A 114,328-nucleotide genomic window follows, 5' to 3' on the forward strand; every position below is an offset into this window, starting at 1 on the left:
CAAGCAGCAATAGGATTCAGCTGAGTGTTTGCAGCTTCACAGTAGTGACAGGAAGGGAAACAACTTCTGCATTCCCTGTTCATAGGGCTGTCATAACTAGGCTCCAAAAAGCCTAGTTATGACAGCATTGAATACAAAGAACTGAGACCTTGTATGCTGCATGGCATTGTGTAGAATATACCAGTTCAGAATACATCACACTGATTATTTTAAACCAGAACTTCTACAAGTAGATGGCAGAAATGTTCACTGAGAAATCTGTAACTAGAAGCAATTCTATCTCCATTATGTAGGGCTACCAAATCAGGTAGCAAAAATCCAGATGACCACTGTCTGGCAGCAAAGAGTCAAGACTTTTTTAAATACCTCTTTGCTGCCATCTAGTGGTTTTTGGATTTTTTAAAGCCTAAATCTGATAGCAGTACAGGATTTATTTGATTCTATCCCAACTTTCATTCTGGAGCAACTTTTTCACCACCACACCCATCCTTTGAAGCTGATTGGGCTAAGAGTAAGTGACTGGGCCACAGTCATTCAGTGAGCCTCTGTAGTATCTCACACTTTCACTGCTACCCCACCCTGATTCTCTATTTCATACAGAATTGCTTCCAGTTGCTGATTTTGTAGTAAAAATTGTTGCCTCTAGTTATCGTTAGGAATTTTGCAGCTCAGATATGCAGCTCTAACTGCACTATCATAAGTATTTGAGGTTGTGGAATAGCATTAATGTGTAAATTTATACAAATTAATGTATCATAATGTGATACATTATGGACATGTGGTCACCCTCACAATGAAGCAGTACCATTTAGTAGATTTCACAGAGGACTGTTAAATCTGTTAAAAATACTGGCCCTTCCTAGTCCTTTCCTCTTCCCTCACCACCTGTCAGGGGAGCTGAACCCAGATCAGTTTTCACATCTATTACTTTAAGGTCAGTATGTTCCATTTTATTATTGTTACTTACATTCAAAATATACTAATATGTAATAATAAAAGAATGAAGTATTTCAAGCCTTTTCTCCAAGTTAAGTGCTGAAGAATTGTTTGCAATATATTTTGTCATACAAGTTATCAACAATATACAGAGGTGAGTGCCATTGACTTGTTTTCCAGCAAACTTGGAACTAGTTCAAGGATTTTCCCTGTTTGATAATACAGTTAAAAGGAGACTGAACAGCTGCTTAATATGCAGACAAGAAATTGCCACAAGATGATCGAGCAAGATCAGCATATTTTGTTCTTCAGAGACCAAACTGAATATTTCTGTGTGTTGTTAAAAAGCTGTCTGGGTTAGAGTTGATAATAATACAGTGGGGTTATAACATTTTGTCAATTACAAAGATATGAAAGCTTCTTCTTGATTCATTGGGCACTATGAAATTGCAAGGGTGAAGATCATCTGCATTCCGCACTTGCAATCTTAGATAAAATGACCTCTTTTAAGAAGCTCCTAATAATTGAATTGTACTGGACTGTGTTACCAAATACATTAAATCATTCCATTTTGAACAAACTTCTATGAGAGAAATAGTGATGTTTCCAGCAAGGAGAGAAATCTAAATTTTCTATGGATACTGTATATAATCATCTGTATAAAATACTACTACACAGAAATGTAGCGGTGGCGCTGCGGGTTAAACCGCTGAGCTGTCGATCGGAAGGTCGGCGGTTCGAAACCGCGCGGCGGGGTGAGCTCCCGTTGCTCGTCCCAGCTCCTGCTCACCTAGCAGTTCGAAAACATGCAAATGTGAGTAGATCAATAGGTACCGCTTCGGCGGGAAGGTAACGGCGTTCCGAGTCGTCATGCTGGCCACATGACCCGGAAGTGTCTATGACAACGCCGGCTCCATGGCTTAGAAACGGAGATGGGCACCGCCCCCTAGAGTCGGACACGACTGGACTTTACGTCAAGGGAAACCTTTACCTTTACCTACACAGAAATACATTTAAAATGTACTTTTTATGCTTATTGAATGTGAACATTTTAATTTTGCAGCAAGCTCCAAGGCTGGAAAAAGTTCACAGTATCCAGTGCTCATAAGGTATCAATAACTACCACTCAGAAGATTATGTGGTGCATTCAATGCACACAGTTGCCCTATTTCCACTCCAGAAATAGCTTCCCAGCCTTCCAAAAATGTATCACAAACTCCAGTACACCATGATTTGCTTGTGCAATTCTCTCTGTGCTTTGATGATGGGGTTTCTGAGAAAATTATTGTAAACCATCCAGAGTCCCCCTGTGAGGGAGAGATGGGCGGTGAATAAATTTATAAAATAAATAAATATAAACTAAAAATAGATTTTATTTCTTCTAAAATAACTTTCTATACATATATATAGAATCTTATATATGTTGCCCTTCTCTAGAAGCAAAAACCAAAAAAGGTCAAAAAAGACATTTAGTACAAATATTGGCTGGGTGATTTATCACTTTCTTTATCTTGATCATGGTCGGAACTGCAGTTTGGGAAACTGGTATAGATCCTGGACAGTTCCCATACAGACAGATCCTTGTGTTATCAGTCAAAAACGTCTTTTTCCTCCTTACTAGATGGGTTTTGTGGTGAGAAAGGAGGTGGAAGAAAAAGTGGGAAACACTGCATGATTACAGATAGAAGACGACTTCTGAATCCATTGTAGATCTTATCTAAAGTTGGAAAGAATCGCAAGTCACACCCTGCTTGATTCTAATAGTTCTATCTCACAATTGACTCCAGGCTCACTTTATCGCCAATACAAAATGAAGAGTGCTTTCCCCAAATGTGAGGTTGCGTTGGGAAAAAGCTTCGCGAGAGAAATTTACCGCAATTTTAGGTTGAGAAGTATTCTACTTTTAGTATCTCTATGGAGAAGTCCGCCGGCCGCCTGCATCCTCCCAGGATCACCGCGTTCTTTAGCATCTGTTTGCGCTTCCGCTTTGTCACCAGGCCGCTGTGAGGCGGAGAGTCTGCGGTGCGGCGAAGTGGAAGCGGCATGGCGGCGCCGGGGAAGGCTGAGCGTCGGAAGCGCGGGGCTGCAACCCAACCCCCCAAAGTCGATAACACGACCCCAGGTGATATCGTCCTCCCGTCTCGAAGCGTGACTGGTTGTGAGCTGGTCAGACGTGCCCTATGTCACCCCGTAGCGGCTTACGTCGCATTTTAGGAGAGGCACTTCGTGGTCTGGGGCGCATAAGTTAATTCGCTTCGCCCTTTTTTGTTACGCTGCCATGGGAGTGAAGAAGTTGATTTTGAACATCATGATGTCGCTGGGCTGTCTGCTCAGTGCTAAATACCGTATCTGGGCTGCAAACTCCGCCTGACCAAGAAATGCAAAGAACTTTGTCACCATTTAGTGGCCGTCCGGATTTTTGCAGACCAGTTAGGGTGTTCCTACCCACTGCTGTGGATGATAACTATTCATTGGATTTCATCTCAGAATTATGTGCCTGGCGTTTATAGTTAACTTTTCAGTGTGTTCAGGTTTGCTCTTTCTTTAATGTATTATTAATTGCTGTGAACGCTCTTGGGCTAAAGTGCAAGATAGCTAAATTCTGAGTAGCTATGGTTTTCTTTTAAGAGGGGGTTGTATAAAGGCATAGTGTCAGCCCTCTAGCTTTTCCAACTATTATGATATGATCTCAGTGTTATGTATATTTGTACCTTTAGAATGAGGGAGAACTGCCAAATCACACTGGTGTTTGGAAGACAAGGGACACTGTGCTTCACTTTTAACTGTTTCTGGAGTTTTTTGCAACAGCAACTATTATGGAAATGCTCTACTTTTGGCTTTTTTCAAAGCTGCAGTGTAAACATTTTGAAGATGATAGCATCAAAATACATAGAAGTCCCCAGTTATTGAAAGAGTTGGGTTATTTAATTATCCTTTTTATGAAAGTCGTATTATGGCTACATTAATGACCAGTAATTGGTAGACTGTGGTAGATTTGCCACCAAAGAAGCAACGAAGTGGCAAATGCATCTGCTTGCCCAGTTCCTTTTCTGCCCCAGATTGGCACTGTGATAGCTCTGGGCTTCCTTTTAACTAGCTAGGAAACCACATTGCTAGAGCACACTTGTCTGCTATTCTTTCTTTGAAGGGGTGGAATAGAAGTTGTTGCTGAACGTTCTGTCTTTCCAGCTAGTCGTCTTCAACCCAAATATTTTTGTGTTTGAAAAACATTGTAATATAAATATTTTTGCTAACAGCAGATGAATCAGAACTTCTCACTGTGCCTGATGGATGGAAAGAACCACCTTTTATGAAAGAAGATAACCCTAAAGGGCTTCTGGAAGAAAGCAGTTTTGCTACTCTTTTCCCTAAATACAGAGAAGCTTACTTGAAGGAATGCTGGCCATTAGTGCAGAAAACTTTGAGTGAACATGTAAGAATATTTATACTTTCACAGAGATAATGTTAACATTCTATTTAAAAAGCATGGCTCCTGAGGAAAGGCATGACCTAGCTATATTGATGAATAACAGGTTTACTCTAGATGATTCTCACATTCAGTGTCTACTTTGTGAATTCCCAAATATGCAGATAAAGAGGAGTGGCCTGTAGTAATATGTTTCTTAATCAAGACATCCTACTTTCACTGCACAAGAGTTCCGGTAATACTTAGGTACAGTATCTATCATACCAGTTATTTAGAAATAAATATACCTCAGATATTTTATTAATAGGCTTCTGTCACAAGCATGTTTGAAAGCAAAAGGAATAATGCTGATTCCAAGTTTTTGGGGTCCCCTGGGCAGGCTGTAATTAATGAGTTAAATTCCTTAAAGTGTGCCCATCTGCTCGTCCCCTCTGCTCTACCATTTGCTTGATTCTTCTGGGTCCAGATTGACTTCCTAAGTGAAAAGGACAAGCTACTTGGAGATGGCAGAGAACAGACAATAAAAGGAAAGAGTAGGAAACAGGACCTGGAGATTCCAAGGACTGCGGTGGAAGCCCCATTGGAGCATGAGCTTCAGTCCCTGATTGACAATGCAAACCCAAATATTCTTCAGATAAGTCTGGCTAAGCCAGTGTTTCTCAGCTTTGGCCGCTTGAAGATATGTGGACTTCAACCCCCAGAATTCCCCAGCTAAGTTGCTGGGAATTCTGGGAATTGATGTCCATACATCTTCAAGTTGCCACGGTTGAGAAACACTGGCTTAAAGTTTCCTAAATGAAACCCATACCCATTATGAAAATGTTTAATTCCTTGTTACTCCTGGATTTCAGTAGATGGTTGTTGTTTTAAAAAAAAATAACTAATTACATACCACTCTGATATCATTAAGAATTTGTTCTATTCCTATGAGAATAGTTTTTTCTTTCTTATGTTACAGCATATAAACGCAGATTTAGACTTAATTGAAGGAAGCATGACTGTCAGCACAACAAAAAAGACCTTTGATCCATATATCATCATCAGAGCCCGAGATTTAATAAAACTTTTAGCCAGAAGTGTTCCATTTGAGCAGGTTTGTTTTTCTATCTTTTTTAACTTTAATTTTTTAAACTTTAATTTCAGGAGATCTGATAACAGACTCAACCTGATTTAGAATTCTGATTCAGAATAGTCTCTTAGAAGGAAATGAATGTATTATAACATACTTGATTATATCTGTATGTGTTTAACTTGAAATTACCTCTGATGTTCCATTCAGTCTGTACGTATCCTTGAAGATGATATTGCATGTGACATCATTAAAATAGGGTCCTTGGTCAGAAACAGAGAAAGATTTATAAAAAGAAGACAGAGGCTTATTGGTCCAAATGGATCTACACTCAAGGTATGTCTTTGTTCTTGTAACTCAATCCTATGCATGCTTATTCAAACATAGGTCCCCAGAGATTTGAACGCTTGTTTTCATGTTCAGTAAAATAAGTGCCTATGAGACTTGGATCCTGAAATGTATACTGTTATCTTATTTTGATGTAGGCTCTAGAACTATTAACCAACTGCTATATCATGGTTCAGGGGAACACTGTTTCAGCTCTTGGACCTTTTAATGGTTTAAAAGAGGTAAGATCACCTTGGGATAGAACTTTTTGCACATTCAGTTTAAACTGTAAAAGCAGTTTTCATTTATTTTTGTTAAAGTTATATATTTAAAATATATATGCATTAAAAAAGAAAGGTCCTATATCCTGGTCTATGACCATAATAATTTTATCTAACAAGCTAGACTCTATGGCCATGCTGTGAGATATAGATGGAGCATTGTATCAGAATGTCTTGCTGTCAGAAATCTGATCACTGCCAAACAAATCACAGTGTGCAACTTAAGAATAGGATACAAATTTGACCTGATCCAAATTCTTGCACATTAGCAACCTTTTGTGTAAGATATATAATTTAACTGCCAATCTGCTGTTCCAGATTATGTCTTCATTAGTTTTCTGAAATGATTAAAGGAACCTAATCATACTTACTGAAAATAACATTGTTTTTTAAAATAATCTTCAGATATTAGAAATGCAATCATCTAGGAATTAGATATTTTAAGTCAGGGTAACTAACCTGTTCCCTACAGGTTGTATGCAGCCCCTAGCATCCATTTGCAGTCCCAGAGTTTTCTCCCCTGCAAAGTATAAGATACCAGTTTTTCATCCTAACCATCCCCCACTGTCTCCCTGCCCTGCAGAAAATATCCAAAAGGAGAAATGGAACCACAATTTCAGTCCTACACCCGCAGGACTTAGGCAGGGCAGAAACAATGTATGTGGCCACCAGGCTGAAAAAGTTTGCTCACCTTTGGTTTAAATCATTACAATAAATCAGTTTGCAATCTGTCCTGGGTTTTTTTGTCTAAATTAGGTTAGGAAAGTTGTTTTGGATACCATGAAGAATATTCATCCCATATATAATATCAAGGTAAGCTAAAAATATTTGATGTAAAATTATTTTGGCTGACTTGGCTGAGATGTTTGTTATCTTTTTAGCATTCCCTTTCAAGATGCTACGTTGTGGTCACAGCAGCTATATACCTTCCCTTTAGAGAATTCTGCAGTGAAACCACTATTGAGTCCCAAATCCAGTGCTATTCAATAGCTGTCAGAGAATGGTAATGCCTCCCCATCCAGTTGAAATAAATTAATGGTGTCAGTCCTACAAAATATAGATTCTAACTCTAGTTAAGGCATGGTCAGAGAACTAGGAAGTGCAGTAAATTTGTATCCTGAATTGATCCTTAGCAGTTCTCTTTTCAGCTTCTCTGCTGTTGAAAGTGGCAGAAATTCCTGCAACTGCCCAAGAGAGCCTCCATGGAAAGATCATGGAAGCTTTCTACACCTAGCAGCCCCTAAGTCAGAGGAGTATAGCTTTGCTCCTTTAAATATTTGGGATTGCAAATTCATTCGGACACAACATTCAAATTTGCCAATTTGCTTCTTATTTTTTGCATGTCTGCCATTTATTGTTTCTATCAAAAAAACATCTGAAGAGGAGGAATCATTAAGTTTAGCTATTTGTTATTTATAATTGGATCACTTTCTCCTATGTTAATACATACTATTATTAAATTAGACTATTTTATATATGTGATATGAAGCCTCCTGATTTTAAAAATATACATTTAAATAAAAATAGCTTTTATTCTAACTTACTGTTTGATATTTTACTATGTTTGAAGACACTAATGATTAAGAGAGAATTGTCAAAAGATCCTGAATTAAGATTGCAAAGCTGGGAACGTTTTTTGCCCAAGTTCAAACACAAGAATTTGAACAAACGGAAGGAACCAAAGAAGAAAAACACCAAGAAAGAATACACTCCCTTCCCACCTCCACAACCAGAGAGTCAGGTCTGTTTAATCTGAAATTTGACTGTACAACACAAAGGGATTTCCTGAGCAACAGCTCATGCCTTTAGTACATGGATAGCAAACTATGATGTTCCAGAAGTTTGCAAGAGACGGTAGCCCACAAATGTGGCTAGTGGACAGGGATGATAACTCTAGTCCAACATCATCTGGAGGGCACAGGCTCCCCACTCCTTATTTTAATGCATTGTGAAATTTAACCAATGTTTCCCTATAGATATAGCCTAGAGATAACAACCAATTGCAGATGATTGGAAATGGTCTCTTTCATTGCGGTGTGTACGTGTGTACATGTGTAATGATTTGCTACCCAAGATGAACTTAGTAGGTTAAATTAATACTATACAGTAAGTCAATTGTGAATATTGTATATTTATGTGAAAAGACCTTTGTGATTAACAGTATCTTCCCAATTTCAACATCACTTGGCTTTGACATTAAGTCAGAATTAGGAAGACTAATTTCTGATTTTTTAAATAAGGAACCACAGCAGCTGACTTTTTAATTATGGAACCATGGCAATATTTTTCACTGTGGAATATGTATGATTATACTATTTTTACAGGTTGATAAAGAATTAGCAAGTGGTGAATATTTCTTGAAAGAAAGTCAAAAGAAGCGTAAGAGAATAGAAGAGATAAAGGTATAGTCCCTTGAATTCTTTCTTAATTAACATAGATATGGTTGTGACCAGAATGATGTGATTTGTTAATTAAAATATGTATATAATTTTGTATGTGATACATCAACTTTTTTGATGCTTAGGCAAAGCAAGCAGAAGCAAGTAGCAAGCGACAAGAGGAGAGAAATAAAGCTTTTATTCCACCTAAAGAAAAGCCTGTTGTAAAGCCAAAGAAAGGTAAGATTTCTGCTCCCATTATGCTTAACATTTTTTAAAGAACAGTCTCCATATTCTAGGGGAGAGGAAATATTATGATCTGTTACCTACAAAATAAATTACTACTGCTCAGTCTCTCCGTTGAGAAGACAAAGGGACAGAAAACTTAATGGAAGGTTAATTTGCTAAAAATGGTAACTATAGTCTCATTCAAGGAAATACATTAATGTATTGAAATTCACAAGATAACAAGGATATCTGTCCTTGACATTTGTTCTACATGCTTTAAAACTAAAATCTGCCTTAAAAACTGATGCATAAGTTTAAGAAGCTATGAAATGCAACAGCAAGAACTGATCCACCTGATAAATAGTATTTTAAACAAGATTGTGTAAATCAAAGTCCATTGATATTAAAGGACTCTACTCCTGTAGCATAGACTCTACCTCTCTTTCATAGATAAAAACAATTACAAAACTCCTTTGTAAAGGTACTTTGGTTTCAGATAACACTAGTTCTATTCTAATGTTCCTGTGCTGACTGACAATATTAGCTTAGGACCATGCTTACTATTCAAAGCATTAAAACCTAGATTAATCTGAAATGCTATTAATATGCTTGGAAGTTATTCAAATTTAATTCATAGCTTTGAATCCAAAATCTACATCTTATGGTCGAATTAAAAGCTTATAATTTGTAAAGTAATCCCTTTAGCAACATGTCTGTATGCCACATTAACTTAACTGGATTCCTTAGCTTGGCATGTAACTCTGGCTTTTTCATGTTTTCTGCCTTCATTGAAAACTTGATTTATTTATTATACTTGATAATGTTTTGAATGTCTCTTGGATCTGATGTATGAATAAGAAAAAAATAATACTCTTTTTACTCTGTAGCATCCACTGAAACAAAGATTAATATTGAAGCTATTAAAGAAAAGGTTAAAAAAGCAAAGAAGAAGAAGCTTGGAGCACTACCAGAAGAAGAAGTTAAATTAAAAATTGCGGCAGATGAAAAGAAAAAGAAACTATCCTTAAAGTGATAGCACTTCATCTTTTGCAAGGAGGAAAGCTATGAACTCCAGTTTTATATCTGACTTCATTTACTTATCTTATTTTCAGTTAATACCATAGAATAGTGTTTTCAACCTTGGGAACGATAAGATGGGTGGACTTCAACTCCCAGAATTCCATGGCCAGCATGGCCAGTTGAAGTCTACCCATCTTCAAGTTCCAAAGGTTGAGAAACACTGCCATAGAAGATGAAAACGTTGCATTCCCTGAGGGAGGGATGAAAAGACACCATTCCAAATTTTTATTCTAAAACTGTCAGCTTGTTCTGTTGCATTTTACAATATGGGAAATACTTGCATATTTATACTATCCATTAGAATGAGCAGTTCATTTATAGCTGTTGGTGTAAAAGTGGTAGTATACACAGGACTTCCATTGAGAAGATTTTGTACAGTGTATAAATAGTTACCAACACACTTGGTTTTGTTTGTTTTATTATATGGGACTCTGAAAGATAGTTGTCCAGAATGCTGCAAGAAGTAATAGGTTCTGAGGGCAGCTGAAACATTTTCCAAGTAAAAATGTATATTGGTTTATTATTGATTTTTTAGGTCTGCTAGGCTTGTATAAACTATTTAAATATTTCCTCAATCCTTTGGGGGGGGCTGCTTTAAGTTTTGTTTATATTATTGGAGAGTTTTGCTTTCCAAATGCTGGTTGCATTTGAATGTTGAGTTATTTTGTTAATTCAGATCAACAAAGGGCAAGGAGTGTGATGAACGGAAATCAGTAGAATTGTACTATATGACTGTTGTCAGTCATAACTTTATGCTCAGTGGATGTTTACCTTTGGAAGAAGGCCTTTTTCTGCTACATGTATTTTTTTAATTCCTAAAAAACAATTTGAAAATGTATCTAAAGATCTCTGATGTCTGACTTCTTATCAATTCATTGTTTAATACTTTTCAGAAGTGCTTATTTTTGGTTCCAGTTTACTTATACATACACACCCTGGATAATATTTCTTCAGAATGAAGACAGCTACAAAAGTCATTAAAAATGAAGATGTTCTCAGGACCAGAATGATGATGCAGTACAGATCACAATATGGCTTCACCCATACTTCACCTACAAATAAATTAAAAAAAACATTATTTACAGTTGCATCTACATTAATGGCAAATCACTGTAAACATAAGAAATTCATGTAAGTTTGGGACTTCCTAGATAATTAAAGATTGTTATTTCATTCATGGAAATTCTGTTTTGAAAGGGTTTAAAAAAAACTGATGCAGAATGTGACAGGAGAGGAAGCAAAGTTATAACAGTCCTTTTACTTACCACAAAGTCTGTCTACACAAGGCTCTCCATGACATTCACTGCATGCTACTCCTGATTTATATGGCCATGTTGGATAATTCCCACTGCAAAACAATTTTGTCAGTTCAGTTGCTACAGAGACAGGAGAGAAGGTTGCACCACTGTTCCTCTTCCAATTCAGTGCTTTAACTGAATTACAATCTGGAATAATTTTTAGTATGTGGTAGGCATTAAAACTGCAGAATGGATACTAGGAACTGTAGCTCAGCCAAAGGGAAGACTTCTGAGCTTCAAATCGATGTGGACTTTTGAAACTGAAGCTGGATTTGCCAGTATTGTTTACTTTTCCAAATTATTTCAGTTTGATTTAGTGATAGAATATTGGATTTTGATTGCTGTGACTAATTTATAAAAGGCAAAAAGTGGTTATTGAACATTCAGTAATGCTCTAAGATGCAATGAATTCCTTTCTTCTATACCAGCCTTTATGTTCTCTTACCATTCCCACCTTACATAAAAGGGAGATGGAATATCAGTTTTGCTTTAAACCCTTCCAATCATTAAACTAGGAATGGTGTTTAAATATTCTCTAGTTTTCATGTGCGCAGCACCAGTAAATGAATGGACTAATGTTTTAAAGCATCAGTAACCAGTGTGATATCTGTTAATTATCAAAATACTATCCATTAAATGAGATTGAGAAATTCACGCACTGTGCTATGCCATGGCCTGAACTTCCAGGTAACAAGTGAACAAAGAGCAATATGGAATAGTTAAATAAAATGCTTCCTCAGGACTTTTTACTTTTTTTTTTTTGCTGTCTTTGTTACAATTCCATTGCTGATTACTGTATTTGAAGTTTACTGTGTTTATGCAAGTTAAATTATTCTATGGTGGACTCTTTCTGTAGCAGTTCCCACCCATCTTGAATCTGTCCCAGGTTTACATTCTCCATGATAGAGTTTATGAGAGGTTCTTTTAAGACGTTGATTTTAGACGTTTTCTCCAACACTTCTTTTTCTTTTTTGGTTCTACATAAAGTTACAAAGAAGGTTTTATATTTTCTTCTTAATTTTATTAAACTTGACTATAAATTATACTTGTGCTACTGATCTTACTCCCCCAAAGAGGGGGGAAAGCTATAACCCCTAGCCACAAAACCTTTGTGTGGGACCTCTCTCACATGATGGGATTAAAAGGCTGAGTACCAGGTAAAGGTCTTCTCCAAGAAAATATATCATGGCAGCTGTAACTAATAATAAGGCACTAAGGCAGGGCCGAGAGTTGTAAAAATCAGGACTTTTAGGAGAAGAGGGTTAAGACCTGCTTTTCATCCTACTTGCTCAGCTGTGTTACTACAGGTATATCCTATTGTCCCTGCCTTTGCTTCAACAATATTTCTATCCTTAAAAGAAAAATCTTCCCAGATGCCTTAGTCCCTCACCCTGTAACAATACAACAGCAAAAAATCAGAGTCTTAGTAATAGTAAATAATTAAATCCACCAAGATAAAACGATAAAAGCAGAGAAATAACTCTTTGAAAAGCTTATAAAAAGATCTTCACAGCCTAAGGATTATGGGCTGGGAGAAAAAAATACTTTGGTTCATCCTCTAATAGGATTACAGTTGCACAGCCACTTCTTGCAATACTTCCATCCCTGGTGTTAACCCATTTTACAGGAATGGCCCATTGTGAGGCCTTCCTTTAGATAATATTAACCATGCTGATTTGGAACTCTTTAAGGGTTAAAGTTTACATATCTGAAGGGTGGAAAAGGTTAGCCTAAATTGTTACGATTTTAAAAATCGCCCCAACATTTAAAAGGAACCTGAATATTCTGTAGGATTGATTTTGTCATAATTTAAACTGTTCCATATAATTACAAAATCTGGTATAGATATATATGGCACATGATTAGCCAAAGCTAAGTCTGCATTCTGGAAATAGAACTGAACTTTTGCTCTTACTGTGGATTTTAATCTTGAACTATCATTCTTCCATATCAAAGAGGAGTAAATGGGCTTGAATACACATCGGGTACTTTTATCTATCTAAAGGAGTTAGATAATTCCTAAGATAATTACCCTTCCTAAAATAATTTCATACACAAATTGCAATTGAAAAAGCTTACCCAGGTCCATAGTCACAAATGAAGTGAGCAGCGTTAGGTCCAGTAAAGTCTTGTACTCTAGGACAAAAGTGAACGGCACAGCCAACTTTGTAGGTTGTTGCCCAAACCATCTGAAAAGAAATTGACATATTCTGTGGTAATTTAGTGTACACTATGACTTAGCTAGCAGTTGTGCTAAAAATAGGAGACCTGCTATGTGAATTGTAGCATTTGCTTTGATGATGATGATGACGATGACAAACATTTAATGTTCAAATTAAGGAACAAAGAGTTTATTTACAGGTACACTGAATCAATCACTGACAGCTAAAATGTCGATGTAGCCTTAACGAACTTACATGAAATACTCCTACCTGTTTTGCCTGACCAAACTCACTGCTGCTGTTTTTTCAGATCATCTTTACTTCAAACAGATGCGTAATGACTTACATTGTGAGTTTATTTTGAAAACTCCACTCTCCCTTAATCTCTCATATGTGAATAGGAATAAAACCTGGTCAGAATAAACTGTCAAGTATTTTAAGTAAATACTGGGACGTGGGGGAGAGTGTCCTTTTTTGTGATAAATCTGTAGGTTTATGACACAAGAGTGTTTCCTTAAGCATCTGGGGAGTTGTCCCCATGCTGAGAGGCCTGAATAAAGGAGATTCAACTTCTGTCGGCTCCCAATGCTCCTTTGTAAATCCATTTATATAATAAAAACAACTGATGAAAGCTTGACTGTGACTTTATCATTCCACCAAGGATTATTAGAAAATGGATGATTTCTGATTTACTGGCTAGACCCAAGGTATCAGAGATGGAGCATTTTCCTTGATTGGGCAAAGTAACAATCCACCTTCCCAAAAAGGCTGGCTTCCGGTTCTGCTGTCATTCTATAAATCTGAGGAGTAGAGAAAAGAGAGGTAGGATAGTAGCCAGCCTATGACCATTCAGGTTGGAGGCCCAGAGGACCTCTCTCCAATAAAGAATTTTATTAAGTTTCAAGACAAGGATAAAACCTATGAAAAAACAAAAAACTACAAAAAAAAAAACTAAAAAGGTGTGAAAACACAGATTTCCCCCCCAAAATTACAGAAAGATGTGACTTCTGACATTTAACAGCAAGGATATACAAAAAAATTCCATAATCAATCTCTTACTCTATATAAAACCAAAACCACATTATTTCTATAAATCATTCCACTTTAGCACATTATAAAATCACTAAGTACAGTTAATACCCCACTTATATTAAAGAAAAAAATTCATATAGACCCTCTAAACAACTTTTCCGCCAAAAAGACACCACTTATGTAATTATTCCCTCCCTACTACTATTCTATACATTTCTGTCTACTATAATAAGAATCAAACTAAAAAGCAAATAAATTGTCTGCCATTATACTTAATAGTACAACAGTTTTAATAATCTTAATAAACCCAAGAAACAAAAACAATTCAAAGCAGTGGCCTTAAATCAAATCCTTAAAACCATCCAAAGAAATATTTTTTAATATCCTAATAATCCAAATCCTTAAAAGGAAATAACATCAGCTGAACCCTTAAAGCAATCCATGAAAACATTCTTTAACCCTTATCCCAATTCAAAATAAACTACAGCATTTACATATCCCCACAATGTGCACAGAGCTTTTTGGTAGGAACATGGCAGTCTGAACAGCTGTGCTCACTAGCTCCTTGAGCAGAACTGACAACGCAGCAATTTTGGGGGCTCAGGCATGTTTTTCTTGAAGCCCAGAAGTATTTTTCCGGAGAAAGGAAAACACTAAGAATTACCCCATCTGTCCTCAGAAAGGCTGCTTGCAGCCAAAAAACCACAAACAGCGTTCACGATGGACTGGTAAGAGCAGCTAGGAGGCTGGGGCATCATAATTTCCAAGCCATGCTGTAGCCTTAAAGACATGCTAGGACTGCCCACCCCATTTCTAAATTACCCAATTTATTTTTCTTTTAAGTATGTGTACCCCAAGAGGTTTTCTGTGCAAGGAGAAACATGTTCTCTTGGTGCTTTTCATTATTTTTTTGATTAATTTCTTAAAAAAAAATTCTTAAGTTTTGGATTTTGCTTTCCATCCAAATATTAAGGAAGGTTGAAAGTATGTAATTATCTCCCTGTTATTTTGTACTAAATTTGAATATTTTAGCATTTTCCTACACGTTGAATCTGATGTTTTGAACTTTCAGCTTTCTGTTGCTACTTTCCTTGGAGAACTGCCTGTTATCATACTTTCACTTGTGTAAACACATTTTGGAATTTTTCTGTTATCTCCCACTTTCACTGGTTAAGTACCTAGGGGGTGCCATAATTTACTGCATGAGACATGGAGGATTTCAATCAGACTTTCTCAGATTTTCATCGAGACTTTAAAGAGATTATTTTTGATTCCTGTCAAGTTTTTATGCTAGGCATTCAGGACATTGTGGAAAACATGAGGTCTAAAATGTGTCATCTGGTTGGGGATGTCATGGAAGAAATTGAAGAGCTTAACAATGATAAAAATGTTTCTTCTAATAGAGAGATTGGGGTTTCTGTTGAAATGCTGGATGAAGATTGGATAGTTGAGTTGAAGAAATTAAAGGAACAGATTGAGTTGCAAGTCATAAGTGAAACTGATATTCTGATGGAATGTTATGGAAAAGAAGTGGTCACTATGTATGGGAGGCTTTCTGTTGGTAAGTCGGAGTTTTTGAGGGGGGCATTTGGGCTGTCTTATTTATGAAAAAAGCTCTGTGTGTATTGTGGCAATATGTAAATGCTCTGGTTTATTTTGAAGTGGGATAAAGGTTAAAGAATATTTATCTGGATTGCTTCTAGGACTTGTTTGACTTCATTCATATTTAATGATTTGGATTAAGATTAATAAGATAATAATAAATGCTTGGTTTTAGGCTTAATATGATTAAGATTATTATAACTGTATTATTGATTATAATGGCAGACAATTTATATGCTTTCTAGTTTGATTTTTATTATAGTAGACAGAAATGTATAAAATAGTAGGAAGGAAATAATTAAATAAATGTTATCTTTGCGGGGGGGAAGTTGATTAGGAGATGTGTGTGTGTGTGTTTCTTTTTCTTTTAATGTAAGGGGATGGAGCAACTGTATTTAGTGATTTTTATAATGTGTCAATGGAATGATTTATAGAAATAATGTGATTTTGGTTTAATGTAGAGTGAGTGATTGATTATGGGAAATTTGTTGTATATCTTTGCTGTTAAAAGTCGGAAGTCACCTTTTCTTGTAATTGTAAAAAAAAAAATTATCTTGTGTTTTCACACCTTTTTAGTTTTTTTCTTTTTTCTTTTTGTAGTTTTTTCTTTTTTGTAGTTTTTATCTTTGTCTTAAATCTAATAAAATTCTTATTAAAAAAATAACATCAGTCAAACCCTTAGAGCAATCCAGATAAACATTATTTAACCCTTATCCCACTTCAAAATAAACCAGAGCATTTACATATCCCCACAATGTGCACAGAGCTTTTCTCTTGAAAAAAATCAAACAGTTCAACTGTCCACCTCAAGAATTCCAGCTTGTCTTCAAAAAACCTCCCACACATAATGATCCCTTCTTTTTCATGGCATTCCACCAGAAAGTCTACTTCACTTATGCTTGCAGATGCCTCTCTATTAAATTTCTCCAACTGATCTTTCTCCAGCATCTCAATAGAAATCCCAATCACACTCTTAGAAGAAACATTTCTATCACTGTTGAATTCCTCAGTTTCATCCACCACATCCCCAACCCAATGGCACATTTTGAACCTCATATTTTCCGAGATGTCCCGAATAGCTTGCATAAAAGCTTGGTAGAAGTCAGAAAAAAATCTGTTTAAAATCTTCCATGTGTCCTAACAGTCAGAAATCATGCTGAGACGAGGAGTAGGTCTCTAGTGTTTATTACTGCTACATTAAACAGAATCCTAACAAACTGAAGAAGCATGGGAAAAACCCAGACAGATAAACCCCGAAAGTTAAGGTGGGTCTGATCTGTCTCTTTGAATGGCTGCTTAATTCCTCACTACTACGCATGCGTTTTCCCCCCTGGATAGAGGCCCCCTCCTGCTTGCCATCAGTACTCATGACACCATGTCTCATGCAGTAGATTATGGCATCCCCTAGGAGCTTAACCCACAGAAGTCAGAGATATGGAAAAGTTCTGGAATGTATTACACAAGCAAGAGTGAGATAGACAGTTCTGGACTTTGGCATGAAGCAAAGCATTAAAATTTGTTCCCACCATGATCCCAATCCAAATGCTGTGCCAATACTGTTAATCAGAATAGCAGCCTATTATTGACACCAGATTTTCCCACATTCAAAAATCTGACTACCAAAAAGGAATTGAAAATTTCAGATGATGATAAAATGATAAAAGATGATGATCAGAGGTGATAAAAATTTGATAAATAAATAAGATAAATAAAATAAAATGCTACTATTGTCAAGTTTAGTACAAAAATAACAACAGGAAGACAATTGTTTACTCTCAATCCTTGTTTATATTTGGAAGGAAAACAAAGTCCAAAACTTAAAAAAAATTTTTTTTTAAAGTAATCCCCAAAATAACGATAAGCTCCAAGAGAACCAGCTTCTCCTTGCTGTAGAAAGCCTCTCTTAGGTTATGCATACTTTAAAAAATATATAACTTTGGTGATTTAGAAATGGGGTGGCTGGTCAGACTTGCAACTACGGTCTGTGTCACCTGGGGCAAACATGAATTCCGCGCCCATTTTGGCACCCCCCAGCTCTCATTTTGGCACTCCCCCAGTGTGGCTCCTGGGGTACATGCCCTACTCACTTCCCCCTAGTTGCAGCCCTGTGGCTGGTCTTAGTGTCCTTTTAAGGCTACAGTGTGACTTGGAAAATGATGACAGCCATGCCTTCCAGCTATAGCTCTTACCAGTTGAACGTGAAATGCTGTTTGAGATCTTCTGGCTGCAAGCAGCCATCTGGAGGACAGATGGGATGATTCCAGGTGTTCTCCTTTAACTGGAGAACATTTCTGGACTTCAGGAAAACCTGTGTGAGCCCGAAAAAAAATTGCTGTGTTGTCAGCTCTGCCTGCTAAGCCCACGGGCACAGCCGCTCAATCCATGATCCCTACCAGAAGTCCCCAGAGGTCCTCTCTCAAATGATCCTCCTGCAAAAACTTAACATACCCAAGAATTTATGCCAATAAACTATAATTAGCTATGTTGACTGCATTAGCTTTATTTAGAAATCTGTGTGTGAGATTGTTGCCTTCCCTTGTTTTCCTATATTTCCATTTTCCCAACAAATTCCTTTCTTTTATCTAGATATTGGCTTCATTGGCTTAATAAGGGGAAATAGCCTTTCTACTATTCCAAGCATAATGATACAAGGGACATGAAGGATATATTTTTTTCTCCAGTTATTAAATAAAATGGATGCAAGAGTAGCTAGTGAGTTGCTGTTAAGCTTATCTTGAGATTGGGTTCGATGGCAGTGCCACCACCGCAAATGCCAGTAGGGATAAGTAAGACAGAAAGCCATTGGGCCATGGAAAATGGGAATAATTTTTAAAAAGTTGGCATCAGTGTGGTGGGATTTGTGGTGTCTCCACATGTGCCTTAACATGTTGGGCACTTTCACTAGGCTTAGGAAATTTTAAAGTGTGTCAGGCTTGCCAAGTAGAATCAAACAATATGGAAGTTGTAAACTAGCTATGTTAGTCCAGTTTATTTTGAATAACTATCAACTGCTATTTCCTTCTCAACTCAACATTTAAGAGTTCAGTTCTCCCATCTATCAACTGATGCTTTAGATGAGAAAGTTTTCAGGATTCCAATGAATAATATAAAGACACTTGGCATTTACACATGACAAAATGACCATAGTGATACCAATATGTTATAAAACAATCCTCTTCAGCAGGGTCACTATTATCATCCTTACCCTGAAAATGTGGGAGTAGGAGCTGATTTCTTGACCACTAAGAAGTCAAAAGCAGGAGCTTTAGTGATTTTTTAGAAGCCACAATGCAAGGTATAATTAATGACTTACCTGAGTATAATGTCCACATACATGTTTACAAGTTTGAGTAGCATAATTGTAATATTCAACTTCATTGTACCAATGAGTGAGGGCTAAAGTCACATTAAAATACGAAAGGGTTCCAGTCCAAATATTTTCTCCAACTACTGTGAAGTTTGGGTGGGCCTTCCCCGGTGTCTGGAGATCAGGATTATGCTTAAATTGGCACATCTTTGCCCAGCCAAGAGCAGTCTTTGCAAGATCGTGGTCCCAGCCCTTTAAAAAGCATAGTAATATACTATGATCACTTTATTTGGTATTCCTGAATTATTTTTAAAAACAATGCAATTGCCTTTTACAAAGTAATTTCCCCATCCCACCCTACAACATGGATTTGTATAATTTTTATCCTTCGGTTCTAACTTACTTCTGCTACAGATTGGGGAATGTATAAACCAGAAAGCTCAGTGCCTCCTGAACTGGTTCGGCATTCTGTTTTATAGTTTTACAAAAGCTAGCTAGCTGCCTGCTTGTTCCTGACTTGTCAGTATGAATATGAATATAGTTATCTATTTAAACGCAAAAAAGTAAAAATTTGACTTCTTCATGCATTGCACTGTACCATATGTTGTTGAATAAGCTACAGTTGGTGGGGTTTGCAAATACACTAAGCCAAAATCATACAAATCATTATGTAATCTGTGAATCCAAACTGACATACTAGCTTTGAAGAAAAGTCAGGAAAGGCATAAATGTTATTTATATACCTGTGCCTTTGATTGATTGATGAAAATTAGAAATTCTGGAACTGTAGCATAATCCACATAGACTGGGGAAACAATATCATGTGGGATACATATTGAAAGATAATGGTTTAGATAAAAACAGAATAGAACTTATCGATGATGGTGATGTGACAAGATTCAGATTCAGTCATGGATGGGTACTGAAGAAGAAGAGAAAAGTGATCTACCTATTCACATACTGTATTTATGTTGATTTGTTTTGTTGTTAATTATATTCACCATTTGGATTGCAGCACATGGGGCAGCTGTTAGTCCCTCCTCTGAGGCATCATAATCTCAATAAAAATTATTTCCTAAAGATGTTACTTGCCAAGTAGAGTCTTTCCTTCTTTGAAAAGTGGCAGCCTATTAGGGGGAAGGGGGTCCTGCTGGGACCATGGCACATTGTTCATTTTGTATCATACTTATTGTGACATTCTTCTCACAACTGCTATTTAAAATCTGCACTCAATAGCTGGTCACATTAAATGGGGCACACATTTAGTCTCTGTTTCCACTGATTCTCAACCTTTTGGCTAAGATCGAGCATGTGCGTAGTCTCTGTTCACATAAAATGCTTAACTGGATCAAGTCAAGTAATCCCCCCATGGCTTAGATTTAGCCCACAGAAGATTCAGTCTTGCATAGGATTAAATTGACTATAACCAGTCACCTGGGTAGAACTGTAACTAAAACCGAGGCAATTGCCCCATTTTGCCTATGTAGACCACCAAGAAAGAGCTAGGAGAAAGAGCTGATATATTCATTACAGAACTCCCTGCCAAGGCCTAGCAGAATGGAACTTACACCCAAACATGGAGTGGCTTGTGATATCATGGAGCCTTGCCAACATGTTCCTGGTGCCAGGGTTCATGGGATGCTAGTAGCATTTCTTGGAGAAAGTGGGTGAAAACTTGGTATTCCCCAAACAACAACTTTTGACCTAATTAGTGTGATTGTGTGCTCCCCAAATCATTGGTAAGCTTAGTGACATATGAGAACATGGCCTTGATGTAATACCAAATTTGGTCCTCCCAGAAAGATGAATTCTTTTTGCATCAACATTAATATTAAGAAGACCAGCGAGCATTACATTTGACAGAAGTACCACAGAACAGCAACATGGTACTGTGGTACCCTCTGGGATTTCTGTCCTATCTAATTTTTTAAATACTTTTTAATTATAAAATTTAAATTTTTTTGAAGATGGCAAGCCACAAAGCAGATCTTGGCTCCTAGATATCCACTCAGGGGAAAAAAAGATGGGTGCTTTGTTTGAAAATGTGCCCACCTGCTCAGAAAAGGGATCAATGTATGTTAAGATGACAAAGAGAACCTAAAGGGTTAAAGTGTAAATGGTATTTTGTGTCTAGCTGTGTCTCCCATAGCAACTATTTTGCCAGAAGTGAGAGTCCTCACAGCTTCCATTTGGAGCTGATGTTTACTGTATGCTCTCAATATTTCCAAAGCCTCAAAAGAAACAGAAACAGTACAAAACCTTGTCCAGGAATTAGTTTCAGCATAGCAAAATCCTTTTGAAAGAACTAGTAACATCTAAGCAATTCTAAACCTGCAGGAAGCATGAATTAAAGCAATTTTACATCCTCCATTGCTACAGATTATGACGATTCCCTTACCATCCGTTTCATGTTGCTAGCTGGTGGATCCACACTGGATCGGAATCTGTTATGCACTCTGACACATTCTTCAATAAACTGTGCATTTTCAATATCCGGTAACGTATTTTGGCTATAAAAACAACAGCAAACTGGCAGCTTCAAGAATAAGAAAACACCAAAGACCAGAGATTTTTCTGTCATTCTGGACTGCTCTTTTAACTACACAATGAGCCAAAATATTTTAAATGTAAGCCAAAAAGTTTTAATTGTAAACATGTCCTTTAGGCTATTCCGTTTGACAACCTCTGTTTGTCTTTTATTTCACTTTTCTTTGCTTCCGTTGTTAATGCATAGACACAACCGGAAATGAATCAAGCAAATAGTTTCAAGCTGAAGGCAGAGCCTAGTGGTGAGTCAGCTTCACACTGAATTGTTCCTTTTCTTACATCCTCTTGTATAATTCTTCCTATCTTGTATGTAAGCCTTAACTACTGAGAGAGTATAAGCACTTTCCTGTGATTTATATTGGCAAGTAGACTAATTTTAATTTTGTTTTTTCAGTTTGCAGTAAGTGTTGAAATCCAAACTTAAATTTCATGAACTTGAATGGTTTAGGATATCATCTCATCAGTAAAACAAAACAAAACATCTAGAGTAAATGATGCTATGTACAGAAATATAATAGCTGTCTTGTATTTGTACTAATGATAGCAAATCAGTTCTTGCCATACTTGGACTATGGAGATTTTTTAGATTAGCCAAGTCTGGTTTGACAATGGCATGACTTTTGCTGAAGGGAAATGGATGGGGTAGGAGAGGGAGGGTGAATTGTGGTCTCTATTCTCAGCAGACTTTGCTACCATCAACCACAGTTTCCTTACTAAGAGGCTTTCCAGCACGTGTATGGATATTAGTGCTTGTAGTTGTTCTGCTTTTGTTTAGGTGGCCAGTTCCCTAAGAACAGTGCTGCAAAGGGAGTCTATTCCTTTGTTACCATCTTTTGGGGTCTGTTCTTTTCTCCACAGGGGTTAATATAATACAAATATAATGAAACAGCTAAAAGGGCTAATTTGGAGATTTGGTCAGAGATATAACTAATTTATTGATAAATTGATTTCATTGCATGGGTTATTAGCTGGCTCAATTGCCGAAGCAACCCTAGCCAACATACAGGATAATAAACAATTAGAAGGAAAATATCTACAACAACAGTCAAAGCTATAACACCCTATGTCAGGGAACAAACAATACTATATGACATTTACCAAGCAGAATTACAAATCACCCTGCCCCTGGGCCTTCTGGAAGAGCCAGGTCTTTGTGGCTTTCCTGAAGGCCAGCAGGATTGGAGACATGTGAATTTGAGGGGAATAATAATATTTAGACCATCTCTCTTTCATCCAATGCTGATAAAGATAGGAGGTCGTCTCCATACTTCCATCCTTGAAACAGGACAGAAGTATGTCACTTGAAAAACCTGTTCCTACAGTTTTCCTCTTGCTCCATCTCCAGAATGAGGCCAGTAGAGTTGCTGCTGTTAGAGGGCTGAAGCTCCTGAACTGGGGACTGAATCCTTTTGAAAAGAGAACACACTTAGAAAAATATGCTATCTTTTTCTACAGTCACTCAGTGGAGGAGGGTGATCCTGAATGAGTTATAATTCCATAAGCCATGCCACGGCAATCCACACCTTGGGTTCCCAGGAGCCAGATAGAAAACCCCAATCCTCCCTGGTTTGTGCAAAGAGCAAGTCAACTGTCCTGGGAGCATCCCAGTCTTGATCCCTTTCAGATAGTCCAGACAGGAAACCAAAACCATGAGCACTAATGCTCCTTTTATTGTAAGGTTATAGTAACTGAATCTCGCAAGTATGAAAACATTTCTCCCCTCCCTTGCCTTTACTTTCCAGAGAATTAGGGAGTGTCTCTTCCGAGATGCTTTCTCCACGCCCATCCCTTCTGCGGGCTGAGATCCCTCTTGTCAGACTGTTGTCTAGTCTGCAGCTCTTTCTCCTGTTTCCCAAGATTATTCTCACAGCCCATTACACTTAAGCACCACTCTAGTCTAGAGCAAGCCTGATGATTGTTTAGCCAGTGTGTTCGATAGGCAGGTACTGTGAGAACCACTGCCAATGCAATTCCATGAGGGAAGATTTTCCATGAAGTTGATACTCCCCGTGCTGGGAAAAAAAAAGGCTGCTGGCAAAGCTGTTTTCTCAAGCAGCCAAACTGCAAATGGCCATGAACACACAGAGCCCCATTACAGATGTTGGAGGTAGGAATAATTTTGCAGCAGGCCAATTGGAGGGCCTCAGGTTGCTGACCTCCCTTAGGCTCTTCCTCTGTGCAAATACAAATGTTCACAAACATTAACTGTGTTTCCTGATAGAAAACACCACTTTCCTGTTGGATCACATTGATCTGGCTTCAACCTGCCTTTCTCTTTCCAAAAATAAGCAAGAGACTACAGTAAGCCAGTCCAAATACATTCTCCAACCAGAATATAATTAAAATAAGCTTCTCTGGGAGTTGGAAGTACTTAAATAAATTATAAAAGTGGCACTTTTTTTGCCCATGCTTTGGCTGTCTTTTCCAATGCATGGTTCCTGCTGAGCTATATTTGCTCAAATATATGTTAATTTGCTATTGAATGTGTCCCGTGACAGCATAAATGGAACCTTCTAAGATACAAGCTTTGAGCTGTGCCACTGAAACTCTATAAAGCACACTCTCCCTTGGAGCTAAGTAAAACAATTTGCCACAACCAGCTGCTGCCGACTCTCTCACTTACTGAGAAATAGATAGGATTCACATTTTATTACTTTTTCTGCACTTTTCAACCTATACATTCCATATTAGAACATAAACCAGTGGATAAAACTCGTTTTTTTCAAAATTAGGGTATTGAGTCATCACTAACAGCAGATCTTTATAACAGAAAGCTATATTCTGTCTTATGTTTGTTTCATGGCTTCCGCAGTTCCCTAAAGCTTATATTTTGTTAACTGCTTTCATTTTAAATCGTAAAGTTAGCTCTTCCTCCTTATGTTTTAATTATTCCCTGCAAATTCACATCCACAAATGCTGGGAAGCAAATTTATCTAAGTTATAGAATCCATTGCGCCGGCTTCTTTATTTGTTTATAAGTACCAAGAGGTCACTGTTTGTTTGTTTGTTGTAGTTTTAACCCACTGCAATCAAAGACACTTTCAGCAGCTTATTGTATAATAAATTAACTAAATGAAATAAAGTAAAAATAATTAAAATACTTTATTTTTCACAGTGATAGGAAGTTTTACTACCATTAGATACATGTTGCTGGCTGCTGGTTTCACAGTACATCAAAAATAATAGTGCTTATTCACATAGACCTGTATAAAGTGTTGATCTTCTATATCAGGCATGGAAATGGAATCATAAATGCAGAGGTCTTCTATTCACATAACAATCTGAATGTGGATCTTGTTTTGAATCTTTAGTATCTCATAGTATCACAATATATTAACATTTTGGTTTTTTGTCTCATGCATAGACTCCTGATGCTCTTAAATTAAAAGTTGTATTCAGAAGGAAGTTTGTTTAAGAGTTATATACCAGCAGGAAAGAGTTGTATCAACAGTCAGAAATAAGTAAACAGGAAAGATGATGAAAGAGAAAAAAAAGGAGATGTGTTCGACCAATGTATTAACTGGTGCTTGGTATTTCACAACATCATGATGAATTCTAGCCTAGAACCAAATTCATTATCAAATTGTCCATTAATTTGGAATAGGAACTGCTCACAAGAAAATCTCTAGTGAGATATACCCATAATTTTTCCTCCAAGTAGATAAACAAAATATTATTTAAAAAAATCACTAAATATCTACTCTTAAATTTATCCTACAAAATTTTTATTTTTCCTTTCTACAGAAATTTTTCCACATTTGTTTTTGTCCTTGGGTTGCTCAGAATGCCTGTCAAATAGAAAAGTTAGGTTTATCTCTTCTGCTAAGCCATGGCTTGTGATAAGCAAGTCTCTATCAGATTTACTACAAAGATTACACAGCACTGTATTATGTGGCAATGTCTATTCCTCATGGGCAAGTACCTATGTTCTTTATTCACATGTAACGTCCTAGTCAATAAAGATCTTGGTCGCTGCTTCAGTTAAAATGTTGTTTCCAAGTTCAGCCTGGTTAACTGCTTACAGATCCAACTGATAATGAAGAGGCTATTAATTGCCCTTGAACAGCATCTATGAATTGCCCCAATGAGATGATCTGTTTTTGTTTGAATCAGGAGCTTTAATTATTGATATATTATGTTTATTTCTTTACAATGGAAATAATTAGAGCAAAAGCAGTAATTAAAGCCTACTATACTGAGAAAACAGAAACTGATGTTGGGGGCAATTCAGACAGTCTATTCATGATGTAATTAAGATGCTTCTCATTACCCTACAGCTGGAATCAATAGCAACAGCAAACATACGAACTTGTGAATAGGAAGAGTTTAATTAAGAAATTTGAAAATCCTTGAAAAACCTTAATAGTGCTGTACTGCAATTGCACGTTATTACATAAATGTCAAATAGATCCAGGGGGAGGTAGAAATCATGGGATAATATAAAAACACTGGAACTCAGAGTTGATGACATCAGATGGATATTCCATAAAAGTGCTAGGAAGGTAGAAACCTTGGCCTCCTGAGACACAAATTTTCTGCCTTAAATTAGTTCCACATTTTGGTAACTGCATATGAGGGATTTTAATGCATGTTATTTTATTATTTTTATAATAACAGGTTAATAAAAATAAGATGAGAAATACAATCTATTGAAAGTCTATAATCAGCAAGATTATTAAATGAAATGAATTGGTAACATACTGACAATACTACTCTGATAGCTTAAAATACAATGATCTGGAAGCTCTAGTGATGAGTGAAAAAAATGGGACTAAGATTAAATAATGATAACAGATACAGCAATCAGTCTCAGAATTAACAATGAGACTATTGAAGTAGTGGGTAGCTTGTTTTTCAGGATTGCCTATCAACAATAAAAGAATCAGCAGTCAAAATATGCTGTAGACTAACAATTGATAGGGTAGCAATGAAGGCCTTGGAAAAAATACTCAGATGCTGTGATGTATCTCTACTTACAAAGATCAGAATCACTACACTTGATCTGAGCCAAAAGGCTGAGAAGCAATCAAAGATCAGAATTGTGCAAGCAATTATTTTTCCTGTGATACTATATGGAAGTGAAAATTGGACTTTAAAGGAATAGGATAGAAAGAGTATTGACACTGGTGTTGGAGATGTTTCCTAGGAATACTATGAATAGCAAAGAAAACAAAGAAATGTATCATAGAAGAAATTCAGGGTCCTTGTTCAAGGCATAAATGAGCAGGCTCAAATTATCATATTTTGGACACATTATGCAAAGACCCATCTCCCTTGAGATGTCCACAATGCTGGGATAGGTGAACGGAAAGAGAAGAGTATGATCAGCAGCAAGATGGATGGGCTTGATTACAGTGGCCATGGGTGCACTATTGGAAGACTTAAAGAGCCAGGTTGGGGTCAAGTGAGCCTGGAGATCTTTCTATGTGGTTGTAAGAGTCAACATGAACTTGATAGCATAATCAATCAATCAATGGGCAAATATTCATTCTGCAACATCCTATGGAACTTCCAACTGCCACCACACCTCCCTCATATGCAGTTACCAATTTGTCAAATTTTGTTACTGAGAATTAAGAACAAATATCATTGCACTGTCTGATACCACAGGTCCTGTCTTTTCACTCCACTCTACAGAGAAAGAAAATAAATAGTTTGTACCTCTTCTACCCTGATCTTTATTTCATATATTTCTCAGCTGGGTTTCAGGTGTGGCACCAGCTGACACACCGGGGTAGGGGAGGAGGGGTAGTGGTTGTCATCCGAGAGACTCTAGTGGCCTTCAGGGGCTCTGCTCCACAAGTGGCCGGCTGTGAGACCATGTTTTTCAAGTTAGGCTCCGGAGAAAAGTTGGGAGTGTTGCTGCTGTACCAGCCTCCCTGCTGTGTAGCAACCTCCCTGCCTGAGCTGCTGGAGGCCATCTCAGGGTTGGTGGTGGAGTTCCCCAGGCTTAGGTTCTGGGGTACTTCAACCTGCCATCCCTGGGGCATGCCTCAGAGGCAGCTCGGGAGTTCATGGCTTCCATGGCAGCCATGGCCCTGTCCCAGATTATTTGGGACCTGACTTGAGACAGTGGCCTCACTCCAGACTTGGATTTCTTGTCAGAGAAGTGGCAATGTGATCTGAGGGGAGAGATGGATCTGTCCCCATTGTCATGGTCAGACTATGCCCTGGTGTCCCTGAGATTTTCCTGTGCTGCCCCACTCCACAGGGAGGCAGGACCCATTCAATTGGACCCAAGGGGGTTTCAGAAGGAGCTGGGGGTCATACCCGAGGATCTACTGCACGGTCCAGTGGAAGCCCTGGCTGCTGCCTGGAATAGGGAGGTGGGCGGTGCCTTGGACAGGATCGCACCTGTGTGACCTCTCTCGCCTCATCGAACCCGGCACTCCCTGTGGTTTACAGAGGAGCTGTGGGTTCTGAACAGGATCAAGAGATGTCTAGAGCACCACCAGAGGAAGACAAAGATCGAATCCGATCAAACACAAGCTAGAGCCGCTATTAAGGCCTACCTTATGGAGGTAAGAGTGGAGAAACAATATTTCTCTGCTCTTATTGCATCCGCAGAATGCTGCCCGATGGCCCTGTTTAAGATTACTTGATCCCTTTTGGATAAGGTGGATTTGGTGATCCACCTACAGGGCCATGCGGAGTTTTCTGAGCATCTGCAGGATAAAATTGTTCAGATCTTTTCCAAGCTGGACTCTAAGTGTGAGGCACAGTCTGAGGAGATGCCGAGAGAATGTACTTACCCAGTTATCTGGGAGCAGTTTGATCCTATTGGACCTAAGGAAGTGGACAGGATCCTCCAGACTGTAAATGCCACCACATGTCATCTAGACCCATGCCCTTCCTGGCTGGTGAAGGCAGCGCAGGAGGAGACATGTGGTTGGGTCCAGGCGATCGTTAATACATCCTTGAGAGAGCAGGTGTTTTTGGCTGCCTTCAAGAAAGTGCTGGTACACCCCCTCCTCAAGAAACCATCACCAGACCATACTGTGTTGGACAATTTTCATCCTGTCTCCCACCTCCCCTTTCTGGAGAAGGTGGTTGAGAAAGTGGTGGCATTACAACTCCAGAGGATTCTTGATGAAATGGATTATCTAGACCCCTTCCTGTCAGGTTTCAGGCTGGGATATGGGTCAGAGACTGCATCGGTTGCACTTATGGATGATCTCTGGTGGGAGCAGGTTGAAGGGAATGCATCCATCCTGGCTCTTCTTGACCTCTCAGAGGATTTCAATACCATCGACCATGGTATCCTTCTGGGTCGGTTCAGGGAGTTGGGGGTGGGCGGTGTAGTTTTCATTGGTTCACCTCCTTCCTCCAGGGCCGGTCCCAATTGGTGGTGACAGGAGATGAGAGATCCAACCCTCAACCCCTCTTGTGTGGGGTTCCGCAGGGTTCAGTTCTCCCTCCTCTCCTATTTAACATCTACATGAAACTACTGGGTGAGATCATCCATCACCACAGGATAAGGTATCATCAATATGCTGATGATACTCAATTATACATCTCCATCCTGGGTGAGGTAAGTGATGCAGTGGCTGCCCATTCTCAGTGCTGGGGGCTGTAGGGGTCTGGATGGGGAACAGGCTTCAGCTGAACCCTGGGAAGATGGAGTGGCTGTGGGTTGATGGCTCCTCTGTATCCGGGAAGTTATCATCCTTAGTTCTGGATGGGGTTGCCCTGCCCCATTCAGATCCAGTGCATAACCTGGGCATCCTTCTGGACTCACGACTCCTGCTCAAAGAGCAGATGGCAGTCGTGGCCAGAACAGCCTTTGTGCAACTCCATGTTGTGCACCAGTTATGCCCTTTCCTGGATTGAGATGCCCTTCAAACAGTCACTCATGCCCTGGTCATCTCCCGTATAGACTACTGCAATGTACTACATGGGGCTACCCTTGAAGAGCATCCAGAAGCTTCAACTGGTCCAGAATGTGGCCACACGGGCAGTTATTGGTGCCTCAAGATCAGCACATACAGTATAACACCACTGCTGCATGAGCTGCATTGGGTGCCAGTTTGCTTCCGGGTCCAATTCAAGGTGTCAGTTATGACCTTTAAAGCCCTACATGGCATGGGGCCAGGTTAGTTGAGGAACTGTCTTATCCCCATAACATCGACCTGTCCCACCCAGTCATGCAGAGAGGGCATGCTTCGGACCAGGAAGCAGGCCTTTTCTGCAGTGGCACCCACTCTCTGGAACATTCTGCTCCCGGAGGTGAGGCAGGCCCCTTCGCTCCCGACCTTCTGGAAGAACTTGAAGACCTGGTTCTGCCTCCTTGCTTGGGGTGGGAGAGGCAATAGTTCCTCCTGGGGTTGGCTGGTATCATAGAGCCCTCCCCAAGAATGACATCTTCGCTCTTTGGGTTCTGTATCTGTTTTACTCTTTATTTATACTGGTTGTTGATATTGTAATTGTATTTTTTATGGTTTTAATTGCTGATTTTATTGTGAACCACCCAGAGTCCCCCTTTTGGGGGGAGATGGATGGTGATACAAATTTGAATAATAAATAAATAAATAAATAAATAAATTTACCTGGCCATATACCAACCCCCTCACTTCTAGTGAGAGGTGCTGAAAAAGCCCCATCACCTTTCTCCTTGAAAAACCTTAACTCTAGAAGGATAATGAGGCAAGAGTTCTGGCAAATACAGAAATAGACCACCTGCAAGTTCCACTATTTTCCTGTACTTTCAAATATATGAGCTGAGCCATATTTCTCAGCTTATCTCCTGAATACAGCTGAGGCAATGAAATACCATCAGTTCAAAGTTCCTTTGAAGTAGCGGGAAGGGACCCAAGTGTATCCATGTCCTAAGATGAGCTATATAAATTGGAAAAGAGCCGTGAGCATGCGAGGCAAACAGCAGGGCTAGCACATTCCTTTCTATGTGTATTCCCCATTGTGTGCCTGCTTACTCTCTTGTAATTCCTTCCTCTCCAATGAATGTAAAAACAAACATTAAATTCCTTCTTGCTAATTATACCAGTACTAGAGTGAGTGTTGCAAAGGGCAGGGGAGTGGAGAAAAGGAAAGCTGAAGTAAAATCATAAGCATAGTTGTGGTCATGATTTCCCACTTAGTGACTGCATCACTTAGTGACCCAGTTGCCAGTCCCAACTGTGGTTGCTAAATGAGGACTATCTGTTACTCCATAGCTCATGGTATCTGTGCTATTCTCGTAACAAGTGTTAGTTTTCATGCTTTATTCTAGCCTTCTAGAAGAGTGAGCGTTGCAAAGGGCAGGGGAGTGGGAACTTTATTAGTACAGTAATTAACTTACTGCATCCTGACTTTGTGCCTTGGCCAGATCTAACAGGGTGCCTGAGTAATCCTGAGCCACACAACTGTGTCCTAGTCAGTACTCATACACAAGTGCCTCCTGAACATGATTGCTGGTGCAATCATACATACTTGAGTTAAAAGGATTTGGGAACAAATCATATACAGCAGGTATGTGCAATTTATCACATTAGCACGTATTAGTCACAACTCACTTGTTTTAATATACATGTTTACATAACATGGAACATATTAAATATATTTTGTTTTCCATTAGTATCATCTGAATTAAAAAGCATTAAGAATTTGTTTGACCAAATTGCATAAACAGTGAATTGAACCAAATCTACTTTTAAAACATAGAACAGGAAAATCATGTTAACAGTTCATGTAAATGTAGTCTGATAATTAACCAAAGTAGTCAGAGAAGGTTCTGTGAGTATAGTATACTGAAGATTATTTTGAAAAACTTAAGTTTGGATAACGGATTTGTAAGTAATAAACAACTGCAAATGCCAGAAATAGTAACAATGGCCTTAAAACTGCAACAGCAATGCAAGATGGATCACATATAATCCGGCTTTCAAATGGTGGATACCATCGTGAATAACCTAGGTTTAAAAAAAAAGGAATATAATGATCGTCTTTTAAAAGTAAATATACTGTAAAATATAAAAAGCAATTGTAATACATACGCTTGTTGTTTTCTTTCTCACGTTCAGAATTTCCTGTTTTTAAAAATAAACATAGTTAAGACAAGCCAGTTAAAGCTTTTAGAAATATTTTTCCTTGATCCATTTTCATTTCTTATAGGAATGAATGCCACATTAATCAGTGTTTAAAATACAAGCAGAAGTATCAAATTGATAGAATGGGATGTTTACTCCTATTTCTATAAACTGCTCATTTGGGAAATGGACAGATACGCACTCTGCTGTACCCAGACCCAATGTACCTCTCTCCCATAGGCCATATGGATAGGAACATCTGTATCTACATCGCTTACAGCAACGTGTAAAAGTTATATTAACTTTTTTCCCCAAGAGGAGAAAAATACCACTGTTGTGCCCAAAACAATAAAACCTGACAAGACTGAATATCAAAATGATTTTAATATACTGTATGTATAAAGGATCCTCTTTTTTCTTGCCGGAGCAACTACTGTTTCATTCAGATTTGTACTCACTGCAGAGATTGTCTTTACAAGTGTCTCCTTTTGGACAGTTGCTACATGGTTTTCCCTCTTTATAAGGGCGTACTCCTCTATAATTGCCCCTAAAAAAAGAAGTGGATGAATATATTCTTAATCATACTAAACATTATTAGGCAGACAAAGCTAAACCAAAAATTTAGCTCAAAATGTCATGAGATCTTAGAGACCTTACTTGAAGGTCCCTAAGATCTCATTCGTCTCAAGACAAATCCAGACAAAGAAATAACTCCCTACTTTAAAAAGTACTTTTAAATTTGATATATTTTAATTGATACATTGTCAGGGGATATATATTTTTACTTTTATTTTATAATTCCTAATGTTCTAAGCTCACCCCACTAAGGTAACAAATGTATTAATACAGTAATAGCAGAGTGAATGCTATATTATTATGTGATATATTTTGTCAGTTTGTAGTATATTATTGTATTGTATTTCCTGGTTCTACTTTGCTTTTCTCCTTTTAAATTTTGCTGGTCATTGACCGAATACATAAATAAGTTATGTTAAAAAAAAAACTTGAAGATCCCATGCCAGAATGTTGTGCCATCTTTTACAAGTTTTACATCTCACAGCACCTCTTACAGAATTTCAGTTATCTTGTGGGATAACTGCTAAAATCTCATATCCCTTGCAAATATTGACTTTTTAAAAAAATACAATTTAATGTTGGCAAGTTTAATGCTTTTTGGAATGACAGATGCACTTGTGCCCATAGACGCTCTAGTGCCAACACGTAGCCTGCAATTTGAAATCACACAAGTCACTTTGTTATACATTAAAAAAATCATGCAGAACTTTTCCTATGAGTAGATCCTTCCAGAGGTTTGCTGGCTAACTGTAACATATGAATTAGAGAATAGTAATTGGTCTCAAGATTTGATTAGTAATCATAAAATAATAGATGTATTCTATTCGATCATTCATTCAGCAATGCAAATGAAGTGTGTTCAGTTTTGCAAATATCTGAAAATGAGAAGATACCTCATAATTTTGTGTAATGGAAGAAACTGTAGCAATAAAACAGAAAGACTAATTAAAATCTACATATTTATTCTTCAATACAATTATAGCAGCCTTTAAAAAGAATCTGTATTGGGGTTAAATCTATTTAAACTGTGTTAGTACCACAGTGAAACCAATTGCCTCACGTGATGGAGGACTCACCATTGTCCCTCTTTAAGCAAAAGGTAGCTGTTTGTTGGGAATGGTTTAATTTGGATTCTTGTATTGAAGAGGGCTAGAGTTAGGGTAAGAGTTAGGGTTAGATATGTAGACATGTTGACCTAACATGTATGGTGCATGTTCTGAAATATACTCCCTCCCTCCACATGAAACAGCACAATGTTCCAAACTCTGCTCTTTGTAGTGCTCATGACTTCCTCTATTCAGCAGATAGTTCGCTCAATGCCTATTGGTAATTGCTGTAGAAAGCCAAAAATACCTTTAATTGTTTATCAAATTTCCTATTAAGATAAAATATGCTTGCTCTGGCTTTTTGCCCCAGATTCAAAGGTGTAATATAGGACCTGAGGGCTGATTGTAAGAATTGGGGTAGCATTCACTTTGTCCTACTGTTCTTCAATATCCATAGCCTTCCTCCCCTTACAGCTTTTTTCCCTCTCTTGGTCACATACACTCGGCATTTTCCTCGCAACAGGCTCACTGAGGCTCTCTTTCTTTGTGTTGCACAATGTCACTGGGGAAGGTTGGAAAGTTTAATCTCATTTCTCCTCCTTTCATGATCCATGATTCATTTTTCTCATTTCATGGTCCAAGACCTCATCACTTCTATTTCCAGCTGATTCTTTCCCTAGCTTCAGTCACTTTTCACTGGAGAGAGATGTAAATTGTGATGCGGTAAATTTATTTAACCGCACTTGTTCAATCTATCTGGTGGCAAACTGGGGAAGATCATTTGCACATGTTCTTCCACCATCACAAGCGCATACTTTCCTCCCTCTTGGCGTAGTTGAGAATAGCCCCAGCCAGGCACTAGGGGTGCAAAAATGTGATAGAGTTTCATAAAATAGAAACATTTTTCCCTGTTTCAACAGTAGGAAAAGGTTTACAGAATACAATTGCAAAACAATTCAAGTAAAAAATGTTGGAGTGAAAAAAAATACCCAGTGACATTTATCTTGCCACCTCTTTTTCCTAGAACTGAAATATATTTATCAGATGTATGAAGCTGCCTAACAGTACATTCAGAGCAAATAAAGAACGAACCTCTTCACACTGATTCACAGATTCACTCTTAGTCACTTCGGCATACCAGCAATTGAATCTGGGATCTTCTATATAAAAGACAGTATGCGTTCTACCACTGAAGTGTGGCCTCTCTCAAGGAGAGATTATGTTTACTTATAAGCTTATATATTAAGATATATATAAGATGTATATATATAAGCTTATATATTAAGATGTAGCTTTGAAATACTGAACGTATTTCTAGTCATGTTCTTGCGTGGTTTGAAAATTTTCTATACACAGTAGTCTCCCTATAACTCACCAGCTGAATTCGTTTTTAAAGGTAATAAAAATATATGTCAAATTACAACATTTAAAATTAATATAGACAGTAATCCAACTGAAAATAAATTGAATTACTCAAGATGACATAATATATGTAGAAGTATGAACATAATTTCAAATTTCTTTAGTGTCTGTTAACTTACCCTGGAGCATAATTGCACACTAAAAAGTTAAAATTTGCTTTCTTTTTGTCCATGTAAGGGCAGAAAACAATAGCACAGCCAACTTTGTATGAAGCAGCCCAAACAACCTGAAAAAGAAGGAAAACCTGTATTAAATGTTTTAAGTTTCTCTCAATCTCTCCCAATTTTTATCTGCATTTGGCCAAAAGTTTCTCTATAATTATGTAAGATCTGCCTGAAACAAAATATTTTGTTTTGAGCTTGAAACAAAACAGTCCCTGTTTAAAATGTTCCATCAAAATATTTCAATCTGGCTGAATTCCACTTGAACAAAACTTGAAACAGCTTGAGTGTTCCAGCCATATAAAACAATGGGAACATGGAAACAACTGCTGCTCTTCTGTTCTTCATCCCAGGATCACAAGAGTAGGTGGGCTTTTCATCCAACTTGCAGAAAATTTGGCCAAGGACATGATTTTAAAAATATTTTAAAAATATTAAATCTGCATAAAAACAGTTCTACACTGACCAACTGAAAAACTGGTCAACTCATCCCCCACACACACTAAGAATAGGTATGTTTTCAATATCTTTAAATCAGGACTTTGAGTTTTGATTTAAAGTCATCAGGTTACTTGATAAAAAAAGCCTTCAACTGGTATTTACTGCTACCACTTCCCCATCCCTACCCCACAAAATCAAGCATTTCAGTCAGAGTTACAGAATAAGGCTAACTGAGGAATACAAAAATACTTTAAGCCCAGGAACTGGTAGTCCATTTGGAGAAATCTAGGTCTTTTAAAGCATGTCACCAGATTACAATCCTCCAAGACAAACTGCTGTTTGTTTAATATAGTATTTAGTTTATTAGATATACAACTTTTAAGAAAACACAGTAAGTGTTAGGCTTACAGAAAAAAGATTAGGATTCAAACAGCAAATGTAAACAAGGAATAGTGGATAGTTTCATCCAAGATGGACATAAAATTGCAGAAAAAAGCAAGTGAAAGAAAGTGGACAAGGCTTGAGCACACACAAAATAAAATCAAATATTAGTATTATTTTATCTCTGAACATAGAAATTAGATTACATTCTCCTATGGGTTCTGCAAAATTCGGCTCACAACCTGGGATTTCATTTCCCCCCCCCTACTCTTCAGTCAGCTTCTGCTGTCAGGAAAGTTAAAAGAACAAAAGCCACCAATAAATCCTTGCTATTTAATCACATGGGGAGGTATTCTTCTTCCTAGAGGTAGCAAGGATTCATTTACAGGGTAGTTGGAGGAATCTTGTTGATCTGATGAGACTCTCTAGAGCTTGCAAATAATTTGTCTAGCTTTGTTTCTACTTGGAAACCACTGTTGGCATTTCTTTGTTTTTCCTCGGACCAAGGCACTAGGTTACCATGGTAATTGAGTACTTCCTTAAGTATCGGCAGGGTGAAGCAGTCGTCAGTTTGGGTGTTAATAGCTGCATTGCCTGGGGGAGGGCAGCTTGCCTGGGCTTGTTTACTTTCGCTTTTGCAGGCTCTCAGCTCAGTCCTCTCTGAGCAGGTATGAATGCACAGCTTGAAAAAATGTTTTTGTGCTTTCTGTAAATAAATTTATTTTTATAGACATGCCTGGTGTGTGATTTTTCTGACCTCTCGGGACAAACGCTTTCTAGCCCTCTGACAACCACTCTTGGACTTTTTGCTTGTAACTGAAAAAGATGAAGTTTTGATTTTGGAATTTGATGATTAGGTTGGTATAAGATTGTAGAAATAATGTAAATTAGAATTAAAATTATAGTAAGAGGTTAATGTATTTTTTATTTGTACCTGTACTGGAGAAAGGCATAAATCATTCTTTTTGCTGTATTTCTTTCTGCACTTTTTAGTTTGTCTCTCTTTTCTTTACTCTTCTTAAAATCTTTTTCTTTTCCTATTTTATCTGTATGTTGAAAATTTAATAACACTTCTTTAAAAAAAACAGTCCCTAGAGCCTGCATTGCTGATAATGCCTCAAAAGGGCTATGCAGAGGCTGAAATCTTTTGCAAATCTGTAACTCACCAGATGTCATTTTTTTACAGTCCATAAATAGATGGATGGATGGATGGATGGATGGATGGATGGATAGATAGATAGATAGATAGATAGATAGATAGATAGATAGATAGATAGGAAGCTATCAGGATGCAGAAAAGGTGATTCCTTTGGGCAGCAACTCAATTCTATGACAGCTTCTAGGCTCTACATAGAACCTAGAAGCTGACATAGAATTAAGTTGCTGTTTCTTGGTGGTATTGTTAGAAAATAAAATAAAAATGATAGTGTAATGGTTGCCTATTCTGACAGACTCAATCTCACAAGCAGGTGCTTAAGGAAAACTAATTTATTGAAAGAATAGTGTGCAAATACAAAGAAAGCTGAGAATGAGCAAAAGCGTGCCAAATACAAACTAAAAACCCTCGCTTCAAACCCGATCCCGCCCTTGCTCCCACTTAGCAACCACCCCCTCCCAGGTGTTGGCAACCGTCACACGCATCGGCCTGAGAAAGTAACCTTGAACACAGGCAATAACCCAAACATACATTCCACAGTTACAGTAAGGAGATTACAGCCTGGCACGGCTGGAAATCTCCACTCAGCAAACGTGAAACACGGATCAGGAAAGTGACATGCGAAACGTTACGATGTATTCAGAACATTGGAACAATGAACATGACAGATAGGTTGTTACTAACCAGTACTCTGTTTGGAGTTATGTACATCTGCCCAGAAAAAAAAATCTACATAGGTTGAAGTGAAAATTTTAAAAGCTAAAGGAAGTAGAAGAAAGCAGCCTCACCATTTTGTCTGCTGGTGAACATGTGTTTGCAACTGGCAATGCCTACCATTTCAAACATTTTGTAATAGTGCCAAAAACATACTCTCAATATTCTAGATATGCTCACCTTCCCAAAATAGTTTAGAATCTGTGCCCTTGAAGAACATGGTTTTGCATGAAACATCCATGGCCATCCTGGCTACATTTATTTATTTATTATTCACATTTCTATCACCGACCATCTCCCCCAAAAAGGGGGACTCTGGGCGGTTTACAATAATATTCACCTTAAAACCTCAACATCATAAAATTACCAAGTCAACAGCTACAATACTAAAATAATAAATAAATATAAATATGGAATCCAAGTGGGAGATTTCTATTCAGTAGGGAGAACTGAACACCAGCCATCCCGAGGAAGAGCTATTGCCCTTCCCATCCCAGGCGAGGCGGCAGAACCAGGTCTTCAAACCCTTCCGGAAGGTCAGGAGTGAAGGGCCTGCCTCACCTCGGGGGGTAGAATGTTTCACAGGGCGGGCACCACTGCAGAGAAGGCCCACCTCCTGGACCCCACCAGATGAAATTCTCTTATAGATGGGGTCCGCAACATGCCGTCTCTGGATGATTGGGTGGGGCGGGTCGAAGTTATAGGGATGAGACGGTCCCTCAGGTAGCCTGGCCCCATGCCATGTAGGGCTTTAAAGCTGATAACCAACACCTTGAATTGGACCTGGAAGCAAACTGGAACCCAATGCAGCTCATGCAGTAAAGGTGTTACATGTGCTGATCTTGGAGCACTCACCACTCTTTGCGCAGCCGCATTTTGGACCAACTGAAGCTTCTGGATACTCTTCAAGGATAGCCCCATGTAGTGCATTGCAGTAGTCTATATGGGAGATGACCAGGGCATGAGTGACCGTCCAGAGGGCATCTCAATCCAGGAAAGGGCGTAACTGGCGCACAACCTGAAGTTGTGCAAAGGCCCTCCTAGCCACGACTGCCACCTGCTCTTTGAGCAGGAGTCGTGAGTCCAGGAGGACCCCCAAGTTACGCACCGGTTCTGAATGGGGCAGTGCAACCCCATCCAGAACTAAAGATGACAACTTCCCGGATACCGAGGAGCCATCAATCCACAGCCACTCCGTCTTACCAGGGTTCAGCTGAAGCCTGTTGTTCCCCATCCAGACCCCTACAGCCCCCAGGCACTGAGAAAGGGCAGTGACCCCTCACTTACTTCACCTGGGATAGAGATGTATAATTGAGTATCATCAGCATACTGATGGTACCTCATCCCTTGTTGACCAATTATCTCACCCAGTGGTTTCAAGTAGATGTTAAATAGGAGAGGGGAGAGAACTGAACCCTGCGGCACCCCGCACAGCAGGGATCAAGGGTCGGATCTCTCATCTCCTATCACCACCAATTGGGAATAGCCCTGGAGGAAGGAGGTGAACCAGCGCAAAACCACGCCACCCACCCCCAACTCCCTGAGCTGTCCCAGAAGGATACCATGGTCGATGGTATCGAAAGCCGCTGAGAGATCAAGGAGAGTGAGGGTGGATACGTTGCCTCCATCCCGCTCCCACCAGAGATCATCCATAAGCGCGACCAATGCAGTCTCTGTCCCATATCCTGGCCTGAATCCTGACTGAAAGGGGTCTAGATTATCCGTTTCATCCAGAATCCTCTGAAGTTGTAACACCACCACTTTCTCAACCACCTTCCCCAAAAAGGGGAGGTGGGAGACTGGACGAAAGTTGTCCAGGACAGTAGGGTCCAGCGATGGCTTTTTGAGGAGGGGGTGTACCAGTGCCTCTTTAAAGGCAACCAGAACCACTCCCTCCCTCAAAGATGCATTAACCATCGCCTGGACCCAACCACATGTCCCCTCCTGCGCTGCCTTCACCAGCCAGGAAGGGCATGGGTCTAGACAACATGTGGTGGCATTTACAGTCTGGAGGATCCTGTCCACTTCCTCAGGCCCAACAGGATCAAACTGTTCCCAGATAACAGAGTAAGTACGTTCCCTCAGCATCTCCCCAGACTCTGCCCCACGCTTAGAGTCCAACGTGGACCGAATCTGAACGATTTTACCCTGCAGATGCTCAGCAAACTCCTTCGCATGGCCCTGTAGGTGGGAGACAGAATCGCGTAATTTTAAACAGGGCCATTGGGTGGCATTCTGCGGATGCAATAAGAGTGGAGAAATATTGACGTATCGCTGCTCTTACTGCCACAAGGTAGGCCTTAATAGCGGCTCTAGTTTGTGTTCGGTCAGATTCAGTCTTTGTCTTCCTCCAGCAGCACTCTAGGTGTCTCTTAACCCTCTTCAAAACCCGCAGTTCCTCCGTAAACCATGGGGAGTGCTGGGTTTGAGTGGGCAAGAGAGGCCGCACAGGCGCGATCCTGTCCAAGGCCCCGGCTGCTTCTTTATTCCAGGTTGTGGCCAGGACCTCCACTGGACCATGCAGCAGATCCCCGGGTATAACCCCGAGCTCCTTCTGAAACCTCACCGGGTCCATCAGTTGCTGGGGGCGGACCAATTGAATGGGTCCTGCCTCCCTGCGGAGGGGGGCAGCACAAGAGAATCTCAGGGCCACCAGGGTGTGGTCTGACCATGACAATGGGGACAGATCTACCTCTCCCCTCAGATCACGTTGCCACTGCTCTGACAAGAAAACCAGGTCCGGAGTGAGGCCACTGTCTTGAGTTGGGTCCCGAATGATCTGAGACAGGCCCATGGCTGCCATGGTAGCCATGAACTCCTGAGCCGCATCCGAGGCACGCCCCAGGGAAGGCAGGTTGAAGTCCCGCAAGACCATAAGCCTGGGGAAATCCACTGCCAGCCCTGAGACGGCCTCAAGCAGCTCAGGCAGGGAGGTTGCCACGCAGCAGGGAGGCTGGTACAGTAGCAACACTCCCAACTGTTCTCGGGAGCCCAACTTGAGAAACAGGGTCTCACAACTGACCACCTGTGGAGCAGCGCCCCTGAAGGCTACTAGAGATTCTCGGATGACAACTGCCACCCCACCTCCCCTGCCCGTGTCGAGGCTGGTGCCACACCTGAAATCCGGCCGGGCACATTTCTGAAAGGGCTACCCCACCTTCCTGATCCAGCCAGGTCTCGGTGATACACGCCAGTCTGCCCCCTCCTCTTTGATCAAGTCACTTATAAGGGGGGCTTTGTTGTTGACTGACCTGGCATTCAAAAGCAGCAGCCGGAGACCAGGGCCCTCAGGGATCTGCTGACCAGGACCTGGGTATGAACCCGGAGGGTCGGAACACGCTACCAGTAACAGACACCGGGAGTGTCTTCCCCAGAGATGGCTTGCCCTCCAGTTCCCGTCATAACATCCCTGGCCCGTCACCACCTCGATAGTGAAACCTGCCCTACAACCCCCAGAGTTGCCAGGCCCAGTTGCCTCCACTCCCGAACCACCAGTCATCCTGGGATAATGCAAGGGTCCCCTCCCCCATGCACACATCCTCCCACCCTCAATCAACCTCAGGTGGAGGCAGGCCCTCCAGCGCACCAGCTCCTGCTCTCGGCGCTGTTGGGGCCTATCCCCCATCCACTCACTCGCTGTGCCCACCCCACCACTCTCACTGGTCATGGGGGGGCACCCCACCTATTCCTACCCACTTCCTGTCTCTCACTCAGGGGTGGGTACTCTTACACAACCATCCAATCTTGGGCTCCCTCCGCTTCTCTCACCCCCAGAGGTAAGCCCACACTCACTCTGAGGGGCCCACAAAACCACTCTGCTGCCTCTAACAAAATGGGCATACTCCCTTCCCCCTACTGCTGGGGCCTGCTCCATCCACAACCGCTGGGTCCCCTGTGCTATGCAAAACCCCCAAGAAGTCACCAGGCCTTCCATATACTGTTCACCACTTCCCTGGACCCCCGAACACAGAGCCCAAGAACCCCCAACAATCCCCAGTCCACCGATGTCTATGAGGGTTCCATCAGAGTCCTGCCAGAGTTCACAAGGTCCACCAAGGGGCCGCGGTCTTCTGGTCCACACCATGGGACTCCATCCCCAAGGTCTCCTGTATTTTGCCACCTTGTGGAGGCTGTCCAGATTTGCCAGGGTCTCTCGGGTCTGGCAGGGTCTGCCCAGGACCACTGGAGATCTCCTGCGGTCTACCTGGGTCCACCGCTGTCCCAAGGCAGCCGCGTCTGCTGTTTTGTCAGGGTCAGGCTCGCTTCGCAATAAGACATGGACTCACTTAATGGGAATTAAGGATTTCCGGTTTATTGGAATGGTAGCTGACAGAATGAAAAACGGGAACGGGGGTGCGGCAGTGAGGTGTCCTGTTTATACCCTCTTGCGGGGCCCTGTGCTCCTCCACCCTTCATTGTCCCAATCCCTCTTGATGGGTTCCTTGATGGCTGCGTGGGCGTTTTCCCGGTGTCTTCCCTTGTCCTCTTGATTCCGGTGTGTCCTCCAGGGCACCAGGTGCGGCTTATCTCTGCTTATCGGAAGCCCTTCTTTTCAGCTGTATATGAATCCATGGGTGTGGGTGCTTTGGGTGCTTGTTTTAATCCCTGATTTAATTATCTTCTTCCTCTATTCCTTGATGATCATGATCTACGTTGTGAGGCTCTTTGTGCCTTGCAACGAGGTCATGGCATGTTTCCCACAAAGGGAATCCACCCCAGGGCCCGCCGCGTTCTCCCAGAATCTTGTACACACAGCCGCGTTCTATCAGGCATCTGTCAGGGCCTCCAAGGTCCAACCAGGTATCCAGGGTCCACCTGCGTCTGCAGAGGTCTCCCTGAATCCATGGGAGGTTCCCTCATCCATGGAGGCTCTACAGTCTGCAGCCACCCCAGAGGTCCGCCACATTCCTCCGCTCCACTGTTCCTCCGCTCTGCTGCGCTCTGCTGCTCCACCCAGGGGGGGGGGGGGTGCTCCCGCTGTCTCGAATGCCGGCTGATTTATGTTGAGTTCTAATGTATCAAATGTATCTAATGTATCAAACTGGGCACTTCAATCAGCTTTTTCTCTGAGCTATAACTTGGTGCCATCCGTTTCAATCCCATTTGGAGTCATTATTTAATACTTCCTCTTCCATCTTTTTATCCCTTGTGGACTACGAATGATAGTCAGTGAGACACTTATGTTATTCTTTGCACAGGTAACCTCATACAGCAGAGAGAAACATACAGTAATAGGATAAGTGATCACTGCAAAAGAATTTGTCCTTAATTTTAAATCTGTTCATGTGCACAATCTATGTGATATTCCCCACTTTTATATGGGAGCAGCCTGGCTGTTCTTATCTGCATGAGTTTGGTCTCCTCTTCAGACCACCAAGTACTTGGGCAGGTGTGGTTGGGGCGATTGAGTCCCCGGCGGGTTGGAGTGGGTTGTTGAGACTGGTTTGGACCAAGTGGGAGCATGTGCGGGTATGTGTGGCCTGGCTTTAGAAGAGGGAGCGATGGGTGGGAGTAGAGCAGGGGGAGCTGAGGGTAGGCAGGACAGGAATCTGGAGGCAAGCTGCACTCGGAGACATTTGAGTTCACTGTTTGAAAGTAGTCCTGCTGTCCAGCCCCTTGGCTTCCACCCTGGATGCCTGGTTATCAGTGGCCCTGGGCTCCAGCTGAACACCAGGCTGGTGTATCACAAAGCTGCCTCCATTCACAATTTGAACCTGGATGTGTCTACCCAAGACCTGGGTGGGCCAGATGGGGGAGTACTCTCTTGGAAATGTGCCCACCTGGCTTTCAGGTTTGGCATCAGCTGAGACTCCAGAGAAGAGGGGAGTGGGGACTGTTTTTCTCTGTGAGTTCTTGCAGGCTCTTAAGAGGCTCTGCTTTGCAGATAACCAGATGTGAGGCTCTCTGAAGTTGGGCTCTAGAGTGAAGTACGGATTGTTGCTGGTGTACCAACCTTCTTCCTTCCCAGCATCATCCCTGCCTGGCCTGCTGGATTCCGTTGCTGGGCTTGTGATAAGAGTCCTGAGGCTGTACTTGGGATTTCAATCTGCCACCTTGTGGCATAAAGTCCAGGATAGCACAGTTCATGGTTTCCATGGCAACCATGGATTTGTCTTAGATGGCCCAACACATACCAGGGATTGCCCGCTAGATCTGTTTTTCTGTCTTGGGGCAGTTGTAACGTAATCTGGTAGAGGACTTTAACACCAATCCATTGCCATGGATAGATCACTCTGATTGCTTTCTGGCTTGCTGGTGCCAACCTCTCCTGCAGGGAGATAGGGCCTGTTCAATCAGCCCACCCCAGGCAACTGATGGACCCTATGGGGTTTCAAAGGGAGTTTGGGGTTTTCCCTGGGGATACACAGAAGGCAGTTCAGTTGAGGCCTTGGTTGCTGCCTCGAATGAGTGCGTGGCTGGGGCCTTGGACCTCATCGCCCCTATCCAGCTTTTCCCTCTGTGCTGATCCTAGGGCATACCTTAGTTTACTGAGCAGGTCCAGGAGATGAAGTGCCAGAAGAGACTGATCACCTATGAGGCAGAGCCCATATTAGGGATTACTTTGTGGTGTAAGGGCAGAGAAACATCGATATTTCTCCGAACTGTCTGGGGCTTAGTCTTATGTGATCTGGGATGAGTTTGAACCGGTGGCTCCTGAGAAACTGGACAGGGTTGTCTGCGCGATTAGCTCAGCCACCTTGTGCTGCATTTGAGTCCCTTCTGCACTGTTAAAGCAGCCAGGGAGGTGATTTGTAGTTGGGTCCGTGCTGTAGTGCCTGCCTCTTGTGGGAGAGGTGGCACCTCCAGCCTTAAAAGAGGCACTGGTGTGCCCCCTCGGACTCCATGGTTTTAGGTAACTACTGCCGTGTTTCCAACCTTCTCTTTTTGGTCAGACTGCAGCTGTAGAGAACTCTGGAGAAAGTGGATTATCTAGATCCATTTGAGTTGGTTTTCAGGCCAGGATTTAGTACAGAGACAGCCTTGATTGCGCTTGTAGATGACCTCTGGAGAAGCTGGGATGGAAGTGGTGCATCCATCCTTGTGCTTCTTGATCTCTCAGGGGCTTTCAATATAATCAACCACAGTACCCTTCTAGATTAGCTCCAGGAGTTAGGAATGGGGGACACCATTTTACAGTGGTTCTCTTGCTTCCTTCAGGGCCAATTCCAGTTGGTGTTGGTGTTGGTTGGATGGGAGAGGCCATTCTCTAGGCCCCTCCTGTGTGGGGTGCCATAGGGTTCAACTTTCTCTCCGTTCCTATTCAACATCTACGTGAACCTGCTGGGTGAGCTCCTACACCAGTTTGGGGTTTAGTATCATCAGTATGCTAATGATAACTGTAGAGTAAGGAGGATGACCTTGACAAAGATAGGCCAGAGGAGAAAGACATGGCTGAAGTCCAAAGCAAGCATAAAGTATGTGTAACTGGCTTAAACAGACACCTCCCTAATTCACATGGGTTTAAGGGTATAAGGTCTAAGGCACAGCACAAGCAGACTTGCAAGATTCTGTGATTATAGCCAATCTCAATAAAAGTAGTTGTAGCCTTCCTGTGGAGTTGATTCTTGGTCTGCTTTACCTAATGGGGGCTGACAATACCCAATTATAACTTTCAACCCCAGGCTGGCTGACTGAGGCTACTGAGATACTGTCCCAGGACCTGGAGGCTGTGCAGGCCTGAATGGAGAAGAACTGTCTCTGACTCAATCCTACCAAGACAAGGGTTCCAGGGCCACCTGGTTCTGGGGATATTTCATCTTTGACCTTGGATGGGGTTGCATGTCTCCATTCAAGGGTAGTCCACAATCTGGGGGTCTTTAGGAAAGCCTTTGCACAGCTTCATCTGGTGTAGCTGTTGCAGCCTTTCCTTGATTGGGAGGTCCTTTAGACGGTCACTCATGTACTAATCACCTCACAGTTTGATTATTGCAACAACACGCTCCACATGGGGCTGCCCTTGAAATCCACTTGGAAGCTTCAACTGGTCCATAATGGCAGCAGTGTGAGTTTATGGCATACCTTGGTATGACTATGTGACACCTCTGCTCCATGACCTTCACTGGTTGCCAATTTGCTTCAAGGTGCTGGTTATGACCTATAAAACCCTACATGTCATAGGACCCGGTTATTTGAGGGTCTGCCTATCTCCTGTGGTGTCTGCCTGGCCGATCTGAGCTAACAGTGTTGGTGCACTCCGGGTTTCTTCATTAAACAATGCCATCTATCAGGACTCAGGAAGCATGCCTTCTCTGTTGCAGCGCCTACCCTGTGGAATTAAGTTCCCCAAGATCTGGATGGCTTCCACCCTGTTGGCATTCCAAAAAGCCACATAGACCTGGCTGTTCTCCCAGGCCTTGACTAGGGTGGCTGGTGCCCCCTTTGTTGGGCGCGTTGTTGGTGGGAGTTGTTTTGGGTTTCCCAGGCTTACTGTTTTGCTCTTCTTTTTCTTTGTTAAAGAAAAAAAGTTCTATTGTTCTATATTGTTTTGGGGTATTGTGTGCTGCCTGGATTTGTTTGGAGTTGGGTGGCATCAAATCAAGCAAACAAATATTTAGAGATGAAATTAGATTTTTTTTCTTTTTGAATTTCTCAGTTGCCTTTAACCAGTCTGTTGGTAAGTAAGCAATCTTACAAAGTAACTTTACTAAGCAGCTGTAATCAGTACTTCATAATTTACTACCACAAAGGACTATCTGAACACAAAAGAATACAACTTACCTGGGTATAATGTCCACATACTTTGGTGCACGTGTGGGTAGAAAGAGTGTAGTATTTTACTTCACTGTAAAATGCTGTAATTGGACCCACAGGATTAAATGATTTTTTGGTGGCACTTCCCAGCCACATATTTTCTCCAGTTGGCTTAAATTTACGATCAGGATGGTAGGTTTGAATAGGATTATGTTTCCAAACACATTTATTTCCCCATGCTCTAGCAATTTTAGCTAAAGCTAGATCAAATGTCTGTAAAGGATAAAATTATCAGGTAGAGCTTTTAATCACATTTTGCTATCTCCCTCTAGTAAATGCACAAATATCACAAACTCAGACCCACCAAAATACTAATAGGGATTTCAATGTATGTAGTTCATATAAACCAATTTTTTTAATTAAAATCTGAAATTTTCTAGAATATAAAATGACAATTAAACACTTTCAGAGATTCTTACTTATTTGTATTAGAACTGTATAAAATTGGGTTTTGTATTTTTAAAACTATAAATAATAATGTAAAAATAATTTTTTTAACATGTAAGTGAAAGAAAAACAAAATCATGCATATATGCTTTGAATTGCATGTGTAGATACTGAGCACATATGGAAGCAGAATAGCATGTGTCTCCAGAGGTATGTGGCACATGCTAGTAATTCCCATGTTTTTAAAGGAACAGAGAAAAAAGCTACCAGAACTAAGACAAGATCATCATAATCCCTTTTCTCTAAGAAACCATCACTGCATTAAAATTATTTTTGCTTTTACTTAGATCACCCCCTCCTCACCCTTTCATGCTACCACAGGTTGTATATTCCAGACACCTGGTGGGTTTTTAAATGCATTTCAGTGCTACTGGTAGATGTGTGGATTAGCAGAGAAAGCAGTAGTAATTATACAGGCTGGGGGACAGAGTACTCCAAGTTTGCTATTACACTAGGAAATCAGTAACTGCCTTTCTCTATGGCAGTAAGTGGTGAACTTAGATGTGGGCTGCATACAACTGCCAGCTTTGGTCCTATTCATTATGGCCTAGTTCTGGTATCCATCTGTGCGCTGAGAGGCTTATCAGAGGTATGTCTCTGTCAACTTTAAAAGGCCGCCGCAACGAGCAGAGACAACTTGTCCTAAAATGAAGAGAGGGGAGCTCTAAATAACTAGCATCAGAAAAGTAAATTTTGGTGCAGCATGAAATAGAATAATCTACTCCCCCAGTGCAAGAGTTATAAACTAATTCCTTCCTCTCCATTTGATTTATAAGATGATAGTCACCAATCTTTCCAGGCTTAGATGCAGCAGCCAGATTCCATGCTCAGTTGAAAGTTAACATTCTGAAAGAATCATAGAGCATTTCAAGCCTCCAGAAGCTTGTCCGCTTTGATACTTAGATATGCTTTTGATGAGACAAAGTGTAACTCCTGGATGTGGTTCGGGGTTCACTTGTAGTGTGCACAATCGTATGCTTGTGCTTACCTAATGGAAAACCTTGTGTGCAATGATTTGCATTTTCTTTTCTTAAATACATGCATTCATTTTCTTGTATTTGTTCACTGCATTTCTATGCTCCTTTACTGTATGAATTGCATACAGTACGATTACAGCTTACAGGTTAAATCAACCTGTACATATACAAAAATACGAAGTGTAAAAATATGCATGAATTAATTAAAACCCAAAGAATTAAAAAAAATTGTTCTTGCGAAAAAGATGCACCCATCCACTTGTTTGGGAAAAAGTAAACTCCTGATATTAGACACTAGTTGAAAATAGGCAGGGAGGTGCCTCGTTGTCCCCTATGGAGAACAGCTCAGTCAGTGATCATGGCCTGTTTGCCAGGACTGCAAACCTAGATGGAGATCAGCGCGTTCAGAGTTGCTGGTTAATGCTTGGAAACTCGCTGAGTGACTCTGTCCCCACCCCGACCTTTCAGCCCGGGGTATCTCAGATTGTGGCGGGGATAACTTTGGATGATTAAATTGCAGCTCCTGGAAGAACTGGGGGCTGTTCTTACTTTTCTTGACATACTTGTTCTCCCCCTCGTAAGGCTCCCCCGATGGACTCGACGGTCCCACAAACTTTCGCCACCACCGCAGGCACTTGCGAGCACACATCCGAATGACTTACGGTCCCGGGAGGCGCCACCCTCCACGGGCGAACTTTTCTTTGGCTCTCGTGGCTGGCGATCCCCGTCTAGGGGGCGGCACGCGAACGGGCGGGGACTTCTCTTTTCCACACGCCCCTGGCTGCCTTTCACCTCCAGCGCCCCCGATCCTCCGATCCCCGCTCCCGCTCCCGCTCGCCGGCAACCCTCCGAACCGCTCACCATGTAGAGCATGTTGGAGGCAGAGGGGCTGACTCCGCTGCGGAACTTGTTGTGGATGTCGAGGTATTGCTTGATAAAGGTCCTGTTGGTGATTGTGGGCAAGGGCGCAAATTTACCACCCGCTTCTCCAAGGAGGAGAATCACCAGGCCCGCCGCACCCCACCACCAGAGGCCCCTCATGGTCGCGGCAACGGCGATCTGGCGGGAGGCTGCGCGCGCATCGACGGTTCTCCTCCTGTGGCGCCGCCGCGGACTTGGTGGCTCTGGACCCCGGGCGCTCGGGATGCTTTGGAGCGACGGCGGGCTCGTTGCCGGGCCGTCGGGTCTCGCAAAAGCTGGGAGAAACGGTTGCTTCAGTCTCCAGCGCTCTCCTCCTCCCGTTTAGGATTGTTTGCCCTAAACTGCAATGCCATAATGTTTATTCGGGAGCAAGCTCTACTGAACTCCGCGGGTTTTATTTTTCAGAAGTCATATCCTGGATTCCACTTTGTTCAGTTTTTAATCCTGGGCATAGTTAGCCAGCAGTCCTATTAAATTTCCTGGAAAGAGCTCAGTGGCATTTTCTCGGAGATGCATGAACATACTCTTTTTTATTAGTGGAAGTTATGTTTGGAGTGACGGGTGCCTGTTTTTTTTTACATCCTTTTCTGTCTTGAAAAGCTTTTTGCCATGCATCTGATCTGCCAGATGCAAGTCCACTCATGTTAATAATTTGTCCGCCTTCCATTCTTGTCTTCTCATCTGTGTGTGAGAAGCGTTATTTTGGGCTAGGCCTGTAAAATGTGCTGTGTTTAGACCTCCATATGTGTATGAATATGCATGTCATATTGAAACAAATCTCCATGCTGTTGGAAGTCAGATGATGTCAAATAAAGGGCATGACTGATGCCGGGCAGTAATACAAGCTGACTGGTGAGATACTAACAGCATTAAAAATGCTCTGCATACACATACTGTATGTGTATATAAATATATGTGTATACATGTATGTATAAATATGTGTGTATAAATGTCATAGATATTTAGTGATTTCCTTCCAAGGAAAGTCACCCTCGTTCTCTAGGATAGCTATCTAGATGATATCCTTTCAAGAAAAGGAAATTCTGCATGTTAACATGCTTTCAATAAAAATGGTACGTGAAAGTAATGCTACGTCTCTGAATTGTGTCAATTCACACAGGACCATAACCATATACTACAGAATAGGCCTTCTTTCCATCCAGTTGAGGGTTGAAAACAGCAGGGCAACTAACCTTACATCTATTATATCAAATCTGTAAAAAAATAAAATTTCACTATAAGGGACATAAGGTTATCTCAAAAGTTATCTCCTCAAAGAGGAGTCGCTCTTTGAGTGAGATGGGTGGTGATGACATTTGAAATATAAATAAATAAAATAAGGTTATATTTCTCTAAATCTGTAGAGCAGAATCTGACTGAAGCAACATCAGAGTTAGTTTTTATTTTCCTCCGTTTTATCCTGTAGCATTATTCTGAGGGATATCTACTGGCCTTGAGAGAAATGGAACCCTCAATTATCAAGTGTTAATATTTTGCAAGACACTTGGAAGATAAATTATCTTGCATCTGTCTGGGGCTTTAAATCTCCATAGCTATTGCAGTTCAATGAATGGAAATGTCTCAAGGGTACTTTCGTTCTATTTTATAGGATGAGTTTTAATTATTGAAGTCTTAGGGCTTCAATAAGGGCGAACAATCCACAATCCTACCACCAGTCCATTGCCTCTGAACAACTTTTTATGGCCTTTGGAGTTCCCTCTGCAATTGTTGAAACTGAAGGAAAAAGTTACTGCTGTTTTGAGCTGGGAAAAATATAACAACTATAGTGTTACCTCTAAAATGGACACAGGAAAAAATAAAAATAAATCTCCCCAGGTATCTCTGCATACTCATAGGAAAAATGGAAAATCCCATATCCAACTGCAGTAATTTGCATCATTACTGCCTACTATGGATTTTTGCCTTCCCAAACAATGTGAAATGTGAGCCATGGCCACCAAAAGGTTGCACATGTCTACCTTAAGATATGGATAAAGCACTTGGCCAACTATTCAAAGCACTAGGTCAACTGTGTATACATTCGCTTGTCCTTCATGACTTATCTAACAGAAAAAGAATGTCCAGCTGGATTCAGAAGAGTATAAATGCTCCTTGAAAGAGGGACAGTATCATCCTCTTTAAAAGAGGCATAATTAGATTGCTCATTAAATGAACAAACAAATAACTTCTTTGGAAATTGAGGGTGCATATAACAATAGGCTAGTTATTGGCATTCTATTCTCTGATTTTTGGGCATATTTGCATCCATTTGTTCACACCAAATCCCATGTGGACTCATGATTGAAAGTTTAAGTTTTAAGCCAGAATTCCTTGCTTTGCCACTGGATTTACCAAAAGGGAAGACCTCTCTGAATTTAAGAGGACATGACCCCCACAGATAAAAACTCATCTGCCACCATGCCATTCAATCACAATGCACTACGGCAATTTTCACATTTTGGGAAACCTAGTCATTATTTCAGATAAATATAGAAGGTTAATAGACTAGGGAATATATTATTGCAAATTATTACTATGGCTGTTTTCTTACTATTGACAAAGCAGAATCTATCCCTTTGTGTATCAGCACAAAAGAATGTCAGCATAAAATGGACTGTCCACATCAATCCCTCTTCTGCCTCTGTTGCCGCTCCTTGCAGAACTGTAATACTGATCTGCAGGTTCACCAGTCATACAGGAAATATAGTGGGTTTTCTCCCCTAGCTTTGCTACTGTCTTCCTTAGCAAGTCACCAACCAGTAGGAAAACACCCACTAACTGTGGCACTGCAGTATAAATGACACTATTGTGCAATTACTGTATGCTATTTGCAGACTCTGTCTGAACTTCAGTAGGCGGGTTGGTCTGGCCTTCCTCCCACATCTCATCTGGGCTTCTGACAGTTTCAGAACAATGTGAAATAAAGAAACATATGAGATTGCTCCCAATCATAAAAAATGTTTCTACAAAAATGTTTAATTTAATTAAACAGTGCCAAATATATTCTAATTTTGAAAAGGTAATAGACACAAACAGGAAGAGACTTTGGTAGAACAGTACTAGGGAGGAAGAAGATAAAGTTGCAAGTGATTGTGCAAGAAATTAGGTTTTGTACAGCTGGAGAAGGGAAACTGACTTGCTACTAGGTTTGTTACTTCACAGGAGATGAAGAGAATGAAACTGACAAATTATCCACAAAAGCCTAGTTTGGCACTCCTCAATTTTTTTCACGTCACTGCAACAAGAAAAAGCAGGGCCACTACATCTAAAGATGTCCCACTGACATCATTTCAGAATTGCACAGATAAGTCCCCTCTTCTTCTACAAATAAACTAATGGAGATCTTCTGATTATTAATCACACCAAACATCGTTCTTTGTTGAAAGTGGAAACATAAATTAAATTACAAGCACTAGAATTCGTGTAATCACTTAGCAGCTAAACCGTTTGCTGAGTTACCGTAACAGACATCTCATAACTATACTTACTCCTGTGTCTGGAGGCATATTCTGTCCACAGATTCTCCCAGTTTATTTAGGTTCAGGATTATATATGCTTCCAAACAAATTTTACATCCCCATGCTCTAGCAAGTCTACCAAAAGCTAGATTAAATATCTGCAAAGGATGAGAGATCTAGCTTTAATCACATTTTGTGATCTGTCTCTAGTGAATGCACTATCACATCTTAAACCTTGCAGAATTATAAAATGAGGTGTTTTCCTGGCAAAACTGAATGTTCTAAAAATTTTTGGGAGCAATTAAAAAAAATAACTGGGAAATCAATTCCTTAAACATACAATCAATCTCTTTTGAAACATTACAGTACTACATTTAGCTTTTCATGTTTAAAAAGGTTCTTAAAAATAATAGTGAGATTTAGCATTTAACATAAAAGTGAGGAAAGCAAAATAAAATGTCTATTTATTTTCTTAACTGAATATGTTTATATTTTCAGCTTTTTTATAATTCCGTGAAAGATTACTGTATCTTAATAATCTTTCAAGTAAAGTTTTCAAGGGGGACTTATCAGAAAGTGCTCCTCTATAGAGTGTTTTTACTCAGAGTTTGGGGAACAAGAAGGAGCACATTGGCCCTATTCTGCTATAACAATATTCTGAATTATATCACAAAACAGGACCAATGTGCTCCCTCTTTTTCCCCTAATGAAATAGTGAAGGTCTCCTCTCCTCTCCTCTTCTATTCTGGAAGTCTAGAGACAAATAGCTGTCAAAAGGATGATAAGGGGAGGAGAGATGGTAAGTATGAAGCAAAGGTATCCATAATTAGCTACAATGATGCCAAAAGGACAAAATGTTTGTGTTGTCAAATATCACAGTGAGAGATAAATGGCTGGGGTGGAGGCTAGCTAGTGACCAAAGGGAAGGGGGCATCCTGTGTCTCCCAACATCCCCAAAATACACCTCCAATCACATCCATAGCACATCATGAATTGCTTTGATGATAATGACTGAGCAACTTTACCAGGTTCGTATACCTTGAAGCTGTGGTAGAATAACACAGCTTAAGGAGGGAAATACTATTTAAAGCCAATGTACAGTATCTAACAATGACTTAAGGCTCTTTCAATTACAGGGGTGTCTGCAGGGTATGGTAAAAAAAAATCAAGATGGCAGCTGTGATGGTACAATCAAAGCTCTGCCATTTTTTATGGAACACTCACAAAAATAGTTTGAAGCTTTGATCACACCATTGTGGCTACCAACTTGACTTTTTTGACAACACCCTTGAAGCCATTAGTGGACAGCTAGGACCACTGAACAGAGCAGAGCTTAACACAGTGAAAGATGTGCACAGAAAAAGAACATTATCTTAAATAGCATTAATGTGCACGTTAGAGAAATATAGATTATTGATCTTACACACTTAGCCCACCGAAGCATAAAGAATGACACACTTAGACAAAGTAGGTTCAAAAGTAAGTAAAAAGAGTCTTACTGATTTATTTGGTCCAGTTACATCCATCTCAGAAGAAAAGTTCATTAATCTGGTTCTTCTTTCTGTTCCCTAAACTTAATTTACCCTCAGCCCTCACTGCTGCTGAAGACTGCATGGAGAAAGGGGGAACATCCTGATTCTAGGCCCATTGCATGGCCCAAGATAGAAGATCTGGAGCTGCATACTTCATCCCAGATGGTGAAGAAGGAGGAGGTGAGGAATGTGGGAGGGGCAACAAACAGCTTCCTCCAGAAGTACATTGAGAATTTGCAACCTAGAGCGAACTCATCCACATGCTAATGAGGCATGCTGATTTTCTGGGACCTCCAACAACCCTGAGGATAAAAGGCTCTGATTCTTGCCCAAGTTGTAGTCCACCAGAGTCAACTGTTCATTTCCCTTCCACTGGTGGATGACCACCTTGCCACAAAGGGAACCAGCAAGTCTGTTCTTAAGCATACCAGATCATATAGCAGAAAAAAAATGTGTAGTTGCAGCTGGCAGCATACCACCATGGAAGGTACCACACAGCACAGGATGCAGCACACCAACCTAATGTGCAGCTGCATTTTAGGTGCTATGCCTCAGCATCCTTAAGATCATCCTTGGGCTCCTTCTGAGTTCAGCTATTCTTGCTGTCCACACAGACTGATGCAGCATGGCTGATGAGCTCTCCTTGGCTAGGGAATTTGAAGCCATATCTAAAGGATCAATAGGTGAGGAATACGGGGATAACCTTGAAGAAGGAATGCAAGAGCAGTTAATGTGTGCACCAGTACGGCCCTGAGGGAGGGAAGAGTTGAAAAAGAAACTCAAGATTACCCTGCCTTGGTTCTCTTTGGTATAAGAGGAAGCAGAGAGAAAATCTGTCAGGCTTTCAAGATTCTGTTATTATATCCTACAATAGAGTTTCAGTATTTCTTCTGGTCTGTTGGTCTACCTTGAAGGGCTGACAATAAGGGCAGATGAAGACTGGTAAGCCTAGTAGATAAGGTAGCATGGAAACTAATCCTGGCTGTAGTGGGGGTGCAGTCCGAAAGACCAGTTTGCTCACAGATCAATGGCCCACCAACCCCAGTAATATGCATGCTTGCTTTTCCCCAATTCTCAGAGGCTGAGCATTGACTCAGGGTAAGGGAAATGTTTGTTGCATCAATTTTTTTTTACAGTCAGGCAATTGACTGAGTAATGTGTGTGTCTGTGCTTGTGTGCAGGTGAATTGACAGATATTTTAAAAAGCAGAGTGACATAAAATAAAATGCAGCAGAGAGGTAACCTTTCAGGTGGCATGGCTGTGGGTGGTGAGTAAGATAGGTGCATTGGCACATGGACCCGTCCTCCAAAAACAAATGAGGGTTTTTCCTTGTGCCAGGGTGAGGCTGTGTAAATTTGCCCGAAGTCTGCAGAGTATGTAGTATTTAATACTCCATAGATGTGTATTTCATTTTAGATCAAGCATTTTTAGACCCTGTGGGGTCTAAAGCAACGTGTGGCCAAAATTATATTCCAAATAGCAACATATACTCCTTAAATTGTCTCTGATGTCAGTTACATATTTCAGAATCCATATATATGCCCTATGTCTATATTAAAATTTATATGCCTCACTATTATACCCTTTACCTTTTTTCTGCATTCACACTGTGATAATGAACTCAATTTGACTTCTGATTTCAAAGACAATCATTCAAAACACTGAAGAATTAATTATCCCTTTTACCCCTTTCTCTGTAGCTGAACTACATGTTTATAATATCCTGTCATAATTGTGAAGCAATGGTTTTTGCTCACTTGTGAACAAAAGTGAGATTTTACAGAGGCATGTAGTTTACGTTGAATTCACTACCTGTCCATCCGATTTCCGCCACGCCACTGACAGTCCCTGGAGCCCATCGGGGGGCGCTAGCAAGAAATGAACCTAACAAGGAGGCCTTTCTTCGCAAGTCTATGGTTTGTTCGTCTTCCGCTCCCCTTTCCCAGCTTCCTTCCAGCTAGTATTGGTTAATTTGGGTGACTGTAGGTTGCCGACAGCAAAGTTAGCAGCTCCTCCCGGAAGGCAGCTTTTGTCCCTGGGTGCTGCCATGGCGCTTTCTTCGATGCAGCAGGTGTTCGTCTCCGTCGTGCTGGTGCTTTGCGTGTTCGTAGTGATGCCCAGGATATTCAGTGGGGGAGGGAAGTCTCCGCAGAGTGCCAAAACCTCCTCCGGCCGGCCAGCTCCTCATCAGCCCCGACACGGTATCGTACCGGCGCCCATTTCTTCCTTCTTTCACAACCCATCTCTCCGTTGCTGTGCAGAGGGAGATCAAGATGCTAGCGAGGCAGCTGTAATTTTCTTAAGGGGCTCTCCTTGCTTTAGCCCTGCTTGGGGTCGTTTGAAAGATTTAGGTTGAAATTTAGATAGAACCCTGGGCTTACTCCTCCGATGGGTTACATTTTGTTAATGAAAGAGGAGCTGGTTATTGACGTAACAGAGCAAAGGCCCCGCTCATTTTCTTACGCTGCAGCCTGATGAAATTGCCGCAACAGTTCTGCTGATTAAAAGCTCTCTTCTTTCCATGATTTTTTGGCCTGACATCAAAGTTCATTCTGCAGATAGGGGACTTGTGTTAAAAAAAGCTGAATCTAAAGTGCCCTATAGAGGAGCTCCTTTACACCAGCTTCAACTGTAGCTGGAATTACTTGGAGAAGCTGATTCTTCCATAGGCTAGGTCAGCCTTTCCTGAGCTCATGTTGACCACATTTGTTGGGTACTGTGCCCAGCACTTTCTAGTCAGCATGGCCAGTAGGCTAAGGAAAATGGGGATTGTACTCCAACACATTTGGAAGGCACCAAGATGGAGAAGGTTGCTTTGGATTATTTCTTAGATGGCTAAGCAGTTCCTTTTTTGTGTTGTAGAGATGCCTTTCTGTCTCTTTCTCTCTCTCAAGGAAAACCATGCCATGTTCTCTTTATAATAATGTTTTTCTTATTAATGTGTTTATCAACAGAACCCCAGGAAAATCTATACAGATATTGTACATCAGCAGTGAATTCCAGATTACAGCCATAGTTTTATTAACTGGATTTAACTGGCTCTGAATTATTAAAATGTTTATTCTATAGGTGGACCTGAGAAAGTTCGGCATTCACATATGAATTTGGAAACACCTGAAAGTAAAACATACCAAAGCATCCAGCAAATGAGAAATGCAATGGAGAAAGAGTTGAAAACTGAACGGACTAGAGGCAACGGCAAAGAGTTTGCTTTAACCCTAATGCCATTATATGCTATTAGTGTGGGTGTGTTTGCTTTATACAAATTCTTAAAGGTAAGTATTAAAAAGTCAAATCTAGAAGTCCAGTTATATACAGATGGAGTTTTTCTGTAATAAGCGCCTTTATAAATGTGACTTATTTTGCTAAATATACAGTGAAAAGGTGAAAGGTCCCCTGTGCAAGCACCGACTCATGTCTGATCCTTTGGGGGGGACACTGCTTTTGCGATGTTTTCTTGGCAAACTATAGTGGGGTCGTTTGCCATTGCCTTCCCCAGTCATCACCTTCCCCAGCAAGCTGGGTACTCGTTTTACCAACCTCGGAAGGATGGAAGGCTGAGTCGACCTGAGCTGGCTGAGAATCCAGCTTCCGCTGGGATCGAACTTGGGTTGTGGGGAGTTTTTGGTTGCAATACTGCCACCTACCACTCTGTGCCACACAAGGCTGTCAAGAAGAAGAAAGGTCCCCGAGTCATTTTCTGATTCTTTGGGGGATGCCGCTTTCGTGATGTTTTCTTGGCAGACTATAGAGCGGGGTGGTTTGCCATTGCCTTCCCCAGTCGTAATTACCTTTCCTTCATAAAGCTGGGTACTCATTTTACCGACCTTGGAAGGATGAAAGGCTGAGTCGACCTGAGTTGGCTGAGAAACCAACTTCCGCTGGGATCGAACTCCAGTTATAGGGAGAGTTTCAGCTGCAATACTGCCGCCTACCACTCTGTGCCACATGAGGCTCAAATATATAGTGAAGGTGAAAGGTGAATATACGGTATCACATAGAAATTTAATTCCTTATCTTAGTAAACGCTGAGGTAAAAGCTAAATGGCACATATAATCTGATGAAAGGTATCAGTACAGAGCAGTGCAGAGCAGACCTGGAGAACCTGCTTCTCCAGGTCTCCTTGTAGCTTCTGCATGGTTGTGGTGGCAGCTCCCAGGACCTCCCAAGGATACTTTTTGAGACAAAAGGGGGAAATAATGTATATATGAGAAGTAATTAAATTTGTTATATTTTTAATCAAATTGCATTTTGTCCTGGTCTTGCCAACTTTTTGGAAGTTGCATCATGCAACTAAAGTCTTGACCTGAAAAAGGTGGTATATCTTGATTTTATAATCTACTTCATCTGGATATTCTGGATTGCTTAATTTTATTAAAGTAGCAAAACTGAACAGAAATCAATGCAATGTAGGAATATTTTGAGGGGTATGTTATTTTACAGTACTGTTAGTTTATTAGTCTTATATACATTAAATATTTGAGGCTATTACAGAAATTTTGTTTTATTATTTTATAGATGAAATCTCAAGAAGAAAATTTATCAAAAAAAGAAAAAATTGCGGAAGACAAAACAAAAGAAACAGGTAAGAATTGGGTCAGAATGTTTTGCTTATAGTTTTACATCCTTAGTGACCTAGTTCAGACTATCAAATATTAGTTTAATGATGAGATTTATACCTGAGTTCATTAATCACAGCTTCCCCATTGAGACAAAACAAGGTTTATGCCAGTTTTTATTATTGCTTAATTGGTAAGTGGAAAACTCTTTTTGTCTTTATTTAAATTACTGTTCTGTGGTGATGAATTCTCTGCTCATCCAGACAGAGCAGCTTCTCATCCAATGAGAACAACTTCTTACAGGTGAAAAACAGCCAAAAGCTTAATTTACTTTAACTGAAAAGTCAATGTATCAGCAAAGAAAAAAAGTTATGTGGAATTGTGTCTCTTTAAAATCCTTTTTCTTGATTGACATTCTTTTTTTATTGAAAGTTCTTTAAAAAAAATACACAAACTTTTCCAAGGAGTTTCAATGTGAACACACACTTGCATGCATACACACACAAACCACAGAGAGCACCAGCCCCTATTCCCACCATCCCAGAATAAGAACAACCTGGAGAAGAACCACCAAGCTCTGCAAAAGCATCAGGTTAGTGGAAGATGGAGGGACTGTTTTCCCCCAACCAACATAGAGTCCTCATTCCAGGTTCCATTCCTGGACTGTACATGGATTTTTTGGCTGGAAAAAGCAAGGAGGAGATCCAACGACAGTTCCTTCTTCTGTGTTCACTTTGGAGCAATGTGCCAATTCCTTTCAGTACATGATTTCATAAAGAGATGACTTCTTGTCCCCAGAACCCATGACAATGAATTGATCGTCTGTGGAAACATTGCAACTGAGGATGGGGGAAGAGTCTTTAGACTGGCAAATGCTGGCTCCATAAGGTGTCCTCCAGGCATTTAACAGATTATCCTTCCCTGTGCTGACAAACCATTTCCCACAGGAAGCAAATTTCAGTGGGAGGATGCAGTTCTCATGAAGGTGGAGCTGGTACTTCTCAGATTTTGTCACGTGGAGGATGTCAGTGTTTTAGAAGGACTGAATTCACGCTGATATAAATTGCAGTGGATGAATGCAACAACTTTTTGGAGACAAAGCAGAGATTTGATTCTTTGGATTAGAAAGCAGCATAGTTAAAAGCCTTAATGATTGATTCATGTGAAAAGAGAGTCACTGACTTTGAGAATCCTGATAAATAATATACCTCAGACCAGTGTTCAAAGTAAATAAAGACATTCAAGATGAAATAACCCATTTACAAGGCAAAAATAACTTACACCCTCTAAATATTCTTTACAGTGCTGAGAAAGATCACCAGTATTTATGGAGAAATGTATACAGTACATGAGTTCTTTTCCTTCCAGCTATTGCTGGACATTAAAACTACTTATTGTGAGGGTTTCTATTTCAGTTCACTACCGGAATAGCAGTCCTATTGCAATAAAATTTTTTGCTCTGCAAAATGAAATCACATCTGACTTCATAAACACACACAAGCTATTTAGCAAAGTTCTTCTGGCAGCAAAACAGTGACATTAATCTCATTTTAATTTTTAAAGAACATTTTGTTTATCCCTAGATAAACAATATACTGTTTCTATAACTGCATACAAAATGGTTTAATCAACATTCTATTCAAATTGAAACAATTTACATTGGTTATATGAAAGTATTTTTTAATGAATGTTTGGAATTGAGTTATCAATAATCTTAAATTCAATAAAATAGACTGCTAATTAGGCCACCTTGAATATAGCATGACAGTGTAAATATGACCTCAAAAGAAATACAGTCTTAAAATGTATCTAAATGGGGCATTTTGTGTTGATTGTATTGGGGCTAAATCAGCTTAAATTCTTCTTCAGTGCTTTGTGGCTTTGTCTATAGTAGTTTTCTTTGTTAGAAATGGTATTCCATTCTCAGTTCAATCCTTCAAATCTCTATAAAACCATTTTTGAAAAATATCTAGGCATAAAACAGTCTGTTTTGGAACCCGGTAGGAATTCCTTCAGGTGTATTTGTTAGAAAAATATTTTGTTTGAGATCCCACAGCAGAACTGTGGTATTATACTTCCACTTCTGCCTATTGCTTTAGTTTTTTGTTTTAATCCTAAAAATATTTAATCTGAAGTAAATTTCAGTGACTTTAAATAAAATTTAGTGTTATACTGTTAAATGCTCTATACCCCAGATATAAACTTCCTCTGGAAAAGTAAATATAAATCACTTTTTAATTATCTCTGTATTAGTTATTATAATCTTTTTCATGAGTAATGCTAGCTTTTTAAGTGTATATTCCCACTTTTAGAGCATCAGCTTTTGGAACTGGAGCAACATCTTGCACAAACAGAAAAAATGTTAAATTCATTATTGACTCAGTTAGATCCACTTTCAAGCTGGTGAGTAAAATAGACTAAATTGTAGCATTTCATTTAAATAATATGTTGTTTATCTTCAGATATGGCAGAGAACGTTTGTGAACTTAAAATAAGAACAGAAATGCCAATATATCACAAATGAATGGCATGGTTTTTCCATATTTTTGGCAACACTTGTTACAACTCCAGAGCCAGTTTGGTGTAGTGGTTAAGGCATCAGGCTAGAGACTGGGAGACCATGAGTTCTAGTGCCGCCTTAGGCACGAAGCCAGCTGGGTGACCTCGAGCCAGTCACTTTTTCTCAGCTGTAGGAAGGAGGCAATGGCAAACCATTTCTGAAACACCTTGCCAGTAAAACTGCAGGGACTTGTCCAGGCAGTCTCCAAGAATCAGACACAACTGAATGGATTAAAAAAAAAAATTGCAACTGATGTTTCACTGGGACAGTTTTACGCCTTTAGACTATAAATTGCATATTTGTAATTCGTAAAAGGAATAATAATTAAAATTTTACGGTGCCATCATTTTTTTTACCATTTATTTCTTTCAGGCACAGAATTTGTATTTATTGTTGAAAAATTATACCAGTATCATCTTAATGAGGTAGTTTAAAATTTATAACATTAAATATGCCATTAAATAAATGAGAAAATAAAGATACAGCAAGTGTTTTTTATTTCTTTTGTTATGCCTGTGTCTTGAAGTACAACAAGTATGTAAAGATGTCTATAGTTGCTTATGACTACTTTAAAGTGAATATAGCTGGGTTCTATTTCTGCATAATCAAAATAATGGTTTGCAGAGTTGTATTTTAGAACTCTTGCAACAGTGGCTTCTTAATGCAACTAAAAATGTGGTAACTGACAAATAGAAGGAATTTCTAGTACTTTGAAAAGGCTATACTAATATCATTGAACAATTCAATTAAAAATGTTATCAGAGTTTAAGGCAGTAACCTGGTTTGGATATAGTACTAATTTGTGTTTTAGTATTGTATGTTTAAGATCCTGGAATAGCCATAAGACAGTGAGTAGAAGCTTTCATTTCAGTTCCTAAGAATGAGTTTCATATTAGCCTGGTTCTCACCTAATACTGGGTGGGGGTGTATAGAAACAACGTAAACCTCAATTTGGAAATTAGTTTCATTTAAGTGAAATATAGGTACTGTGCTTGTGGTTCATCTAAATTCACCAATAATACAAAACTGCAGGTAATTTAAAAGTAGAAACAAAAGCTTCTGACCTCTCTGAAGCTGTGCCAGAGAAAAATATATAGAAGTGCACATACAGAATCCTTGACTCATTCATGTAATATTAAACCAGTTTATGGTGCCTTCATATGTAATATCCATGAATGAAGAATGGCATCCTGCACCATATTTACCAGGTTCTCTTGACCCTCTGTGTAGTATTTTCAAAAGGAATGGAGTGGCTGCTCTAGGAAGGTTTTCTAGATGTCTACTTCTACCATTACTATTCCATGTCCTAAACATGGATACAACTTATTATTTTAATGGAACTGTAATAATTATTTTCTGTCCTGATTAATTAATTCTGAAGCAGGTTTTTGGCTTTTCAGTATTAATACTTTGGCTTCTGAGCAGAAAGATGAAATTATGGAACAACTTGAGTCCATTAGGAAGCTGATGAAAGAAAGCGGATTGGACAAATCGGCCATGAAACCACAAGGTACTTTTGGGGGATTTTAAAGCTCTCTAATAAATTACTACTTGATAACTGATTATTTTTTAAGAAGGTTTTCCTACTCTAACAAATGTTGCAACGATCTGCATGTTCTTTTGTGCATATGAGTTGGCTTGTTCCATTTGATCTGTTCTAGAAGTTCCAAGCAAGGGCAGAGTTCTTATCGTTTCTCACCCAACTGTCTAACATATAATGTATGACCTATTAACTTGCTTGTTGAGCAAACTGCAACAACTTGCTTTATAATTTAATAGACAACATAAAAATTGGTCATCTATCAAACTATTTTAATGTACTCTGTACTGTCGTTTAAAACAAAATCTCTTCCTTGTTTCTAATTTTATTGGTTTAATTGCAAAAACAGCAACCTAATTATAATGTTGTGTTTCCATGTGCTTTTGTGTGCATTAAGATATTAGCCATACATGTCAAGAAAAGCTTGAAGATCTTATTCAGTCATTCAGTGAACATCCTGAGGCAAAAGTGGATGAGGAGATTTATGAAAAATGTGAGCATGATATCTTATTTGGAGACATGGAGGAGCCTCATGGTGTAAAAAAGTATCAACGCTTTGATCATGAATACTTACTTAGTTCAATGGAAGAACCAAAGAGGACAGACGTGACTATTCAAGATGTAGCAGAATTAGATACTGGGTTAAGAAGACGTCTTAGGAATGAATGAAATAGTTATACTTGGGAAATTGTAATGAATATTACACGTATTATATAATGCACTTTTAAATTCTAAAATATGTTCACATGACTTCTGTATGCTTTAAAATGAGATATTTATGAACATTTCCTATTTATTCTCAATAAAATAATTTCTGCATATAGTACACTGAAAATTCTATACAGTATCATAATCACACATTTTTTCATTTTTTAAGGTTATTAAAGTGTAGGCATGGCCACAGAAGATGTAAGTTTCTATTATATGTCCCTGCAGAAATTATTTACAACAAATATGGAATGTTACTCCTTTGTTAGTTACTTTACATTCCAGTATAACTTTAGTATGGATTATGATTCTGATTTTCTCTTGTTTTGAAACAGTGGAGATAGGTTTATTCCTTTGAGACAAAGTACCTACATTTCTTTACATTAAATCTCAATAAGCTTCAGATTCTGTTGGTTACTGAGCAGTATTGAAAAAATAAAATGTAGCAATTATAATATATGCATCAGGATAGCTAATTATAAGATGAATTGCCAACCACCTTACACTGAATCTGCAGCATATTAGGGTGCATTAATTACAACATTGTTAGCTTTTGGAGAAACCCTTTAGAGAAAGGATGAAGAATGGAACTACAACTACTTTTATAAAAGACTGGAAACCCTTTATAGACTTTTTGCTGAAAATGGATAAAAATGAACCACTAATTTTGGGATTCATTGATTAAAAACGTTTGTTTATGGGAAGAAGAGAACTATGATATGCAATATGGAAGGGTGGAGATGCTCAGTTGCTTCTATGTTTCTTTTTCTTTTACCCTTTTATAATCTTTTTCTGTAGTTTTTAAAATCTTTGTAAAATCATCTTTTAATAAAAATTATGCATTAAAAAAATAGAGAAAGGATGAAGCAGCTGGATCTGTCCAGAATTATTCATTTGCTACACTATGAAGTCCCAGACAATGGCCAATTGTTAAAGATGTAGGAATTGTAAAGAGTATCCAACCCACCCATAAGACAGAATAATAGTAATAATAACAATAGTATAATAATAATAATAAACTATTGATTAGTCAAATGAACATATCAAAAAATTGGGCATCAGCCAGAGTCCTTATGGATTAGCAGCAGCAGCAGCAGCAGAGTAGTACTCATAATCTGCTGCCTTTTAATGACTCGAAATTACCGGACGCCCCGTTAAGTGGAAGAAAGCAAAACCTGGGAGAAACTTACCTCGGAGCATGCAGCTTCTTCCCAAACGACAACCGGACGGAAATCAGGAAAAGGAAACAACCTGCCTAGGGAGCACGCTTCAGACGCTCTGTCGACGCGCGCGCAAAAGGGACGGCGGGCGCGCGAGCTGGACGGTAAGACTCAGGGAAGAAAGCGTAGGCGGGGAGAGGGGAGGGGGGTCGCGCGCGTTCTCTTCTCGTTTGTTTTCGAGGCCACTTTCTAATTTTCAAAGCGGGGCGCGGGGGAGAGGAAAGCGTTTCGGCGTGTTTACTGGAAACCTTGGCAACCATGGCAGCGCGCGCGCGCGCCCCCCACTAAGGGAAATGAGACGCGGGCCGAATATCCTGCCATTAAGAAACAAAACGAACAAACCAAAAATCGCTCATCCTAGCTGTAAGGCGAAATCCGTTGGGGATGCCTATTTTGCCCTTCGCTCTCCTGGTTCTGGGCGACTGTTGGAATTATTTTACCGAAACAAACCGGGTCAACCCAGGTAGAAGGAACCGTCTGCCTCTGAATACGCGCGGAGCGTGTTTTCGGCGTTTTGTCTGATAGGTATAGAGCAGGTGGAGGGAAATGCAGTTTTGTCACTTCCTGCGAAAGTCGCAGATTTGCTTAGTTTGCTAGGAAGTCACAGTTGACGGCGGGCTCTCGAGGCAACAGGTCTCTGTTCTGTGCGAATTTTGGCTGAGAAAACATGGCTACTTCCAGCCGTTCTTCCAAGGCGTAGAAGTTACTGCTCCTGTTCTTGCTGCCCAGCTTCTGCTGTGAAGTCTTGGCGGAATCCGGCTGTGCCCCCCATCTGCAGGCAGCTGGTCGGTTGTGCGTGTTCGTCTGTTGAAACAGGCACTCTGCAGAATGAGAGTCTGGGGGAAACTCTGTCTTCGTACTGTTCTTTGTACCGCCTTTTCCTTCCACCCACACACATATCTGCTTGTGTAAAAAATACGAATGGTACTGGTTGTTAGGGCTATGTAATCTTCAGAAAGGAGCTCTGCAACCTACCTAGGTGTGAACTCCGCATCTGCCTGCTTTTCTTTAAAACAGCCACACTTTGCCCTAGTATCATATGGTGGCTGCAGATAGCCTATTCTAAAATTGAAGTAATATTGGAATTAGTATGGATTCTGGTTGATCATCCATCTCTGATTGCATGGTCAGTCTTCTGGATATACCTATAAGTGTTTTATTGAATGAATATGAGAGGATTGAATACAACTTTGCAAAATATTATTTCACAATTTTTTAAATACCTAGTTTATGTGTTAAGAAATGTGTGTCTTTAGGGCCAATAGTATGCAAGACTGGTTTGAATTACTGTAGCAAGCTGCTTCTGCTGGGATTGGAAAATGACATTCACTGAAGCTGTTTGTTGTAATAAATTCTGCTCAATGCCTTTGAACAGAATTTCAGTTCAACAGAAGATATACTAAAAGTGAAAGAAATGCCTGTTTTGTTTTGCTGAAACCATTCTTATAGCACTTGGTCTTCCCCCACCAGTCACCTTTCTAATTTTAGTTTTCAGCTCCATTTTAAATTGTGAACAATTCAGATGGACTTGGAGATTAAAGGAATTGCTGCATCTCCAAGAGGGCAAGTTCCACTGTCCTCTCAGGTAAATTTAAAATTAACTTTATAAAATTAAAAAAAATGAATGTTCATTTTTAAAACATGAATAAATGTCCATAATTCAAAAAAACTATGCCAAAGATTTTAAGAAGCTAGGAAAAATATAAATATATACGATTGCTATGAATTACAGAATCCAAACTCTTGAAAGACAGCTGTACCTTGTGATCAGAAACATGTGTCTGCATCCATTAACTTTAGAGAAGCACGATTGTACTGTGTAGGCATACATCACTGAAACATGGTTGGGTTTGTGTGTGTGTGGGGTTCCCTCTCTAATAAACCAAGTGTTCCCTCCTGGGTTTGAACGTGGCACCGGGGCAGGGGTGAGGAAGTGGCTGTTGTTATCTGGAAGCCTCTGGTAGCCTTTAGGGGTGCTGCTCCAGACATTACCAGATATGAGACTGTGAGATTGGGCCACAGGGAACAATTGGGACTGCTGCTGGCTTCCCTTCCTCCCTGCAGTTCAGCAGTGTCCCTGCCTAAGCTCTTTGAGGGTATCTGCCCATTTTACCAGGTTAGATAGAGTGGGGACCCTCCAGGTCCTTTCCCTTAAATGTTGCCATCTGGTGGGACTTAGGAAGTACATCTTCTCTGTGGCAGACCTTGCCCTGTGGAACACCTTCCTGCTGAGATATGGCAAGACCCTACCCTCCTAGCTTCCAAGGGCAAAAAAAGAGTTCAAGCGTTGGGGTAGAGTGAGGGTGGAGACTGGTGAAGTTGAATGTTGATGTGTGGGGGAGTGTAGTTTTTGGGGCACTGGGAGTTTCTGTGATAGCTTTATTTTATTATTTTTGCTGTTTCTATGGTTATTTATAGGCCACCCAGAGAGCCAGTTTGGTGTAGTGGCTAAGGCATAAGGCTAGAAACTGGGAGACTGGGAGTTCTAGTTCCACCTTAGGCACAAAGCCAGCTGGGTCACCTTGGGCCAGTCACTCTCTCTCAGCCCTAGGAAAGAGGCAATGGCAAACCACTTCTGAAAAACCTTGCCAAGAAAACTGCAGGGTTTTGTCCAGACAGTCTCTGAGAACAGGACATGATTGAACAGATTAAAAAAAAAAAGCCACCCAGAATTATGGTGCATAAGATGGGCAGCTATATAAGTCTTCTAAAGTAGTAAAAATAACTAAATAGATACCATTTTTATTGGCTATTGAAATAATGTTTCAGAAAACTTAATATTATTAAAATGAGTAACTTACTCTTTCAAATAGCAAGCTGATGTACTTACTCATACTGGGCTCTTCAACTATCTGCTTGAAAGGGCAAGTTGATATGTTTCTCCCCAAGTAATTTGAAAGAAGCATCTGGTTTTGGCAGTATTTGTTTATATATTATCTCCAATATAGAAGAAAACGTCATTAGGTAGTAAAAAGAGGAGGAAGGTTTCTACCCTACCCCATGGGATATCCATATTACCTCCCAGGGCTCCAGTTCCCAAACTTCAGAAGAAATTAAATAATTTAATTTTTATTCAGCTGTATTGAAAAGGAACCCACCACAGTTTGGTACAAGATGGGTGGCTATATAAATGTTTGAAATCAATCAATCAATCAGTTTTCTGTAGATAAACTTGTTACTCCATGAAATACCACAGAACTGACCAAACTCTTTAAAATGTCTAGCTTCCATTCCCTTGGATTTCCCTTTAATTGAACTACTGCTCTGTAGTAAATTTAATTTCCCCACAGTCTTTCTTTCGTTCTTTTTAAAATTTGACTCTCATTTAATGTTCAGAGTTTCACAGAGTAGGGAGGAACATGAAAACAAACAGATAAACAAAAGCTTTTTGTTCTTTTTTAGGGTTGGAGGCCAAACACAAGATTAAGCCATGGTCCTCGACCAGCAGAGTAAGTTTATTTTTCTTTTTAAAAATTTCTGTGCAAAACACATACTAAATTAAAACAAATCAAATGGTTTAAGGAACACTCTTTTCCTTTAAAATATTTCTGAACTAGGGGTGTCACATTGAGTTTGGCAGGCAGCTGAGTGAGGATGACAGTGCAAAGAAAGCAGTGTCCTGTGTTCTGACATCAAATCGTAATTCTGCTTTATATATCTTGCCAAATATTTGAGTGATGGAATTAAATTTGCTGAGTAGTAGGGGTAGTGTCAGATTCAGGAGTTGTGTAGCCGCATGAAACGTTTCCACTGGCTGCAAGTTCTGTATGTGTTTTAAGTTATTCAAGCAGACACTTTAATTTCATTGTTTTTAACTCTAATGTCACATTTTTCTTTTGCTAATATTGATTTGAAGTTGCAGTTTTCGAAGGGAGATTGGCAAAAATTGCTACTCTTTTCTATAAACATGAAGTTCTCTGGCTGTCTGGATACAGTTGCTTGAAAACTAAAAGTGATTAATATTGGAATTCCTCAAATATATATTTATGTTTATATCTCACCTTTCCTTTAGGAGCTCAAAGCAGCATACACAATATTTTTCCTCTATAATTATGCTTTACTAAAATATTTAACAATGTAGATACTTGAATGTTGATAGATTGAGAACTAATGCTTAAGATTAGGAGCTGTAGGTATAATGTTTAGTTCTGTAGAGTAAAATACTATTACTTCAGCATTCTGTTTGTAAAGTATATGAATACATTTTGTATATATGTAAAACAATTTTGCACAAACCTATGTAAATATATTTTATTGGAATTATATTTAAAGATGTTTGGGATTGTAGGGTGGGACAAAGAGTTTTTATGCAAGCAAATAGAGGGATACATTGTTCCTGCTAAGGATTGTTTGAATCAGATATGTGGAATCTTTAGAATTATATGCAAGAGAATTTAGGAGGATTGTGAAGGTAGAATACTAGGACTGATTTCTAACTAATGGGCTAGAAGCTTCAAGTTAGTATAAATACAGACTGATGATAAAGGTCTTGCTAAGCACTTTTCTCCATCTTAACATTGTAATTAATTGGTAATCTCTCAATCTGTTTCACAGGGATCTATATTATGCTCACATGCCACAGATTAATAGTGATCTATATGCTTTCTTTTCTTAATTAAGATTCAGATACAGATCACATTTAATATAGATTGTTGTTGTTTATTCGTTTAGTCGCTTCCGACTCTTCGTGACTTCATGGACCAGCCCACGCCAGAGCTTCCTGTCGGTCGTCAACACCCCCAGTTCCCCCAGGGTCGAGTCCGTCACCTCTAGAATATCATCCATCCATCTTGCCCTTGGTCGGCCCCTCTTCCTTTTGCCTTCCACTCTCCCTAGCATCAGCATCTTCTCCAGGGTGTCCTGTCTTCTCATTATGTGGCCAAAGTATTTCAGTTTTGCCTTTAATATCATTCCCTCAAGTGAGCAGTCTGGCTTGATTTCCTGGAGGATGGACTGGTTGGATCTTCTTGCAGTCCAAGGCACTCTCAGAATTTTCCTCCAACACCACAGTTCAAAAGCATCGATCTTCCTTCGCTCAGCCTTCCTTATGGTCCAGCTCTCACAGCCATATGTTACTACAGGGAACACCATTGCTTTAACTATGCGGGCCTTTGTTGTCAGTGTGATGTCTCTGCTCTTAACTATTTTATCGAGATTTGTCATTGCTCTTCTCCCAAGGATTAAGCGTCTTCTGATTTCCTGACTGCAGTCAGCATCTGCAGTAATCTTTGCACCTAGGAATACAAAGTCTTTCACTGCTTCTACATTTTCTCCCTCTATTTGCCAGTTATCAATCAAGCTGGTTGCCATAATCTTGGTTTTTTTGAGGTTTAGCTGCAAGCCAGCTTTTGCACTTTCTTCTTTCACCTTCATCATAAGGCTCCTCAGCTCCTCTTCACTTTCAGCCATCAAAGTGGTATCATCTGCATATCTGAGATTGTTAATGTTTCTTCCAGAGATTTTAACTCCAGCCTTGGATTCCTCAAGGCCAGCTTGTCGCATGATGTGTTCTGCATACAGGTTGAATAGGTAGGGTGAGAGTATACAGCCCTGCCGTACTCCTTTCCCAATCTTAAACCAGTCTGTTGTTCCGTGGTCTGTTCTTACTGTTGCTACTTGGTCGTTATACAGATTCTTCAGGAGGCATACAAGATGACTTGGTATCCCCATACCACTAAGAACTTGCCACAATTTGTTATGGTCCACACAGTCAAAGGCTTTAGAATAGTCAATAAAACAGAAATAGATGTTTTTCTGAAACTCCCTGGCTTTTTCCATTATCCAGCGGATATTGGCAATTTGGTCTCTAGTTCCTCTGCCTTTTCTAAACCCAGCTTGTGCATCTGGCAATTCTCGCTCCATGAACTGCTGAAGTCTACCTTGCAGGATCTTGAGCATTACCTTACTGGCATGTGAAATGAGTGCCACTGTTCGATAGTTTGAACATTCTTTAGTGTTTCCCTTTTTTGGTATGGGGATATAAGTTGATTTTTTCCAGTCTGATGGCCATTCTTGTGTTTTCCAAATTTGCTGGCATATAGCATGCATTACCTTGACAGCATCATCTTGCAAGATTTTGAACAGTTCAGCTGGGATGCCGTCGTCTCCTGTTGCCTTGTTATTAGCAATGCTTCTTAAGGCCCACTCAACCTTACTCTTCAGGATGTCTGGCTCTAGCTCACCGACCACACCGTCAAAGCTATCCCCGATATTGTTATCCTTCCTATACAGGTCTTCTGTATATTCTTGCCACCTTTTCTTGATCTCTTCTTCTTCTGTTAGGTCCTTGCCATCTTTGTTTTTGATCATACCCATTTTTGCCTGGAATTTACCTCCAATGTTTCTAATTTTCTGGAAGAGGTCTCTTGTCCTTCCTATTCTATTGTCTTCTTCCACTTCCGCGCATTGCTTGTTTAAAAATAATTCCTTATCTCTTCTGGCTAACCTCTGGAATTTTGCATTTAATTGGGCATATCTCCCCCTATCACTGTTGCCTTTTGCTTTCCTTCTTTCTTGGGCTACTTCTAGTGTCTCAGCAGACAGCCATTTTGCCTTCTTGGTTTTCTCTTTCTTTGGGATGTATTTTGTTGCCGCCTCCTGAACAATGCAGTCCCTTAAATCTATTCTTCACCTCCACTGCATATTCCTTAGGAATATTAGTGAGCTCATATCTAGCTGATCTGTGGGGTCTTCCCTAATCTCTTTAGTCTGATCCTAAATTGTGCAATAAGAAGTTCGTGATCTGAACTACAGTCAGCTCCAGGCCTTGTTTTTACCGACTGTACAGATGTCCGCCACCTTTGGCTGCAAAGGATGTAATCAATCTGATTTCGGTGTTGTCCATCTGGTGAAGTCCATGTATAAAGCCGTCTCTTAGGTTGTTGGAAGAGAGTGTTTGTTATGCAGAGTGAATTGTCTTGGCAAAATTCTATCAGCCTGTGTCCTGCTTCGTTTTGTTCTCCCAGGCCATACTTACCTGTAATTCGAGGTGTCATTTGACTGCCCACCTTAGCATTCCAGTCTCCTGTGATGAAAATAACATCTCTTTTAGGCGTGTTGTCCAGTAGGTGCTGCAGATCCTCATAGAACTGCTCTACTTCAGCTTCTTCAGCATTTGTGGTTGGGGCGTATATTTGGATCACTATGATGTTAGATGGCTTGCCCTGAATTCGAATTGAGATCATTCTGTCGTTTTTTGGGTTGTATCCAAGCACTGCTTTAGCCACTTTACTATTAATTATGAAGGCTACTCCATTTCTTCTGTGGTCCTCTTGTCCGCAGTAGTAGATCTGGTGGTCATTTGATGTGAAGTGGCCCATTCCAGTCCATTTCAGTTCACTGACGCCCAGAATGTCTATCTTTAATCTTGACATCTCACCAATAACCACATCCAATTTGCCCTGGCTCATAGATCTTACATTCCAGGTTCCAATGGTGTGTTGATCCTTAGAACATCGGATTCGCCGTTCACCACCAGCACCGTCGGCCGCTAGCCGTCCTTTCGGCTTTGAGCTAGCTGCGTCATCACGTCTGGGGCTAGTTGAGCTCATCCTCTGTTCCTCCCCAGTAGCGTTTTGACCATCTTCCGACCTGGGGGTCTCATCTTCCGATGGTATACCGACATATCTCTGGTTGTACTGATCCATTTAGTTTTCACGGCAAGAATACTGAGGTGGGTTGCCATTACCTTCCCCAGGGATCGCATTTAGTCTGACCTCTCTGTCATGACCTTCCCGTCTTGGGTGGCCCTTCACGGTTTAGCTCATGGCATCATTGAGGTGCTCAAGCTCCAGCACCACGACAAGGTAACGATCCTTTGCTGAAGTTAATATAGATACTTTCTGTATTTATACAAACTTGATATAAGGGGAAGGTGATTTGTATGACTATAAACAACCAATATGCTATCAATTAATTGTAGGAGATAATAGAAATGGATGATTTTGACTTGCTGGTTTTTAATGGAAATGTAAAAAAAAATTCTCAAATACTACTTCATTTGCTTTCTGAAAAAAAAAGTGGTATTTTTTTTCCTTTAAGTCATTTTTTAAAAGACTAGCAAACCTATTTTGAAGGAAAATATTGGTGACATCTGAAAATTGGAGAAGTTTAAACCTGAATTATACTTTTAAATTTCTAATTCTCCGTAGAGTGCCATGTCTTGACTTGGGAAAGTTGGGAGATTCAGAAGATGAGGTAATAGCTATTTATTCTTTTGGAAATTATTAAAAATATGCAAATACCAAATATGGCGGTTATTAGAATGCAAATACTGGAACAGAAATGAAAACAAATCTCATGGCCTGCCTTAGTTTTTACTTGATTGTCATTTGCTAATTTTCCCAGATTTATATAAATATTTTTTAAGAAGCTTGTATGCAGCTGTATTTGTCGGTTGGTCATTTAATAACTGAAAAACTCTTTCTCTTTTATCATCTTATTTTTATGTGAAACTCCATGTTCAGTATTAACCTATACAAGTCTGTAGTAACTACTATACATTCTGAGAACAAAATCAGCTGTCAACTATGACAATTTGGATATTAAGATTAGATTTATCCAGAGTATGGAAAAGGTATTGCTAAGTATAAAAAGGCCTAATTTAGACTAAATTAGCAATTCTACTACCATGGCTGCTTGTTTTCACCCTAATTTCATGGGCAACATATCACTTTAATAAATTACTATTATTAATTATTTTAAAAGTTTAGATTATTGCTAAGGTATTCTTTATATGTGCCTTTTCTAAGCATACATTCAGTAATAGACCTAGTTGGCTGTGTACATATTCAGCCTGGCACACATTATTGGTGTATTGTTTTCTGCTACAGATCAAGGTTACTATGGTAACTAATCATTTTGGTTGAATTCATTCAAGAGGTTGAATGTAATTGTCCTCTTTTTAGGTGTTAATAGTTGCATAGCCTGAAGCAAGGGCAGTTTGCTTGTTACTTAGTCGCTTCTCTTTAGGCTTGCAGAGAGTATGCAGCTGAGAGAAATCTCTCCTCTCTGAGCGTGTGTGAGTGCACAAAGCCTGTAAATATGTTCTTGTGCTGTAAATAAATTTATTTTTATAGAAATGCCTGGTGTGTGACTTTTCTGATCTCTCCTGGGCCAAATGCTTTCTAGCACTCTGCCAACACACATGCCCATGATATACTGTACCTCCCAGGTTTCTTCTTGGTTTTAATTCAAAAAGAAGGAAATTAAAAACAAACAAAAACCAAATAATTCTTTAATTTCAGCTAAATAGGTGCGGTTACGTGATGCCCATTTTACCACATTATATACATCTGATTTGTGATTAAATGCTTGACACATCAAAAATAATATTGATGAGTAGCAAATCTGAGCAAGAAAACTTGAGTAATTTGCCTATCTGCATTGGTGTGTGTTAACAGGATCTGTTTCCATCATCTGAAGAATTTGAATTTTCCGAAATTTTAGATGAATTTATTTAATTAGAGTAAAGTAAATGCTTCCCCAGTTACGACTGGGGAGGGCAATGGCAAAATACCACGCTATAGTCTGCCAAGAAAATGTCATGAAAGCGACGTCCCCCTAAAGGTTCAGACATGACTTGGTGCTTGCACAGGGGACCTTTCACCTTTCATAAATGCTTTCTTATGTTTTAGGATGGAGATAACGGCATACCTTACAGTGCTGGACGACCTCACACCGGTCCTCCACGTCCACCTTCATCTTTTAGGGGGGGCACTCAGTTACAAAGTACTCACACACAGTATCATAATTTAGAACAGGTAAGTTGGCTTATTGATGGAAGTATTTTCAAGCATGATGACTCTTCCAGAAACAAATCTCATCTAAATGTATGTGACTCAACTAAATCAGTTTAGTTTAAATTATTAGCATTTATTGTTTTTTTAGGAAAGATAGATAAAATACAGTCAACAGAGTTACATGATGACAAAATAATACATAAGTTTTCACTTATTCAGAATTCTTAAGCATATGAGATAATAAAAATTAGGAAACAGACCATTGAGAAAACCAAAGACAGATTCCATTGCAGTTATGGGATCTGTCATGGTATGAAGGTAAATAGAATACTTTCAACTGATGCTCTACTTAGTGCTCTCAGGGTGTCAAATTCCTGAGACATAATGACAATTGTATAAGCATTTTGTGTATTGGAGTACTTAATTTCTTTATTTTGAAATAACAGTGACCATTCTTGGGTAATTTGTATTAGTGAAAATAACTGAAATATACTGACTTTTAAAAAAAAATCCTTGATTTCTAAATAATATTTTGGATAATGTGATCTTGTTCACTGTTCTACTTATATTCCCATCCAGATCTTGATCCAATATGGAGCTCTATTTATACTATGGCTATACTATATTCAGTTTTAGAATCCTACTTACTTCTGAAACTCTGTCAGACACAAATCAAGCTTCTCATATGCATGGTTAATAGCACCATTATTTGGTAGACCCATTTATTATGATAGAACATCTGGGTGCACAAATGCGATGCAAATGGTCCACAGCTGTCCTTCTCCCAGATTGCTAGATTTTGACACCAGAATTTAAAAATGGAAATCTTTCTACCTGTTTGGTTCTGGATCACAGCCAGTATGTTAGAATTGTACTTTATAGTCCTGTTATGCTTACCTAGAAGAATGTATTTGATACAGCTTACTTTTAAGTAGAAGTGGATAGGATTAATAGTTAGTATTGCTAATATTCTGACAAAGTTCATATCTGATTTTGTTCTTCATTATAATACCATACTACACTTGTTAATTCGTTTAAATTATGAATTTTTAAAGGAGAGAGTACTGTCAATGTGAACTTTCTTCTCTTTTTATTGTATAGGCCGCAAGGAGACCTGATCTGAAGAAAATTGAGGTAAATAATTTAAGAAGTAAATGAAACACACTTTTAAAGTTTGCTATTCCAAAATGAGCTTTTTTGTGTAGATGATGCTGATGATATGTGTAATTTCTTCTGCTACTCTGAAATGAATCCCATTAGTAAAAAAAGTAACTTTACATTTTCAATTTTTTTGTTTTTGATTTGCAGTTAAATTGTAGCTATATTCTAGATACTTGTAGGACATCTTGCATCTCTGCTAATTTGAACAACTTGAGTTGGACAATTGATAAATATTTAAAAGTTACATTTAACTGAATCAGATATCATTATTATTGCTCTGATTATTTATTTTCAGCTTTCTCCACAGCAGCAAAAAACAATTCCGGAAAATCTGCCGCTCCCAACAGATACATACAAGCTGAAATATCAACAATATGAAGCAGAAATGAAAGAGGGATATAAACAGTATTCTCAGAGAGCTGCAAAAAAGAGAACAAATTATAACCAGTTTAATGAACTTCCAGGCAGGATAGCTGAAAAAAAGGTAACGTTCATCCATGACCTGACATAACAACTCTTCCTAAAATACTGTAGCGAGACTAGCCCCACTAAAGCAAGGGTAACACATAAGGTATAATATGGACAATCTAGAGGGTAATGTTTAGATTTCTGGTATGGACTAATAGGGGAGTTAGGCCTTTTTTCCAAATCTTTCTTTTTCCAACATCTGTCTATTCAACTACTTATTTTTTCTCCCTTTGAAGCACACTGTGTTTCCCTTTTCATTTCACAGTTCTGTGTTCCATTTCTTTGCATTTTAGTTTGCATATAGTTGCCTGGCTAATTTGCTTTCTCATTTTTGCCCTTGGTGATTTGAGAATTTGCACTGATAATTCATCTTACCATGCGGCTGCTTATTTACTCTTTCAGGTTGATTCCTTGATCTTTTGGATGGGTTATGGCCTCTCTGACATCATGCAAAAGAAAAACAATCTTCTTCAGTATTTGTTTACTGTCTACTTTCTCAATATTTTGTGTTCAGTTGATGAATCTTTTGGTTTTCTTCAAAGCATTGACTCTTCTCTCTTTGCTTGGCTTCTTTCTGTACATTAGAGTTTGTCTTCATGTGTGTTTTTAGCCCTTGACTCATTGGTCCTACTGTCCCCCTAAACTATTCCCCTCTCATCTGAATCTCTTGCTATTTCCTTTCATTTGGTATTTCTGATTATATACTTCTACACCTGAGCATCTCTGGAAAACATAATCAATGGCTGACATTGTCTTTTGTAAATGCACCATTCTTGGACATGCACTATTAGGATGCTAAAGGATATCAGCTTATCCATGCCTTCATTTCCCATATCTTCTGTATAATTTTAAATTTGAGCCTGTTGGAATAGGGATATGTTGGCATAATACATATTTCATACCTAAATACAACACTGCTTTTCATCTGTAGTGTACTGATACACAGAATAAAACCAGATATTCCCCTGGGGTGGATAAGCTGCATTAAGTGTCAAAATCCTACTGGATGGTAGGGAGAGACTGCATCTGTTCTGCCAAGTGTCCAAGCAGTGATCAGGTGCTCAAACAATTGGTTCTTTTAGATCCAGAGACAATAAGCATGCCAGTGGATAAAGAAACTTTAAACATTATTATAAACTTAAGTAAACAGAGTTAAGCAGAAACACAGTTTAAACCAGAAACACAGTTTAGGCAGATTAAACAAAAGTATAAAAAGCATAGCCTACAGAAAGAAATCATACATACCAAGCAAGGTGATACCCAATCCCTTTTATGTTGCCAGGAGCCTCCTGACCAAGGCAACGGGAACCCCCCAGGGTGGCAATATTGTTCTACAGCACCCAGTACACTGGATCTAAACAGAAGCTCCCAAACTCCAAAACAATTTCAAGGGTTTTATCCAAGTCTGGCCCTTAAACCTTCTGACCATGTTTCCATGGTTGCAGGCTACAAGACCTGACCTTGACTAGGAAGCTTCCCAAGGCCCAAAAACACCTGTCTATGACATCATCCAAGAGCCTGGGAAGTTTTATAGATCTTAACAAAACAATCTGGGGGTTTTCTCTTATCTCTCTCCCCACTCCAAACAAATATATGTTCTGGAGGGCTGTTCGAGGAGTGGACTTACAAACTTTCAATCTTGTGGTCTTATCCCCCCATGCCAAACAGAACTAAAAACAAGCCAATTAAACATCAGCATAACTCAACATAAACTCTAATCTTCTTTGTGTGAGGGAGAAAATCAACATTTGTCACTTAACTCCTCAAGATAACAATGGTCTTCCTCATTTCCACTACAGCATCCAGCCAGCAGTATCATATACAGAACCTTTTTTGTATCGCCATGTGAACACTGTCATGCAAATCTGAAAATCTTCTACTACTCTTGTGGGTTTCTGGCTTAAAATAATACTTTAAAACTGTTTGTTTATTTCCTAGTGTGTGAATATTCAGCAACTCCTGTAAGACCAGAGATAACATTCAAAATATTTCACATAATGGATTTTTATTTATTTTAGCAGAAACAAATGCTACATACTTATAACCACAGGACTCATAAATACCTCAGTATTTATATTCTTTTGAATTTCTGGAAAATTCCAAAAGGAGAAGCTAGGTAGAGGAAATATTTATAGGTTACTTCCTGTGCATTTAGCAGTAAGGAATTAAAATGAAATAAAAGGTAGCAATAACACTCACTGGAACCACCAATTTCATCCAAATATTATGTTTTGTTTCCACATAGGATTTACAGCCTGAAAACCAAAGAATGGACAAATGCACAGTTCTTGATGAGAAAGCCCTTTTGCAGCAGTGTTATACAAACAAACCATACACTATGCAGCATAGCATAAGAAAATTGGATGCTGTAAGTTTTATGGGATAAATTACAGTGCTTGAATAATAGCATATGCTATTATAGTTAAGTAATATAAATAAGCAAATTTAACACAACTTGGTATAGTGCCCTTCTAGCTTAAGTGCACAGATACTGATTTTTCATCGAGTGCATAGATGAAATGGTACTACTGTTGAAACTATTTTCAGTTCCTTACTATTTTTACTTTCCATTAAGTATTTATACAAAACATTATTAAAATATGTTAAAACTGAGTTAAACATGTATCAAGATGGTATAGCACCAGTTTCATGTCCGTGAGCATGCATGGGTCGATGGCTGAACAGATGTTAAGAAATTTTTATTCATTTATTAGATTTATAGTCTTCCTTTCATTCCGGAAAGTAAGGCAGTGTGCATAATGCTTTGCCTTCCTTTTCCCCAAACAGTTCTGTAAGGTGGTGTTGAGAGAGAATGACTGGTCCAAAGTCATCCAGAGGGCTTCCGTGAATGAGGGTAGACTAGAACCTGAGTGTCCTGCTCCTAGTGCAACCCTTTAACAACTACACAATTTGTAAATTTCACTGTAGTTACAGTTTAGGATAAGTAACTATGTGTGTGACTCTACTTTGAAACAAAGTTTCAAAGTTTTAGGATTTCCTTCCTATGAAGCTTGCCCATATTGTAGCTATTCAAATTAAATCCAGTTCAATAAAAATGAATGGTTTTTTCTCACAGATTAAGGTTCTGGTTAATTATTTGTAAAACCTTACAACAAGGTAGAATTTTATATCTATCTTAGTTTTAAAACAACAATCCTTACTGCTTAATGTTAAGGGCACTAAGTCCTATGCTTTAAAGCTTATTGCACTTTTAGCAATATTTTTTGAACTACTGAAATGATATTTTTTTCTGTTCAATGGTTACTTTGCAGGAAGAAGTAGCAGCAGAAAGAAAAAAACAAACTGTAGTGGAACAAGTGATGATAGATCAGTTATCTAGGTAAGATAACAAAATGCTGATTAATTAGCTAGAGAAGTACTAATATATAGCAGGGCTGTGCATTTCCTTTGAAAGAGGTGATTCACAGCAAGCAGGAGCACATACAAAGCAGTCTTGTTGAATCATTAAAGTAGCCCCCTTTTTCTCATAATACTGTGGTTGCTTCTGGTCATCCTCACATATGCAGCTGATTTGCTGGGAAAAATGCTGGATGTTCATTCAGAGTTTTACAGCAAATAAATTGACCACTGCTAACCCATAAACCATTGTTTACAAACCACAGTGGAGTTTACTTGCTATGCAAAGTCAAACCTAAACAAATGACATTCTTATTTAATACAATATGTGAACCCAGTCTTTGAAGGAGCAGAGAATCATGCTTCCAGGCACAAGAAGTATCATTATGGTAGCTGAGCAGCAAAAAGATGAAAAAACAACAACAATAACCAAGATGTTAAATATGTTGGGAGAATTTGTTCTATTTCTCCCCATCCTCCCACAAGTCATCTGTTGTATGCTGATTTATAGTTCTCTGTGCATCAAAGTTCACTGGATCAGTGAATATGAGACCATTTGTGGAATGAACTAAATTGTGAGACCAAATATTTGGTTACAATAGGGTATTAAATGGCAACATTATTGCTTCATACATGCTATTTGGTTAATTGTGTGACTAGTTTATTTATTTTGTTGATTTATTTAAAAGACTTAAAAACACAACTCTGGGTGGCTCACAACAACAATAAAAAGAAAAAGCAATAGAAAGTCAAAACCTGGTGCCTCAACCATCCTTCTTCATCCAACAAAACCATCTCTGGGCTCCAACCTCACTCTTTCCCGACGCTTGGAGGAAGAACCAGTTCTTTACAGCCTTCTGGAAGGCTAAAAACATGGAGGCCTGCTGGATTCCAGGGGGAAGGGTGTTCAATAGGGCAGGGGCTGCTAAGGAAAATGCATATTTCCTAGATCCTGCTAGATGGCAACATTTAAGAGAAAGGACCTGGAGCACGCCCACCCTATCTGACCTAGGCAGATACTGTTAGGGAGAAGCAGTCCTGCAAATAACCTAGATCCTAGTTAAGTGTATAATAGAAGAAAGAAAGTTGTCAGGTAGTATTTCCAAATATTTTGCATTGTTATCTACTGATAAGCTGGGTGGGGGGGTTGTATTATCATCTAGTAATAAATGTCCCCAGAAGTTTCATACAGATGTTAAATAGCTTTCAGGGCACCAAAGTATTTTCCCGCATCACACAGCATAGCTTCCATGGTTTAGAGACATACCGCCCAGTATCATTCTCTGTGCCCCAATCCAGAGCCCAGGAGAATTTCTGTGAAGGATATAACAGGCCATTGAGAGAACAAGCAGGATCAAAAGAATCACACTCTCTTTGTCTTTTTTTCCACAAGAGTTGTTTATCAGGATGACTGGCTGATTCTTTCCCCAAACCAGGCCTGAACCCAGACTGAAAGGGTTTGAGCTAATGGCGTCATCCAAGAACATTTATAGCTACACAGCTACCATCCCTCAAACATCTTGCCCAGAAAGTATTTGTAGTTGGGTAGTAGTTGGCAAATCCTCTGGATCCAGGGAGGGATGAGGAGTGGAAAGACCAAGTGGGTGCCACTGCTCCTTTATGCATTCACCACTCGCTGGATCTACCCAGCCAACCACCTTGGGTTAGCTCAAATGGACCAAGATGGATGAGGTCAAGAGAACAGGTGATAGGACTGCTACAAGCATCTTATTAAAATAATCAGACTTCAAAATCTGAGCAATCCCATACATTAGCATCAGACAGTGTATTGGATACCTGTATATACTATATCAAAAGCAAATCGGAGCAAATGCTAGAATCCTAGGGGGGAGATGGGTGGTTATAAATTCGATAAATAAATAAATAAAATGCTCACAATTCTATCACTGCATATTTTTGTGTGTTTTATGAGACAGATAAAAATATGAATATGTAATGTCTGAATTATATAGATGTTTGTATATAGATAATCTATTATGAAAAATATTAATAACTGATGGCTGGTGAAAATAATTGAATGGATTTATTATTCATTGTAGAGTTTATCAAAGCCCTTTGATATTACATTTTAAAGACAAAGCAATTTTTCACTGTTAAATATCACTGATCCAACAAAAGATTCATGTTGGTTTTCCAGCATTTTGCAGTAACAAGCCTAGAAGCTGAACTAAGAACCTAATCAATATCTTATGTGGGCGTAATTTATAAGGCAGTAGAAATTATATCTAGGATCTACCCATCTTTTTTCCCAAAAACGTTTGTCCTAAACCATATAATACTTGGGTATTGCCATCAAAGATGATAATATGTACCCAGTCTCCTATCAATACAATCTAGAAAACTTGCAATTTACATAGTACAATTTTAGCACTTTTATGTTACGTGAAAGGTATTGGTGGTAATTTTATTGATATTTCTGTGATTGTGAACCGCCCAGAGTCCCCCGTATGAGGGAGATGGGCGGTGATAAAAATATGATAGATAAATAAATAAAATAAATTGTACAGCACTCCTTTAACCTGTGAAGATGAATAGTTTAAAAACATGAAATAAAAAATAAAACATGAAATTTATCTTAATTTGATAAAACCAGTTCCATATATTTTTAGAGCTGTGATAAGTGATCCAGAGCAAAATGGAAATTCAGATAGTTACAAGATGGATCCTGTTCTTCCAGGATTAAGCACAGCACCTCTACGCTTTAGAAAAAGAACATTGCATGAAACAAAGTAAGAACTGCTACATTATATTACTTTATGGGTAATATCCTCAAAATTATTTCATTATGAAGCTTTTGTTGATTTCAGATTGTGTTCATAAATATCTTGATTCTCTATAAAGGAAAACCAATAACCTCTATATTTTTTAAAATAAAATCTATTTGTTTTTGTCATGAGTAAGGACAGTTTTCTGTAATAATAATGTCTGACAATGGTTTTTAGCTCTTTTTAAAATTTTCCTGCATTTCACTATATGTTTAAGTTACACTTATACAATGTATCACTCACCATTTTGTAGACAGGATAGAAATATAAATAAATTAAAATACTATTGCTTCCATGAGCCAACAAGGCCTATGATTATTAGTTTTATTATTTGTAGTTCATGTCCTTTATGCAGTTCATTTGTAAATGATCTACTGTTGTTTTGGATCATTTAATTATATTCATCCAGGATCTAATTGATTTTTTAATTAAAAATAGCAAATAAGGGAGACCCGATAGAGGTTTATAAAATTAAGCCTTGTTATAGTGAAATAAATAGATAACAGGATCCCCTATCTTCTACTACTAGAACCTGGGGTCATCCAGTCACACTGAATGTTGGGAGATCTGCATAGTCAATGTGATGTACTTCACATGAATAGTTCAGAAGTTCATCTGTGAAATTAGCTGCCACATGATGAGGTGATAGACTCCAACTTAACATAAAATCATAGACCGTAAGATTGTCAAATGGCTACTAATCATGTGACATCAAAGTAGCATGCTTTTAAATACCAATTGTTCTGAAAAAGCACAGAATAGTGCTTCTAATTAGTATCTAATTAGTCCTGGTTGAAAATAGTTTAATCATGGTTGGAAAGTCATGGTTGGGAACCGGATATGGGAATTAAATAGACGATCGGTCTGATCCAACTGCTCTGTTCAATCTATTTTTTATAAAATTGCAGTCCCCCCTGAAGCAGGCATACAGCTTGAAAGTTCTGGATCTACTTCTGTTCCTGGGTGACCATGTAATAGCAGTGTTGTTGGCCAGGATAATTCATAATTTAATTTCATCTAGAGTAGATAAATTTAATATGCTGTCTGTGAATCTCTGTTTGAAGTATGTAATTTTTTTCCAAATAAGATAATCAGGGATAGGGTTTCAGATATATTGTCACTGGGCCTGGGGATCTGAATGTGTGGTGGAGTCCATACAATGGTTGTGCTGATTTGTGTTGGTGGTTTGTTTTTACTTTGGATGTAGATTGCATGTATGTTGTTGTTTTCATTGCTTTTATGAGTTTTTTTCCTGTTTTAATAATTGCTGTTAGCTGCCCAGTCATGAGTTTGGGATGGGCAGCGATATAACTTGAAATAAATAAATAAATATTCTATCAATTTTTTTCTGGCTATATGGAATGGTATTTGCTTCTAAGCAAACTTAGAGTAGTAGTTTAGTGTTAATGTTTAATAGTTGTGTCATGTCTCCTACATGTCCATCAAACTATGTGCCTAGCTCTGTTCATGCAGCCAAGAACTAGCTTTCCTAAAAAGTTTTAGGAACATATTGACTGTTGTGATTGATGTAAAAATATCACTTTAATTTTATTGAAAATATGAATTGAAATTATATGCATGTACATATGCACACACATTTTGATAAATAAGTAAAATAACCAGCTTAACTTTACTGCTTATATTACCAAAGTACATGGTTTGAATTATTAGTAAGACTTTTCTTAGTATTGATGTCTGCTAGAGAGCCTTAAAAAGGCTTCAGATTCCTGAAGATATTACTCATAAGCAGTGAAAATATACATAACTCTGTATTTCCAGTGAAATATGTAGGCTTGTAAGATATTGTAAGATTATTTGTAATTGTAGTAATCAGCATTTACATTTTGTCTTTGCTCTATCTTTTCATGATAACTCTACTCATAATTCACAAGCATGTCTATTCTACCAGCAGTTAGCATGCAAAATGTCTTGTTTTACTTGCATGGCACATAATGTTATATATTCTTCTTACAGAATTAAGACTAGGTCAGCATTGACTGAAAATATGCTTTCTAACAAATTACGATTTGATGGTAGATTAATATCAAGGTATGCCTACAACAATTTTTAAACTATTTTTTCTCATTCAGAAAGGTACTGAGCATGTTCTGTAACTATATAAATAGCCATAAACCATAGCCATATGCATCTGATAGTTAAATAAATAACCATATCTTAGTCTAATTGCTTTCTAATAAAATAGCATAGCAATATTACAGTTTATATTTAATTTTCATCCAATGTTATTTATACCACATGGTGATCTGTTGTATGCACATTTTATAGAATCGTAATCAGGTGCTAGTCTGATGATAAAATGCTGACTTCCTTCAGTATGTAGTAGGGATAAAGTAGTAAATGGTATTTGTTTATCAGCATCTCTTAATTGATTTTTTGTGGTTCTTGTGAACACAATCATCCACTGTATTCATATTTCCCCCTCATATCATGATCCTGACAAAAATGTCATTCTGCAATGTGATCTCTTGCAGCAATTACTGGTCAAAATTATTTTTACCTTAAATACTAAAATATGTGATATTTGGTCCTTAGATCTGTTAACTGGATGGAGCTTTGGGGCACTGGAAGTAGAGCACTCATACATAGTGGGCCTGCTTGGAAGTAATACGCTTGTTCCAATATTCACATTCTGATCAGGGTTAGTGGAGAAGTCTCAGTGGAAGAACGCATACCTGGTTAAATGTATATTACACAAACTAACACTAATAGGAGATTTGCTTAAAATAGAATGTTCTTTCTGTCTGGTTGGCAATCAAGGATTCATCTGGCTTTTCAAAAAAAATCTAATAACAGGGTTTTTTCCATTATAGAAATGGACGTGATGCTTGTCGAGAACTGATTGGATTTTACTTTGCATATGACAAATCTTTAACTATATATGAATATCGACAGTTTGGTAAAAATAGGTATGTATATGTAAGAGTCTGCTCAGAATTTTATTTAGCCATTAGTACTTAGTAAAATCACTTCAAGGTTTTTGTTTTTGTTTTAATTTCATGTAGAACAAATGCTCTACCATTCATTTTGAAGGGTATTTATATGCATCAGCGTGGAAAAAGGAAAGGAAAACCATACAGTCTTAATGATTTTTATGTTGTAAGTATTGTACGTTTGGATAAGAGGAAAGTATGAGCAACTTTGTGGGTGCAGGAACTGTGTGTCTTGCTGGGTAGTGGGTTTGAGCCATGTAGGTATATGCACATATAACCGGGCCCTGCAGGATGGAGAGAGACAGACTGTTTTTACTGGAGTAAGTGGATGAAATACCTTTTGAAAGCTTGAATTGCCCTACATATACCTGGTGCAATCTTTTCAGATGCCTTTTGAGCTGGAATTGTCATGAGCACTGATGGTGAGCAGGAGGGGGCCCCTATCCAGGGGGGAAAACGCATGCGTAGTAGCGAGGAATTGAGCAGTCATTCAAAGAGACACAGAACAGACCCGCCTTGACTTTTGGGGTTTATCTGTATGGGTTTTCTCACACTTCTTCAGTTTGTTAGGATTTTCTATCTAATGTAGCAGTAATAAAACACTAGAGACTTATTCCTCATCTCAGCATGGTTCCTGCCTGTTAGGACAGGAATAGAGAAGCCCAGAGGCTTCTTTACACTAAGGAAAAATCATGCTTCTTCCCTTTAAATGGGTGAAGACTTGAGAATGTGGATATGTTGCAAATAATCCCTTCTAGTGATTCTGCCTGAAATCATTGGATAGGAACAGGTTAAAACCCTTTTATTTTCAGTGATCCTGACCAAAATCCACTATGCCAGTGCTCGAACAGATCTTTCCCCTGCTACTAACAGCTAACTCAACTTGCTTCAGGGGAAATAGGCAGGGCTCACCAGAACATTGTGGGCTGATTTAAGATTAATTTCTCAGTAATTAATAGGCAATGATATCTTATTTTCAATTGTTGCTTTCATTTTTTTTGCATATTTTAAGTGTTCACTGTTAGATGGATTATAAATTTGACCTATTTTTCAAATCATGATTTAAGGTACTTGGGGAATGCAGATAGACATTTATTTTGATAGCATTGTTCAGATCAGCAACCAAACTAATGTTCAGAAAGATCCTACTCTAATTCATTAGTTGCGAGCTAGGAAAAAAATTACTTGTCTTTTTATTGTTCCAAGGCTAAGTAGCTTCCCTTTGCCACAAGAGGGCAGACAGGGGCAGTTTGGGAAAAGATTACTGAGCACAACTTGTACTTTCTTTTATGATTAAATGATTATGATTGTATTGCTTCTTAAAGCAATTAATACTTACTTACTTAATTTAGTAAAACATTTTTATCACAGCGTTGTGAATCAGAAAGCATGTACTGTAACTTCTTAAGACTGAGGAATTTACTGGTGTAGGCTTTCACAGCTGGTATTTGTTGGGCAGTGTTGAGCTTCAGGGTTTAGTGACCATGCTATATATACCATGGTCACTAAATCCTGAAGCTCAATAGTGCCCAACAGAGGAATTTCTTTCAGATTATAGGTATTTGTCTCTTTTTTAGAATTCAGGAAATTATTACCAATAACATTATAGCAGTGATGTTCAGCAGAGGTAGTGTAGTTCAGTCTGGAAAGGAATGTGCATGTAGAGTCATTTATCACTGTATTAACCTGACAGTAATTTGTGTAGTAAAACAGCATTAAACATTTGGAATTGCCATTATAACATGACATAAAATCTTGGAGTATGAGCATGTACATTAAGCTGAAGAAGTGTCAAACTACAGAAGATAATACAATGTTCTATATCATTAATACAATCGTTCAGTGAATACAGGAATGTAGCATACCTATGCTTTAGTAAATACATACATTGGATGATTTATTTATTTATCAAATTTTATCACTGCCCATCTGCCCCCAAGAGGGGGACTCTGGGCAGTTTACAATAAAAACAAAGTTTAAAATTCAGTGTAATTAAATACAATAAATATATAAGAAACAGTAAAAATGATGGTATCTAAAGTCACTGATGTGGCTGTAAGTGATAACAGCAGGAGTCTGTAGTGAGGGTTAGCAACCTGTGGCAACTGTTTCTACCCATTGGCTAGGCAATCTGTGTAGACTTTCATACAATGAAAAATATACTTTCCACACTATGCATTCTATGTGATGTTCGTCAACAGCCTTCTGTATATAGTAAACCCGATTAAGAGAAAAAATGCAAGAGGTAATCATTCAACTGGAATTACGAAAAAGGCCATATGGATTTTGTCTCTGATTCTCTGAAGATTATAGATTTCTCAGAATTACATATTTTTTTTCTGTACAAAGAAGGTTAAAAGACATCTGTAAACACCTGGACCTAGACCAGGTTTTCTCAACTAGGGTTCCATGGAACCCTAGGGTTCCGTGAGAGGTCACGATTTATTTAAAAAATTATTTCAAATTCTGGCACCTTCACATTAAAGAGGTAAGTTTCATTATTTTTAGTTTAAGAACACCATTAATGCATACATACAGGCCTACACATGAAACAACTATAATTTTGTAACTTCTGGCCTATACTTGAGCCTGAATGTGCAGAGGTTCTCTGAGGTCTGAAAAATATTTCAGGGGTTCCTCCAGAGTCAAAAGGTTGAGAAAGGCTGACCTAGACTAATTGAATCAAGATAATACTTTTTTTTAAGTTTGTCAAGTAAGTTAGAAAGGACTGCTTGTCCTTTAGCCTTTGTTCCTGTGTTTCTTCACAGTGCCTGCATTTTTTAACTTACGTTATTGAAATGGTTGATTTAGACTTTTCTGCTGCTCTTTAATATATACCTTTGAAACAGTTTTTGAAATTTATCTTGGAAATGAGCAATGGAATGACTTAAGTTTATTGTATACAGATCATAGGAAACATGTATGTTAGAAGAACAGATAAGGAATTCAGCTCTTGTCCCTGAGTAAATTCTGCTTCCCCTGGATCTGAAAAGGACATTTTAATCTTGAAGGTTAAAAAAAGGTGTTTTGTTTTGTTTTTATCGTATGGCATAGGAGTTTGGTGTTCATGCTGCTTTTTCTTGCTGGGAAATCCTTGTGAGGTCCAGCAGCCAGATGTGTAGACTATTTAGCTGTGACAAGTTACGTTGCCTGGGGTGCACCATGAGGAGGCTAATCTACATTGCACTGAGTTGGGCTGAGAGAAAGCGACTGGCCCAAGGTCACCCAGCCAGCTTTCATGCCTAAGGTGGGACTAGAACTCACAGACTCCTGGTTTCTAGCCAGGAAAAAGTGGCTTACTTAGAGAAGACCATTTGGCATTAAGGGAGAATGAACAAAATATTCATGTATAATTGGGCAGGCGTGCAGCAGAAAAGATAAGACAACTGAAGACAGAACTGTAAGTAAATGCTGGCCATTGAGATTAATGGCCTTGAAGAAAATGGGTAGGATAACATAGAAGATTTTGTCTGGTGTTGCATCTTTATGCTTTCTAGTTTGTCAGGCATATTTGAAATAGTTCACCTCTCTAAGATTGCAGTGATATTTTGTGGAATAGACTAAAAATAGAGTGTCCTTTTATATCACTCTTATATTATTGAACACAGGGGGCAGACCTAACTTTTTCGAGCCTTCATCATCCTGGCCTTCCTGAAAGTATTAAACAGAAACCATTGTTTATAATCCGTGTCACAAATACTGATGAAACGGCTAGAACTTTTCTAAAGTAAGTAGAGTTAGATTATCTGCACAGAAATCCTCTGGTGTTCACAAAAGAATACCTATGTATATTATCTATTGGTTTGAGGGTTTGCTTGTATTTCTCCAGCATAAATGTTAATATGTGGTTTTTGTGCCTTTGCAAATTTAATGGACTCATTAAAAGTTTTTAGATGATGTCCAAATGAAGCTCCATTTACTGTAATTTTTTTTTCTGGTCTGGAGTTCTATGTGACTGTGTATAGCTGCCATTTTAATTTCCTACAGAATTCACAAATTATTATCCCTCTAAGACAGTGTGGAAAATTGACAGCAGTTCCAGGTTACTTTGGTACTGGTGAAGGGCTGTTGTTACTGTCTAGCACTGCTGCTGGCTAAGCCAGAAGTGCATGCCAGAATAAACAAGCAAACCAACCAACCAACCATTAAACACCAAAGGCACAAATCAAGGACCTGGACATGGCTTTGATATGAAGCCTAATATAATGCGAAGTGTAACGTAGCTTTGATGCTGTCGTGCAGTAAGTTCTCAAGTCTCCTCTCTCATATCTTCCATTATCCCTGGCTAGAAAACATACCCAAATGAGAGTATTTTATGTTATTCTTGGGATTTAGAATAGTGTGAACTAACTAAGAGTTTGCTACAGGGAGTTTTTTTTTATTCTTTAAGAAACAGAATATTTCTGAACTTTTTTTTTTTTTACTCAAAAACTGGAATTTATCTCTCTTGATAAGGTGAAATTATTCATGTACTGGACTGTTTCCCATGTTCGCTGATCTGGTTGTCATGTAGGATATGATAGTTAAAAATTTGTATCTGTGAAAGTAACCTGTATTTGTGACTGCTTAACAAATGCATGTATTATAGTTCACAGAAGGGCCTGTACTCCATTATATAAGCTATCAATCTGGGCTGTCCCTTGTTCATACTGAGGGTTTTTAATAATCACATGCACTGGGGAAGCAAATAACCCCTAATTAAACAAAAGTCTGTATTTTGCAAGCTGTCCCACCTTTCAGGAGTAAACAAATGTCTCTTTGTTGCATCTATCAGTCTATCTACCTTGCCTTTACTGCCTGCATGTATTCATGCATAAAGTATTTGTGTATCTTGTTACTTTTGGGAGGTTAATCTTAGCACTTTAGAATAAGTTTATTTCAAAATTCTTAGTTATTATAAATACATAAAATATTTTACAAATCAGAAAACCTGTTTTTCCTAATTGATATGTAGGATATGATCGTTAAAAATTTGTGTCTGTAAAAGTAACCTGTATTTGTGACTGCTTAACAAATGCATATATTATAGGACCTATAATGTGAAAGATGAGGAACATCCTATCAAGGAGGAAGATGATAGGAAGAATACCTTGAAGAATATTCAAGGTTTGTATGTCCCATTTGACAGAAATTCTTGCCTATGAGTTCTGTAAAAATATTTTCATGGAACCTGGACTGCACTTTATTCTACAGTAATGGTATTTCAGTATACCTTCAGAATAAATGGGCTTTTGATTGTAAATAATAAATATTATTATTTGATGTAGGACAGAAAGAGTGTGTGTTAATTTTATTTGATATTAGTAATGTTCTATGTCAGAATGGGATTAATTATTTACATGTAGAATATCCTAGGATAAATTCTGAACATCTCCAGTAACATCCTGATATAGCAGGATTAGAAAAGAATTCTTCTTTAGATTATCATACTATATCATTCAAAGATAATATTGTGGTAGATTAGGTAACAGTTTTACACATTTGAAAACAAGCACTGTACTTGAAGCAGAAAAGCATAATTAAAAAAAGACCCTATTTTTAATTTCCTTTCCAGATAATTTGAGAGCAAAATTAAATAAAAGAGGAGTTCGTATTGTTTCAGGGCTAGGAAAATATTTCCGTGAACTGGACAAGAAGCGAAATGGAAACCTTACAAAAGCAGACTACAGGCAAGCACTAAAAGTATTTCATTTAGAAGTGACTGAAGAGGTATGTCAAAATCCTCGTATAAGAGGGTAGATACAATTTAATAGGCATTACTTCAACATGGTGGGATGTAATTCATGAGCAATTTGCAAAGATTGAAAGGCATAATTTACTGAAAAAGAATAGGCCCAAGTGGGAGGATGAGATGGCATTGTATGTAAAGAACTTGTACACTTTTAGAGATTTAGGACTTTGAAAGACCCCAAAAGAGAGTTGTCATATGAGAATATGAGGAAGGGAAAACAACAGTGATATTATTGTAGGACAGGTTGTAGACCAGGCAGAAGATCTTGATAATGTCCTTCAGTGCCAGAGTACAAGGATTTCATGGTTTGTGCTATTTGTATTGTGCTTTTACAGTTGTTATGTTTATGGCTCACTTTTGTCTTTCAATCCTATGTTAGCCATCCAAAGTTGCAATTTGTGAGCTGGGTGGCAAGCATGCATGCATACATAAATAAGAAACATTGTAATATTGGGCCCTCAGCCACTTGAACATTTGTGGAAAACTAACTCACCCAAGGTTGCAGGGTCCCAAAAATTCTTCAGAAGTCTTGCTGAATGTTTGGTTGGCCAGAAAAAGAGACGGGGGAGTGGCTGTTGTAGAACTGGTTCTAGCCAATAGAAGAGAGCTGTAACAAACTGGAGATGAATTAGTACTTATTTACCTAGTTGTTGCTGCTATAGTGAAGTATGAAGAAAGTGAATGAAGCTGGTTGGTCTTTCCCTCCCCTTCCCCCAACCTGACAGATTGCCTGGACTGCTGCTTTGGTGACATCTGGAACACTAAATACTACTGTTGGCATTTTTATGCTTACATTGAAACGGTTTTTTTTTTAGAAAAAATGCACAATTTTCAAATGAACACTCTGAAGCATTAATTCAGTTTTTGCCAATTTTTATCTCACAGTACTTACGTTGTTAGTTAAGTATGCAACTCTTAATTTAACTTGACGTTCTTAAACTTAGGAATTTGAATCTTTGTGGTTACTACTACATGATGACAATAATGGTGAAATTGATTACACTGAATTTACTCGTGCTGTTCTTGGAGAAATGAATGAATATAGAAAATCTTTTGTCAGGAAAGTAAGTAATCTTATTTTAAGAATCTAATTCATGTATTAAAAAGTTGAATACTCCTAATCTGTATAATGTTACTGTTTTTTGGGGGGGAGGGTATGTCAAGATTTTATTTGGAAAGTCAGTTCAAATTGGATTTGGTTTAAACTCTGATTCACATCAACTTTCCAAAATAGATTGTTGATTAGGATCAAATTGTTGAATTAAATCTGCTGCTTCTGCCTTGATGGTCTTTTCTACATGTATGTTGAAGGTATGAGTTCTTAGAGCAGTGTTTCTCAACCTTGGCAACTTTAAGAGGGATGGACTTCAACTTCCAGAATTCCTCAGCCACTGGCACTGGCTGGGGAATTCTGGGAGTTGAAGTCCACCCTCTTAAAGTTGCCAAGGTTGAGAAACACTGGCTTAGAGAGTCGTTCCCCCACCCCTTATTTAGCTTCCCTCCTTTTTTTTAATATTGTTGATATAGTACATAGATATTTAAACATTTGTAAAGGCTTTACTACCTAAGAGCTTGACCTCTTTGAGTATGCAAATCCTGATCTACGCCATGCTTTTCTTTCCACTCTGCCTGGATAACCCAGCTTCTACCTTTGGCCTGCAATTTAGTTAACTGGTTTTCCCAAACCAATTAAAACTGGCTAGATAACCTTCCTGCTCACAGTATTGCAGCAGTTTTTGCAAAGGGGGTGAACATGTACCTTGCCTAGGAGAAATCACGAACAAAGAAAAGCAAAATGTTTGATAGTAGAAAGGGCAGTAACAAGAAAAGAGAACTGAAAAGATCCAAAATTATTAGAGACAAGTGAACAGGAAACTCCTTGTTTGATCATGCCTGTGATCCATTTCAGCTTCAGTTTTATATTCACTTACCTGATTGTTTTAGCAATGCTTTCTTTTTATCTCAGAAACTACTACTCAAATATATTATTTCTCTGATTACAATACAAATGGCAATTGTTGTGGTTGCCCTAAAATTAATGGGAGAGAAATTGCCAAATTTCTCATTTTTAAAATAACCTTCCAAATCTTTAGGCTTTCTCCCCCCAATTTAGTATTTTTTTAGGTATTTCACCTTTGTATGCTAAAAGAAACACATACTTTATAATATTTAACCTTCCTGAACTTTTAATGTATTAGTTTAAGAATTTCAGTTTATGGAATTGTAGCTGATGCTTTGAACAGTACCAAGTTAATATTGCAGTAGGAGCTGTGAGAGAAATTCTTTCTGGGTCATCTAAACAAAATTGTCAGTGTGAAAATAAATGAGTCAGTGAGAAAATACGTTACTGTTCATGCAACAGGGGAAAAATGTGTTAAGGAATTGTTAGAGCTGACCAAAAAACCTCTCCTAGATTTCTAAATAGAAAATATATTTATTGTTGAAAGGGGTTGAAACAAAGCTTACTGTCCTGAAGAAATTTTAAAAGCTTACTTCCACTGATGTTGACTCACTTAGGTGTACCCAGTTACTTCCTTAGTTTCTCACTTTCTCTAAACGTTTATGTAAGGTCAGGTATTCCACCAATATAAATTCTACAAGTAGAATGTTGTGTTTAATTTTGTTAATATTATTTTGATTGTCTTCATGTAAAAATACCAGATGTATATAAACATTTTTTCTGTATATTCTCACACATTTTTTTCTGATTATGTTTAGGCTTATATGAAGCTGGATTACAATAAAACTGGCAGGATACCTATGGTAGATATCAAGAAATGTTATTGTGCTAGAAAACATCCTCAAGTTATAGCAGGTATTACCAGTAAAGTAATTATTTATTTATCTTGTTACCATTTGTTATTTACTTTCAGTTGTCACTGCCTGATAGTTTAGAAAAAGCATGTACTTTCTGGTATATGCTTTCTGATTTGATTGATAGTGGCCTAGGTGCAAGGAGATTATACTCATTATAGTTATTCAGTTTAAGGAAGATTTAACATATTGTATCTCCCTTGAGTAATCCTTATTCTGGTTTATAGATTTTCAATCATTTTGGGCTAACTTACATTTTGTCCTTTTGAGCTTCTAAAAACATTTGACTTCAAGATCCTTACCATGAAACTATATTCCTATGGCCATTTCTTTGTATGAAGAAAGCCATAAAGCTGTATGGCTTTCATGACAGACCTACATTACTTAATTTTTTCTACAGATAAGGACTGTTCACTAAATTTATATCATGTTTCCATTAGATCAGCCTAAAAATTACAAAAGAATTTGCAAGTTTTCTGCTTTTTCAGGGTGCTTGATCAGTCAAAAATATTATAAAAAATGGAATGGGGAGGAAGCAAGAATGTTTTTTAAAAAGTCAAGATGTTTCAGCATGAGGTCTTTAGTTCATAGGCAGTCTCAAATGTTTGTCTGCTGAATACAGTTATGTTGAAAAAACAAAGTATTTTCCTATGTTGATCAGATGAACATACAAAGCCAGGCTCATATTTCAACCAGTTGCCAACATGATGATGCTCTTTCTTTCAGCATCTTTGGAAATCTTTGCAGCCCGAGCATACCCAGGGCCTTCATGTGGTCTGTATTGTAGTCCACTATATCTGGAGAATGACATTACAAAGTTTGGAATAAATGTCGGCTTAAAGTATGAGACAGAACATAGTGTTGGCAGATGCTGGGAAAGCCTTTAGCCCAGGAGAGGTCAAAAAAGTCACACACCAAGCATTTCTATAAAAATAATTTATTTACAGAAAGCAAAACAAAAACAAAACATATTTAAAGGACATAGCTCCCCGTTTGGAGCAAGCCTTGCTTGGCTACATTGCCGGCAGAGAAAAAAAGAGGAAGTAAGAAACAAGTCCGGGCAGGATCCTCCCCCAGGTGATTTGCATGAAGCACGTGAGAGGAGACAATCAATTGCCACCTTTTCACCCGGCCAAAATGACTAGGTACAACAGCAGCTTAATCTGTTAGTAGGAAAACCTCAACATATAGGCATCTGTGCAGTGACATTACAAAACAAACCAACCCGTCTCTTTTTGTACTTGCATACTGATATTGTATGCAAGTATCTAAGTAACAGGAATTTGCACTGTGACATGGTGATGTTCATTTTGTCATTTGCCTCCCAGACTCATGCCCAAGTTACCTTTTCTAAGCTATCCCTTGAGCTTTCTATCTTAATTTGCTTTTCACAATTTTCACTTAGGGAGTTTTTCTGTGTTAGATTCATAATATGTCTTTAACATGCTGTAGACCCACAGGTTTTATTTTCGTTTTGTTTTTTCAATGTTTTACTACAACTCTGACATGCTCAATAACAACTTTAATAGTAAGTAATATTTTAACAGGTAACACAACAGAGGAAGAAATTAAATCTTCATTTCTAGAAACACTGGAGGATACCTGCAGCAATCCCAGTGAAGTTTCATTTAGTGAATTTGAGGATTATTATGAAGGATTAAGTATTGCCATTCTGGATGATGAAGATTTTATTAACACATTAAGGAATCCCTGGGGAATTTAGAAGTGAAGAATATAATGTAAAAAAAAATAGGAATAGAGACTCTGAACATTTGTTAACTTTCTAAATAGACTTAATAAATTGGCCTTCATAGTCTGAAGGTACAGTAAATGTTTGAAGTATGGCTTGTTTTTCTCCTTGCAACATTAAAGTAGTATTTACTACATTTTTATTTATTTGCTTCAGACTACATCCCATGTAACAAAATAATATGTTTAATCAGTGAATTGTGAAACTGAGTAAAAGGATATATGCATGATAGAACTAATGTTGTACTATGTCAAGGGCATAGTTAAAATAACCGTGTATCACAATCCATATTATAAAGGCCTTTTTTTAAAATGAATAAAGGCCTTTTATCAGAATGAATATTTTTAGTTTGGTAGTCCTGTCAATAGCTGTTTTAATCCCAGAGTATATAAGCATAGAGAAGTTTAGGATGATTATATCTTTACTCCAGACTATAGAACAGCATCTGTGCATCTTTAAGTGATTTTTTTCCAGGAGATACTTTGTTTTAGTTAATTTACTGCAGTCAGATAGTACAGACAAAGTCTTAGAACTTTTTAAAAGCATACATATCTACATAGATACGTAAGTGTCCCTGTGTGCTGTTTGTAATTCACTTATTCCACTGTTTATATGTGTTGGGGTTTTTACTTAAAATGTAATGTGCTTTTTTAATTCATCCAAATACTGTATCTAGATTTTTAGTATATGTTAATTAACACAACATTTTATATTGTAAGCAATTTTGAAAATAATTACATTTTGATTTTAAAAACCAAATTCCTTCAGTATGTAGCATGCGCATATGTATGTATGTATGTATGTATGTATGTATATATTTCAGTGCTATAATCATAATTTGTTATCTTTGCTATATAACAATATAACTAAAAGTTTAATTGATTTTAAATCTAATTTATTTCTAGAACCTTTTCAGAACCAATAATTATTAAACTATGGATATTTATCTTCTGCTCAATCCTGGACATGCAGATAAGAATTTTTGGAGATCTATTATTTAGAACAGCATGAATCAGTCATATGTAATCTGTTCTGTTTGGGCACCCTCAAGGCCACGTAACAGTGGTATTAGTCTTCACCCTGAAGTCCTGAGAGGCTGGACTAGTGGAAAAAATCATGCTATTTTAAAACCCTTTCATGGACTGAGCAAAAAGATATTCTCTGTAGGCTAAGATGTTAAAAAGCTCATTAAAGCCAATTATATTCACAGCAGAAAGTCTCAAAAACATACAAAATGTTGCTGGAGCTGTCAAAGCTATGTTTAGTTTGTCTGCAGAACGTTCATATGCTCCTTCTAAGAAAAAAAATGCAACAGTCCTATATATACTCACCCAGCATATATGGTGAGTATATATGCATATAAGGATTATCTGAATGGAATCTAGGAGAGTGACCAGAGGATACTGTTGCAACCTTTATTGACTCATCCATTCCACCAGAAAAGAGTGCTTTTCTACTAACAAAAGATGAAGGGAAATAGGCCTATGTCAAGAGGCTAAATTACTGAGTGATAGGATTGAGGATCCTTCAGGCACAATTTTCTAATTGACTGGATTGGGTAGCTGCCAAGAAGGCACATAAAGAACAACAGAGGAGAAGACATGCAAAGGGGAGGTTTCAGAGCAATCAATACCTATAGAAGTGGTATCTAGTAGTACTCTTGGCAGCCTACTTCAGAGTACAGTATGCCTTCAGTGCCTGAGAATGAGACTGCAAGAATAACAGAATCTGACTATTTTTTATTTAGCCAAATTCAGTGTGATGATTTTTCAGAAGACCTGGATGCAAGAAGGAACTACTCTTGATGGATTTTACTAGACCTCCCTGATAGTAAAAGGAGTCAAGGCAGGAGATATCACAGTGAGGGGCTCAGAATATTTATTTCTACTAAATTCTGGGCTTTCAGAGTTAAACTTGCCCCACTGAGGTTTGCAATAGCAGCATTAATAAAATTCAGCTACTGCAATCTTATTACCCCTCACCCCCTGAGAACCTGCTTATGAACTAATCATCTTTGATTATTAAAAATGACATGTCTCCATGTCTTTGTCAGTAATTTCAGTGTCAGAAGTAGGTGAGTGATGCAAAGAATTTCAACAATGCCCTCCAAATCTAGAAACTTTCACTTTGCAGTTTGCCATTCTCAATCTGCTGCTATATAACTATGCCGAATGGTACTTAGTGCAGATCTTCAGTAGACTGGATCTAATTATTTTAAATGGTGTCACTAATGGAGGTTTTCCAGGGGACTTTATTTGGGGAGCATGTGCATCTATGACTATCCTGGATTATGTGGCTGTCACAACTTTCTGTAATTTGTAGACAGTATCAGAATTGAATGCTGATTGAAAGATTATCATCTACCATGAGCTCTGAGCCTCCATCAAATGGCAGGAAATACATCTTTCAACCTGTAGTATAAACAGAGGTGGAACTGCTTCTCATTTGAGGTGGTTAATGCAAAATTGGCAGGAATGTTGAATTTGATGCAAATTTTATAACTTGGAGCATCTATTGTAGAAGATTAACATAGTGCAGAGACACTGATTGGTTCAGAGTCTTCAACTGGACTTAAACATCAGTAGTAAAAGAAGGAGCATTCCTTGTAGCTGATTTCAGTTCATAAATCATTAGGGACAGTATTAAGTGTAAAAATGCCCTGAATAACACAAGACTAATTCTACCCAAACATCAACTTGGATGTTTCTAGTTTTTTTTTTAATGGTACAAGTAGCTGATTGTAAACTAAAATAGTTAGCTGTAGAGTAGGACTTGACTCATTTACTAACTGCAGCAAAGTCCAACAACCCTTCCTTCATTTGAAGATGGTATTTGCCTTTCTATATTCTGAACCCTTTTACTGGTCTCCTATCCCAGCAGGAAAGTGGGAGGAGTTCTTCCACATGCTGTATGCAGGGAATTTGAACAGAATGGTCTTAGAAAGATTTGGTTGTCTTCCATCTTGGCCCCTATGTTGCTATCTGTGGTTTCCAAACTGGTAAGTCTGCTTAAGCTTGGCAGGCTTGGTATCTGCAGAGATGAATAAAACTCAGACTGGTAAGCTCCAATTTTGGTCTTATAATTTACAGGTATAAACTGTACATTTCCTGGAAATTACAGTGGTCAGAAATTTATTTGAGGATCATGACCCCAAAATTACATGGCCAGAGACAAAATTCTCTTTGGCAATCTGCCACATGATCCAAAAATGGAATAAAAGAGAAGGAAAGCTAAGAAGAAGGGGATGAGGATGCTTTAGGGATGAGGAGAGTAGTATTTTAGCATTTAGTAATCTAGTGTTCTGTTTTAGTAATCTAGTAATTTACTTTTTTAATTTTTCCCAGTATTTAATATTTGCATTCATATTATATTCTGACTCACTTTATCTTAATTTCTGTGTAGTACTTTCTCTTTTGTCATAAAACATTTCTGTCCAACTGTGCAGTGACTATATTAAAGAATTGATTGACTATGAAAATGTACTCTATTTGTATATGTAGTTTTATTTTGAGAATTGTTTTAATGAGATACAGAATGAGCACACATTTCTTCTAAGAGAGGCTACTTAAGTTTTCTTTCTTGAATACAAAGGCAGATAAAAAACTGAAGGGGAAAAGCTATATTTCTTGAAAAGAGAGACACTACTAATTCTACTGTTTATTTTCTGATCGTTTAGCTAAACATTCTAAGAAAATTTACAATTGATCTTACAAATAGTTCTATGCTTTAATTTTTTAAAGATGATTTAATGTTTAAGCATTTATTGCTTAATCATTAAATCATTTAATCTTGTGCATTATTAGTTAAGTATTTATTCTATATTTTTGAGCATAAGGGAAAATGCCAGTATTTTTCTTTGTCTGCTAGTTAAAAATACCATGTTTTGATTACACTTAAAAATAAGGTAACTGTTTATAGTGAACAGGGTAACTGTTTATAGCAAACAGTTACTGTGATTAAGGTATATGTAATTCTTGGTGACTATTGATTAACTGATTAATAATCTGATACCTATGCTTTTACGCTACTGTAACAATAGAATAAGCAGGACACAAAATAATTTTTCTCTATTTAGCTGTTTGGATAACTCTAGAATGTAAAATAAAACAGTGCAATTACATGTTCTATATACAGTATTTGTTAATAAAATCAAATTCTTTGGTTATAGCTAATCTTATTTGATCCCAGTTATAGGTTTGTTAAATGACTTTCTGCAACTCAAATCTTTATTACAGTCATAATAAAATCAGAACAATTGTTATTAAAATAAAAATATACAGTAATATCGGTCTAAATATAAACATCCTGACTGTCACTTCAAGTAACTTATTTGAGTCAATATTGTGAGGTTACAATCTTCTAGTGAGTTCTTTTTGCTCAGAAACAAAATTTGGCAATTAAAAACATGAGCTTAGAATTCCTATTAGTTAAAAGGAACTACATATAAAATTCATTTCAATAGCCTTTAATAGAGCCTGAATTAAATTAAGCCAAGAATCAAAATAAAACTGACAAGAGTGTATTCATTTAGCCCAGTCTTGCATGGACAATGCTTCTGAGAAACAGATTTTGCAATACCTGCCTCCTAATAGAAACAATCGTAGATCATTAAATTGGGTTCTTCAGAATACCCATTAATATTTAAGGTAGATTTGTGAATACAGTACTAAGAAGCTGCTGGACTAAGTCTTTGGCACTATCTAAGAGGTTGATACATCTTTGAAATTTGCCTTAAGTGTTTTTGGTAAATCTATGTTTGGTTGCTTGGAATGATCCACAAGTAACATCTTTTCCCTGTTCAAAGGGCTGACCCAGGCTGAATCAGGTGATTCTGCTTATGCTTTAGCCTTCAACCCTATGCTTTGTATGTGATCTGTCAGCTAGGCTATTTTTTGAACACATGTTTAGTGCTCTTTTAAAGGAGCATTAGACATTTTTTCCCACACACAGATCTAGCGGTCTTCCAGAAGATCATCAGTCCAGATATAGCCCAAGCTATATCTGTCACTTGGGCAACTTGAATGGTGGCTAAAGCCTGCTCCCAGACACTCTTCCACAGTCACTCAAGCTCATCCCACCACATGCTGAGGACAGTGATTAGCAGTGGTTTTCCCTGCCAGCAGATGGTACTGGGTGGGAGAAGAAACACAGGCAGCAGAATCCACCAATCACTGGTTTTAAATTCTTCCCCATGAAAGCTTTAAAAACAGCATGGTCATTAGCTTCTTCCCAAAGGTAGATTACAGCTTGGGAAGCACAGCGTTTATGTTGACATACTGGTGACTCCAGAACTGAACAAATGCATATTAATATAGCTGTGAGGAGGATTCTCTACATCTACTGAATAGGGATTTGTGTGTACAACTGCACACAAGCTGCTTTTCTCGCAGGCCTTGAACTCTAATAGTACAGGTACATGTTTATATGCTAGTGACTATGTACATATAAAACGCTTTTCAGCATAGACATCTGAATTATACATGCAAATACCAGTGTCAAAACAATGCTACAAGCCCATCAGAGGAGGTCGGTCTTGTTGCTGTTTTCATGGTGACTTTTAATGCTTGAATAAGCTAAACAAATTCTCTGTGTTTGCAAAATTCTAGCCAAGATACTATTTATTTATGTATATGTAATGAAACAGATTTTCATGGACCTGTGCTGGCAGAGAATTTATGGCTTTGGGGAATTTTGGATGCAAAGCTTTAACATCTGTTATAAGTGCTTCTTTGGTATTACCTCATGCTAAAATTGTTAGGAAAAAAGAAGTGGTGTAAGGGATTGAGGGGATTACTTATTGGGGGCTTAATGGCATGCCTTTCCATGATGTTCTGTGGAGGGAAAAGCATATATTATGTGGCACAGATCCGACATTTTACATGGATACTCACATTGCTGGGTAACAATTTGTTGGATATTGTTGCTCAGAGTAGCAGGAAGAAATGTGTAAAATAAGAGTTAGCTGACTGACCAGCTCCTCATATTTACAGAATGAAACACGTGTGAGGATATCCATGCTCTGGTAATTAGGATCATAGATGGGGAAGGATGCAAATTAGGTTCAGGAACTGAGACAATAAGTGTAGGCAATGCCAAAGTGACTTGATATTGAAATGTGGAGACATTCCACAGTTTACTGTCACCAAAAGTTGCCCACACAGGAAATAAATTATTAATCAGTACAAAAAGAATCTCTTCTAGGGGTGATTTGAGTCTTGGAGAACTTTGAATAATGTATAAAGATTATGGGAACAGCTATGCATCTGGTTATGCTTTGTAATGGTTATAAACAAATTCCAGTATGAAGTTGAGGCCCCTGCCTCAGCAACCCTTATCCCCTAGAGGTGTCTGCAAAGAGAAAGCAAAGATGGAAAATGTATTTCTTTGGACTTTCCTAAGTAATATTTCCAGGAACGAAAACTTATTCACACAGCTGAACATGTCCACTAATTCTGTATATAAAAAGGTAAAGGTTTCCCTTGACATTAAGTCCAGTCGTGTCCGACTCTAGGGGACGGTGCTCATCTCCGTTTCAAAGCCGAAGAGCCGGCGTTTGTCCGTAGACACTTTCGTGGTCACGTGGCCAGCATGACTAAACGGAATGCCATTACCTGCCCGCCAAAGCGGTACCTATTAATCTACTCACATTTGCATGTTTTTGAACTGCTAGGTTGGCAGGAACTGGGACTAGCAACGGGAGCTCACCCCATCATGCGGATTCGAACCGCCAACATTCTGATCGGCAAGCTCAGCAGCTCAGCAGTTTAACCTGCAGTGCCATCGTGTCCCCCTAGTTCTGTATATAGCAAAGCAAAATATCCAGTTGATAGGGTATGGCAGAAAACCAGTTAAACTTCTCTTTCAAACTTTTGTGGAAAATACTGCTAGAAAACAAGCAGAGAAATCTCACCACTGGTCCTTTGTTGTAGTTTGGTTTCCATGGCAATAGACAGCTTAGTCCAAACACAGCTTTTTTGTCCTAACAGCCAGGAACCACGCTGAGACAAGGAACTGGTCTCTAATGTTTTATTGCTTGTACATAACAGGAATCCTAACAAACTGAAGAAGCGTGGGAAAACCCAGCCATATAAACCCCAAAGGTTAAGGTGGTCCCGATCTGTGTCTCTTTGAATGGCTGCCCAATTCCTCAGTGCTACGCATGCGCTTAACAGTCTGGATGGGAGCCCCCTGCTCGCCATCCTTACTCATGACATTTTTCTACACAAATAATAATAATAATAATGTGAAGAGGTGCAGTAGTGGGGGGAGGGGATACAATCCAGTGAATTATAGTAGCAGTTCATCTGCAAGCAACCACATTCATTGTGCTGTAAATGCTCAAGTGAGGTATAACAGAGACTTCCCCATCTTCAGTATATACAGTACATCTTTATTATGGCTGTGCAAAGCATTCAAAAGAGGTGCTTTGCAAAGCATATTAGCATCATTAAAGCACATCTCCTACTTCAAAGACTCCCTGGATATCTGTATATGCACTTGTATGCAGTTTTGCTAGGACACCAGTGAAATAAGACACTGAGCATCCACACACATGAATAGACAGCTGGGGATAACCTTGGAAGCAGCTGTGTGAGCCTTTCAAAGGACTTGGCCATGTTAAAGGTTTGAGGAGGGGTTTTTCACTTACCACTAACATGCTTTGTGAATCACGTCTTTTTAATAGTTTTGCACAGTTTGATCTGCACCCTTGGTGACATGCCTTGTAATGCATATGCATATTGCTCTGTAAATAAGATGTATGCAGTTATTTATTTATTTATTTATCTAATTTATTCCTGCCCATCTCCTCCTGTCGGAGGCCTCTGGGCGGTTTACAACAAGTGATTAAAACCATCAGAATAATACAAAAAATACAATACAATAAAATACAATAAAAATACTATAAATAGAAATAAAAATAAAGAATAAAAAATAAAAAATCCAAGCGATGAAACATCTAAAACAGTCCAAGTGTGGGAGGAGTGGTCTATAACAACCATCCCCATGTAACTCTATTCCCCTCTCCACCCCAAGCGAGGCGGCAGAACCTTTGCCTGATTTGTAACCTAGAAGAAAGGGAAAAAAAATCACTTTCAAAATCAGACTGTGAAGAGTTTCATAGCATTACTGTCTTGCTCACTGTTCTAGTAGCCTCTTCCTGCTTGCTACCAAGAACATCAGGACTACTCTTTTGGGATTCAAACACCATGTCTCTCTTCTTTTCCTTTTAGATTTGGTTTTACTCTCTTTTTTTCTCATAGAAGGAGATGAAAAGGAGGAAAAGGAGAAAGTGCTAACGTGCCTCTTAATAGCTTCAGGCAAATATTATTGGTAGAATCTGCCTGTGCTTTCTGTCATTATGTTCCTTTATTTGACAACCTTAATTAACATCTTCTTTAAATTATCCTCTTTTAACTTGAACCAACATGTTTTGCTTCTAATCAAGCAATACTGGCATAAGGTTCTTCCCAAAGCAATAGACAAGAAAGTAATAGGCCAGGTTTTTAAAAAAAAATAGGCAAAATAAAAAAAATGCTTTATTTACATCATTTTAAAAAATGATACTATTTCACTTCAACTGAAAGGAATTTTCATTCGAGCTAGCTTTAGCATAGCTGGTTGTGCCAGAGATGATTTGTACTAGAAATTATTAGGGCTGAATTCATGGTACTGTTTTCACTTCTGTTAAAAGTTCTTGCTTCAGGGCTGTCAAAAAAGTAATAGGCCAGCCTGAAAGGTTTCTGCTGTTCCATCAATATGACTTTTTGATGGACGAGGATCTATTCTTTCAGTTCTAAAAGCAGTAGTAGGAAACATAACATTGCATTCTCCCAATGTTGATTTCTATCATTATTGTGGTGGCTAAGAATATGATTTAGTTTCAGGAACTGAAATATATATTTAAAATACTGTATTTTTCTTTTTAGCATAATTATTGCATTATTTTATTTTTATCCTAGAGCCAGTTTGGTATATGTTTAAGGTACTAGTCTAGAAACTGGGAGACTGGGAGTTCTAGTCTGCCTTAGGCATGAAGCCAGCTGGGTGACCTTGGGCAAGTCACTCTCTCTCAGCCCTAGAAAGCAGGCAATGGAAACCACTTCCAAAATCTTGCCAAGAAAACTGCAGGGACTACTCTAGGCAGTTGCCAGGAATCAAGACTGATTCATTTTTTAGAATAATTTTTACTGAGAATTTTTACTGGAATGAAAAGGAATCAAGACTGATTCAAAGGCACACATGTGTGCATGTGCACACCACAAATGCACAAACACAAATCTATCCTAAGTACTCAGCAATTGTAAATCAGTTATTTGTTAAATTTTAGAAGTTACAACCCCTATAACACTATAAACATTGGCTATACTAGTCAATCGATTTACTCAAGAGTTCTTTCCCACAAATGAGATATGGGAAAGAGACAGTGCCAAGGACAGGTTGAGGCCCAGCATCAATGGAGCAGTAAGGCCTAGGGTGGACCAGAGGCAGAAGGCCTCTGAAGAAGTCAGCTTTTGATGAGACTTGGTGGGAAAGGCCAGAAGATGGTCAGCCAGAAACGCTACTGAAGAAAGCCTAGAGTGGTAAGTTGGGTGGTGGCTAAGGACTGGTGGCAGACCAGAACCAGCATTGTATGATCTACTAAAGATACCACAGCAGTAATAACCAAGCAAAGATGTCTGGTAGAAAGCAAGTGTCAGCTGCAGGTCAGGCTAAGATTGGCTGTGATGGCTACCTGAAAAAGGGTAGAGTGAGGTAACAAGCCACAGTGGGTGAAACCCCTCAGACAAAATTCTCATTAGGCTCAGAGCACCCAGATAGCCCCAGTGGATAGCAAGCTGACTCAGAAAACTCCTAAAAGGACATCTGTAGACTGTCACTCCACTACTAGCTCTGAAAGAGTCAGGTTGACTGCAGTTCTCTGTGTTACTACTAGGCAGGAAAAGGTTAGTTGAAGTGGAGCTACAGCAAGGGGGCTACAGATTGGGAAGGCAGATTGCCACCTTATTGACCTGATTTAATGGGTTCTCAGGGGCTTTGAAGGATGATGGAGAATATTTGAGCAAAGGACATTTGCATATTCTTTATCAGGAAAATGAATAGCCACCTCCTTAGTGCATCAACCTCTGGTTAGCAAGAAAATTTTATTTATTTATTTATCAAATTTGTCACTGCCCATCTCCTCCCACCAGAGGGACTCTGGGTGGTTTACAATGAAGTAATCAATAAAAAAACAAATATATAATAAAATTATAATATATAAAAGTGCACCATAGGACACAATTACAAATAGCTAATAAATATAGATAAAAATAAAGTCCAGATGGCTATGATCTCTTTCAGTCCTTGCATGGGAGGGTGTCGTGAGTACTGATGGTGAGCAGGAGGGGGCCCCTATCCAGGGGGCAAAACTCATGCGTAGTACTGAGGAGTTAAGCAGCCATTCAAAGAGACACAGATCAGACCCACCTTAACTTTTGGGGTTTATCTGTCTGGGTTTTTCCCACACTTCTTCAGTTTGTTAGGATTTTCTGTCTAATGTAGCAGTAATAAAACACTAGAGACCTATTCCTTGTCTCAGAGTGGTTCCTGACTGTTAGGACAGAGGGGTACTTTAGGGCGCTAGTCAACCCCAAGCATGATTATTCTCCTCCCCACCTCAAGCCAGGTGGCAGAGCCAGGTCTTCAAATTCCTCCAGAAGGCCAGGAGCAATGGGGCTAACCTCACCTCTGGGGGCAAGATATTCCAAAGGGTGGGTGCTACTGCAGAGAAAGCCCACCTCCTGGACCCTGCCAGATGGAATTCTCTTACTGATGGGGTCTGCAGCATGCCCTCTCTGCATGATTGGGTGGGACGGGTTGATGTAGTAGGGAAGAGGCTGTCCCTCAGGTAGCCTGGTCCCATGCCATGTAGGGCTTTAAAGGTGATAACCAACACCTTGAATTGGACCCAGAAGCAAACTGGTACCCAATGCAGCTCACGCAGTAAAGGTGTTATATGTGCCTTCTAGGGGCGCCAAAAATAGCCAGTGCAGCTGCATTCTGGACCAGCTGTAGCTTCTGGATACTCTTCAAGGGTAGCCCCATGTAGAGCGCGTTGCAATAGTCAATATGGGAGATAACAAGGGCATGAGTGACCGAAGGGCTTCCCAATCCAGGAAAGGGCATAAGTGGTGCTCAGCCGTGAGTCCAAGAGGACCTCCAAGTTACGGACCAGTTCTGTCTGTGGCAGTGCAGCCCTATCCAGAGCCAAAGATGACAAAGTCCCAGATATGAAAGAGCCATTAACCCACAGCCACTCTGTCTTACCAGGGTTCAGCTGAAGCCTGTTGGCCCCATCCAGGCCCCCACAACCCCCAGGCACCGAGAAAGGGTGGTCACAGCATCACTTACCTCACCCAGGATGGAGATGTACAATTGAATATCATCAGCATATTGATGATACCTCATCCCATGGTGACAGATGATCTCACCCAGCAGTTTCATGTCGATGTTGAATAGGAGAGGAGAGAGAACCAAACCCTGCGGCACCCCACAACGGAGGAGTTGAGGGTCGGATCTCTCACTCCCTATCACCACCGATTGAGACCAGCCTTGGAGGAAGGAGGTGAACCAGCGCAAAACCACGCTGCCCACCCCCAACTCCCTGAGCTGCCCCAAAAGGATACCATGGTTAATGGTATTGAAAGCTGCTGAGAGGTCAAGAAGAGCAAGGATGGATGCACCATCCCACTCCCGCCAGAGATCATCTATAAATGTGACCAATGCCATTTCCATCCCATATCCAGGCCTGAAACCTGACTGAAAGGGATCTAGATAATCCGTTTCCTCCAGAATCCTCTGGAGCTGCAATGCCACCACTTTCTCCACCACTTTCCCCAAAAGGGGAGGTGGGAGACTAGATGAAAATTGTCCAGTACAGTAGGGTCCAGCAATGGTTTCTTGATTTAATTAAGAAAACTCTTCCCTAATGATCCTAGAGATAAATTGGATGCTGAAGTAAACATACCCAGTTACTAAAATTTCTGTAACCTTTTCCTTTTTCAACAAATTTGGTTAAAGATGAATCTGTGAAAATCTTCCTTCTTTGATTATAAGCCTCTGATAAGGACTTTTCAGCTGTTAATAAATATCCAGTTCTTGGGACTTGCCCCTCAGATAGCCTGTACTTGGTACTATCCAAAATGAAACCTTAAGAATTTTTTTGGCAGATAACCTTATATACTATTCCTCTATCTCTATCTCTATCTCTATCTCTATGTCTCTGTCTCTGTCTCTGTCTCTGTCTCTGTCTCTGTCTCTGTCTCTATCTCTATCTGCATGCTCCTTCTGGATAGGAAGGAAATATACAATCACAAAATCTATTTGAGCCCTGACATGTCTGTACTGGGTTCTTTGTCTGCAATTTCATCTCTTAGTTTGCCCTCAGATTACTCTTTGGTTCTGCCTCCAGGTTTGTTTTTTGTTCTATCTTCAGTCCTGCTTCAGGATCAACCTCTGGTCCTAACTGCTTTTTAAAATTTCCTAGCTTCTGGCTTCCTTCAAACTGCATAAACCAAAAATGTTCCTGTCCATGGGATCTTCAGTAAAAAGTGAATGATTTATATGATCTGAAGAGAAGCCATTCCCACCTAAGTTTGCTATAGAGATAAATAATACAGTACATAATAATGGTAATCTGTTTGCACAGATGTGAATCTTTTAGTTTCTTAGAGCAGACTAGGTCTATCTACTCTAAAGAAAGGTCTATTCAGCTCAGTTACTACTTCCACATAAATAAACTAAGTTGAAGGGCTTTTATTTCTTTGCAGTATAACATGTTTGGAGATACTACTTACTGACTCCCCAGATTACCTGAGTTTGTAACACATATAAGAAAAACAGTCTCATCCCCTTCTAGTTTTTTTTGTTTTACTCAGCAATAGTTAATAGGTCTGGCATGTTGGTATTGCAACTATTACTAATTCACAATTTTTTTTTCATTTAGTTAATACATTCTTATTCTAACATACACATGTATTTATTTTTATTACTTGTTGCGGCATTCCTCAGTGGCTTGTCTTGTACAGGTAGCTAATATTGAATGCTACTGTTACTTAATATATGCTGTCAATGGAAATATATGCATGCATTTTGTTCCCCTCTGAATTCTAGTTAAGTTCTACAATGTGCACTTAGTCTTAGAAAGTGTGCCATTTAATAAGTACATTTCAGAATTGTTTAGTATTGTCATTACCCTTATGGTTCAACACATTTTACAAGTAAAGTACTAATAATTAAACATTGCTAAAATGAAGATAAGGAAGATAGATGCTTTTGAACTGTGGTGTTGGAGAAAAATTCTGAGAGTGCCTTGGATTGCAAGAAGATCAAACCAGTCCATACTCCAGGAAATAAAGCCAGACTGCTCACTTGAGGGAATGATATTAAAGGCAAAACTGAAATACTTTGGCCACATAATGAGAAGACAGGACAGCCTGGAGAAGATGTTGATGCTAGGGAGAGTGGAAGGCAAAAGGAAGAGGGGCCGACCAAGGGCAAGGTGGATGGATGATATTCTAGAGGTGACGGACTTGTCCCTGGGGGAGCTGGGGGTGTTGATGACCGACAGGAAGCTCTGGCGTGGGCTGGTCCATGAAGTCACGAAGAGTCGGAAGCGACTAAATGAATAAACAACAACAAAATGAAGGTAAATATAAAATGTGTATAACTGATTGAGAGAGAGAAAAAAGTTAAAATGTTAAGGCCAAGGGTTAAGTACATATTTAAAATTACTAGTAGATCTTGTTAAAAATAATCTTACATAGATAAACGTTATTATAATTTTAGTAACAGTACCAGCCTTGAAGTGTGGTAGACAATTTCTAGATGTATTTATCCATTCTGGCCTTTCATGAACAATAGTTCGGGATGGTTGTTTTTAAAATCAATGTTTAAAAATAAGTATTTGTTCTAATTACTGTAATTTTATATTGTTTCTCTTAAAATGTTTTATTTAATGTTTATGCATACTGTTTGGAGATTTTGGGGGAGATGATATGCATGTGGATAACATGAAAAATAACAAATTAGTGTGGGTATACCAGTTTTTAAAATTGTACTTATGTGATCATTAAATACATTATAAATATTTTTACCCATATTTTTAGTTAACACGACAGTGCCATATTAAGACATTTTTCCTTGAGCTCACAGTTATTTACTGCTAGGTTTTTATTTTATCAAAATCCTTGTTCCATTAAGTGGCTATGGATTTGAGAAAGCTTGCGGGAAGCTTTCCTGCTATTTCCAGGAGAAATTCTGTACAAAATGTTTAAATGCTTTTGTTACCTTTTCCTTTTGATAATGCAAGAATCTATTTTTTCTTTCAAATGGATTTTTTTTTTTTAAAGGAGAAGCTGGTAGTTTGTTTCCTTTACACAATTATAAACTACTTTCCACCAATAGTTTTGTGATATTCAGCAGATACTGGTTAAGGGCATTGTGAATATATGCATAAAGATATATGCAAAATTTTATAACCTATATAGAGGAACAAAGTTAAGAAATACATTTGACAATATTTTTAATAAAAAAGGATGTTACTATGTTTAAATGTCTTTGAAGTTTTTTTTTTCTTTCCTTCTTTCTTTTGCAAAAAAGTATAGATCTCATTCTTAGAAATAATTGTAGACATTTTGGAAGATACTGTAAACATTAGAAATGGTCCTTCATGTTAAACAGAAAGCTACTTGTGAAAGAAAAAAAAATCAAATATAGATAACCTGAAGCTCTCCAAATGAATTATAGTTTCCAACATGGCCATTTGAGAGATGCTAGGAACCAACTTTTAGCAATATCTGAAGGAACACAGGTACCTCACTGGACCTGAATATTGTAGGTCTGGCAGATGTGGCTGTGTTTTGACTTCTCTCATACAAAACTATTTAATCAGTACTGGACATTGGTAATACGTACAGATTACAATATCAAGAATGGTTGAAATTTCCATAAATGAGAGACTGCAGGTAAAATTATTGATCTTGCATAGATTTGCTCATTGATTAGAAACCAGCAATTTATAGTAAAAAAGAGGGACAGGGCCAAGAAAAATGGTCTTAAAAGTTTCTAGAAGGGGCATTCTACTGAAAGAAAAGGCTTACAAAGGGGCAAAAGTCCTGTCCTGCATCTTGCTATATGTGTGGACTAAACAGGAGCATGGATATTGGCCCCACCGTGTTCCATATATGCCTGCTCCTATCCCTCAGTGCCATAGACTCTGGTGCTGCATGGCAAAGCCTGAAAGGTTCTGAATGATCCCAGATCATGTAAAGTAGGATCCATGTCACATAAAGAGTTTTATCTGTGTTCAACTGAACATAAGTAGAATTTATTTATTCAATTTTAGCTTACCTCAGTCAGTCAACTCTCAGCGGGTTACAACCAGTAATTTGTAATAAAACATCCACAGTATAATCAGAGCAAACAGTCCAAAGCTAAAAATCACAAAATCACATCAAAAAAATAAGTTCTAACAAGAATAAGCCAAAATGAGAAGTAAATAACTAGATGGTCACATTCAGATATCAAAAGCCTTCTTGAACAAATTATATTTTAATTATTTCTTAAAGCTTAATAAGGTAGGATCCTCATATTTCACACTTACTGTGGGAAATCCATGCCCAAATAGGCAGCATTAGTGTAAATAAGGACCTAGGAAGCTTGGTAACCATGAATAGCCATATCTTCTTATATTCTGTTCAGATTCTTATATTTAGGTGAATATCTGAACAACTAAAATTGTTCCAGAAATGAAAATAAAGGAGTTTAGACACCCAGCCTCATATGTGATAATATTTGGGAGACCTAGTTAAAAAAATACTTTATTATACTGTATTTAAAGTATTTCAGGACAGGAAAACATTTATTAGGAACTGTAGCCTTAAAAGTACATATTTAATTTAATCAGTTGTCTTTCCCCAATAACCATTGAAGTTCAAAAGAAGAGAAATAAAATAGAAGAAAGTGAACAGAGTTGTTTTGCAGCCTACAAAATAATTCCATGTGCCACACATCAATTGCTTCAGCGAGCTTGTGCTTTCTTATATGTAACATTTCTGTGCAGCAAAAATGTGATGGATCAGAGGCCCTGGGAGAGATATGAGAAAGGGCAAGATGACACAACCCTCCTCACAGATACTGATAGTTACTGACATAATTCATAAGGATGGCTGAGAGCAAAAAAGAGTTCTGCAGTGCATTCCTGATATCTTTCAAAGTAGGAGTGTGTAGGAGATAGGTTGGATCTACCAGCTGTCCAGATGATATGAGTTTTGATTGTTTTAACAACAGCAGCAACCAAATAACTGCCACTATCATAAATCATACTGTGAAATTAAGGAAGTCTTTGGCAATGATGGATTTGCATGGTAGGATTGTGACTTCCATTCCACGTTGCTATACCAAACAATTTCCTGAGCTCAGAATGCTCTACGTTTCTTTTCAAAATGCATTACTTTTGCACTAGGCTCTAAACTGGTGGCTTCTAGTTTAAAAACAATCACAAAAGAAAATCAGAGTAGATAATGAAGTAGACTATGAAGCTGAAAATATTAGGATAAGACATACAGGAAATGCTCAATGTGCTAGGGAGAAAGTTGCACATCAAGTTTTGCCTTTTTTATCCTCTTTTATTCACACTAATGAACATGTTTATGTGTGTATGTCTAACTTAAATAAACTTACATTTGTGTTAATAAAATTTCACATAGAAGCAGAAACTACGACAAATGAGCGTCATATTTCAATTTATTTTCTAATATGACAAAAATCCCAAGCAGATTCTTTTAAACTGTCTTCAACAATATTTGTCACTGAACTCTTTGTAGTAGTCTTCTATATTACTAATTCTTCATGGATAGTTCAGAATGGGGGCTGTTTGTATTTTTTAAATAAATTATATTCTGTTTTGATTTCCTGGGCAATAATAGTGAAAGAAAAACACATAATATACAGGAAAGGGTTTACTAATAAGTTTGTAGTTGCAAATTTAATCTTGAAATTCATCGTTAGAGAGATTTTTAAAAAGAAGCTGATAAAGATACAGAGAAACAAACAGAAAAATTCCCAGGGACTGAGTGGTTAATTCAAAAACATCTAATACAAGAAAACGGGAAGGGATGAACACACAAACACACATACAAATTTGATTTAAGCAATGCAAAGTAACCTGCATTGCAGATACAGCCCTAGACCTTATTGGGTGTAGGCACTCCCTAGTCTCAGGACTATTTGGGACATTTCTCTCAGAATGCCTCCTATATATGAGTATATTTACACTATTCAGTGAAAATGTGCATTGGTATCAAAGATTACTTTCGAGATCAAACTGATCTTCAGTTGAGAGATATCATGTATAAGATAGTGGTACATTTAAATATTTCATAGCTACCTTCAGAAGGGACTTCAGACTTTCAGTGATCAATACCTATCACTACCAAAAAATGTAACCATTTAGAATCTGAATGGGAAACGCACACCTCAACCTGATCTTCAGATTCCCTGAATCCTGCTCAAAAGAGGAAAGTAATCCTAAATGGATTTTATCCTTTTTATTTATGATTGCATCTTTCTCCAGATCCATTACCAAAAAAAATTTCCTTAAAAACATATTTGTGTGATTTCTGTCTTCATTTTCTGAAGGAAGCAGAAGCATTCACCATATTTTTCATTTCTAGGTACCTTTACAGGTTCTTTAGAGCTTTTGAAACATTTCACAGTACACACTAGTAAATTTGAATTCCTAAGTATTGTGGCAAGGTTGTGATGATCCCAGAGATTTACTATCAGGGACGGCTAGAATATTACAGGGAAATTATCTTGCATGATCAGTGGGATAGGGATATAAAACTAGAAGCAGATACCCATAGACAAGAAATACCATCATCATCATCATCATATTTCCTTCACTGTTAAGGCTGACAATCCATTCAATACTTGAAACCAAGAAGTCTTCTGCCAAAGTGTCGAGGTTCTCTGTGTCATTCTCACCTGTAGCTAAGTGCCACTTTTGCTGCTCCTATCAGATCAAATTAGATGCTCCTGTTTTGGTGAAATCAGCATGTAAAGGGAACAGAGATGATGCTTTCTTTAGAGCATTTTTGCATTTATTTTAATTTTTGGAGGGTTGTCTTTAGTGACTGTGGCAATTACACAATCCAGAGAAAAAATAATGCAAAAGGTCCCTGTCACGTAATTGCGGGAAAGTGGTGCTGAAGGGACAGCTCTTCCTCCGCCGTCTCTTAAAAAGAGGCAAAGCGAGGAGCTGTGTTTCTTGTTCACCTTGGAATCAGAGCCGGGGCCAGTTGAAGAGTCGCCTGCTTGAAGCAGCAGCCAGTCCTCCGTTTGCGGGGAGCCCATTCTGTCGACACGCTTCCCATCCCCCATGTTTTTGTGATGGTTTTTCTCTGCCTGATGCTAAAGCGTCTCATCTGTTTTGCACAATGACAGAAGAGAGGTTTCCTAGCAGCAGGTGGGGGCTGCTTTTATTGCTTTCGGAGCTGGCAGTCAAGGGCGCTGGAATGGCCACCTGAAGATGGACGGAAAAACCGCACAAGGAGAAATTCTTCGTTTGACACGGACACACAAGGAGTCTGGAGGCAACTGAGAGGGGACAGAGAGTGGCTGGAACGTGAAGAAAAGCCTCTTTCTCTCTGCCATTAAGGTATTGAGATGGATGTGAAAAAAGGGGGAGGGGGAGGAGGGGAGCAACCATCACAGGATGTTTCTGATTCTGTTGATCAACCGACAAGTAAAATCTGGCGAGGATGGTGGCGATAGAAATCTACTGCTAAGGTTACATGAAGATTGATCCTATTTAGGGTGTGCCCAGAGCTCGACTTGCTGGGGAGGGGCGTCAAGATTGTTTTTGTCACCAGTCAAGCTCCGGTGTCTTCTGGAGGGGTTTTTTTTTTTTTTTTTTGTATTAGAAGATGGACAGATGGCACCTTTTAGTTCAAATAACTTGACTGCAAGAATTCAAAAAGAGGAAATATGAGTAAGGCTGACCAAGCTGAGGGCTACTAAAGGGAAACAGCGTTTTAGTTCTGACTGTATTGGAATGGGTGGGCGGGTGCGCGTTTAAAGGAAGAGTCCAGACCATCATTGGTACAGGAGGGAGGGGAGGAGACAGGGATGAGGGAAAGAAGTCATCTGATAATAAGCGAAATAAGGATGTTTTTGCGGGAGAGTGAGGACCTGCGCTGAATTTTGCCCAGGCCAATAGCTATTAGGAGTGCCACGTTTGTTCCCGGGTCGTTGTAGAGC

At 38.8% G+C, this 114,328-nt stretch overlaps 5 protein-coding genes and 1 pseudogene across 8 annotated transcripts; 3 read left to right on the forward strand and 3 right to left on the reverse strand.

Moving 5' to 3' along the window:
* The first annotated feature begins 2,924 nt into the window (after positions 1-2,924).
* Positions 2,925-10,903, forward strand: KRR1 (KRR1 small subunit processome component homolog). 3 transcript variants are annotated; one of them, XM_063309044.1, is made up of 11 exons: positions 2,925-3,058; positions 4,194-4,369; positions 5,322-5,456; positions 5,643-5,768; positions 5,918-6,001; positions 6,797-6,853; positions 7,611-7,781; positions 8,365-8,442; positions 8,565-8,658; positions 9,534-9,804; positions 9,837-10,903. In XM_063309044.1, the coding sequence occupies exons 1-10, from the start codon at positions 2,980-2,982 to the stop codon at positions 9,677-9,679; spliced, it is 1,146 nt and encodes a 381-aa protein (XP_063165114.1). In that variant the 5' UTR covers positions 2,925-2,979; the 3' UTR covers positions 9,680-9,804; positions 9,837-10,903. The 3 variants fall into 3 exon arrangements, with proteins under 3 accessions (XP_063165114.1, XP_063165115.1, XP_063165116.1); XM_063309045.1 differs by having other exon boundaries at positions 4,197-4,369; XM_063309046.1 differs by lacking the exon at positions 6,797-6,853.
* Positions 10,606-22,123, reverse strand: GLIPR1 (GLI pathogenesis related 1). The gene is made up of 5 exons (XM_063309339.1): positions 21,526-22,123; positions 19,134-19,379; positions 13,104-13,213; positions 10,992-11,074; positions 10,606-10,778 (listed from the first exon to the last, which is right to left on the reverse strand). The coding sequence occupies exons 1-5, from the start codon at positions 21,706-21,708 to the stop codon at positions 10,606-10,608; spliced, it is 795 nt and encodes a 264-aa protein (XP_063165409.1). The 5' UTR covers positions 21,709-22,123.
* A 4,467-nt stretch (positions 22,124-26,590) lies between these two features.
* On the reverse strand, positions 26,591-26,701 carry LOC134501679 (U2 spliceosomal RNA; annotated as a pseudogene).
* Positions 26,702-31,144: 4,443 nt separating this feature from the next.
* Positions 31,145-48,862, reverse strand: LOC134501338 (GLIPR1-like protein 1). 2 transcript variants are annotated; one of them, XM_063309049.1, is made up of 6 exons: positions 48,630-48,856; positions 46,312-46,557; positions 34,860-34,966; positions 32,155-32,243; positions 31,664-31,696; positions 31,145-31,579 (listed from the first exon to the last, which is right to left on the reverse strand). In XM_063309049.1, the coding sequence occupies exons 1-6, from the start codon at positions 48,807-48,809 to the stop codon at positions 31,425-31,427; spliced, it is 810 nt and encodes a 269-aa protein (XP_063165119.1). In that variant the 5' UTR covers positions 48,810-48,856; the 3' UTR covers positions 31,145-31,424. The 2 variants fall into 2 exon arrangements, with proteins under 2 accessions (XP_063165119.1, XP_063165117.1); XM_063309047.1 differs by having other exon boundaries at positions 31,145-31,696; positions 48,630-48,862.
* Positions 48,863-54,304: 5,442 nt separating this feature from the next.
* Positions 54,305-63,500, forward strand: CCDC107 (coiled-coil domain containing 107). Its single transcript, XM_063309340.1, has 7 exons — positions 54,305-54,362; positions 55,591-55,881; positions 56,750-56,955; positions 58,200-58,266; positions 60,553-60,643; positions 62,201-62,310; positions 62,738-63,500. The coding sequence occupies exons 1-7, from the start codon at positions 54,305-54,307 to the stop codon at positions 63,007-63,009; spliced, it is 1,095 nt and encodes a 364-aa protein (XP_063165410.1). The 3' UTR covers positions 63,010-63,500.
* A 1,325-nt stretch (positions 63,501-64,825) lies between these two features.
* CAPS2 (calcyphosine 2) lies at positions 64,826-95,539 on the forward strand. Its single transcript, XM_063309057.1, has 18 exons — positions 64,826-65,853; positions 67,671-67,717; positions 72,419-72,464; positions 73,904-74,029; positions 75,110-75,142; positions 75,465-75,653; positions 77,883-78,005; positions 78,910-78,977; positions 81,625-81,744; positions 83,755-83,829; positions 84,612-84,707; positions 84,804-84,897; positions 88,340-88,458; positions 89,761-89,837; positions 90,286-90,440; positions 91,407-91,526; positions 93,181-93,277; positions 94,824-95,539. The coding sequence occupies exons 1-18, from the start codon at positions 65,791-65,793 to the stop codon at positions 94,997-94,999; spliced, it is 1,824 nt and encodes a 607-aa protein (XP_063165127.1). The 5' UTR covers positions 64,826-65,790; the 3' UTR covers positions 95,000-95,539.
* Positions 95,540-114,328: the final 18,789 nt, after the last annotated feature.

The sequence above is a fragment of the Candoia aspera genome, chromosome 7 (assembly GCF_035149785.1).
Source record: "Candoia aspera isolate rCanAsp1 chromosome 7, rCanAsp1.hap2, whole genome shotgun sequence".
Classification (NCBI taxonomy): Eukaryota; Metazoa; Chordata; class Lepidosauria; order Squamata; family Boidae; genus Candoia; species Candoia aspera.

Coding starts and splice junctions, on each gene's coding strand:
- KRR1 (XM_063309044.1), top strand. CDS start 2,980: ATGGCGGCGCCGGGGAAGGCTGAGCGTCGGAAGCGCGGGGCTGCAACC. Junction 3,059..4,193: donor AGTCGATAACACGACCCCAG/GTGATATCGTCC, acceptor TTTTGCTAACAG/CAGATGAATCAGAACTTCTC. Junction 4,370..5,321: donor AGAAAACTTTGAGTGAACAT/GTAAGAATATTT, acceptor CTTATGTTACAG/CATATAAACGCAGATTTAGA.
- CAPS2 (XM_063309057.1), top strand. CDS start 65,791: ATGGACTTGGAGATTAAAGGAATTGCTGCATCTCCAAGAGGGCAAGTT. Junction 74,030..75,109: donor AGTATCATAATTTAGAACAG/GTAAGTTGGCTT, acceptor TTTATTGTATAG/GCCGCAAGGAGACCTGATCT. Junction 93,278..94,823: donor ACATCCTCAAGTTATAGCAG/GTATTACCAGTA, acceptor ATATTTTAACAG/GTAACACAACAGAGGAAGAA.
- CCDC107 (XM_063309340.1), top strand. CDS start 54,305: ATGGCTGATGAGCTCTCCTTGGCTAGGGAATTTGAAGCCATATCTAAA. Junction 54,363..55,590: donor CATATCTAAAGGATCAATAG/GTGAGGAATACG, acceptor TTTCTTCGCAAG/TCTATGGTTTGTTCGTCTTC. Junction 58,267..60,552: donor AGACAAAACAAAAGAAACAG/GTAAGAATTGGG, acceptor TCCCACTTTTAG/AGCATCAGCTTTTGGAACTG.
- GLIPR1 (XM_063309339.1), bottom strand. CDS start 21,708: ATGACAGAAAAATCTCTGGTCTTTGGTGTTTTCTTATTCTTGAAGCTG. Junction 19,380..21,525: donor CTAGCAACATGAAACGGATG/GTAAGGGAATCG, acceptor TGCTTTTTAAAG/GGCTGGGACCACGATCTTGC. Junction 11,075..13,103: donor ATTTGTGACTATGGACCTGG/GTAAGCTTTTTC, acceptor ATTGTTTTGCAG/TGGGAATTATCCAACATGGC.
- LOC134501338 (XM_063309047.1), bottom strand. CDS start 48,809: ATGAGGGGCCTCTGGTGGTGGGGTGCGGCGGGCCTGGTGATTCTCCTC. Junction 34,967..46,311: donor TATGTGGACATTATACCCAG/GTAAGTTGTATT, acceptor CTTCTTTTTCAG/GTTGTTTGGGCTGCTTCATA. Junction 31,697..32,154: donor TTGTAAAGACAATCTCTGCA/GTGAGTACAAAT, acceptor TTTTAAAAACAG/GAAATTCTGAACGTGAGAAA.